General features: G+C 46.4%; 3 protein-coding genes and 2 long non-coding RNA genes across 7 annotated transcripts; 3 read left to right on the top strand and 2 right to left on the bottom strand.

The window, feature by feature from the left end:
- The first annotated feature begins 41332 nt into the window (after nt 1–41332).
- On the top strand, nt 41333–43733 carry LOC308462160. The gene is made up of 2 exons (XR_013979027.1): nt 41333–41810; nt 43591–43733. It is a non-coding gene; the product is annotated as an uncharacterized lncRNA (long non-coding RNA).
- A 134-nt stretch (nt 43734–43867) lies between these two features.
- SOST (sclerostin) lies at nt 43868–52826 on the bottom strand. Its single transcript, XM_080979531.1, has 2 exons — nt 52418–52826; nt 43868–46754 (listed from the first exon to the last, which is right to left on the bottom strand). The coding sequence occupies exons 1-2, from the start codon at nt 52644–52646 to the stop codon at nt 46333–46335; spliced, it is 651 nt and encodes a 216-aa protein (XP_080835657.1). The 5' UTR covers nt 52647–52826; the 3' UTR covers nt 43868–46332.
- A 14039-nt stretch (nt 52827–66865) lies between these two features.
- Nucleotides 66866–72016, top strand: LOC308462140. The gene is made up of 2 exons (XR_013978999.1): nt 66866–69162; nt 70480–72016. It is a non-coding gene; the product is annotated as an uncharacterized lncRNA (long non-coding RNA).
- A 543-nt stretch (nt 72017–72559) lies between these two features.
- DUSP3 (dual specificity phosphatase 3) lies at nt 72560–89843 on the bottom strand. Its single transcript, XM_080979554.1, has 3 exons — nt 89711–89843; nt 78425–78651; nt 72560–73000 (listed from the first exon to the last, which is right to left on the bottom strand). The coding sequence occupies exons 1-3, from the start codon at nt 89830–89832 to the stop codon at nt 72792–72794; spliced, it is 558 nt and encodes a 185-aa protein (XP_080835680.1). The 5' UTR covers nt 89833–89843; the 3' UTR covers nt 72560–72791.
- Nucleotides 89844–90246: 403 nt separating this feature from the next.
- On the top strand, nt 90247–140677 carry LOC308462093 (ras-related protein Rab-18-B-like). Of its 3 annotated transcripts, none has more exons than XM_080979487.1 (13): nt 90247–90387; nt 91733–91893; nt 92058–92113; nt 95317–95378; nt 96786–96858; nt 98406–98521; nt 106436–106502; nt 121499–121569; nt 123937–124011; nt 129028–129146; nt 133208–133331; nt 139549–139601; nt 140546–140677. In XM_080979487.1, exons 2-13 carry the CDS (start codon nt 91817–91819, stop codon nt 140607–140609), a joined length of 957 nt encoding a protein of 318 aa, XP_080835613.1. In that variant the 5' UTR covers nt 90247–90387; nt 91733–91816; the 3' UTR covers nt 140610–140677. The 3 variants fall into 3 exon arrangements, with proteins under 3 accessions (XP_080835613.1, XP_080835614.1, XP_080835615.1); XM_080979488.1 differs by lacking the exon at nt 140546–140677 and adding an exon at nt 140041–140324; XM_080979489.1 differs by lacking the exon at nt 123937–124011.
- The last annotated feature ends 454 nt before the right edge of the window (nt 140678–141131 follow it).

The raw sequence follows: 141131 nt of genomic DNA, 5'->3' as shown, positions 1-141131 counted from the left end.
ACTCTTCGTGACCCCATGGACCAGAGCACGCCAGGCACTCCTGTCTTCCACTGCCTCCCACAGCTGGGTCAAACTCATGCTGGTAGCTTCGAAAACACTGTCCAACCATCTCGTCCTCTGTTGTCCCCTTCTCCTTGTGCCCTCCATCTTTCCCAACATCAGGGTCTTTTCCAGGGAGTCTTCTCTTCTCATGAGGTGGCCAAAGTATTGGAGTCTCAGCTTTTCGATCTGTCCTTCCAGTGAGCACTCAGGGCAGATTTCCTTAAGAATGGATACGTTTGATCTTCTTGCAGTCCATGGGCCACAATTGATTTCCTACCTGATGTCAATAGGCAGGGCTCCCAAGTGTGGGTGCCATCATGCTGAAAGACTGATTTCCTGTAGCTGTAACATGGGTGCTATACTTCACCAGTAACAGTGCTGGCTCTGCAAATCAGAGCAGTCAAGTGGGCATGTCTATAATCCTTACATTTGCACTAGCACAGTGTTTCTCAGGCAGTGGGCTGGGCCCACCGGTGCTGTAGCCGCCGTTGGCTCTGGCTCCCCCTACTGTTGGTCTTCCTGCCTGTCTGAATGTGCACTGGCTGCTACCAATTCGGTTGCAGGATTCTCCCTTTGGGACTGTTATAAGAATTTCAAGGTCTCAAATATAGAATATTCATAAATGCACACATACCTAAACATACAAACCATGTGTCTGAAATAGTATGGGAGAGCAATCCTGAAGCCATTTTGACTCTGAAATATTCCTCTGCAGTAAGGGAGGCAAATGGGGAATGCTTTCCCATTGTCTTTTTGCTTGCAAATCCTGCCATAAAGGGCGTATTTGTGTATGAATAGGGTGAGCCTGTGCCCTGGACTTAGGAACTAAGGTATTAACCATCACAAAAGAATGGGCAGGCTGCCCAGGTAATGCCATCAGTGACCACTATCAGGTATCCTGGAAGACAGGATTTCTGCTGTAGACCGCCTCCTTCTGTGATTGTATGTATGATGTTTTGGGGTGGGACCTTGGGCTATAGGGTGGGCAATTTCAAAAGTCTATATAAGGGCTTGTGCACCATTGTACCGGGTTCCTCCTCCCTCCTGCATGTGGTGAGTGAGGACCCTGTTGCAAGAATTCCTTGAATAAAGATCAGGCTTACTAGCTACTTTGCTTCTCAATATACTCTGGTTGACCTCTGTTGTTTTCTCCTACCGATAGGGAACCTACTTAAGGACTCTATACAGGCTCCGGACTACCCCATAAGGGAAAGGGGACAGTTTTTCTCATAACAGAATACTTGCGGCCAAACTGCGCTTCATGCAGAAAACCGGCTACTGAATCTCCCTGAGGATGCTGGTGTTTTTTCATCTTTTGTTTAACCAAAAGGCAGTTTGCTGGAGCAAGATGGTGGGGAGTTTATTTGCAATTGCAGCAGGGACAGTGGGAAAAGGGGAGGATAATCTCCCTCCCCCCAAACTGGGGGAAAAGACAATGGCAGTGGTTTTCATTGGGAGATGGTTAAACTTCCATTTCCCCCTCTGCTAGTGGTCCAGTGAAACTGTCTGCCACCACCAGAGATGTCTACATTCCTTCCATCCCTCTTTCTTTCTTTCTTTCTTTCTTTCTTTCTTTCTTTCTTTCTTTCTTTCTTTCCTTCTTTCTTTCATTTTTAAGTTGGGAGATCAAATCAAGAATGTTTTTCTATGTAAAGGGCAGTTTGGTCCAGGAGTAAATCCTGTGTTATACGTTTAGCTACTTTGCCTGTTGCATATACAGTTTTCAGAGGGTGCTCCTTGCTGAATTTCTGAGGTGTCTTGGCTGAGCAGGGGCAAGGGAGGGAGTTCAGGGATTTTAAGTCCACCTTGGATACAAAAATGCCCTTTTTTTCATTTGCACAACCATATCATGGCCACAGATGACTACAGGGATAGTTATGTGTATTTGACACAGTTTGTATTTGGACATAGTCCTAACCCACTTTGGGACTGAAAGCTATGAAGGGGAGACACTGGAAATGCAGTACGGTGGTACCTTGGTTCTCAAACTCCTTGGTACTCAAACAACTTGGAACTCAAACACTGCAAACCCAGAAGTAAGTGTTCTGACTTGCGAACTTTTTTCAGAAGCTGAACGTGCTCCGTTTTGAGTGTTACGCTTCTGATTTGAGTGTTACACTGAGGTCTGTCTGTTTTTGCTATTTATTTTGCATTTTTGTTTCTGCAGCTCTTTTTTTTTGTTTTTGGGACTGTGTGGAACCCAGTTCAGCTACTGATTCATAGACTGCACTACATTGTTTATTGCATTCATTTTATGGATCAATGGTCTTGTTAGATAGTAAAATTAATGTGAAATCCTGTTTTAGCGGTTGTCTTTAAAAGTTTGGAATGGGTTAATCTATTTTGCATTACTTTCTATGGGAAAGCGTGCCTTGGTTTCGGAACGCTTTGGTTTTGGAACGGACTTCTGGAACAGATTAAGTTTGAGAACCAAGGTACCACTGTAGTAACTAAAGGCAATGGATTCACCTCGCCTCTGCGCTGGTGAACAGCTTCCTTTGGATGTTACAGAATGTAGGCTCTAGATGGCGGTATTTCACTTCAGTGGACAGGAGAGGAGACTATTTATCTTGCTGTTTGTGGGGTCAGCTATTTGATCCAGTTAAAAGCTGCTTCGTCCTAATGAAAATTCCAATTTACGCCATACCCTCCAACATTCCTCTGATGAAAAAAGGGTCTTCCTTTTCCATTATTATTATTATTATTATTATTATTATTCCCAGCCCATCTGACTGGGTTGCCCCAGCCACTCTGGGCCTCTTCCAACATATATATAAACATAATAAAACATCAAACCTTATCAAACTTCCCCATACAGGGCTGCCTTCTAAAGGTTGTCTAAAGAAACTAGACTAAAGTAAACTAAAGTAACTAGACTAAATTAAAGTAACTCCTTGGCTCCGGGGTTGCATGACTCCATACCCTCCAACATTTCTCCGATGAAAATAGGGACGTCCTAAGGAAAAGCGGGACATTCTGGAGTCAAATCAGAAACACCCCACACCTATAGTTTGAAGTTGTAGAATCCATTCTACCACCACCTTCTGCTAATATGTGCAGGCCAGACTGAGTTCTAGATCTGTTCAGACCAGCTGATGTTTCTCATTTGGTAAGAAACTCTGCATGTCCTCTTCCTATGGGTTTGCGCCATATTGATGGTTACATTTAATTCCAGTTGAAATCTATGGGATATACTTGACCTGTTGATTTCAATGGGACTCAAGTGAAACAGATTTGCACTAAAATCCTATGCATTTCCAGTTGGAAGCAAGTCTCACTGAATTCAACAGGACTTAGTCTCAGATAAGGCTAATATGTAAGAGTAGGAGATATGCGCAAAATTCAAATAAGTGTGAATTTTGAAAGATGGTTGTGTTTCAGTTCCCATTTTGTTTGGGAAAGCGTGGATTTGATCAATTCCAGACCCTCCAAGCACCCCTATTTTCCAGGGACTGTCCCAGATTTACAGAAGCCATCCCAGTTTCTGATTTGATCCCTGCTTTTCCTTAGGATACCCCTATTTTCACCAGAGAAGTGTTGGTGAAAATAGGTCGTCTCTATTTTCATCAGAGAAATATTGGCGGGGATGTCTCTATTTTTCATTGGAGAAATGTTGGAGGGTATGAAATAGGCAAACTCCACCCTCCAGATGTTTTGGGACTACATCTCCCATCATCTCTAGCTAACAGGACCAGTGGTCAGGGATGATGGGAACTGTAGTCTCAAAACATATGGAGGGCCGAGTTTGCCTATGCCTGAAATAGGATGTCCTTATTTCCATCAGAGAACTGTTGGAGGACATGCAATTCAGCTTTAAACGTGGATTGGATCAAATTTCTCCCCATCCCTAGTCCAAATACCTTTGTTAATGGGAAGGCAGATTCCCATCTAAGGCTGCTTCACCAGGTGCGAGCAGGTAAGGCTGCCATAGGCAAACTCGGCCTGCCAGATGTTTTGGGACTACAACTCCCATCATCCCTAGCTAACAGGACCAGTGGTCAGGGATGATGGGAGTTGTAGTCCCAAAACATCTGGAGGGCTGAGTTTGCCTATGCCTGAGGTAATGCCAGGCAAAGCTCTCCAGCTGGATTGTACAGTTGTACCTCAGGTTGCATATGCTTCAGGTTACATACGCTTCAGGTTACATACGCTTCAGGTTACAGACTCCGCAAACCCAGAAATAGTGCTTCAGGTTAAGAACTTTGCTTCAGGATGAGAACAGAAATCGTGCTCCGGCGGCGCGGCGGCAGCAGGAGGCCGCATTAGCTAAAGTGGTGCTTCAGGTTAAGAACAGTTTCAGGTTAAGAACAGACCTCCGGAACGAATTAAGTACTTAACCCGAGGTACCACTGTATAAGCACTTCCTTCAGCAGGGCACCTGGTTCTAGGAAGCTCATTGGCTGTGTTGTCATCTTCTCGGGTCATGGGGTAGAGAGCCTGTGTGGTCAACAGGAGGTGTTTAAGTGCACCCCATTGGTTTCCTTCGCTTGGCAGGCCTGGCCAATGAGAGGCCGGTGAAATATTTCCTGTGATTGCATATATGCAAAGGCAAGTCAGGAGAGCGCTTCACATTGGTGGCAAATCCTGCTTGCAAAGCCGCAGATGGAGGCCCACAGCAGCCAAACCCTGTAATTTGGGGTTTGACAGGCGCATGGTTTGGGACTGCCAGCGGTTAGAGAATAGGTGTCTATTTCCAGCTACATTGTGGGCCTCGTGGATGGCCTCAAGGAGGAAGAAGGAGAAGACAAAAAAAATCAGAAGTTTCAAAAGAACGTGGCGCTGGGTTTCTGAGGAATGGATTTTGCAGTGCGGATGGAAAAGCAGAACAGGCACATGGGTGGAAAAACTGGGACTAAAGGGCAGAACATAATGTATGCATGAACCAGCGATTTCGGAAAGAGAATCTGTGCACAAAAATCAGAGACAATACACAGTCCTCTTTTTTTCCATCACCCACGCACCATAAAACAGGCGTGAAGATCTAGCACAAAACTCCCTGGGTGTTTTTGGTCCAGGAACCATCTCTTAGTTTAATTTAGGATCGCAGGATCGACGTGAGGATAAAACAGGGAGACAAAGAACGGCGTCTGCTGCCTTCTCCACCTTGGAGAAAGTTTCTTTCAAACTTCAGAGGAGCAAGCAAACCAAAGTTTGCTGTAACATCTTTATGGTCCTAGGAGATACTACTTTTCCAATGTGCAATACCTATTTCCTGGACCTTATGAACACAGGTAGAGAGGCAGGATGCTTCATAGAACCATAGCATTGTAGAGTTGGAAGGGAACCCCACGATCATCTAGTCCAACCCCCTGCAAAGCAGGAATCTTTTTGCCCAACGTTGGGCTCGAACCCATGACCCCAATATTAAGAGTCTCGTCATCTACCCACTCGGCCAACCTGCATGTCTGAATGTCCGTTGCTAGAATCCACAGGTAGGGAGACTCCCAAACAAATTAACAAATTAACTTCAGCTTCAATGCTTATTTCCCCTAACAATTTGACTTCCCAGCCTCACCACCAAGGTGTTTTCGTTCCCATCCTTTTCCTACTGCATCACACAGCATAACTTTTATCTATTACATATTTCCTCTGTTACAATTATAATCCTTTCCCTTCCGCTGCTCATATTTTGAATCCTGCCTCCGATTTCATTTACTACGATAACATTCTCAAGTAGTCCACCCTTCAATAAAAAGTTCATGCCTTGGATCTCTTGGGCTGGGGCAACATGGGCCTGTTTAACATTATTAGAACGATATTAGATACCGTGGTACCTCGGGTTAAGTACTTAATTCGTTCCGGAGGTCTGTTCTTAACCTGAAGCTGTTCTTAACCTGAAGCACCACTTTCGCTAATGGGGCCTGCCGCTGAGCCACCGGAGCACGATTTCTGTTCTCATCCTGAAGCAAAGTTCTTAACCTGAGGTACTATTTCTGGGTTAGCAGAATCTGTAACCTGAAGCGTCTGTAACCTGAAGCGTACATAACCCGAGGTACCACTGTATAAAGCATCACAAGGCATAATTTTAAAATAAAGTGTTTCTTACCTTTGGGGTTTTTTCCGTCAAAATAGCTGATCTCCTACTGCTCGTTGCTGGTTGTTCTGCAACACCCTCCAGTATCAAATTTTAATAGAGCATTCTGAATGTTAAAAGCAGAACGTCTTGTGTCCATATGGTTATCGTAGGGCTCCCATACATCCAGATTTCCCAGGGACATTACCGGGATTTCAAAGGCGGGTTTGATGTCCGGGGGGAATTTCCGAAAAGCGGCCTTTCTGAAATACGGCAACCCTATCTATACCATGGGATGCAGGTGGTGCTGTGGATTAAACCACAGAGCCTAGGACTTGCCGATCAGAAGGTCGGCGGTTCGAATCCCCACGACGGGGTGAGCTCCCGTTGCTCGGTCCCTGCTCCTGCCAACCTAGCAGTTCAAAAGCACATCAAAGTGCAAGTAGATAAATAGGTACTGCTCCAGCGGGAAGGTAAATGGCGTTTCTGTGCGCTGCTCTGGTTCGCCAGAAGCGGCTTAGTCATGCTGGCCACATGACGCCGGCTCCCTTGGCCAATAAAGCGAGATGAGTGCCGCAACCCCAGAGTCGGCCACGACTGGACCTAATGGTCAGGGGTCCCTTTACCTTATCTATACCATTCCTTAACCCTTCCTTAACGATAAAAAAAACACGAGTGTAGATCTGCCCTTAGTCTTGTTCTCAACTTTGACATTCCTGCATAGTCCATTAGTTTTAAAAGCCTTGGATGGGACTTTCCCCTTCTTTCCATTTTTGCACATATGGGATTCTGGCTGCTGTTGTTGCATACATGAATGATTTAATCATCTTCTTTGGGACAACCGTCCCTTTCAGTCCACTTTCTCAACCTTGGTCCAGCAATAAACGGCTCAGGACCACAATACTTCAAAGACCGCCTCTTCCCATATGAACCTACCCAGACCCTGAAATCACCTTCTGAGGCCCTCCTTTGTGTGTCCCCTCCTCCAGAGGTGGGCAACACAAGTGGCAACACAAGAACGGGGCCTTCTCTGCAGTGGCTCCCCATCTGTGGAATGCTCTCCCCAAGGAAGTTCGCCTGGTGCCTTCATTACACACCTTTAGGCGCCAGGCCTTGGTTGACCTGATCGACATCCAACACCCTTTTAAAATGTGGCTTTGCGGGGGTGGGTTGTTATTGGGCTATTGTTCTTATTTTGATTTTATATATTGTAATCTTTTGTGTGAACCGCCCTGAGACCTCCGGGTATAGGGCGGTATATAAATTCAATAAATAAATAAAATACATATAGACAATTAAATATAACAGGGCTGGGGACCCTCCAGATGTTGCATCATCCCTGACCATTGGGCCATACTGACTGGAGACGATGGAAGACCAGTGTACGACAACATCTGGAGTGCCACAGTTTCCCCTTTCCTTAAAATATAGCTTGCATTTCCCTTCCTTCATTGGAAAGGAGTGCAGCGGGGAAGCTGGCGTTCAGACCGGGAGCACAGAATTGCATATTGAGCATGCGCTCGTAGCGTCTTCCAACAAGTCTGCTTCTTGTTTACGCGAAACGTCAAGTGGCTTTACGAAATTGGAATTACGGTTCCAAAACAAAGATTTGACAGCCAAGGAGCGATAACCGCAAACATAAAACAATGCGCAGCCTGACATAAAATAAGCAAACAACTGAGAACCGCCAGATTAAATTTAAAAAAATAAATTCTGAAAATCGTCTTAACTAACAACCAAATGAAACAAATGGACCCCCCAAGCCATCTGTGATGAGTGACTACGGATGAATTGTCTATTTCCATTCCCTGTCAATTTTGCATCTGCTCATTTGTAACACAAGTGATTTCTGTGACACTTCCTCATATTTCTGATCTTTTTACAGCAAAGCCCATGGCTTTTTCCCCCCCAGACGGAACTCAGTTCTGGCACCTCTCAGGTAGTAATAATAATAATAATAATAATAATAATAATAATAATAATAATAATTTATTTACACCTCGCCCATCTGGCTGGGTTTCCCCAGCCACTCTAAGCAGCTCCAAACAGAATAATAATAATAATAAAGCAATAAAACATCAAACATTAAAAACTTCCCAAAACAGGGCTGCCTTCAGATGTCTTCTAAAAGTCAGATAGTTGTTTATTGCTTTGACATCTGGTGGGACGGCGTTCCACAGGGTGGGTGCCACCATAGAGAAGGCCCTCTGCCTGGTTCCCTGTAACTTGGCTTCTCGTAGTGAGGGAACCGTCAGAAGGCCATCTGAGCTGGACCTCAGTGTCCGGGCAGAACGATGGGGGTGGAGACGCTCCTTCAGGTATACTGGGCTGAGGCTGTTTAGGACTTCAAAGGACAGCACCAACACTTTGAATTGTGCTTGGAAACGTATTGGGAGCCAATGTAGGTCTTTGAGGACTGGTGTTATATGGTCTCGGCGGCCACTCCCAGTCACCAGTCTAGCTGCCGCATTCTGGATTAGTTGCAGTTTCCAGGTCACCTTCAAAGGTAGCCCCACGTAGAGCGCATTGCTGTAGTCCAAGCGGGAGATAACTAGAGCATGCACCACTCTGGCGAGACAGTCCATGGGCAGGGAGGTCTCAGCCTGCGTACCAGATGGAGCTGGTAGACAGCTGCCCTGGACACAGAATTGACCTGCACCTCCATGGATAGCTGTGAGTCCAAAACAACTCCCAGGTTGCGCACCTGGTTCTTCAAGGGCACAGTTACCTCATTCAGGACCAGGGAGTCCCCCCCCCCCCCCGTCTTGTCAGGATTCAACCTCAACCCATTAGCTGCCATCCATCCTCCAATCGCCTCCAGACACTCACACAAGACCTTCACCGCCTTCACTGGTGTGAACCTTTGCCGTTCTAAGAGAACGAGGGATGTGTTCAGGATGTGTTCCAGCACCTCTTTTTCTAGAAAAATAACACTGGCAAAGTCCATGTAAAGATTCATACTTCCAATGCTTATGTGAATAGTATTTTACCACATTTTTACTGTTATCTTGATACTAATGCTCATTTCTAAATGTAGCTTCTCTTAAAATACCCCCCCCATCCTTGCATGTGCTGTTACATATTTTCTTGCAGAACCCGAAGAAGAATAATTATGTTCTGAGCTGCCTGTTAGTCCAGGAGGTGTAAATTAGGTTGCTTCTCTTAAAACTGCAGCGCAGACGAAATTCGCCTCCATTGAAGTGTGTGTGTGTAAAAGAGAGAAACAGGGAGGAGGGGGTAAGATAAGTTAGAAGACTTAGCAATTGAGCATCCAGAAAGTTTTGCCGTAGATGTTGATCTCAGGAAACGCCCAAGATGCCCACGTTTCTTCATATCCAAAATAGTCCATCCATTGCAATGTATATATTATATTATATATATTGTCAAACCCAGAACACTATAAGCAATCGTCTCTTATTTATTACAAGCAGACAGAATTCTAATTATGCCAATTCATGTCGCCAAACACCTCCTCCAAATGGGTCTGCAAATGAAGGGATTGGTTTGTACTAGTAATTATGGTTTACCATGAAATTACTTTTCCTCCCCCTCCCCCCGCCGTTTCGTCCAGGTTAAATTGGCCGTGGCTGGGTTTATATTTATATTTATCCAACGAGGAGCACGCAACCCAAACAACAGGAGACCGGGTGGAGCACTGAGTAGGTCTGCAATTAAAGTATGGGAAAGGCTTGTGGCTTTCCACAGGGGTTAATGCCAGCAGTTCCCTTTGCAGGTGAAAGTTTCATACGTTGGAAGGAAGTAACAACAACAACAACAACAACAACAACGGGAAAGAGGAACTCTGAGCAAGTGCAGACTGCCTTCCTCCCCTCCCCTCCACTGCTGGGTGTGATGGCCTGGGATTCGGATGCTGAACCTGGGGAATCCCAGCCTGCACTGGAGTCCCTGCCTCCAGAACCAGTTGAGCCGGGGCTGGGGCTTGAGCCTGAAGGGTCCTCACCTGTGCTGGATCCTCAGATGCAGGCACCAGCTGAGTCTGCTCTGGCTCCTGAGGTGATGGAGGACCCATTGCCTGCAGGTGCTCCATTCTCAGCCCCGTCAGGGGAAGCTGGGGTTGCCTCTGGGTCCGGTAACCCTCCAGCCTCTCCTGAGCTGCAGAGGCTCAGGGCAGAGAGGCGGAGGGAACTAAGTTCCCGCAAGAGGAGTGCTCGCCTCCAGGCCAGGAGAGGCAAGTCACCTGTGGACCGGGGCCGCCCTATGCCTCGGGGCAGATAAAAGCCAGCCAGCCCCAGTCCCAGGTTGCGGGAGCAACATTGTTGGTAGCCTGTTCCTGCCTGCACCCTGTCCTGCTCTCCTGCCAGAGTTCCTGACCTCACCTGACTCCCTGCCTTGGACCCAGCTTCAGCTTTGACGGACAGCCTCCATACTGCACCCTCGACCTCAGATTGGACTCGGACCTCGCAGCACGGTTAACCCTCAGGGCCAGCACACTGACTCATGGCAGCTTACCCACACGCATCTGAGAGCAGGAAGCTTCAAAGCCAGATGTGGCTTTGATCCACATCTCTCTTCTCAGCACTGATTCACACAACCATTTTAGAGCAACCACATGCAGGTTACAGGTAGGGAACATGAGAACTCCACACACACACACCCCATTTTGTTCCTACTGTTTTACTGGTTCGTTCTGCCCTGCGTCACACTTATTGTTAATTCCAGTTTACCGAGGGCTGGGTTGGAGAATATTTTTTCCTGTTGACATCTGCATTACCCCAGACAGAACTTGCTGGAGTCAGGAATTGGGCCACAGGCATAACCAGAGCCAAAAATGGGTGGAGCCAAAACAAGCAGGTGTGGCAAAAGTGGGGCATAGCCACCCAAAGGAATTCAAACACACATTCATACACATCTATTCAGATACAGCGGACGCTCGGGTTGCAAACGTTGCAACCCTCAGCATTCACAACCCTCAGCTCTGCGTCTGCTCATGCGCGGGTCACGATTCAGCGCTTCTGTGCATGCACAAAGCGCGATTTAGTACTTCTGCACATGCGCGAGTGCCGGAAACCAGAAGTAACCCGTTCCGGTACTTCTGGGCTCAGTGCAGTGCGCAATCCAAAAACGTGCAACCTGAAGCATCTGTAACCCGAGGTATGACTGTACACACACATAGGAACATCCTGAATTGTGCTGTGATCAGTTCTGGCCTGTCCACAATTCCTTAGCTTCCTGATTCAGTACAGCCTTGGCAAACATGAGTTTTGCTAACTTCAAGGTGTTATGAGTTCTGGGGAGGTTGGAGAACCAGTCAGGTGAGTTCCTTTAAAGACAAAGAGCAAAGGCACCGTGATTCACATGTGGTGGAACTTCAAAAAAATAAATCAGGGGATTTTGGGAAATAATTTACAATGGACTTTAAAAAATGTTCCTTCCCAAAGAAGCCTGAAGCCCTCCTACTAGGCATAACGAGCAACGAAATTCCAAAAAGTATAAGGAAAATCTTTATGTATGTGGTAGTAGCAGCTAGAATTCTAAATGCTAAGGTATGGAAAGGGGACTCTGCCCCCTCTAAACTAGATTGGCAAAATAAAATGCTAGTATATCTTGCAGAACTAGCAAGATTAACAGCAAGATTCCGAGACCATAAAGGTAAAGGTAAAGGGACAGGGACCCCTGACCATTAGGTCCAGTCGTGGCTGACTCTGGGGTTGCAGCGCTCATTTCACTTTATTGGCCGAGGGAGCCGGCGTACAGCTTCCGGGTCCTGTGGCCAGCATGACTAAGCTGCATCTGGTGAACCAGAGCAGCGCACGGAAACGCCGTTTACCTTCCCGCCGGAGTGGTACCTATTTATCTACTTGCACAGACATGCTTTCGAACTGCTAGGTTGGCAGGAGCAGGGACCGAGCAACGGGAGCTCACCCCATTGCAGGGATTCAAACCACCAACCTTCTGATTGGCAAGTCCTAGGTTCTGTGGTTTAACCCACAGCACCATCCACGTCCCATTCTGAGACCATACAGACCAAATATTCAATAAAGAGTGGAATATCTACAGAGAATACTTCAAAGAACATTGGAATAATATAAATTCTTTGGCAGACCTGGATTGATTTCTGCATGAAATAAAAGATTGCTACAGAAATAAAACAACAGAAGAATTTAGGAGAGACAAAGTTAAATGTGCAGCGTCAGGAAACCTAGGAACCATAGTTGGAACCGGAAGTCCACTGTCCCTCAGACCTTGTGGGGGGGCTGACTATATTTGGGGGGGGGGGGATGAACTAATTCCTATGCCCCACAAATAACCCAGAGATGCATTTTAAATAAAAGAAAACATTCTCCTCGTGTAAAAACACTCTGATTCCTTGACCGTATGCGGGACAGATTTAGAAGGCGATTGGGCCGCATGCGGGCCCCGGGCCTTAGTTTGCCTACCCATGGTCTATGCTCTGGTAACTTCTAGGTTAGATAACTGCAACAGATGAAGGGTGGTATATAAACGTAATAAATAATAATATTATAAGAATTTTCAGGTCTCAAATATAGAATAAATATTCATAAATGCACACGTATCTAAATATATGAACTACGTGTCTGAAATAGTATGGGAGAGCAATCCTGAAGCCATTTTGACTCTCCCAATGGCCTCAGATATTCCTCTGCAGTAAGGGAGGCAAATGAGGAAAGCCTCCCCGTTGTCTTTTTTTTGCTTACGAATCTTGTCTTAAGAGGATATTTGTGTATGAATGGGGTGAGCCTGTGACCTGGACTCAGGAACTAAAGTATTAACCATCACAAAAGAATGGCCAGGATGCCCAGGTAATGCCATCAGTGACCATTATCAGGTATCCTGGCAGACAGGATTTCTGCCTCCTTCTGCAATGTATGTATGATGTTTTTGGGGGTGGTCTTGGGCTACAGGGTGGGCAGTTTCAAAAGTCTATATAAGGGCTTGCACACCATTGTTCGGGTTCCTCCTCCCTCCTGCATGTAGTGAGTGGGGACTCTGTTGCAAGAGTTCCTTGAATAAAGATCAGGCTTACTAGCTGCTTTGCTTCTCAATATACTCTGGTGGGCCTCTGTTTTCTGCTACCAATAGGGTACCAATAGGACTCTATACGGGCTCCTGGATACCCCATAAAGGAAGGGGAGCAGTTTTTCTTATAACAGGTGGTAGCTGTGGCAGCTGTGAAGGAGCATTCTGTTGCCTCCATGGCTGCTGTTGCTGGCCTGCTGCCTTGGACAGCTTGCTGAACCTGCTGAAGAACAGGAGAGGCAGAGGAAAGGCTGCTGGGGCCCAGCCTCACGAGACGTGCTGGCTCTGAAAGACAGTAATATCCAAGGCAACACGATGACCAAGTACAGTGGTTGTTATGTACTGAAGTTCTCACCCTGGGCCAGCAGGGGGATACTGTAGATAATTTTCACTCAGGTCCACATATGCAAATAGGGGATTGAAAGTTACAGGTCCACATATGCAAATAGGGGATTGATAGTTACAGAAAGTGGTTACAGTTGCGTTGTAGTGGAGCTCTATATAAGCAGGCTGGCTGAACCCTTCAGTTCAGTTCTGTTCTGGCCTGTGAATAAACAAGAGCTGTTTGAAGAATTGCTGTGTCGTCTGATATGTTCACCCACAACTTAACAGTGGTACCTCGGGTTAAGTACTTAATTCGTTCCGGAGGTCCGTTCTTAACCTGAAACTGTTCTTAACCTGAAGCACCACTTTAGCTAATGGGGCCTCCTGCTGCTGCTGCCGCACCACCGCAGCACACACCGCAGCAGAACACACACTGTTCTCATCCTGAAGCAAAGTTCTTAACCCGAGGTACTATTTCTGGGTTAGCGGAGTCTGTAACCTGAAGTGTCTGTAACCCGAAGCGTTTGATATTGCAACAATGCAATATCAATATAAACTCTTTATATAATCTATACAGAACGTTGAACAATATGAAATATATGAAATATGCACTCTCTGCAAAACCAAATTAACAGAGATCTGATAAATCTCTGAAAGTCACAAAATGTGCACTCTTGATGGATTCTCTTGAAAACATAGAACCATACAAACATAAATCTTATATGTCTCTGATAGTCTTTGTGGACTATGCAAGTCTCTGAAAGAAGCAATGGGTCAGATTCTTATCTGGTGAAAACAAGCCATAAAGCTTTGCTTTATGACGTCCAATGCTGCCGAAGTGGTCCGCGAACAGAAGTAGTGAACAGTGATTCCGGATATACCCACTGTTTCGTATAATTCTTCTTCAGCACAGCAGAAGGGTACAAAAATGCTTCATAAACTGCAAATGAATTATTTGAAATGATAACCTGCATATACATGGTAACTTACAATAACTCAAATTATTATAAACTATACGCATGAACAGGGCTACTCTGTGCAGGAAGACAAAGGGAGCAGACCAGAGTGCAAGGAGCCTTGGTTGTTGTTTTTTATTTATTTTTAAATGCTTTATGCATCCACATCTAATCTTGCCCCTTTCTAAAATTTATTTATTGCTCTATGTTTCTCTTTTTGCAAATCTACCAAAGATAAAATAAAATTGGGATTAAGGAGTTTTCTAAGGACGGCAGTGTGTGTGTGTGTGTGTGTGTGCGCGCGCGCGCACGCACGCACGTGCTCTTGCTGTGTCCTGTGGATATAGTGGTGGAGAATGTGGGTGGCGCTGTGGTCTAAACCACTGAGCCTCTTGGGCTTGCCGATCAGAAGGTCGCCGGTTCGAATCCCCATGACGGAGCGTGCTCCGGTTGCTCTGTTCCAGTTCCTGCCAACCTGGCAGTTTGAAAGCATGCCAGTGCAAGTAGATAAATAGGTCCCACTGTGGTGTTTCTGTGCACTCTGGTTTCCATCACGGTGTCCTGCTACGCCAGAAGCGGTTTAGTCATGCTGGCCCCATGACCTGGAAAGCTGTCTGTGGACAAACGGCGGCTCCCTCGGCCTGCAAGTGAGATGAGCGCCGCAACCGCATAGTCGCCTTTGACTGGACTTAACATCCTGAGGTCCTTGACCTTTACATTTTAGTGGTGGAGGAAAAAATTGGGGGTCAAAGAAGGTCAGTTGGGGTAGTGAGAAATATCCTTCTTTTCACCCGAGGAATGTTGGAGGGTATGAGTTCATGGATGACACAAAATAATTCAGCCCAATGAAAACCCACGTGGAACTGCAAAGAATTAAAAAAGAACATTTCCAAACAGGGTGAATGGCGCGTATGCAAATTAGGTTCCATGTTACTGTAAAGTGAGACATGTGGAAGGAAAAAAATAAATCCTAACTTTCACCGCACAGACGCTAACAGTGACTAACCAGGAAAGGGTGGATTACTCGATAAAAATGTCACCTCAAGTGTGGTGCATCAGTGAAGAAGGAAAATTCCATGCTGGGGATTTTGAGGGAAGAGGCTGGCAATAAATCAGTCAGTATAATAATGCTCTCCTATAAATTCATGGCACGTCAACATCTGGAGCAGTGTTTACTTCCAGATGAGCTGTTTAGAGAGGATTCATCCTGATTTGTTTGCAGGGAGAGCGAGGCCATGTTGCATCAACGCAAGTGCTACCCCATACAGTAGTACCTTGGTTGTCAAACACCTTGGGACTCAACCGTTTTGGCTCCCAAACGCTGCAAACCCCGGAAGTGAGTGTTCTGGTTTGCGAACTTTCTTTGGAACCCAAACGTCCGACGCAACTTCCACAGCTTCCGATTGAGTGCAGGAAGCTCCTGCAGCCAATTGGAAGCCGTGCCTTGGTTTCGGATGTTTTCGGAAGTCGAACGGACATATACAGTGCCTTGCCAAGTGCACAAAGGAGCCTAGGGACAGTACGCCTCTGAATCTAGAACTTGCCATCCATAAGAATGGGTGGGCTTACTCAATGTGCATTTGAAAAACCTCCCCTTGATATCCATGCCTCCGCCCGGCCGCCCAAGCCCCTGATGAATGAAGGAGGAAGAAGAAGTGGAGATTGCAATCTTGGTATATATCCACCCAGAACATCATTGGGCAGCTGAGGATACCGTCTACATCCGATTTCAAGTGGACACACTAGGAGATATTGCAGAATCAATCTGCAGGGAGCTTCTAGTTCAATTTCTCAGCAAGCACTTTTCAGGGGCCAAAATAATAATAACAATGCAACCGATCTAGATTGTGTGCGGACTATGCAGAAAGCAACAACAGCAAGTTGTTCTAGAATAAAATGTTGTGCATACGCAACCATGGCCTCCCGCAAAGAATCCTGGAAACTGAAGTTTGTTAAGGCTGATGTGCGCTGTTAGGGGACCCTTCCCAGAACTACAGTTCCCAGCACCCTTAACAAACCATACTTCTCAGGATTATTTGCGGGAAAGCTATGGCTGTTTACCTGGCGCAAGAGTGCTTGAAACGGACAGTGTAGGTGTGATAACTGCAAAAATTGTGGTAAGCTGCATCAAGGAGTCCTCCTGCTCAGTGGATTCCTGATCCACTGATCCAGCAGTGTGTGTATTAGGCCAGATCACAAACACAAATATGGATATCAGGATATATTCTCACTAAAACACTGATGAATTTCCCTGAGGACTTTTGTCAATGTGGGAAAACTAAGAAACTGAAATCAAACCATCCATCCATCCTGAGGGATCATTGCTAAAGTTAACGCATTTGTGTTGGGGAACAAAATTTAGAGAAGTGCACTTTTCAAAGGATAGCCATGTACAGGTTGGTGAAATGCGAATTAGGTCATTTCGCACTGAAATGTGAAATGAATGACTTCCCACACCCCACCCGAAATTCCTTGTTCCGGCAAGCTTTTGTCTTGCAGGGCAAATATGGTTTTAGACATTGAACCCTGTTCCAGGGTCATTTGTCTGCTGAGGATCCAGCAGTGGATTTTTGCTGAGTAGATTCCTGGACTACCCTGATGGTGCTAAGAAACATCTTTTTTTTCCCTATCAGGAGGTTGATGGAGCCAAGAGGCAGGTATTGGAGCTTAAAGTTCAGCCAGATACCATGAGCACACTGATCAGTCAATGTCCTATTACAAATATTTTATTTTAAAAAAATTAAGGCCAAAGTACGTAGTTTGTGCATGTCTGGGTTCCGCTTTGCAAGACAGGCCCAGCGAGGAACAGAACCATTTGTCTTATAATAATAAACCTCCTACAAAACATGCCTTAAATTGGTCAAACTGCAGGGTGGGGGGGAAATAACTTTCCCAGCCCACACACTGCGGCCTGGAAGGACGATGGCAGCTCCTGAACGGCTCCATCTGGGACCAATGAAATTAATTTGTTGTGGCTTCACTTATCACTTTGCAAAAAAAATAAATAAATACCAAGGCGGCTCCGAGCACGATACGGTCATGATTTCCTGTTGCTATTTCGGCATGGCTCCATCCGAACAGGACAAATGACTGCGGCAAAAACAACAACAACAACACAACAACCGGGTGGTGGGGGAGAGAGAGAGAGGAGAGAGGCATGATAATCGTAGCTCGGGGCCACTTCAATCATTGGACTGAGACAGGTTGAGGGCTGCAGAGGAGATTTGCAGGCAAAGCCAGGGCTGACAGCACCGGTGGCTTTTTCCTGGCTGCGCATCGTGTGTGCACCTGTGGCAAAACAGGTGTGTGCACAGAGATCTACGCATGCTTTCCTCTAAAGAGATGGACTACCCAGGTGAGAGGTGAGGGAATCACATCTAAATAAATTGTGAGCTGTCTGAGGCGCTGCCCTTCCTCCACTCCCCCCTTCCTTTTTTCCAATCCAGGTGCACAGCAGGTGAGGTCAGCAGGTGAACTAAATCATACTCTGCTGTGTCGACTGCAGTACAGGCCAGATGTATTCTAGTTTTCCAGATGAGGAGCTGAACTTGGGAGAACAGAGAGTTCTTGGCCAAGGGGACCACCCAGGGAGCCCACTATGGCAGAGGTGCCAATTTTGCTTTCAGGCACGGCACAAAATATTTAGAGGTGGTGGCTGTTTAGTTTCTTCAAAAGAGAGCTCAAAAAGCCCTAAATAACATGCTGACCTGAGTGCTGCCGCCACAATTTCCTAGTGGAGTTGCCAACATTTTTACTAGCCCCTGCTCCTCCGCTGTCAGTAACCAGCGTGTTCTGCAGGTATTTACAATACTTTATATGCTTGTTCTGCAGAGAGCCAGTGTGGTGTAGTGGTTAAGAGTGGTGGACTTGTAATCTGGGGAACCGGGTTCGCATCTCCGCTCCTCCACATGCAGCTGCTGGGTGACCTGGGGCCAGTCACACTTCTCTGAAGTCTCTTAGTCTCACTCACCTCACAGAGTGTTTGTTGTGGGGAGGGAAGGGACAGGAGAATGTTAGCCACTTTGAGACTCCTTCGGGTAGTGATAAAGCGGAATATCAAATCCAAACTCTTCTTCTTCTTCTTCTTCTTCTTCTTCTTCTTCTTCGTCGTCGTCGTCGTCTTCTATTTGCATAGATTATCTCTATGCTCCCCAAGAAGCATCACTGGCAGAATGTTTTTCTCCTTCTCCATTTTGTGCAGTTGCATACCCTCCAACATTTCTCTGATGAAAATAGGGATGTCCTATTCCGCAATAATAATAATTTTATTATTATTTATATTCTACCCATCTGACTGGGCTGCCCCAGCCACTCTGGGCGGCTTCCAGCACTTATGAAAACATATTAAAACATTAAACATTTAAAAACTTCCCTATACAGGGCTGCCTTCAGATATCTTCTAAAGGTTACAATCTTTACTTATCTCCTTGGCTTAGGAAGGTTGCATAACTCCATGCCCTCCAACATTTCTCTGATGAAAATAAGAACGTCCTACGGAAAAGTCAGACATTCTGGGATCAAATCAGAAACTGGGATGGCTTCTGTAAATCCAGGACTGTCTCTGGAAAATCGGATGACCTGCAGTTGCTAAAAGCACAGGAGCACACCTGCACAGGTTCTCATGGTCATTTGGCAACCCTAGCACAGCCCAAACCACCTCACAGGCTTGTTGTGGGGATAAAACAAGAAGAGGGAGACTCATGCAATGCCACGTGGAGCTCCTTGGAAAACAGGTGGGGTATAAATGTAATACATGCAACAACATCTACATACATATATCCCATTTTGCCATGCTTACTTTTTAAAAGGTCTTCATTGTTTTTAAATGTCTTTCCAAAAAATAATAATTAATTGCATTGTTTATACTAGCTCAGTGTTTGCCACCCTTTGGGAAGAAAGGTTGCAGGATAGTAGCTTGATAAGATAATATAGGAATAAATTATTTTCTCTCTGCACGTGAATATGGACCTGAACATCATCCTATGAAGTTTATCCTCAAGGCTTGGGGCCTGTGGAAATTTACAGCTGCGGAGAAACCTCTGAATCCCTGTTCATGATCCTGTAATCATCATCATCATCAACAACAACATCACCATAATTTTTTATTTATACTCCACTCATCTGCTGGGCGGCTCCCAGCAGAGTACAGTTGTACCTTGGTTCTCGGATGTAATCTGTTCTGGAACTCCATTCCACCTCTGAAAATGTTCAAAAATCACAGCGTGGCTTCCAATTGGCTGCAGGAGCTTCCTGAACTCAATCGGGAGCCACGGAAGCCACGTCGGATGTTCGGCTTCCAAAGAACGTTCCAAAGAACGTTCGAAAACCAGAACACTCACTTCCGAGTTTTCAGCATTTGGGAGCCAAAACGTCTGAGTACCAAGGCATTCGAGAACCAAGGTACGACTGTATTATTATTATTAATAATAATAATAATAATAATAATAAAGTGATAAGACATCAAACATTAGAAGCTTCCCTAAACAGGGCTGCCTTCAGATGTCTTCTAACAGATGTCTTCTAAAAGTCAGATACAGTGGTACCTCGGGGTAAGAACTTTGCTTCAGGATGAGAACAGAAATCACTTGGCAGCAGCGGGAGGCCCCATTAGCTGAAGTGGTGCTTCAGGTTAAGAACAGTTTCAGGTTAAGAACGGACCTCCAGAACAAATTAAGTTCTTAACCCAAGGTACCACTGTATATGAGAGTTTCTAACACTGGTAGGTAATATGCTGCCTTGGGAGAAATGGAAGTACAGTGGTACCTCTGGTTACAAACGCTTCAGGTTACAGACTCCGCTAACCCGAAAGTAGTACCTCGGGTTAAGAACTTTACCTCAGGATGAGAACAGAAATTGCGCAGCGGCAGCGGGAGGTCCCATTAGCTAAAGTGGTACCTCAGGTTAAGAACAGACCTCTGGAACGAATTAAGTTCTTAACCTGAGGTACCACTGTAGTTGTTAAAGCATCCTGCATGCTTATATCTGGTTAAGAGAGGCCTCTCTGACGCCCCTTCACCGCACTTTTGTCAAGCGATGGGCTGAAAACAGCATAACTGGAACTCCCAGGACGCCTGTCGAGAGACCCACGTTGTCTTTCACCGTCTTAACCTTCCTTCCCCGTGAATCTTCATGCTCCGTAAAGACCCCCCAACCATTCCCCACATCCTGCGTTGAAGGGGCTTTCAGGAAGACTCCCTTGCCAATGCTTTCGGCCCAAGCTACCTCATCCACTCCATGTTATGCTTGGCTTGAGAGGCGCTGCTTCCATGACTGGTTCCTCGCGAGGCCTGCGTGTGAGGTCTTCCCCCCTCGCCTTCCCCTCTCCCCAAAAGGCAGCTCTAAATGTGTTTTGAGTAGAATCCCTCTTGCCACCCACTGCCTCCCCAATTTTCTCTTCCAATGTACTGACTCTTGACCCGGCTTCATCTCTCCCGTATGTCCCCCCCACACACACACACACGTGGGATGGGGGCAGCATTCGAAATCTGCAAACAATTTAGACGCAGCAACAACATCTCCTCGTCTTCCAGAAAGTGACACAGATGAGTTATTACGCACGGGCAACTCTCCCTTGCTCGCCGTGTTCTTTCTTCCCCACAAAATGCTGGTGCGGTTCATCACCCATTAACAATAAGGCTAGGGATGCGGGTGGCGCTGTGGGTTAAACCACAGAGCCTAGGACTTGCCTATCAGAAGGTTGGCGGTTCGAATCCCCGCGACAGGGTGAGCTCCCGTTGCTCTGTCCCAGCTCCTGCCAACCTAGCAGTTCGAAAGCACGTCAAAGTACAAGTAGATAAATAGGTACCACTCCAGCAGGAAGGTAAACAGTGTTTCCGTGCGCTGCTCTGGTTCGCCAGAAGCGGCTTAGTCATGCTGGCCACATGACCTGGAAGCTGTACACTGGCTCCCTCGGCCAATAAAGCGAGATGAGCGCCGCAACCCCAGAGTCGGCCACGACTGGACCTAATGGTCAAAGGGTCCCTTTACCTTTACTAACAATAAGGCTACATACAAAAACCATGCATTTAAAGCACATGGCTCCCCCTCACAATGGATTCTGGGAACTGTAGTTTGACCCTCGCCGAGCTACAGTTCCCAGCACCCTTAACCAGCTACAGTTCGCAGGATTTTCTGGGATAGGAGTGTGCTTTAAATGCAGCAGGGGAGACCCACCTGCTGCAGTTTACTTGCTGAACCTCAAAGACTAAAATACTGGAGGGACTGGGGAGTAAAAGGAAAGAAGATTTATAGGAGGAAAGAGACGGAGAACCAATTAATTGCTAATCATGGAAAGCAATGCAATTAGTTTGGGGGCAGAAGAGGGGAAGGTGGGGGTGACGCATTTCTGGAGCATAAAGTAATATTAATCATGGAAGGCAGTGCAAGTAATTTGAGGAGTTAAGGTGGATGTGACTTCTTGATAGATCAGAAAAGAATAAAGTCGCTGCTCTTAATTACAGGGTAAACGTAGATTATTATTTTTTTACTTTGGCAATGCCTGCTTCTATGCTTCAGCCATGCTTGCTTGGCTTGCAGTCGCTGGAAGGTTGGCCGGGGTCAGTGTGGCCTTCCAGTAGCCTTGCATCCACAAGGTCACAGGTTCCATCCCCAACTTCTTCAGGAAGGACTGGGAGAAAATCCTGCCTGAAATTCTGTTGAGCCAGAGTGTAGTCAGTAATTATAAACACCATCTCCAAATCCTTGAAAGATTCCATCAACAGTGTCTCTGAAATTTTTTACACACCTCTTGGGAAGACACTAATGCCAGTGTACTGGAAGAAGCAAAGATCACCAATGTCAAAGCAATGATTCTTCAACATCAACTTCATTGGACTGGTCATGTTGTGTGGGTGCCAGATTATCGTCTTCCAAAACAACTACAGTGGTACCTCGGGTTACATACGCTTCAGGTTACAGTCTCTGTTAACCCAGAAATAGTACCTCGGGTTAAGAACTTTGCTTCAGAATGAGAACAGAAATCGTGCAGCAGCGGGAGGCCCCATTAGCTAAAGTGGTGCTTCAGGTTAAGAACAGTTTCAGGTTAAGAACAGACCTCCAGAACGAATTAAGTTCTTAACCCGAGATACCACTGTACTCTATTCCGAACTTAAATATGGAAAGCATAATGCTGGTGGTCAACAAAAGAGGTTCAAAGACTCCCTCAAGGCAAATCTTTAAAAATGTAGTATAAACGCCGACAACTGGGAAACACTGGCCTGTGAGTGCTCCAATTGGTGTCATAGGCTTCGAAGACGCTCGAACGCAGGAAGAAACGTGCTAAGAGGAAGGCATGCTTGGCAAACCCTCACAGTGATCAACTCCCACCCGGAAATCTATGTCCCCACTGTGGAAGGACGTGTGGTTCCAGAATTGGCCTCCACGGTCACTTACGGACCCACTGTTAAAACTGTGTTTATGGAAGACAATCTTACTCGCCTACGAGTGATCGCCAAAGAAGAAGCAGTCAGTACTGATCAAAAAGCATCTATAGCCTTACTCAGTATAATGCAGCTTTTTATGTTCCTTGGCTCAACAAAGATTGGTGACTGGGAACGGCCGCCAGGACTGTTAAGTTGTGGGCGAACATGTCAGACGACACAGCGATTCTTTAAACAGCTCTTCTTTATTCAGATGCCAGAACAGAACTGGCTGAGGAGCTCAGTCAGCCTGCTTATATAGAGCTCCAGAACAATGCAACTGTTGCCATTTTCTAAAACTATACAATCACTGAACGTCTCTTTTCGATCCTTCATTTGCATACAAAACTATCCAATCACTGAACGTCACTTTTCAATCCTTCATTTGCATAACTATCTACAGTATCCCCCTGCTGGCCCAGGGTGAGAACTTCAGTACATAACAAGGACCATATAACACCAGTCCTTAAAAGATCTAGATTAGCTCCCAGTACATTTCTGAGCACAATTCAAAGTGTTGGTGCTGGCCTTTAAAGCCCTAAATGTTCTCAGTCCAGTATACCTAAATGTCAGGGACTAGGCAGATGAGGATGGGTGGTGGAGGGACGGGGTAGATGAAGAGAGTATGGAGACCCAGGTTTGTGGTGATGGGATAACAGGACACACCCCAGAAGAAGAAAAGAGCTAGGAAATATTGGAGGGTGAGGAACAGGGGCAAGCTAACAGATGCACAAGCCCTGAGCGGAGACAGGAGTCAGATGCGATAGAGACAGTACTGCAACCAGTTGATACTATGTTCCTTGAAAGGGACGTGGGTGGCGCTGTGGTCTAAACCACTGAGCCTCTTGGGCTTGCCGATCAGAAGGTTGGCAGTTCGAATCCCCGCAACGGAGTGAGCTTCCTTTCCTCTGGCCCAGCTCCTGCCAACCTAACAATTTGAAAGCACACCAGCGCAAATAGATAAGCAGGTACCACTGCAACAGGAAGGTAAACTGAATTTCTGTGTCCTCTGTTTTCCATTATGATGTCCCGTTGCACCAGAAGCGGTTTAGTCATGCTGGCCATGTGACCTGGAAAGCTGTCTGTGGACAAACGCCGGCTCCCTCAGCCTGAAAAGCGAGATGAGAGCCACAACCCCATAGTCGTCGTTGACTGGACTTAACCATCCAGCAGTCCTTTACCTTTACCTACCTTATGTTCCTTGAGAGCCTGATAGATCCCCGCTCATAAAACCAGGAGTTTCATCCCCATCACAGAACAGAAAACCAAACAGAAGCAGAACGGGTCCCTTGGCAGCAGTTGTTGGCAGCAGGAGGGATGAGATACACAGGAAGCAAGCTGCTGTGAGAAGGAGCAGGCATTCTGGGCAGCAGCTCAAGCCTCCAGGAAGTACAGTTTATGGATCTCCTTGTATTTCTGTTTAATACTAATAAATGAACTAACAAAGAATTTCACTGCATGCCTGGTTTCTCTCGGCTGTTCGCCAGTGTGCCGCCTGACAGCTCCCTCATGAAACTGAAGGAGCGTCTCCCAGGAGTGGAGGAAAGGGGTGGCGGTGGGGGTGGTCTGCTCCGGCTGTCACCACTGAGGGGGGTGGCAAAATGCCGGGTGGCGCCTGCAGTGTGTCCGAGCCATGCATCTCTCCTAGGAGTGACGTGGTAGCTTCGGCACTCGCAGGCTCCGCCCTGCCCCAAATGGTCCGCCCACCGCCTCCCCCTCAGCTGTTGGGCGACTGAGTGGGAGGAGGCAGGCAGACTCCTCGGAGGCCCCGCAGAGCGTCCTGCCCCGGCTGGCCCCGCCCCGAAGGCGGTTGGTCCCGCCTCTGGCCGCAGGGCGCATGCGCCGCCCCGGGAGCCCGATCAGCTTGCTCCGCCACTGGCGTCTCCACTACCATTGTCCAGCCCAGAAACTGAGGTCCAGCTCCGAGGGCCTTCTGGCAGTTCCTTCACTGCGAGAAGTGAAGTTACAGGGAACCAAGCAGAGGGCCTTCTTAGTAGTGGCACCTGCCCTGTGGAATGCCCTCCCACCAGATGTCAAAGAAATAAACAACTATCTTGACTTTTAGAAGACAACCGAGGGTAGCCCTGTATAGGGACGTTTTTAATGTTTGAAGTTATGCTGTTTTATATTCTGTTTTATGCTGTTTTATATTTGTTGGAAGCCACCCAGAGTGGCTGGGGCAGGGGTAGGCAAACTAAGGCCCGGGGGCCGGATACGGCCCAATCGCCTTCTCAATCCAGCCCACGGACGGTCTGGGAATCAGCGTGTTTTTACATGAATAGAATGTGTGCTTTTATTTAAAATGCATCTCTGGGTTATTTCTGGGGCATAGGAATTCGTTCATTTCCCCCCCCCCCCAAAAAAAATAATATGGTCTGAGGGAAGGTGGACCAGCCCCCAGCTGAAAAAGGTTGCTGACCCCTGGGCTGGGGCAACCCAGCCATATGGGTAGGGTATTATTATTGTTGTTATTGTTATTGTTAATCCAGCACCACAGGTCTCCCCCACCTGTCAAGCCGAAACATTCGTGCTGATGGAATGACTGCCTTAGTTTGTTGCTGAATTCCGCTCTTTGTAAACAACCAAACACGAATAGCTACCAGAAACTGCTCAAAACCAGTTGCATGTGTCCCTGACGCACTCTGAGGGGACTGCCACCAAGCAACAGCCTGGCCCCTTCTTGATAAGTGCTTTTCAGCACGTCCTCACCCCCACCACCACCACCACCCCGATGACATGCCTGTCATGCAGCAGTCATTAAGTGGGAAATTCCAGTCCTTGTTCTCGTAATGTTTGGAGAAGTGAGCTGTGGTTGCAGCCAGAATGGTTTCCCCTGTCGTGCAGTGGTGCTGGTGCTGTCAAGCCCCTTTCATGTGAAGGAGGAGAAGTTCGGAGACCCATCACAGAACTACAGTTCCAAGCACTCTTAACAAACTACAGTTCCCATGATTCTTTGGGGGAGGGAAGCCATAAGTGGTATATGAGGACTTTAAAAACATACTGTGCAGTTGTGGCCCAGGTCTCCACAGGTAGATCTGCGGTACTGGCCACTGTTTCTACTTTGAGACTACAGATGGGACTAAGAAACAAAACGAAAAACCCTTTCTGCATTAAAGATCTGAGCAAATTTTCCGTTCCAGCCTCCAGTTTGAAAAGCAAGGAGGAGCTGGCCCTCGTCTAAAATGGAGCGCCATGTATAGCTTGCAGAAATCCTCCGCGTTAGCTAGCCGATAATTTAGAACGAATGTGTTTCCTGTGTGGTATATAGATGCCTGCCGGACCACAGGAGTTGAGGTTGTGCGCTTGTGTGGTCGGCAGGGCTTAATTTGTGCAAGGGCCTAGTAGCTACGAAACCTGATTTCAATGTGCGATGTGTCAGCTGTAGACCGGACCATAATTTATTTATATATATATTTTTGATGCACACACACCACAAAGGAACAGGACCTTTGAATATGTGCAGAGAATTCGTCACATGCAGTCACAATTAGACTTCAGGAACATGAGACCCCGAACTGGTTTTCAGTGCTCAGAGAATCAGGGCATCCCTGAGAAAGTGGAATGATAACCTCTGAGCATGAACAAAGTATATTCCGCTTAAAAGTGTCTCGTCCAGACCAGGCCATGCCCCACACCTCAGCTTGTGAAGAAGCAATTTTGCAGGTGCACAGGTGCCCACCATATGACCATTTGAGGGACGGAATTTTTGCTTAAGAGGAGCAAAAGTTCTCTTAAGAAGCTCTTTGATGTTGAATTCCACCGTTACCTCCCCAGGTGAATGTTCCCAGGCTGTAGAACGATGATACTTGCCTTTAAGGATGGACATTATCTGTCATTTTGGTTCCTCTCCATTTCTCACCTGCCTCCAATTGCGTTCCCCACATTTCTGCAGAAAGTCGCAAAAAACAGAATTGTTTTAAAATTGCCATGGAAATTTCTACTGCAAATTTATCCCACTGAATAAGTTTTGGTGTGCAGCTTTGACTAATACCCACATTTTCGCAAGCATTTTCCTCTGATATAATGCATTTTGTATGTTATATGCACTTTTCTCGTACCCATGGGTAGGTTGAAGAACTACACTGAAGAACCTGGAGAAATGCAAATGTCAAAGAATAGTTGTGCCTGTTGATGATTACCGTATTTTTCACTCCATAAGACGCACTTTTTTCCTCCTAAAAAGTAAGGGGAAATGTCTGTGCGTCTTATGGAGCAAATGTGTGGTCAGTCGCTGGCTCCCTTTCTGGCCCTGCCCCCTTGGCCAGGCCTCCATTGTTGAATGTTCTGCAGAGGGAGGCTGGCTGTTTCTCCAGAGACAAGTGACTGGCTGATTAGATTATCTGTCTGAAAACGGTAGAAATGGCTCCCTTCCCTTTCCTAAAGAAGCTGCAGAACTGTGAGTTGAACCCCATAAAAACAGGATTTTTCCCCCTTTGCAAAAGAAGCTACACAACTTTGAGCTGATCCCCCCAAAAATGAGGCTTTTCCCCTTTGCAAAAGAAGCTGCACAACTGTGAGCTGATCGCCCAAAAACCAGGGCTTTCCCCCTTTCCTCCTCTAAAAAACTAGGTGCGTCTTATGGTCAGGTGCATCTTATGGAGCGAAAAATACGGTATGTATCATTCTGAGAAGAGCAATTGAGGTAGCTTCTCCTTAAACAACGGACAAAATCCAATTCGTCCCTGCACCCTTCTTGCACTTAAGCCAAGCGTGTAGACTTAATCCAAACAGGGTGGAGTGGGGGGGACACTTTTTCAGGATGGAAGGGCAGAAGGAAGATCAAGGTTTGTTTGTTTGTTTGTTTACTTCTTTCTTAAGTCTTCTCAACAGGTCTGGGCACATTTAATTAACAGACGCCTGCATCTCATCATGCTGATTGGAGCTGATGGGAGTCACAGGCCATAATATCTGAAGGATACCGGGTTAGTGAAGGCTGCTTTATGGCAATGCTCGACCAGAGTCTTGGACTTTGCAAAGGACTACAGTGGCATAGCGTGGTTTGCTAGCACCTAGGGCCACGCAGAGGGGGTGGGGTGGGAGGGAAACGGATTAGGCATGCGCATTCAACTGCCTAATGGCGTCTGCGTCACCCAGGAGATCTCCACCGCAGAGATAAGAAAAGAGTCGTTCCGTGTTCTGGAGAAGTCACTTCCTGGTTAGCATGGAGAAGCTGTTTTCAATGGAGACCAGTGACGGAAATGAGCAGCTGTACAGTGGTACCTCAGGTTAAGTACTTAATTCGTTCCGGAGGTCCGTTCTTAACCTGAAACTGTTCTTAACCTGAAGCACCACTTTAGCTAATGGGGCCTCTTGCTGCTGCTGCGCCACCGGAGCACGATTTCTGTTCTCATCCTAAAGCAAAGTTCTTAACCTGAAGTACTATTTCTGGGTTAGCGGAGTCTGTAACCTGAAGCGTATGTAACCCGAGGTACCACTGTACTGAGACAGCACCATGTGTTTACATTTCTCCCTGTTGAACTTATTGAAGACTCTATCATCTATCTATATCTATCTATCTATCTATCTCTCATATATCATCTATCCCACTTTTCTTGGAACTCCAAGCAATTCCCAGGCTGTCTCCCATCCAAGTCCGGATGCGAACCAGACCTGCTTAGCGTAGCTTCAATGAGGTGGCTGTATCATGTGCCTGCAGACCAAGGGCTTGGGTTTTGCACCCGAAACCCGAAGCATTATTTCCCATCATCCTTAAGCCTGGCTCGCACACCAACATGAAATCCACGGACTTGGCTGGCTGCTGTGTATTGTTATTGCCTAGAGATTATTACTCAAGACAGCATCTCCTGTCCTCAGCAACACTTCCCATTTGCGTACCAGAAAACAATTTGTCGACCACAACCCGGCATCTTCTCTACTTGTTAAGCCACAGGAAGGAATTTATAGCGACTTCTCGTGCCTGCGGTTGGAATTACAGAGGATGTGGGCAGCTTAGGCTGTGTATCAACAACGGGGAAATAGTTCTAGTTCTGTTGTCTTCTTGCAGAAATCTGTTTGAACTCGCTGGCTTGGTTCACACACACACAATTATTTTCCAGTGTTTCGGCCATGTGGTTTGGAGATGTCTCGGTCTGTAGCTTTCCAGGGAGAACCTAAGGAGTTCTTCTTTGGGGATCACGAGGCTCTTCTGCAGCCAAAGCACGTCGGCAGCACCAGAGCATGAAAAGCAAAAGGGCGCTTTGCTTGGACGAGAGATCCGGGCATGGGGTCAAACCACACTTGATGGCAAGTGGGTCTCAGTGTCAAGGGTGCGAGGGTTTTTAAAAATACAAACTGCATCTGCTGATGAAGAGGGCTGACAATTAATTCTGCATACACAGCAGACAATTAAAGTTCACCCTCCCCCACCGCCAAAGAATCATGGGAACTGTAGTTTGCCCCCTCACGGCGCTACAGTTCCCAGCATCCTTAACAAACGACACTTCCCAAGATTCTTGCAAAGGCGTGTGTGCATTAAATATATGGCGGATGTTTTGGATCAGTAAGCCATATTGATTTATATGCTGTTGGTGGTTTATTGCCATTGTCTTGTTGGGCTGTGCATGTGATAAAGGGGAGCCATACCGGGGTAAAGGCGTCTTCTTCCGTTTGTCCCCGTGTCAGTTAACCCACCCCACTCACACATGAAAACAAAGATCACCACAGCCAATCACAAACAAACAATCACACCCTAGGCCAACCCCAACCTCTCTCACCACCAAAGGAACACAAGTGAACAGCAGAGAACCGGCATGAGTAACGCTGACACCAAACCCTACATACATTAAGCAAAATAAAAACACCGCCACCCAAGGCCACTGGACCGAGGCCATTTAGGGCTTTAAAGGTCAGCACCAATACTTTGAATTGTGCTCAGAAACGTACTGGGAGCCAAAGTAGGTCTTTCAAGGCCAGTGTTATATGGTCTCGGCGGCCACTCCCAGTCACCAGTCTAGCTCCCATAGAAATCCTGCAAGGCAACCCTTTGCTCTTTTACTGTGGTCCTGAGGAAAAAACCCTCTTCTGAAGTTGCTATTTGCTGGCCGGGGATTCAGCTATCGGCCCCTCAGACCATTAATTAAATTCCTCCTCCACGCTTGCTCTGATCCCAAAAATTATCAGTCCTTCCAACACACAAGCTGATAAAATGTGCATTTTAAAAATCCTGCATGTGAGATACTATGATGCATTTAACATCAATTATAAATAAAAAGGATAAAAAGAAGCTTGCCTCCGGGCTGTCAGCATTTTGCAGGAGAGATTCAAGTGCATCCTAGAAATTTAGGTTAGCGCATTTAGAAGAGATTGAAGATGTAGGGGCAATTAGAGATGTGAAGGCCTGGAAAAAAATAGGGTGGGGTGGGAAAAACTACCTTCTCCCATTCCCTCTCCCCCCCCCGCCCCCCCCCCCAAAAAACACACCAAGGGGGAGTTTCTCTGGGGTTTTTCCTGGACCTTCACATCTCTAAGTGCAACAAATATACTTTAAAAAAAGCAGCCTTTGGTGTTTGGGAGAGGAATAAGGAAATGCATTGAAAAGTGTGTGGAATAAACAAATGATTAATCGGGGGATGTATGAACACCTTGCAAGCGAATCAGAAAGGTTGATCACCGTGCAGTTGTACCTCGGGTTACATACACTTCAGGTTACATACGCTTCAGGTTACAGACTCTGCTAACCCAGAAATAGTACCTCAGGTTAAGAACTTTGCTTCAGGATGAGAACAGAAATCATGCTCCAGCGGCGCAGCGGCAGCAGGAGGCCCCTTTAGCTAAAGTGGTGCTTCAGGTTAAGAACAGTTTCAGGTTAAGAACGGACCTCCGGAATGAATTAAGTACTTAACCCAAGGTACCACTGTAATATAACCACCCTATAAACGTACAGGGGACGCTTGGGTTGCGAACGTGATCTCTGCGGGAAGCACGTTCGCAACCCGCAGCGTTCACAACCCGCAGCACCGCGTCTGCGCACGCGCGGGTTGCGATTCGGTGCATCTGCACATGCGCAAAGTGTGATTTACTGCTTCTGCGCATGCGCAAGCGCCAAAACCCAGAAGTAACCCGTTCAGGTACTTACGGGTTCGGCGCAGTGCGCAACCCGAAATTGCACAACCCGAAGCATCTGTAACCCAAGGTATGACTGTATCAGAATAAATGTGGTACAAAGCCAGAGCATAGTCTAACCTTAGCATAAGCTGTGTGCCAGCAAATCAGGATGAGTGCTGAATAAACAGATCATTTGGAGAAGCCCTGAATAAATACTTTATGCCAACCAAGAAGGCTAGAAACACAGGGCTGTTTCCATACCATCCAAAGGCACCAATTAGCTTGGCACACCCTGGGTTCTCATGCCACGTCTAGTGATGGGCTGTGAAGTCTCAGTGCAGGCTCTAAGGTCACTAATCCACACCATACATTTGAAGCCCTCTTCTGGCTTTCCCTGAAGAATCCCGGGAACTGTCATTTATTAAAGGTGCTGGGAATTGCAGCTCAGCGAAGGGGGTCTCCTAGGAAATCTGAGCACCTTTCACAAGGCTACTTTGGGGAAAGTCATGACTGTTATAGTGGCATTTGAATGCTGGAACGGAATATAAAATATTCACCCATCTAGAGGATTTTCAGGAAATCCGCACCATGGGAGAGTTTTGAGGAATTGGAGAGGGTGAGAGAAAGTACCGTATTTTTTGCTCTATAAGACTCACTTTTTCCCTCCTAAAAAGTAAGGGGAAATGTGTGTGCGTCTTATGGAGCAAATGCAGGCTGCGCAGCTATCCCAGAAGCCAGAACAGCAAGAGGGATTGCTGCTTTCACTGCGCAGCGATCTCTCTTGCTGTTCTGGCTTCTGAGATTCAGAATATTTTTTTTCTTGTTTTCCTCCTCCAAAAGCTAGGTGCGTCTTGTGGTCTGGTGCGTCTCATAGAGCGAAAAATGTGGTATATGTCATGTCCATTCACAGAATTCCTGCCTCCTTACAGACCTTTAAATGACTCCCATTTTGATTGGCCAAGAGCTCCAGTGGGGAAGTGGATTGGGCCAAAGAGCCAGACTACTGGTGTCTTTCCTACCCACCTGTCAGTCACCTGACATCACAATGAACATCAGCTGATTGCCGGAACTTGTGAAGCTCCATGCACAGTTTCTCACAAGCACAGATCGTAGGCTTGCCATGTCCTGGTTTTCGGGTGTAAAAATGGTGTCGGGCAGAATTTTGCCAAATTGGTATGGTATGGACCATGGGTAGGCAAACTAAGGCCCGGGGGCCGGATCCAGCCCAATCGCCTTCTCAATCCGGCCCGCAGTCAGTCTGGGAATCAGCATGTTTTTACATGAGTAGAATGTGTGCTTTTATGCATCTCTGGGTTATTTGTGGGGCATAGGAATTTGTTCATTTCTTTTTTTTCAAAATGTAGTCCAGCCCCCACAAGGTCTGAGGGACAGTGGACCGGCCCTCTGCTGAAAAAGTTTGCTGACCCCTGGTATGGAGGTATGGTAATGCAATGGAAAAGCTTAAAATCACCGTTTTATTTGGAGGTTTCCCAAAAAAAAGCTTAACAATTTAGGGGTCTTCCTAAAAAAAGGCGCAACAACTTTGCAGGTGTCAGGAATATGGCATCCCTAGCAGACAGGGCCGTCTTATCCATAGGTGCTAGGGGTGCAGGGCACTCGGGCACCAGGCTCTCAGGGGCGCCAGGCCGAGAGTCCGGGGCCTGAGAGCTGAGTCCGGGGAAGAGCCCGCCCATCGGTTGGAGCGCTGTGGCGGGCTCTTCTGCTGCGGGCGGCTCTGCGCCATGAGTTCAGGGGCGACCGAGCCAGTGAGACGCTGAGGCGGGCGGGCGGCACTGCCCTCCTGCACACCTGGGACTGGGCAACCGGGGGGGTGCTGGGCGGATCTTTGCCCCCGATACCGCATATGCTTAAGACAGCCCTGCTGTCACAGTCCGGTTCACAGGCGATCGAAGTCCCGGCTGGGGACGTCGGGACCGGGGGCAAGATGGCGGGGGGGGGAGCAGGAACAGGAGTCCAGAAGCCGGGAGTCAGAAAGCCAAGAGTCCGAGGGTCAGAGAGCTGGGAGTCAAGAAGCCAAGTTTCCAAGGGTCAGGCAGCAAGGAGGCACGAAGTCAGGGGTCCGAGGGTCAAAGAGTCAGACGCAGCAAGGCAGGGAACGTGTTGCTGTGGCAAAGAGCTGAAGGGAAAATACTGACCTTATATCCCTTCAAGGGTCTTGCCACCAGGTGCTGTGAGTTACCAATCGGCCTCACCTGTGTGCCTTGCCCCTTTAGAACAAACTTAGGAAGGCCCCAGTCCTATTGGTCACAAGGCCTGGCTCCTGCACGCACACCTGACACCTGCTAGCAGATCAGCTGATTTTAGTTCACGGTGCACCTTTCTAAACATGTGCAGAGATGGCAAAACTGATGGCACTGATAGAAGATACAAATTTTAAAGAAGACTGGAAACCAGTTCTAGTCTATATAAAAAGATACTATCCATATGCAAAGATCACAGCAGGGTTTGAAGTGTAGGAAAACAGCAGAATATGTTAAGAAACATGTTAGAGAGGATGAAATCAGATAAGATGGAACCTTAAAACGCAATTGCATGTAATTTGAGTTATAAACTTTGTTGGTGTGCGAGCGGGAATTCACTTGTCAAATTGGAATATAATTGTTGAGTAATTAATGTAGTTTTCTATATGGGAAAAAAGAATAAAATATTATTACAAAAAGGAAAAGAAGTGCACATTTCATCTTTAAAATAATGTTCTTTGAGCCAAAAACTACATTGTTAAGTTAAGAGAGCTGTGAAACCCAAATGATATTTACATTATTCCTCTCCATGCATTTGTCTAAGAAGTGTGGGTCAGGCCAATTCGTATCGCGGTTGGTACAGATTGAATTCCTCAAGCATACTTACCTGCCACTCCATCTCCTCCCAGTCCCAGGAGCTGCTTACATTCATTCGACAATAATGGGAGGAATTCTGTACATGCTCAGGTAGCGTTGCTTTACAGCAGAGCATTTCATGTTGGCAACCCACTTTTTAGACAGGCATCATTTTGCGACACACTAATTCAGTTTTACGAGCAAAACCGGAGGTTAAACTCCCTTTCCAGTGTCAGTAAGAGCACCGGGAGTGTTTGCACAACACAGCTACACACTGCAGCCAACACACTGACGTATCGCGACACACAGTTAGGAAGCTCTGCTTTGTAGAATCTTGGGTGGAGCCAAAATGATCTGGAACTGTCAGCACTGCACTTTTCCAGGCACGTGTCCCAACTCACCCCCCTCCCCAAAAGCAGGTCCCTGTGTTTCTGCCTCCAATCAACCCCACAGACATATGGCTGGTTTATTTCACAGCTGTTTACAGGAGAGCAGAGACTGCGCAGTTGCCAAGGTTGATTGAGAAAATGGGTCCCGGCAGCAGAGGATAATGGCTGAAAAGCTAAGCAAGGGGAGAAACCAAAAACAAAGCAGTGCACGCTTCTATTTGGTCTCTATCAAGGAGGAAGCCAGGAGGCCACATCTTGTTCCAGAGAAGGAATGAAATGTACAAATGGCCTTCGAGGAATGGAGAGTTCCCCTGTGAGCAAGCATTCATAGCAAACTCGCTAACCTCTGCTAAGCAACTGTCTGGCCTCATCGAAGCTTGTCCGTTTCATTATCCCTGATACAGGAGCATCATTACTATCAACTGTTAATAATAATAATAATAATAATAATAATAATAATAATAATTTATTTAAACCCCACCCATCTGGCTGGGTTTCCCCAGCTACTCTGGGTAGCTTCCAACAAAATATTAGAATACAATAGTCTGTTAAACATTAAAAGCTTCCCTAAACAGGGCTGCCTTCAGATGTCTTCTAAAAGTCTGGTAGTTGTTGTTCTCTTTGACATCTGGTGGGAGGTGCGTTCCACAGGGTGGGCGCCACTACCGAGAAGGCCCTCTGCCTGGTTCCCTGTAACTTGGCTTCTTTCAGTGAGGAACCGCCAAGAGGCCCTCGGCGCTGGACCTCAGTGTCATCCAGCATCTCAAAAACTGCCAGAAGGGGCATAGGTCAGTGACAGAATACCAGAAATGCCATGGGTTCAATCCCTGGCATCTCCAGGTAGAATTGGGAAAGACCCCTTCCCAAAATCCTGTAGAGTTGCCTCTGCTTCTGCCACTGATTCTGGACTTCTGTCTGGTACAGACTCTCCCTGTTCATGAAGCCCTGTTACCTCTTCGGCTTCCAACACCTCCTCTTCCGAGTCTTCTCCTCCTTCTTCCTCTGACCACACATGGTCATCTTACCACCTATCCCCAGGCTCTAAACCTTCTTCCCTTGGGGGGGGGTTCCCTAGCTGGTGCCTCCCATTACTGCTTGCTAACTTCCCATAAGAATGTGGTTGATCGCTGTTGGAACAGGATCCTAGACAAGACTGGCTTAATCCAGCAGGTTCATCCTATGTTATCATCATCTTCATCTTCATCTTCATCATCATTGTTCCTTCCCCATCCCTAGTGGGAGGAATTCTAGTGCTCTCAGGTCATGCTGGCTAGCTTTCCGTAAGCATCTATTTGACCACCGTGAGAATAAGCTAGACTAGATGGCCTTTGGTCTATTCCAGCAGGACTCTACTTCTCCTTCTGCAATGTAAGTGTTCTTGCGTTCTTCTGCTCACTTTCCTGGCCCCCAATTCCTCGCGTTCATCCCCCCCCCCACCGCCTCCCACCACTTGCCAGAGCAGAAGTAAAGAGGAAACAGACCTTAAGTCCCTACAAATAGCTCTCACCCCTCAAAATGAGGGTGTAATTATGTCAAATTGGAGACTTATTTCAGGCTTAAGGAGGTTGGGGGGGGGGAAATAAACCACGAAAGCCTGGGCTCTTTTTTTTTCCTCCCTGAAAGCTGGATTTATTACACACGAGCGTGAAATGGGCTGTGTTTTATAGCAGAGGGGAGGAAGGAAGCAGAGAGAAGGAAGGAAGGGAAAGGAGGAAGAAAAAAAGATCAGATACAAATAGTCTCTCAGGAGCCAGGCTGTCCCAAGGCCGTTCCCGCAGGGGGTGTTCTGCACAGAAAGAATCCGAATGAAGGATGAGCTCATTGTGTGTGTTTGTCTGGCCAGGCGTGAGCTGTTTTCTTAAGTCATGGAAATAACCTCACGCCACAAGCACTACAGAAATTGGCAAAGCGATAAAGGCGCGCACTGTTTTGCCTGGGGGCCCGATAACCCGCCATGTAAACAAAACTGGCCGGCCCCTGCTTGGCGGGAGGAGGTCGGAAAGGACAGAGAGGATGGACAGAAGGACTGATTTAGCTGAAAAATACCTCGAGAGAAAGAGAGAGAGAGAGAGAGAAGGCTGGTTAGGCCAAAACTTGTAAAGGACAGCGCAGAGGGGAGAGGGGTGCCCTGCCTGTGTTTTCTCCCCACAATAACACAAAACAACAAGCCTTGTTGGCCTAACCCAGCAATACCAGGCCAGTGTGGAGTAGTGGTTAGAGCGTGAGACTAGGACCTGGGAGCCCAGGGTTCAAATCTCCCCTTGGCCATGAAAATCACTGGGCGGCCTTGGGCCAGTCACTGCCTCTCAGCCTAACCCACCTGTTGTTGTGGGGATTAACCAAGGAAGGAAAGGAACCATGTATGCCACCTCAGGTCCTTGGGGCATCAAAACAATGCAATGCAACCAATAGGAGAAAATAACAGAGGCCAACCAGAGAATATTGAGAAGCAAAGCAGAATATTGAGAAGCAAAGTAAGCCTGATCTTTGTTGATCTGTTGCAACAGGGTGCACCCCTCACCCACAGGAAAGGAGGAGGAACCCAGAACAATGGCACGCAAGGCCCTTATATAGACAATTTAAATTCCCTGCCCTGGAGCTCAAGACCACCCCTCTATACATCATACCTACATCACAGAAAAGGTGGTCTAAAACAGAAATCTGGTGACTTGTTTATCTCTTCTGACAGGTTACCTGTTTAATGGTCACTTGATTGGATTGCCTGCTTATTTGATTGGATACGCTGGGGAGCCTGGCCGGCCTTTTGTAATGATAAATACTTAGTAATTATAAATACTTATAATTACTAAGTATAAATACTTGAAGACAGGAGTGCCTGGCGTGCTCTGGTCCATGGGGTCACGAAGAGTCGGACATGACTAAACGACTAAACAACAACAAATAAATACTTAGTTCCTGAGTCACGTCACAGGCTCACCCTATTCAAACACAGACATACCCTTAAGACAGGATTTGTGAAGGAAAAGACAATGGGGAGGCTTTTCCATTTTACTTTGACCTTGCAGAGAAAACATTTGCTCAGTTTGGGAATCAAAATGGTTTCAGGTCGGTCTTCCTGTGCTGATCTATGTACGTGCTTGGTTGGTACACTTATGGACATTTAATATATATCTAAGACCTCAAAATTCCTATCACACTTGCTAGTTGGCATGAGAAGGGGCTAACACCACAGAGCTGTACTGCTGACAGGCAGATACTCAGACCATAGAAATGCGATTGGTAGAGAGGGCTCTGTGCCGTGTCATTTCCCCTCCTCTCCTGGAGAGAAAGGAGCATAGAGTACTTCCTGTTTCTCCCTCTCTTCCTTTGACCAGCATGGGCTGCAGACATGCCTCCACTTGCTAAGCTGGTCATACTGTAAATATAAGCAGGGCTTTTTTTTCTTCAGCCGGAGCTCACTGGAGCTCAGCTCCAGCACCTCTCATGTGGGTGCCATTGCCATTCTAAGAGAACAAGGGAGATGTTTGTGGTGAGCTCCGCCACCTATTTTTCTAGAAAAATAGCGCTGAATATAAGTATTTTGCCTACAGAGCTTTTACTGCTACTGTTGCTGACAACCAATGCATGGTTATAAAGTAAGTAAACTTATCTTTAAACTTACTTTGCAAGTTGCTGCCTGGTTCTTTGTTAAGTTGGGTATGAGGGGGAAAGCCAGCTCATTCCAATGCGCAAAAGGAGGCTTTGCAACCTAATTCCTATGCTTTTGATTTTGCTGCTGCCAAGGATGGGGTCTGTGAAACTCTCTTCAACCCATACACATGGGCACTTGGAGGGATAAATTGCAATTAATAAATCCTCTCCTAACCGTTAAAACCTTTGACCGCCGGGGAGGGTTTCCTGCGCACCTTTGCAGTGAGGTAGCAGCTGACTCAGTGTACTGCGTGTCAGCAGGGCTAAGCATGAGTCTGTGGACTATCACTTCCTGCCATGTGCTGAGGTCGCCACAGCTCAGTTGGTTAGAGCATGGTGCTGATAACGCCAAGGTTGCAGGTTCGATCCCCGTATGGGACAGCTGCATATCCCTGCATTGCAGGGGGGGTGGAGCCTTTTCAGTCTTCCCTTCATATGCACAAGGATGTCATGCACTGACAAGAACCCCGAGTTTATCTGGCCAAATTCACACCCTACATTTAAAGCACTGTAATACACTTTGATGAAGCCCCCAGTGCTTTCTTTCTTAAAAAAATAAAATGTTTAGGGGTACAGTGGTACCTCAGGTTACATACGCTTCAGGTTACATACACTTCAGGTTACAGACTCTGCTAGCCCAGAAATAGTACCTCAGGTTACTTTGCTTCAGGATGAGAACAGAAATCGTGCTCCGGTGGCGCGGCGGCAGCAGGAGGCCCCATTAGCTAAAGTGGTGCTTCAAGTTAAGAACAGTTTCAGGTTAAGTACAGACCTCTGGAACGAATTAAGTACTTAACCCGAGGTACCACTGTACTCTCATTTTCCTACTCATATTGAAATACTGCCCCTCAATGAGGCCAAACTTAGATTCACAAAATGTTTAGGGGTATGCGTACCTCTGCTTCCCCCCAGAAAAAAGCACTGCTCCCCCCCCAAGAATTCTGCTAGGAAGTGAGATCAATTGTTAAACCATTCTGAAATTGTAGCTCTATGAGAGGAATAGAGGTCTCCTAGCAACTCACAGCACCCTTTAGAAACTATACTTCCCAGGATCCTTTGAGGTAAGGGCTTTACACTCCCTCTGGAGGAGCAGGTACGTAGCTTGGGGGTGTTCCTGGATCTGCTGCTGTCCGTTGAGGTTCAGGTGGCCTCAGTGGCTCGGAGTGCCTTCCATCAGCTTCGGCTGGTGGCCCCGCTACTCCCCTATCTGGACAGGGATAGCCTGACTACTGTTGTCTATGCTCTGGTAACCTCTAGCGTACATTACTGCAACGCAGTATATGTAGGGCTGCCTCTGAATTCAGTGGCCAGGTTGGGACAAGACGGTTTGAGCATATTACACCAATCCTGGTCCAACCGCACTATCTGCCAATTCAAAATGCTGGTTTTGACCTATAAAGCCTTAAACGCCTCAGGAAACCTCAAGGACTGCCTCTCCCCATATAAACCACCCCAGCTTCTGATCATCCTCTAAGGCCCTTCTACATGTGCCTTCCTCCACGTGAGGTCCAGAGGGTGGCAACACAAGAACGGGCCTTTTCTGTGGTGGCTCCCCATTTGTAGAATGCTCTCCCTAGGGAGGCTCGCCTGGCGCCTTCATTGTATATTTGTAGGTACCAGGCGAAAACGTTTCCTTTCAACCAGGCCTTTGGCAGATTAATATCCTACGGCCTTTTAAACGTGTCTGTGGGAACGGGGGGTGAGTTACTGTTTTGCTGTTTTGTTTCACTTATTTACTTGTTCTTTTATCCTGTATTTTATTCTGTGAACTGCCCTGAGATCTTATGGTGAAGGGTTGCATATGAATCTAATAAATAAAATAAAAATAATTAGGGTGTGGTTGTAGCCCCAGGAAATGCCCCTTCTCTTTTTTTTTTAATATAATTTTTATTAACAGGCCGATCAAATCACATTTTCCAAATCACATTAGTTCCAATTTATACAGCCAGATTTTTAACTTTTGTTGGGGGTGCCCATACTCCAAGCTCCAGACGGGGGTCCAAACATCACTTATATTGCTGCTTTAATTAGACAGTCCTATCCAGTTCTGTCCAGATAGTCTCTTTATTACTTTCTTCATCTTCTTGTTGTTATCATATATTCCTTTCTTTGCAATCTCTGATAATCTTCACAAGCGGATTGGAAACAAACATCCTCTGTGTGGGTTTTAGACTCTCCCAAAAGTCATATCACATAGGGACAGGCGCCATTCCACACTTCTGTAAAGAATTTATCCTCAGTCTGTCCTTTAATTTTCCCAGGCTTGCCAAGTATATCACATAAGGGCTCTGCCAGGTTTAGATCACATTCCATTCATCATTCACATTCCGATAATCCTGGTCCTCCTCCCCCCGTCTTTCTTAGACAAGCCTGTCTTAGCAAGACGCCATTTAAAACTGCGTCATAAAATTTTCCTCCATTCTCCGATATTTACCAGTCCTCTCTTCGATCAATAATTCACTCCACACAGCTCTTGAGTTCCTGCTTGTGATTAATAAAAGGCAACGATTCGTCTTTCTGGGGTGGAGGGTTATTAATATTCACATAAGGCAAAGAAAAGAAAAGTTTTTTCCTCCACCCCCCTTCCTTTTCGCTCCAAAGATACCAGTCTCTTAATGGTGGTTCATCACTTGATTTATTTGTCCCTCCCGTCGCTCCGGTCACAGAGATGCATTAATCAGCAGTCTTATCTCCCGAACTTCGCTTGATGTATGTGCTTCAGCTTCTTTCCAATTATATATTTCCAATTATATTTTCGAGCTGAAGCGAACAAGGGCGCGATTGGAGAAAGCGTCAGGAAGAGCCGACTTCACTGAGGGCGTGTGCCAAGTGACCGGGCACCCCCTTCTTTCGATTCCGGGGGTGCATTAAGGACACCGCTGGCAAGGCAGTCCCCCCCCCATCTCCTTGGGGGGTCGGGAAGGCTGCATACTTCCCATAGCAGCCTCTTAATTACCTCGTGTGGGTCGGAGAGATGTTATTGTCGGCCATCTTCCAATGCGCCACCTGGTGGCCCCCAGGGAATGCCCCTTCTCAAACTTCCAGTCAGGAAGTGAGGTTTTGCTCTGTTTCCTCTTCCTTGGAAGTAAAATTACAGCTATAGGATGCTGCCTTATACTGAGTCAGACCTTTGGTTTGACTTTCCGTACTGACAGCTCTACAGGATGTGGGCGGTGCTGTGGTCTAAACCACTGAACCTCTTGGGCTTGCCGATCAGAAGGTCGGCGGTTTGAATCCCCTTGACGGAGTGAGCTCCCGTTGCTCTGTCCCAGCTCCTGCCATCCTAGCAGTTTGAAGCACCCCAGCGCAAGTAAATAGGTACAGCTGTGGCAGGAAGGTAAATGGCATTTCCGTATGCTCTGGCTTCCGTCACAGTGTTCCTTTGCGCCTGAAGCGGTTTAGTCATGCTGGCCACACGCCCCGGAAAGCTGTCTGTGGACAAACACTGGCTCCCTCGGCCTGAAAGCGAGATGAGCGCCGCAACCCCATAATCGCCTTTGACTGGACTTAACCATCCAGGGGTCCTTTACCTTTTTACCTTTTACCTTACTGTCTGTACTGACAGCTCTCTTGGATTTCAGACTGGGGTCTCTCCCAACCCTACCTGGAGATGTTGAGGAATGAATTTGTGGCCTTCTGCGTGCAGGGCAGGTGCTGAAATTTTGCTGATATTTAATTTTACCGTTTACTATTCTATTGAATACTGGATTATTGAACACTGCTTTATTTGAGATAAGCTGACTGTTTTAAAGTTATTGTGACCTTTTTTGTATTTTATCAGATTGTTATTACATGTGCAATCTTCCCCGTCTATTTTATTTCTTCTTCAACTTGTAAATCACCTTGTGTATAGTAAACAGAAAGGCAACATACAAATTAAAAGTGAAACAAAATGAAAATATGCCTGCTTAGGCAGCAACTGGAGAGGTACCCATGCACATTCAATTGCCTAACAATGTCTACATCACCCAGGAAATTGCAGCTGCAGAGATAAGAAAAGAAAAGAAGAGTTGTTCCATTGTGTGGAGTGGTCACTTCCTGCTTACTTGGACTGCCAGGGTGAAACAGGTGCAAAACGCCGGCACTCTGTCGTCTACAACTTCATTAACATCTATCTACAACTCCACTAGCATCTCTCGGTATTGTGAATAACTCCGAACTTACCTTTTGATGGTATCTTCATGAACTTATCTAAAAGACTGAGTTAAGCATTTGAAAAGCCTACTGAAATCAGACATTATAAGTTCATCTTCGGTTGGGTTGTTCGCAAGTCTCTGTGGCCGTGTTTAATGTTTTGTATTTTTCTCATAAGGTTGATAAAGAATGTTTACCGTAATTTTTTATTCTGTGTATATTGATCACCAACGTGTTGCCTGAGTCGCACTACACCCTTCACAAGTCTTACTTCATAGGCTCCTTGTATGTGGGGCTTTTTTTTCCCGTTTTGGGTTTTTTTGTTGTTGTTTTTTGCCTCTCTGGACGGTGTCCTTGTCAGGAACTGGCAGGATTAGGAAGGGTGGTAGGAGTCGTCTGCCCAAGAGCCCCCAGGGAGGGCACAGATGATGACAACTTAGATCCCGGATCCTGGTGGTGGAATACCAGCCACGCTTCAGAGCAGGGGACCCGCTGGGAGGTACGAGTAGCAGGAAGTGTGAGGGATCACGGAGAGGCAGGTGGGTCCAGCACAGGACAGAGAGATGAGGTTTCCAGTTTGCATGCTGACTCCGACAGAGGGGAGCCAGACCCTGCAGCTTTTGAGAGAGATTTTTAACTGTGAGAGCAGCAGATGTTGTTTTATGCTGCTTTGTGCCTCAGAATGAGTTCTGCAAATATTAGTCAGCCTCGTATATAAATTCATGTAAACAAGTTCCAGTATACCAAGTAAAGCAATGTGTTATTTTAAACTTTTAAACCATGAGTTTTGTGCAGTCTTTTCTAGGAGGGGGAAAAGAGAACTGTTTAAAAAGGGCCAAACGACTTGGGGAAACTTCCACATAATTAAAGTATAATTGCCACAGAGCTCTCCTGCGCCACTAACAGCAAAAGCCTCTCCAGCCCCCTGACTCCCAGAATGTGAAGGATGTTGCTGAGGAACAGGCCAGACAGGCACAGAAAGGAGGTTTCTGCCATAGCGGAAGATTACAGGGGCGAAGTCATCCCCAAAAAAGTTTTTGATTTGAGTTCCTACTGAAATGAGGCTGCATTTTAATGTTGTATTTTAATCTTGTTTTTAAGTTGTATTTCAATCAATTGTTTTTATATCTGGTGTTAGCAGCCCTGAGCACGGTCTTGGCTGCGGAGGGCGGGGTAGAAATAAAATTTATTATTACTATTATTATTACAGTGGTACCTCAGGTTAAGTACTTAATTCGTTCCAGAGGTCCGTACTTAACCTGAAACTGTTCTTAACCTGAAGCACCACTTTAGCTAATGGGGCCTCCTGCTGCCGCCGCACCGCCGGAGCACGATTTCTGTTCTCATCCTGAAGCAAAGTTCTTAACCTGAAGCACTATTTCTGGGTTAGCAGAGTCTGTAACCTGAAGCATATGTAACCTGAGGTACCACTGTATTATTATTATTATTTACGAGCTTTAATAAAGAAGCTACGGCAACTGCATGTTAGCCTCTTTGGCCTGTGAGTGACCTGCTTGTCCTGTCAGCCCCTTGACAGTCCTTGAGCTCCGATAACGCCTCTTCGTTGTCTGGGCGGAGGATAGAGAGGGTGTAAAATTCATGTCTGTGGCTCCACCCACTTTTGCCTCTGACCCCGCCCACCGCAGCTATGTAGCCCCCAGATGGCTGTCTAGAGGAGCCACATGGCCCTCAGGTTAACAACCCCTGCATTGCACATTTAAAAAAACAAAAAACACCAGTCATCGTTTTCCATGGACATGACTTTATTCATTTAATACTTTTTAGGAATATATCTGTATAACTCTGAAAAGTCAAGCTAAATATCTCAGGAGCAGGATTGCCCGGTTGCTACATGATGAAGAGCAGAGAAGAAAGAAAGTCGTCGCATAAATACTTTTTACAGGGAAATAATAAATATGCCGTTTTAATCTTGGGAGATGCAGTTTTTCCGTTGCCAAGTCCACCAGCGGAAACAAATTCTAAAGGCCACACACACACATATATCTTACAAGTTGACGAAGCAGGAACAACTGGGGAAGGGACATGCCCAGGTGCTGAAGTTTGTCTTGTTTAAAGCAGGTTTGGAGTCCAGCAACATCTGGAAGGGCTGCTGATTCCGCACGGGCTGTCCAGATGTTGATGCCTGGAGGATGCTAAACGAATGGGAAGGGACCACTAAACCAAGCGCAGCTGAGCTCATGCGCAGCACATGTTTCCCGCTGCCGAATAACCGAGACTCGCACATCTGGATTTAGGGGGGGAAGGTGTCCAAGTCGAGGGAATGAACTCCAAGGAGGCTTGAGGCCTGGGTGCTGCTCGTTTCAGAAACGGAAAATTACTTTAATTCCTGTTTCAGTGACGACAAAATTGGCAGCACATTCAAAGTTCTCTGGATCAGCCATGAGGCATCTAGAACTAGGTCTCCAGTGGACAGAATATTGGTCTTTGTTGGGCTTCAAATCCTAGCTTGGCCATAAGTCTATTGGGTGCCTTCTGGCAAGTCACAGTCTCTAAATATACCCACTTAGGACTCAGGGGTCATCTTTTAACTTTTCCCCCTTCTCTTTCCAGGCACAGATCTGTGGTTTAAACTCTGATCTGAACGTGTGTGTGTGTGTGTGTGTGTGTGTGTGTTTTGCCCTGGAGCTTTCCTTGCAAAAACCTGCTTTTGGGCGCTCAGTCGGAGCAAATGTCAATTTGGGTTTTCTGCAGATTGCCATTTGCTCCGATTCAGCTTTAAAGAGCTGGTTTTCGTGGAAAATCTCTGGAGCAAAAAAAAAAAAAAAAAAAAGATGCTCAGACACGGAGCACTAAAGCATGGAACGTGCCTGGAAAGAGCAGAGGAAAGTTAAGTGTGAATCATCCCTAAGCCCTGCTGAAATCAGCGGGAATTACTTCTGAGAAGGCAAAACTAACACATATGGAGGAAGCCGCTTTTGACTACAGTGAGACTTGCACCCATGGGCTCGGACTGCAAGCCTCGCTGGAGCAAAATGGAAATATCTATGACTTCTTGCACAAAAGGTTTTTATTGAGTGCAATAGAAATTCTTTATCCTTGGTTATTATTGTTGCTGCTGCAGCAGAGAAAAGGTCTTCCTCTGTGTTTTAAAAGAAGGTTTCTGGCCCTCATTGTTGCAGAGAACAGCTTTTAAGCATCAGCTGTGTGTTGGCATTGTAGAAACAACATTCTCGTTCTAATCCAGATCAAAGGCTAGGAAGGGGGGGGGAGTGGCAAATGCCTAAACCGACAGGCCACATTATACTGAGCTGCACCAGATCAACGGCATCCTAAGAATCAACAAATGGTCAAGACAAACAAGGGAATACCAGGGTGGCTCCACATGTGCCGAGGTTGACGCACCTGTTGATGAACACATCACAAATGAAAGGAGTAACTCCATGGTGCAGACTTCTAACTTCTGCACAGCTACCATATCTGGTCCACATTTAGAAACCTATTTCCACAAAGACTGAATCCACTTGACTGGAGAAAATGAATCTGGATCCCCTCTGAATTGCCCTTGTGTTCCTAAAAACCGCCCCCAGCCCCATAAGAAATATTTCTTCTTCCACTTTGAGGACTAGAAACTTATTTTGCCTTTCCCTTTTTAAAAAAAAAAAATTGGGACTCCCAGAATACTAGTAAAAGGCTGCTGCACGGTATATACTTTCTGACCCTAAAATAGCAAGCCACATTCAGCCTTCAAGCACCCTATGTTTATATACAAGTCAGGCTCTGTAAAATATGGCATGGTTTTAAAATCTCCCCCCCCCCCCATTCTTTAGGGTTTCCTGGTCCAACTTGCCCCTGCAAAGTGAGCTGTCTGCAAAGACGTGTTTGCATTTGGCACTGTACAATAAGGTGTGATTTCATTTTTAATTTTTTAAGTGTCCCATTCCTCCTGGCGAATGGAAGGGCAACCCAACAGATCACAGGACAGGAAGCAAATACGTCCTGCTGACCAGGAGCTTAGTGCATAGTTCAGGCAATGCTGTGGCACAACAAGGAGCAGCGCATTAATGTGCGACGTGTGAAGAAGCAAGGATAGCAGAGAAGGCGTGCAGGTGAGCACACCCCTGGAGAGATGTCACCTGGTTCTAAATTGATGTTTGCTTTCGCAGAGAGGCGCCAGTCCTTTGTCAAACAGAGTCAGGGCAAGGAAAGAGAGGCAGCAGAACAAGTTGGCCCTGCTCACTCGCTTTGGCCTTTTGAGTCACACCACCCCTTGCGGACCCTCTGAGCGACTCATCTCTCAGGCCTCCTCCAGCTCAGTTTCACTCTGTCCATTCCCCCCACCCCACCCTTCACCTCTCTCGTCCGACCACCTTGAGGAGAGTCGGATAGCTTTTGGGCTGCATGAGCGCTGAACCTCCAACCGGGGCGGCGGCCGTGGAGACCCCTCGACACCATCCCCCGCTCACTCCATTCCATGTTTATCCAGTCGCCATCAACAACAATGAAAAGAGAGGGTGGGCCATGCAGAAAACAAAAATCTGGGCTGGGCCTCGCCAACGGCCCCTCCGCTTAGTAGGAGTTCTCCAGCTCCGGCTGGTTGGCCTTACTGCCCCTGGCCCTGGAGAGACGTGGCTTTTTGTTCTTCTGGGGCCGGGCGGCCTCTTTGCTGAAATCCTTGAGCTGGGAGCGGTTGTGGTAGCGGGTGTAGCGCTTGCACTTGCAAGCGGTGACGGCTCTGATCTTGATAGTCCGCAGCTCCTCGTCGGGGCAGGCCAGCTGGATGCGCTGGGAGCGGCTGTGCGCCGGGATGCAGCGGTAATCCAAAGCGTTCTGCCGCCACCATTTCCCCTTGCCAATGGAGTTGGGGAGGAGGTGGGAGGGAAGGCACTGGCCAGAACAGACCAGCTCCCTTAGCGGCTTGATGCTGCGGCACAGACCGTCGGTGATGTAGCGGGTCGAGTATGTTTCCCGGCAGCTGAACTCCAGGGGTTCTAAGAGAGAAAGAAGGATGGGTTGTTTTTTGTGGAATAGCCAGCATGCTGAAGTCGAATTACTGTATGAAGGGGTTAATACCATAGAGTTAGCTGCCCTGTCAGGCTCAGCTAGGTCGCTTCCCCTCACTTTGGGAGGAGGGTAATCAAACCTATTGTTTCCCCTCAGTAGGCCCACCGACTACTAGGATCTTTGGGCCTGCACATTTTTGTATTTTGTCCCACCTACCACCAGTATGCAACATCTGCCACTTCCCCCGGAAGAAATGCAAGCTTCAATCCTGAAAATATTCCCACCCGTCCAGACAGCACGAGATGCTCTGAATGAGCACAAAACCAGCCGTCAAAGTCTTCAATGGATTCTATCTGATTTTCTATTTGGCAGGAGTCAAGTAGAGTTTTCTACGCACCACTAAAGTTCTGGCCAATCGGTGAGCTCACCTGACAGGGCATCAGTTAGCCTGTTCCAAATTCAGAAAAACAACAGCTGTACCACTGGGATGTTCCACTGCAGACCAATGGAGGGCGCTCACACGGCTGAACACTCTTTCATTAAAAAAAGCCTTAATACATAAAAAATATGTGGAATGGGGGAAGTAGTGAGAGATTACCTGGAACACGCTACAGACTAACTGTAAACCACTTGGAGTTTTTTTCCCGCCTCTTGCAATTAGCAATATATACATTTTATTAAACCCACCGGCAGGCTGAAGTGGTACAACCCAGAAACAGGTTTGCCACCTCCTCACCTGCTATGTCAGAACTAGGCCTTAGGCAGATTCTACAGGACCTTGGAGAGCTCCTGGGGGAAAGCAGGTGTGGCTCCAACAATGACCAGATGTCAACAGGGAACTTTAGTAGCGGAATAGTTTTACTGGATGTCTGTTGGCTCCTGCTTCTTAGCCAGCAGGAATTTAAAAGGACAGGGCCCTTCCTGGAAGCTGGCCACTTTGGCATGGTTAGACATCTCCAAGATTTGCCTTATTGATCAGGAGATCGCAGGGGAATCACAGAGAGCTTGGTGACGATGAGTGAGGGTTGTGGATTCATATTCCTTGTTTGTAGAATATGAACCCCTGTTCTCCAGGGCAGAACAAAACATCGGAGTGAAACTTGGATGGCTGTAAAAGCAGTTTAGACAAATCCCTGGAGGATAAGGCTATGAATGGCTACTAGCGATGATTTTCCAACATTGTAAGTGGTGTGCTTCTGAATACTAGTTACTGGGGAGAGTATTGTCACACTCAGGACCTGCTTGTGGGTTTCCTGTAGTTATTTGGCTGGCCCCTGTGAGAACAGGAAGCTGCCCAGGGAACCAGGCAGAGGGCCTTCTTGGTAGTGGCACCCATCCTGTGGAACACCCTCCCACCAGATGTCAAAGAAATAAACAACTATCTGACTTTTAGAAGACATCTGAAGGCAGCCCTGTTTAGGGAAGCTTTTAATATTTGATGAATTATTGTATTTTAATATTTTGCTAGAAGCCGCCTAGAGTGGTTGGGGAAACCCAGCCAGATAGGCGGGGTATTATCATCAGCAGTACCATCATCCTTTAATAATAATAATAATAATTTATTATTTATACCCTGCCCATCTGGCTGAGTCTCCCCAGCCACTCTGGGCGGCTTCCAATAGAGTGTTTAAAAACAATACAGCATTAAATATTAAAAACTTCCCTAAACAGGGCTGCCTTCAGATGTCTTTTAAAGAGAAGATAGCTACTTATTTCCTTCACATCTGAAGAGAGGGCATTCCACAGGGCAGGCGCCACTACCGAGAAGGCCCTCTGTCGGGTTCCCTGTAACCTCACTTCTTGCAATGAGGGAACCGCCAGAAGGCCCTTGGCGCTGGATCTCAGTGTCTGGACTTAACAATGGGGGTGGAAACCTTCTTTGGCCTGATCCCGTGGGGCTCTTCTTATGTTCTTAGATTCTCTTCATCAAGAGAGCCCCATAGATTGTTCTCCCTTAGACTGGCCCTCCAGCTAATTTGGAAAATGTGGGGTCTCAGGAGGCAGTCTCTGGCTTGCATTTTTGCAGGCCTCTGAGTAATAGGACAGCACAATGCCCATCCAGAAATTGGACTCAGCCAAAAACTTTGATGTAGCTTGCCAAAAAAAGAGGAAGGAGATCATTCAATGGGAATGTGAAGGCGTTGGGGCTGTGAAAGATCCAAAGCAGCCCACAACCCCTTTAACAACAACAACAAAAATCAGCAAGGAGTGATATGCAGATAGGCTACACAAAGGATTTGTTTCTAAAAGGGGAGCTGTACTGATAACGGAGAGGAACAGGTATGGTTATGACCCAGAGGAAGAACATTCTAGAATTGCTTGCTCAGCCCAATTTCAGGAAGGTGACTGTTTCCTAAGCAAAGTATGAGCTTCCCCCATGCGGACAGAAGCAGGAAGTGGGCTGATAATCCGAGACAGATCATAGGAAGGAGCTTGCGAGTGTGCCAACTTCTCATGCGGTTGTTGGTGACAAGATCCCACAGACGCACATTGTCAGAGGGCTGTCACTTACGCCTCGAGACAGCCGCACGCTCCGGGCCAAGCGAGAAGTCACTTTCATTGCACGAATAGCAACGGCACCTGCTTGTATTTTTATTTTCTTTTTTAATTTAGCAATTGGCATTGTGGGGAGGGCAGGGTTTTCATCAGGACCACAGGGCGTGGGGAAGAGGAGGTTTGAGCCTTCCCTCCCAAGCTGCAGTCCTGACAGGGACCCCCCTCCTCTGCACACACAAGTGAAAAACAGAACAAGGCTTCAGCACCTCCAAGTAGCTACAAGCTTGTCGTGCAAAGCCTAACCAAGTATATGGTTCTGTTCTATGGTACAAGATAGCTCAGACCTTGATCCCCAGGGCTCCTTGCAATTCTGTGATTCTAACCCTTGTCCTCTTGTGATTGAGGGGAGGACAGGATCCTGCGGGTTGCCGCCAATACTGGTCCTACTCAGAGTAAGCCCATTAAAGGATACGGCTCACTTCGGTTCATTAATTGCAACGGGTTTGCTCTTAGTTGGATACAACCCTGTGCAGTAGGATTTTTGCAAGGATATCAAAGTTAGGATTTCCCCCCCACACACACACACACCCCAATGTTTTTAGAAGGGGCTCGATCCCACCGCCCTAAGATTAAGAGTCTCATGGTCTATGGGCTGAGGTTTTCCAGATCAAATCCCCATTTCCAGGTACATTTCTATGTGCTTCAGTCCAGGTCGTGGAGAAAACAGGAACTTTCATACATCAGCAACCTCAAAATGGAATGAGTTACATCTAGGGTGCGCCCAAAAGGCTTTGTTTGCATTAGTTCTCCCTCTCATATTTTATAATGGAACCAAAATAAAGGGGAAACAAACAGTAGATTTGTTTTCCCCATGTGCAAACTGTTTGAGTCAGAATTACTTTATGAGTAGTAAGACCCCCTTCTCTCACCCTGTCATGGCAAGGCACATGCTGGCTGCTTATCCATGCACAGATCTGTTTCTCAGGCAAAGTAGCTCAGTCGGTCAGTCCTTCCCACCCAGCCTGCCTTTCTAGCAAGTTTGTAGGGAGCAACCTTCTAGTTTGGCATGGGAGATTGCAAAGAGCACCACAATGTAGTTCGTAAGGACTGGGAAACAGGCTGGTTTGGGTTTTTCCAATCTCCAGATCACCACATCAGTTAGCAATTTTTTCCTCATGAAAATTCACCAGTATTTTAATGCAAATATCTTCTAATGCTTTTTTGTTGTTTTTGCAAAATCAGTTTTTCCTAATACAAAGCATTTTTGTATCTTATTTTCACCAACATATGCCTTTCTATGCACATTTATCTTTTAAAAATTGTCATTTTTTTCCACTTACAAAAATGGACATTTACCCTAGTATGTGCCCTTTTGCACACATTACTTATCTGAAGAGCAGCCCCGCAAAATTAGGGGCGGTGCAATTTTTTTTAAAACTTCCTATATTTCGCATCTTGTTTTAGAGAATGTGAATTAAGTAGGTTTGCCTTTAAATGCAAATTGAATCCAATTTCTCCTCCAGCCCTAGAGGTCAGAACATCATACTGTCTCATCGCAAAACGTGTAAATAGAGCCCTAATTAAAGATATCATCCCGCAATACTCCGCAGTTTTCGTGGGTCATATTTCAGGATAAATTGCTACCTTCTTAAGAGCATTTTCACACATGTCCTTTGGCGAGCGTTCCTGTTACGATCTAATCATTGATCTTGCAGGACAGGAAGCAGAAGAGACATGCTTGCAATGCCAACAAACATTCTGGCCGAATAGGTTTTATGTTTAACAAAATCTGGTTGAAACAAAAGCCACTTTTAAGTCTCATGGATGAAAACAGCTACTGGGGGGCCAAATGGCTGTAAAATAATTATTGGCCCATGAAGTGTGGAAGCTTTCATGTTACACAGAGCTCCTTTGCCAGGGGACAGTTCTTGGCTGTGTGCAACAAGCAAGGCAGATTACAAGAGGCAGAAGGTGTGGTCTTGAAGGCACGTTGTGTTGCAGGGACTTTCCTGAAACAAAGCGGGTCAGGATCTAGTCCTGGGAGACCACGTGGGGCTGTCCTAGTCCCAAGGAATGGTCTGAAGGCAGGTTGTGCTACAGCCTTCATGAAGGCAAGCAGATAGCTCAGTTGGTAGAGCATGAGACTCTTAATCTCAGGGTCCTGGGTTCGAAACCCACGTTAGGCGAAAGATTCTTGCATTACAGAGGGTTGGACTAGATGTACCTTCCAACTCTTCTATGATTCTGTACGGATCTGTGCCTGACCAGTGCCTGGGCGGGAAACCACCTGCAAAGACTGCACAATGCTGTCTTTCGTAGGGTAAATCAATGTGATTCCTAAAAAGTCATTTCAGGAGCCCGATCACTAGATCTTTAGCACCTGTGGTGGAGTGGGACCATAGCTCAGGGGAGAAAGCACAGACTCTGCATGCCAAGCACTCCAGGTTCAATTCCCAATCTCCTCCAGGGAAAGGATCTCAGGTTGCAAGGGAAAGATCCATTGCTTAGAAGCAGAGTAATTGCTTTCCTCCTGAGTGCGATTCCCAGCATCCCTGGACAGCTGCTACTGGTCCATGTGAACAATGCTGAGCCAATGGTCTGACTCCAAAGAGGGCACCTTCTGTTGTTCCTCCTCCTATCCCAGCTAATGGGAAATACCTCTGCCTTCACCTAGAGACCCTGGAGAGCTCCTGCGAGGCAAAGCTCACCAATAGCTCAGCTGGTAAGAGCACTGGTAAGAGCATGAGACTCTTGATCTCAGGGTTGTGGGTTCCAACCCCGCATTGGGCAAAAGTTTCCTGCATTGCATGGGGGGGGGCCTTAGATTACCTCGGGGTCCCTTCCAACTCAATGGTTCTATAAAAATGAAAACCAGGGGTGGTGGCACCTGTCGGGTTCCAGATCTTGATGGACTCCAACTGCTATCATCCTGGACCACTGGGAATGATGGGAGTTGGAGTCCGTCCACATCTGTGTGACCACAGGTTTTCCCTTATCCGTGGAACAACATCAGATGTGTGAACTAACCTGCAGCAAACGGTACCTGCTTGCTCTGCTACAACAGCCAGCTAGAGATGCTCACACACCTGAGAACTAGAAGAGGTTGCTTTATCTCTCTCTCTCTCTCTCTGTTTATATATATTGTTTTCCTTACCTGTCCTGCCCAGGGCAACTTGCAGGTGCCTCTCTCCTTGCTGCGCCCGGTTGTTCATGGTGTCGTTGTCACTCTGGACATACGGTTGCTCAGCCGGCGGCTCGGTATTCTCCGGGAAGTCGGGCACGATCTCCGTGGCATCGTTTTTAAGCACTTGCCAGCCTCGCCCCGAAGGGAGGAAGACTTGGAAGAAGATGCAGAAAGAGCAGAGAGCCTGAGACGTCTGCATGTTCAGGCCAGGCAGCAGTGGGGAAGGCTGTGGGAGAGATACCTTTCGGTCTTCTTGTCCTCTTGGAGCCTAAGCGATGCAAAACCAAGGCCTCCTTTTTAAATTCCTTCTTAGAAACCGGCCGGCCAATGGCAGGGGAGTGGGAGGGGCCAGGGGTGTGTAGGGGTGTTGAGTGGGGTGTTTGAAGATTCATTCATGCCAATTTGTCTGTGCAGAGAGAGAGAGAGAGAGAGAGAGGAATTTGAGGGAGGGGGGAGCTGCGGTCAGAGCATCTACAAACTCTGTTTACCCTCACCCAAGCGTCTCTTGCTTGCTTCTTTCAAGGAAAGAAAAACTGGCAAGGCTCGGACTATGAGTGGGTTGTCATGGTCTGTATAGATCTGCCAGACATTTCTCCCGCCACTTGGACAAAAAAAAAAAAGTGAAATAAAACTTTTATATTCTTTTTTTGGCTGCCTGGACTCCAGCGAGTTTTCTGAACGGTTCAGAGCTTAGATTGCAGAGTCTCCCAATCATAATCCTAGAACTGAGAAGTATGAAGGGATGGGGAAACTGTGTTTGGAAAACTGCAGACAAACCCAGACTGGGAAATTGATACACCTATGATTTTCAAACAGCTACCGTGTGCTCGACATAGCTCTCTGGAGACAAAATGCAGCCCAAACTTAATCCTCTTGGGCCAATCTGACAGGCAGTTCTCCTATTTAACAAAAGTCTCCTTCTGACCCGAGGATCCTGATGGAAGATCATTTTTAGCAGAAATTCCACTTGGTGTCAGAGGAGAGACATTCCCACGGGATTAAGAATATAAAACAATGGTAAGAATACTGGAAGGGACGCAGATGGCACTGTGGGTTAAACCACAGAGCCTAGGGCTTGCCGATCAGAAGGTCGGCGGTTCGAATCCCCGCCACGGGGTGAGCTCCTGTTGCTCGGTCCCTGCTCCTGCCAACCTAGCAGTTCAAAAGCACGTCAAAGTGCAAGTAGATAAATAGGTACCGCTCCGGCGGGAAGGTAAACGGCGTTTCCGTGCACTGCTCTGGTTCGCCAGAAGCAGCTTAGTCATGCTGGCCACATGACCTGGAAGCTGTACGCCGGCTCCCTCGGCCAATAAAGCGAGATGAGCACTGCAACCCCAGAGTCATCCGCAACTGGACCTAACGGTTAGGGGCCCCTTTACCTTTAAGAATACTGGAAGTGGCCTTATATTCATAGAATCATAGAACTGCAGAGTTGGAAGGGACCCAAGGGTCATCTAGACCAACCCCATGCAATGGAAGAATCTCAGCTAAAGCATCCATAACAGATGGCCACCCAACCTCCGCTTAAAATACCCTCCAAGGAAGGAGAGACAACCACTTCTCTGTTCTACTCAGGTCATACTGTCAGAAAGTTCTTTCTGTGTTCAGTCAGAATTGACTTTCTTGTAATTTGAAGTGATGGGTTTGAGTCCTACCCATATTGAGTCTATCTGTCTGCCCTGATTTGCAGCAGTTCTCCAGGGTTTCAGAAAAGGACTTTCCCCCGATCCTACTTAGAACCGCCAGGGAAGCAGATGTTCTACCGCTGAGCAACTTCTCCAAAGTTCTACTGGGCCAGACACACGGTTCAGCTCCTTTAGCCTCCTATTTCTCACAATGACCAAGCGGACATGCTTCTGGGAATCCTGCAAACCATGTATATTCTCTCCCGCCCCCATATTGCCTCTGAAGGTGGTAACCCCAAAGCATCTCAGCCCCCAGGAGCTGGCGCCCCTGTTCTATCATTTCCATATTGGCCGCCTTTTCTGTAAACCAGTGTATGCAAAGATGAATCCAGATCTCCGTCTGGGTACTGATTTCATTCATTTCCAGTGCATACGTTCTTCTTGTTCTTAAAGCGCTGAGCTTTGCGGAGTGTGTGTGTGTATCATTTTACATCAAAAAAGATATAATTTCACTTCAAATTCCAGTACCCCATTTTGACCTCCCTCCCCCCCTTTCTGCAGTTGCTTATGTTCCTAATGTCTTAGCTGCAACTCCTAATTTAAGCCTAATTATTATCCCATACATTCAAGATTACTATTTTCCTACTGCATGTCTTTGCGTTAACCCTGCTAATGATTGTATCTGTTTACAATAATTTCTAAAATACCCAACAAACGATTTCCACTCTAAATTAAAAGAGTCTTGAATCGTCTTGATTTCTTAGTCTTCCAGCAAGTTTCGCCATTTCTGCATATTCCAATAGATTTGCTGCCATTCTTTTTTGATCGAGACATTGTCTTCTTTCCATTTTGGGGGGCAAATACCAAACAAGCTGCTGTGGTCGCACACGTAAATAAGTTTTTATATTTTTCAGATATCTCTAATCCCAATATCCTGAAAAGAAAAGCCTCTGGTTTCTTAGAAAAGGTTACAAGCTTTGAGGGGTTTTATGTATTTTGCCTCCATTCTTAAGGAAATCAGCCCTGAGTGCTCACTGGAAGGACAGATCCTGAAGCTGAGGCGCCAATACTTTGGCCACCTCATGAGAAGACTCCCTGGAAAAGACCCTGATGTTGGGAAAGATGGAGGGCACAAGAAGAAGGGGACAACAGAGGACGAGATGGTTGGACAGTGTTTTCGAAGCTACCAGCATGAGTTTGACCAAACTGCGGGAGGCAGTGGAAGACAGGAGTGCCTGGCGTGCTCTGGTCCATGGGGTCACGAAGAGTCGGACACGACTAAACGACTAAACAACAACAAAATGTATTTTGCCGCCGCTGTTTCTCAGTAGACATGCAGCTTGCAAAATGGCATCCATGAGTAGATTGACACACGAGGGAGATCTTTAAATGATATTGTCACTGGAAGAAATTAGACAACTGGTGAATGTCTGCCACAAATGCGAGAGCGGAGAAGGATTTGATCAGGATAATGGGGGGAGGGGGGAGAGATCTCAGTCCAGAATTTCAGAGCAGCCTTCTGCCTCTTTAATGGAGGCCGAGCCTTTTTGGGGAGGAGGACCCCCCAAGTGGTGAACAATGGGCCAAACTAAATGTTATGTTAATTTTGTGGCTTGCCCTTTTTTCTTTCAAAGGCTGTGGGTGGAAGGCTAATCCAGATCTGGACTCTGGCGTGGGGCTCGGAGGAGGAGGGGTAGAGAGACTTTCTGAAATAATGTTTTGGAAGATAATTGCCCGGGGGGGCCCCAAACTATCCATGCTTTTCATGTGAATTGGCTCTGTCGCATCCTGGTGCTTCTTTTATACTTTGAGAGCTACGCGACCGTTCAGGAGTCAGATTTTCTCTGTGACCACGCGGGAATATCTATATTCTCTTTCCCCCCAGTTTAGGTGAAGCTTTTTTCCGTCTGCGCTGCGTGCGAATCATCAGGATCGAGCAAAGGAATGTGAAAGCTTTTCCAGTCACACAGAACGCTTCATCGGAAGACCCCACAGAAAGGCTATGTTGTTAGTGAAAGGAAACAGCAATCCCAGATATGGAAAGGCAGTTATGTTTCAGCTACCTCCTCCTACCCACCCAGATTTCACCTCCAGCGTTGGGTAGCCTCAGGCAAGCCACTAATCTCTAAAGTTAAAACCATCCCATCTGTAATATGGGGGCAACATTAGCCTACCTTATAGGTTTGTTGTAAGGCTAACTGAGATAAAGAGCTGTGGACGCTCAGGAACATGCTACATTATTATAATTATTGTTTTTACTGCTAACAGGAGGAAAAGGAGCATAAGTTTTTCATCCTCAAAGATTCATAGAATTGTAGTGTTAGAAGCAGGGCCGGATTTAGGTTTGATGAGGCCCTAAGCTACTGAAGGTAACAGGGCCCTTTATATGTCCAGCTGTCCTTTGCCAACAACAAATTGTCGCTGTTTCTTGTGTTGAATATATGCTATATGGTAATTTATGGACCTAATTAGGTATCTAAAGTCATTTGCACATAACAAATAGGAGCCTACACAACACAAAACACGGTTGCTGTATGTAGGTTTTATTTTAGTTGTTTTTTATCCTATATTTTGCAAATGTACATCCAGTTTTTCCTTTAATTTTTTTGGGGGGCCCCAAGAGAGTGGAGCCCTAAGCTATAGCTTGTTTAGCTTATACATAAATCTGGCACTGGTTGGAAGGGACCACAGGTCATACCCGCTTCAATGCAAGAATCTTTAACCCAACATGGGGCTTGAACCCTTGACCGTGAGATTAAGAGCCTGGATAGCTCAGTTGGCTAGAGTGTGGTGCTGATAATGCCAAAGTTGCAGGTTTGATTCCTGCACTGCAGGAGGTTGGACTAGATGATCCTCAGGGTCCCTTCCCGCTCTACAATTCTATGCTTCTAAGAGGCTCATGCTCCACCAATGCAGCTCATCTAGGGTTTCAAGAACAGACTTGATTTCATTGTCCATTTTCAAAGTTGAAACCAGCTTTGGATAATCTAGTGCACTTACTGGGGAAGATTCACAATGTGTCTAGTTATAGCACAAAACTCTTAAACGTGCAGAGAAAGAGTTAAAAATAACTTTTGTTTTTTAAAAAAACCAGAAGCTTTTCTTTGGGGAATTATAGGGACAGAGCTACCTAAATTGTATAGAAATTTATTTGTGTATGCTACTACAGCAGCAAGAATGCTACTTGCCCAAAAGTGGAAAGAAGTCCCAGCAAAGGAAGAATGGATACAAAAACTTACGGAATATGCAGAAATGGCGAAACTTCCCGGAAGAATCAGAAATCAAGATGTTGTAAAAGGATAACAAACTTTTTACATAAAAGAATGGAAATGGTTTGTTGAATATTTACAGATCAAAACATTGGCAGGATTATGGTAACAACCTGCAGTTTCATAAGAGTATATATTTAAAGTGGATAATTCAATGAGCAAATTAAATGAATTTGGATATGCAGAAGATATTTTAAAAATACATTTAAAGGACCACAGAAAGAGGGGGAAGGAAGTCAAACTTTGAAATGTTAAATTGATTGTAAAACTAATGAAATGTATAAACTTGAAAAGTATAAATAAAAACTTTATTTTTTTAAAATAATATTTATTATTTTTCCAAAAATTTAAACACTAAGAAGACAATACAATACAATACATTAAATTAACAAAACAAAACAAAACAAAACAAAAACAATAAAATAAATCAAACAATTTCCTTATCCCATCTTGCATTCACTTATTTCCACGACCTCCTCACACCTCCCTTTTTGTATTCCACTTCTGTTAATTATTTCAGCAATTCCTTTCCATCTTCCTCTGTTTTCTATCCTATAATTATCTTAACTCATTCTAACCTTATTTTTCCTTTAATGCTCTATTAACCTATCTGTACTTAATTCCTTATAACATTTCTACTAAAGCCGTATAACTTCATTCCAACATTTTTCTAACATTCATTAATTTTACAGTATTTCTGTAAATAGCCTTTAAATTTTTTCCAATATTCTTCCACCGACTCTTCTCCCTGGTCTCGGATTCTGCCAGTCATTTCCGCCAGTTCCATATAGTCCATCAACTTCATCTGCCATTCTTCCCGGGTGGGTAAATCTTGTGTCTTCCAATATTTTGCGATGAGTATCCTTGCTGCTGTTGTTGCATACATAAAGAAAGTTCTGTCCTTCTTTGACACCAATTGGCCGACCATGCCCAGGAGAAAAGCCTCTGGTTTCTTCAAAAAGGTATATTTAAATACCTTTTTCATTTCATTATAAATCATCTCCCAGAATGTCTTAATCCTTGGGCATGTCCACCAAAGGTGAAAGAATGTGCCTTCAGTCTCGTTACATTTCCAACATTTATTTTCTTTAAAGCACAGGCTTTAAAGCACAGGCTGTCATCTTCGAAACTCTCACAGCTACGAATTGTCAGAGCGCTGGCTTCAGCATGTGGACCTGAGCTCTCCCTAGGTATTGGCTTAGCTGCCGATTAAAAGGCCAGCACAAAAGCCCCTGCAGGCAAATAGGATTGTGGATAGATGGTATAGGTAAAGGTAAAGGGACCCCTGACCATTAGGTCAAGTCGTGGCCGACTCTGGGGTTGCGCGCTCATCTCACTTTATTGGCCGAGGGAGCCGGCGTACAACTTCCGGGTCATGTGGCCAGCATGACTAAGCCGCTTCTGGCGAACCAGAGCAGCGCACGGAAACGCCGTTTACCTTCCCACCGGAGCGGTACCTATTTATCTACTTGCACTTTGACATGCTTTTGAACTTCTAGGTTGGCAGGAGCAGGGACTGAGCAACAGGAGCTCACCCCGTCGCGGGGATTCGAACTGCCGACCTTCTGATCGGCAAGTCCTGGGCACTGAGGTTTAACCCACAGCGCCACCCGTGTCCTAGAGAGATGGTAGGAAAGGGTTAATCAGAGATGCGCATGGGCACAGCATGCGAATGACATGTGCGTTTGCATTAGCATTGCATGTGACTGTCTGGATGGCAGGGATACAGGAATGGAAGATATAACACTCAAAGCAATATTACTATAGACTCAATAATTCACCGGTCAGGTGGAGTGAAGATTTACTGTGCTCAGCAAAGGACTGGTGCATATTTTATTTTTTCCCTGATCAGAGCCTGAAAAGTCATTGAGAAACAAACTATGTTACACAGCTGTTCAGGATCACATCTACACCATACCTGTCAGGAGCAAGCCAGCAGTAAATCACACCATGCAAATTGGAGTTGACCCTTTATTAGCAAGAATACGATCTGCACTATAGACTTAGTGAGCACAGCAGCTCATCGCCGGTGGTCTTGCTCCATGAAAATGCTATGTTGGTAGAGCATGAGACTCAACTTCAGGCTTGTGGGTTCAAGCCCCGGGGGGGGGGGTTAGACTCGATGGCCCTCATGGTCCCTTCCAACTCTACAGTTCTATGATTCAGTGTGACTCGAGGGTGATGAGCACCTCTGAACATGTACAGAGAACATGTACTCATTTTCCGATGGCTGATCTTTAGGTAGCGGAAACAACACCTCCGCAAACAAGAGCACGATATCGTTTCATCTGCAGATGTCCCGTGGGGTCCCATCCAATTCTACCTTTCACCAGGGGCTGAAAGAAGAGTTTCCCACTCAGGATATGGTTTTAAGTCTAGGGAACCAGCGGCCCTCCAGGTGGCGTTAGACTCCTGAACCCTCATCAACCACAGCTAAGCTGGTTAGTGGTCAGGGATGGAAGCTAGTCCTAAAACACTGGAAGCCCATCGAATTATAGAATTGTAGAGTTTGAAGGGACCCCAAGTGTCATCTAGTCCAACCCATTGCAATGCAGGAATACATAGGATGATGATAATAATAATAATAATAATAATAATAATAATAATAATAATATATTTATTCCCCACCCATCTGGCTGGGTTTCCCCAACCACTCTGGGCAGCTCCCAACAGAATATTAAAAACAAGATAAAACATTAAACTTTAAAAACTTCCCTAAACAGGGCTGCCTTCAGAAGTCGTCTAAAAATCAGATAGTTGTTTATTTCCTTGACATCTGATGGGAGGGCGTTCCACAGGGCGAGCGCCACTCCCAAGAAGGCCCTCTGCCTGGTTCCCTGTAACTTCGCTTCTCGCAGGGAGGGAACCGCCAGAAGGCCCTCATAGCTGGACCTCAGTGTCCGGGCTGGACAATGGTGGTGGAGACTCTCCTTCAGGTATACTGGGCCAAGGCTGTTTAGGGCTTTAAAGGTCAGCAGCAACACTTTCCAGGTGGAAAAATCAAAATTAGAAACAGAACTGTTAGAACCCAAAACTAAGATTTTGGCAAAGATGTATAACTTGCTGTTGAAATGGAATACTCAGGATGAAACGGTGAAATCTGCTATGATTAAATGGGCACAAGATGTTGGACATAACATAATGATGGCTGACTGGGAACAGTTATGGACCACAGGTATGAAGTTTACGGCATGCAATGCCTTAAGAGAGAATATTATGAAAATGATATACAGGTGGTACATGACCCCAGTCAAGCTCGCAAAAATCTATCATTTGCCCGATAATAAATGCTGGAAATGTAAAGAAACTGAAGGTACATTCTTTCACCTTTGGTGTATGTGCCCAAGGATTAAGGCTTTCTGGGAGATGATTTATAACGAATTGAAAAAGGTATTTAAATATACCTTCTTGAAGAAACCAGAGGCCTTTCTCCTGGGCATAGTCGGCCAATTGGTGCCAAAGAAGGATAGAACTTTTTTTATGTATGCCACAACAGCAGCAAGGATACTCATTGCAAAGTATTGGAAGACACAAGATCTACCCACTCTGGAAGAATGGCAGATGAAGGTGATGGACTATATGGAACTGGCGGAAATGACTGGCAGAATCCGAGACCAGAGAGAAGAGTCGGTGGAAGAAGATTGGAAGAAATTCAAAGACTATCTACAGAAATATTGCAAAATTAATGAATGTTAGAATGATGTTGGATAGAAAGTAAGTGGTTTTCAGCTGTAATACTATAAGGGAATATGAAAAATGGATTATTAATAGGTAAAAATTTAACGTTACAATATTTTAAGATTAAAGACTAGGAATAAACAAAGAGGGTAAGGATTTGCTGAACCAACAAATCGAACTGGAATACAAAAAAGGGAGGCGTGAGGAGGTCCGGGAAACAAGTTAATGAAAAATAAGTAATGGAAAGATTGAGTTGTTTTTAACCATTTTTATTTTGTATTTTCTTCTTTTTTTATTTTTATTTTGTAATATTTTGAAAATCTCAATAAATATCTTATAAAAAAAAAGAAGAAGAAAAAAAAGGCCAGCAGCAACACTTTAAAGGGTACTGGGAATTCCCTGCATTAGACCTAAAACCACATCTGGAGAACTCAAAAGGCTTGTTTACCATCTCTTGTCCTTCTCTCAAGTGGTGCTATCAGGCCAGGAATTGCAGGGCAGAAGTCCAGGTCACCATTCAGGGGAAGGGCCAAGGTGGTCCTCAAAGGTCCACCGGCCAGCTTACCACATTGTGGTGGCAAATAAAACAGCCTACATTACCATCTAAAGCAGCGTTGGGGAACCAGACACCTACAGAGGTTGTCGGACTCCCAACTCTTAGCATGGCCGATGGGCAGGATAACAGGAATCATAATAATTCAGTGACATCTAGAAGACACCCAACCTCGTTTCTGTACAGTGGTACCTCGGGTTACAGACGCTTCAGGTTACAGACACTTCAGGTTACAGACTCTGCTAACCCAGAAATAGTACCTTGGGTCATAGCTGTCAAGTGTCCCTTATTTGAAGGGACAGTCCCTTATTCCAGCGCCATGTCCCACTGCTGTCCCTTATTGATGGATGTCCCTTAAATGTCCCTTAAATGATGTCCCTTAAATTTCAAAGGAAGCAGCTCCTCTCCCTCCCTCCCTGCCGGCCAGGGAGAAGGGAGGCTCCAACTGTGTTGCTTGGCTGTGTTGCTCACCCAATAAGAAGTCTAAGAACGACTACGGGGGTGGAGCTTGCATGCCTTGTGTGTGGCTAGTTAATGCAAGCTGAGGGGGTTTTTGAATGCTGGACGCCATTTTGTTGCACGTGCTGCTGCAAACTTTGCAGTGCAAAGCCAGGCCGGGGAGCATTCTTAAGTTGAGGCTGCATAGGCCTTGTGGTGCATGTGATTCAGATTCTATTCAGTTGAACCTCTGGTTACAAAGTTGGTTGGACAGTGTTCTCGAAGCTACCAGCATGAGTTTGACCAGACTGCAGGAGGACAGGAAGACTGGAGTGCCTGGAACAGGTGAGGCTGCAGGTCCCTTATTTTGGCTGCTGGTCCCTTATTTTCAAGGCTGCTGGTCCCTTATTATTTTCAAATCTGTAAGGTGACAGCTATGCCTTGGGTTAAGAACTTTGCTTCAGGATGAGAACAGAAATCGCACGGCGGCAGCAGGAGGCCCCATTAGCTAAAGTGGAACCTCAGGTTAAGAACAGTTTCAGGTTAAGAACGGACCTCCAAAACAAATTAAGTTCTTAACCCAAGGTACCACTGTAAACACATTTGTGTGCAACATATAGTCCTAGCATAGCATAGTAGCAGCTGCTTCGGACCTCCTCCTTTCAAAATATAGGCTCTCTCTCCCTCCTCCATCTTTGCTGGAACCTGTCCTGATGTTTTGCATTATAGCTGCACTATATTCCCAGCTGAGATCCTAAAAGCAGATGTTTAATTTGTTCCGTTTCCCCCTCGCTGTCTCCTCTGTCCACCTTGCCCCAGACAGCTTCCCTTACCGTTTATTTATCTGGGATTGTTCTCTCTACCCTCCCCGCTCCCAACGCACGCCCCCCCCACCCCCGTTTCCTGTTTTCTTAATGAATGGGGCTCCCTGTTTGTGCAACACTTCTCCGGAAACTGTCCCCTGATAGGACGCATTGTGGTGGCCAGCTTTGCCTGGACATTTAAGCAAGCATTCCATCCCCATTGTTTCTTTCCCCCTATAGGACTCTGGTCTGCGAAGCTCTGACGATAAGAACATAATTGCAGAAACCTAGAGTGTCAGGGGTCTCTTTACCTTTAAGGGACGTGGGTGGCGCTGTGGTCTAAACCACAGACCCTAGGCCTTGCCGATCAGAAGGTCGGCAGTTCAAATCCCCGCGACAGGGTGAGCTCCCATTGCTCGGTCCCTGCTCCTGCCAACCTAGCAGTTCGAAAGCACATCAAAGTGCAAGTAGATAAATAGGTACCACTCCGGCAGGAAGGTAAACGGTGTTTCCGTGCGCTGCTCTGGTTGGCCAGAAGCTGCTTAGTCATGCTGGCCACATGACCCGGAAGTTGTCTGTGGACAAACGCCGGCTCCCTCGGCCTGAAAGCGAGATGAGCGCTGCAACTCCAGAGTCGTCCGCAACTGGACTTAACAGTCAGGGGTCCCTTTACCTTTACCTTTAGTGCGGGGGTCTGAGTCACCAAGCAGGTGTCCTATTTCGCACACACAACATGCAAACCCTTAAGGAAGTTTAACGTTCCCTATGAGTCCTTTATTAACTGTGCCTCCTGAGCAGGAAGTACTTACAACACACACACACACACACAGAGAGAGAGAGAGAGAGAGAGAGAGAGAGAGAGAGAGAGAGACGGAATCAGAGGTGCTTGGTTCTTTCCTTAGTATTATTCCACATCTTCCAAGGCTGAGTATTAAAAGCAGGGGCCAAACCTCACATTTAAAGATACAACCTGTTGCTTCACCCTGAGGCATGCCTTGGCAGCTTTGCATCTCTTTGTAGTTTAGCGTAGAGTCTGTTTTCCTTTCTCCAGGGCATTTGCGAGAAGAAAGTTAGCTACATTCCTAAATCCACCCGTGAAGCATTTTTTTTTAAAAAAAATGGGGAAATGCAGTGCAGCACCCTTGAGCATTGTTCGATTAACTCTACTGCAGTGCGAAAGCATTTTAAATGGATGCCAATTTAAATAGAATTCCTGGGGCAACCCAGTCAGATGGGCGGGGTGTTGTTGGCACAACTAGAGGCCGATCCACACACCTTTGCTTGTCCTGCCACCTTTCCCCAGGGGAAACCTGCTTTTTCCACCGAATCGGAGCAAACACCAACCAGTCTTTCTGCAAATTGACATTTGCTCTGATGCAACTGTAAAGATTTCCCCAGGGGAATCAGCAGGCCCATGAGAAATTGCTTTAGCCATGCCTAGAAATCAGGGAACAAACAGAAAACTGCACACAGCTGTTTTTTCTAGCCGCATGTACTGACCAGCATCAGTCAGCCGGAGAAAGAAAAGGATTGTAGCAAAGATGCTGAACGCATGTGCCATGCACACACCCAACAGGGAATGAAACCGCTATGCCTGATTGGCTTTTGTGGGCCCAACACACCTTTGATGCTGAGAGCAGCATGCTCCATCCCTGTAAGATGGGAAGGGAGCATAGGAATGCCATCGAGGGGCACTGCTGAAGGTGGAAGTTGCAGCGCCTCCTGCCCGGAACGAAGGCGTCAGGGCACCACCTGGTGTCAACAAATTGTAAGTGCGAAAGAGAGCACACATTCCATCCAACGAGCATTATCTCCGACAGGGTAATGGCCGGTCCTGATCCCCTGGCGACTCACCTCCCTGTCTCCCCCAAAGGTGAGCACTCCTCCTGCGAGTACTCAGGTCTCTCCTTCTCTCAGACCTTTGTCTCTGCAGCTCGGGAGACATCGGTGGGTTACTAGACCCAGCCTCCCCTGACCAAACCGGTAGTGGAGCAGCTGTAAGTGATGGCCCAGCTGAAGGCAATGAGGCAATCCCCACATCTGGAGCCAGGGCAGGCTCAGGCCCCTGACTTGGCCCAGCTGGTGCTTGTTGCAGGGGAACCTGTGCAGACTGGGACTCTTCAGAATCAGGTCCCAGACTTGGTTCAGATGCCGCCTGAGGCAAAGGATCCGATGTGGACTACGACTCCTCTGGTTCTGAGTCCGAGCCCGAGTCCCAGGCCATCACACCTGCATTGCAAGACCCTTGGCATTTCTTCCAACCCTACAATTCTATGATTCTATGAAGCAGGGTCAATCAGCATTGCCATACATTTGCTAGCATATTCGGGCAGAGAGCGATCCCGCCATTTTCATCTCTCCATCTCTGGATGAAGAGTGGGTTACAATCTGTAAACAACGCTAATCATCATCTGCCGAGCCTGGACGGCGCCCATAGCATTGGCTGTGGCCTCATGGACTGAAAATCCCTGGACATTTGAGAAATAAGGAGTGTTTGGAACCAGCCTCAGAGGCTAAAGTTATTATAGCATCCTTCCTGGAGTCGGCAGATGAAGAGAAATCGTCCCAGTGTCCTGATTTACCAGGGACAGTCCCAGAATTACAGGTGTCCTAGTTTCCCGATTTGATCCCAGATTTGTCCCACTTGCCCTTTCTGAAGGATGTCCTTATTTACGGCTGAGAAATATGTGGTGGGATTGTCTGTTAGTTAATGAATTTTGGAAACAGATTGGTATAGAAATATCAGAAATTTTGAGTTGGAAGGTGGAAATATCTAAATCAATGGTTCTTATTAGCCTGAGTAGCACTGAGTTAAAAACAAAAGAGGAATGTAAATGGGTAAAATTGATGGTAACTGCAGCCAGACAGGTTATAGCGAGTAATTGGAAAAATGCCGAAGAGCTAGGGCTGAACCAATGGAGGAAAAAATTGAATATTATTATAATTTTAGAATATCTAACTGTGAAGATACACAGAATGAAAGGGTTTAAGGTCAATGAGAAAGAGGAGGATTGGTTTGAGAAGATATTGAATTATTTGGGTAGATTTGAACAATTTGGGGCAATTAAAATGTTACAAGTTAAATAAACCTTGCGGAGCGAGGAGTGTTAATGTATATGGAATTGTACATATGGCTGATTTGAATATGTTATTATTGATTATGTATACTCAATGTATCAGCCGCCTGGGGGGGTTCACTGTTGGGTTTTGGTTGTTGGTAAAAAATAATATATATATATAAATTACGGCTGAGAAATGTTGGAGGGGATGCAATAGGGTGTCCCTCTTTTCATCCCCCTTTTTTGGGGGAGAGGAGGTCCCGGGCAAACCCCACATTCCCCCTACACACCCACAAAAGACACACATCAGAGGAGTGTAATGCCACACAAATGCTTTATTGGACACTGGTGGGTCATCTCTCCTCCCACAAGAGACAACAATCACATCAAACTTATAAAAGATGGCAACACACATCCTTCTAGCACAACTTATTTCCCCCCTTCCATCACCTGAGGTGGGCACTACCCAATGGCCGCTCAGCCCCTTCCACTTTTTCTCACTGAGGTAGCCCCTTCCCCAAATACATTAACTCTGAACCGCTCATTCCCGGCGAATGCTACACTCTCCAACATCCAGGCACTTGGAGCTTCGGCAGACAGGAGTCAACACAGTCTGCAGGGAAGCCATCGCCAAGCCCCAAGGTGCAGCCTGCTGACAGAACCGGGCTTGCTCAGAGAATGTCCCGTGGATTTCAAAACTGGACTTGCTTGCGCATAAACGGGCCTCAGCTGCACAACCCTATCCTGATGCACGTTTGCTCAGGTTTCACTTGGTTCAGGCAACCGGGCTGACTCCTGAATAAAAACGCATATATACTGTGGAATGGCAGCCCTCCATCCTAACTCGTCGTAGGCAAGTTTGCAAGCGATCCAGAGACAGCACTCCACCCTGACAAGCACTTGAAACTACCTTACACCAAACTGAAGATCCACCTTGCCCAGTGCTGTCTGTTCTGACTGGCAACAGCTCTCTCCGCAGACAGAAACTGTGGCGTGTCGAACCTGAGACTTTCGGCATGCAAAGCATGCAGTCTGTCACCAACCCAAGGCTCCTCTTCCTCCTCCCAGGCTGAAGGGGAAAGACTTGACTCCTCGCTAAAAAGGCTGGCAAGAAACAAGGCAGTGAGAGTTGGCAGTGGGGCGTTTTTTGTCATTGTTTAAGTGTGCAGGGCTCCACAGACTACGGGGAAGATGCGCTTTCGAACCCAGCGGCTCCGACTTCTAACAAAACCCATGGGCCCCGAGGTCAGGTGTTCAGAAATGCACTCTGCACGTGCTTCCGAGGGTCTTCCCACATTCCAGGCCTCCGGGTGAAATCTTGAAGGCAAGGGTGTCGCAACAGGATTTTCTGGAGGGGGGGGGCAGAGCACCGTCTATAGATGCGCTTGCGGCGGAAATAAATAAATAAATAAAGCAAGGCCACGCATTCTCATAAAAGTTGCACGGAATCAAACCTGAGTTCAAAAGAGAGTGTGAACTTCTCTCTTTGCCCACAAACTATTGCTTTTGAGCGGGTGCGGCGCTACAGCCCAGTTGCAGCTACAAGGGCAAAACAAAAAACAAAAAAACACCCTGGGTTATTCAGGTATCTATCCAGAGTGATAACCAAGGAGGGTAAGAAGTCCCTTCGCCACTAAGTCTGAGCCCAGAGAGAAAATCTAGAGAAACACACATACCGAGCGAAAGCCCAAAACCAGCTTAAAAATGAACCAGTGAGTCCCTTTTCCATTGACTTCCTGTGCCAGCTTAAAGCTGGTTTTGGGCCTCCCTTTAGACTCGTGAAACTTGAAAACTTACCCCTAGCACTCATAACAGCCAGGACTTGACTTGCTGGCCATAAACACACGCCGAAAGGTACTGTTTTGGAATTGGCTGTTTTTAGAACATTCCTCCCGAGACCCAGACAACCAGGTTTATTTCCTACTTCAGCCTAAAGCTGCACTGGGCCCTAAGGCAGCCTTTCTTGAGCTTGGGTCCCCAGATGTTGTTGGACTACAACTCCCATCATCCCTAGCTAACAGTACCAGTGGTCAGGGATGATGGGAGTTGTAGTCCAACAACATCCGGGGGCCCAAGCTCGAGAAAGGCTGCCCTAAGGGGAAGAACAGGTGCTACAAATATTCACAAGTGCAAAGGAGGCTCAGGGGAAGCCACACAGGAGAAAAGGGTGTTTCGTTAGACTGAGCTTCTTGGAGGAAACAAGGAATAGCAAAGCAGGCACTCCCATCTTTTTTTAACCGTCACAATATCCCTGCAAGGTAGGCCAGACTGAGCAACAGCGACTTTGCTTCAGTGGGGCTGGTGAACGGCGGTTTGCGCCTGGGTCTCCCTGGTCCAAATTTCCAGGACTCCGAACTTCAGGGTGTAAACACGAGGCCACATTGGTTCAACAGAAGCTAAGGGATGCCTTAAAAATGAAGCAATCCCTGCAGTTCAAATCACCCCCAGCCAGCATGGTCAGTGGTCAGGGATGATGGGAATTATAGTACAATAATAGGACTCCCAGCCCCGGTCGTGGAGCTGATAGCAGCCTGGTAACCCACACAAGGCAAAGAATGGCGAGATCAAGGATTTGAAGTCATGTTTCCCATTCCCAAATACACTTGCTGTCCTGTTTGCTGAGCTAACCTACCGGCCCCTGGAAAGACCTAGGTCTGGACCTCCTACAATGCTGGGCCCTAAAGCAAGATCTCTTTTTCTTAGCCTCTGCCGCCCCTCGCCCTGCTTCCTGCTCTTTAAGGTGGTCTTCAGATGACAACAGGGGAGTCCGGCTATGGTCATTTCATTGCAAAGCTATCTGAGTCTCATTTCCCCCCAAAAAAACCCAAATATGCAGCAGCTATCCTTCAAAAGAAATCCGCACCTCTGTGGATTTCTGCAGTGCCGTTCTCCGGCTGAAAAATGCGTACAGGAATATATGCACTGCAGGTTAAAATAACACCCAAAGAAAGGTATATTATATTAGTGTTGGGGTGGGGTGGGAAAATGCACACCAAAATACTGGTGAATTTTGGCGAGGGCTTTTGGTGTGATGAACTGAGGATTGGGAAAATGAGAAACTAAAGTGCACAAATTCATGCACCCTCGCTACAGTGGGAGGTCAAAGCCCAGCCCTTTGACCTCCCTCTACCCTGTTCCGAGACCCGAACGGAAGAGAAATGAACTGGGGAAAGAGACCCCAATAGAGCTGGTTAGGGACACTGGAAGCCGTCTTAAACATCGTCAAAGCTCTGGCCCACCCAGCTCAATACTGGCTACATGGGCTGGTAGCAGCTCTTTCTAAAGGGGAGGTCAACTCCATAATTGGAGAATTGATGGGAGAGTCATCGAACAAGTCTATAGATTCCAATACTTGGGAGTTTGGTTACAACATAACCTTAGATGGAAGGCCCATGTAGCCTATGTTACAAATAGAGCCAAAGCTATCTCCCTGGCGATCTTGCGATTCTTCTTCACCGATGGGGCCCTTCATATCCCATCGGCGTTGAAAGTCTTCAAGGCCAAGGTGATCCCGACAATTGCCTATGCCATCTCAATTTGGGGGACTTTTGTCAATCTATCTCACCTAGAGGTTATTCAAAATCAGTTTTTAAGAGGGATATTGAAACTGCCCAACTGTGTAAGTAATACAGCGTTACGCATGGAACTTAATACTGTATCCCTGGAAAACGCTCTGTGGAAGCACATACTTTGTCACTGGTTATCTCTATGGCACAATCTCCCAAACTTGTACTTGATACAATGTATGTGGAGAGATGATTTCCAGAGCCCATGGGTAAAAAATTTACAGCTGAAAATAACGGCAATGGGAATCTCCCCATCCAAATTACTAGAGCAGGACATAGTTCCAGCTAAAAGAACAGTAACCTGTAAACTAGAGGAGATGGACTTGCAGCAGAAAATGGTCTTGGGCAATGGTACCTGCTCACCTCTAAACCTTGGTTTATCACCCCTCTTAAGGCTCCCAAACTATTTGAATTCCTTAACTTCTTCGGCTCATAGATATGCCTTTGTAAAGGCAAGATTCAACACCTTCCCATCGAACATGCTGAGAAATAGATTCTCCAATGGACAGATATCGCTCTTATGTGATTGTAATTGTGGGGCACCGGAATCGTTGCATCACATAATTTTTGACTGTGCTTTTCACTCATCGGCCAGGAGCAAGTTTCTTGCCCAATATCTAAAGGGAATTGCCGATGAAACGAATGAAGCCAAACTGAGATATCTATTAAATGATGATGACCCCCTAAGATCACTCACGGTTGCCAGATTCTTGATCAGTGTCCTATCCCTAAAGAAGAGAAACGGACTCCTGTGTGGCTCGGAAAATCCCTTTAAACCATGATCTATGTTTTAGGATGTAACTAGGTGAATCACCATTGATGTCTTCTATTGATTTGTGAGCAGATGGTGATGGTTATGTTACAAATTTATTGCAACGTATGATGTTGGTCTTTTGTTTTTGTTCTGCTTTGGTTCTTGTCTGTTTTTTGTAAGTTTTGACGGTTTTAAATTTGGAGGTTCAAGTACATTATGTTGGTATGGGAAACTGTCGTGTGACGGGCCAATGGCCGTAATAAAGATCAATCCAATCTAAAGGGGAGGTCCTTTTCAGCTCTACCTGGGGACGCCAGGGACTGATCCTGGAGCCTTTTTAGACACAGGTCACGTGCTCTGCTATTGAAGGGGCTCCAACCCCGTTCCCAACACCCCAAACACAGTTGCGGTCTGCCTTTCTGCATCCTACACAATGTCTCCGACCTACTGGTGATCTGGGGTATTGCAGTTGTAGGATACCTGCAAAAGGAAGCACCCTCTGTTTCTAAGGCAGAGAAGAAGAAAAAGAGCTCAGAAAAACCCATCCAGCGAAATATCAGCTCAGCTCTGCCACATGGAGCAAACACCATGTATTTCCCGTGTAGAAGAAGACTCCTGTTTTTCCGAACCCAACATTAAGAAATCAATATTTTTGGCTTGCCAAAGCTCTTGAGCTTTTGGGGGGCAATCGCCCTCCAAGTTGTTGTTCGCCATGCTGAAAACTGTGCATAAGACAGCCCCCCGTGTAAAAGAAGGCCCCGCCCCCCTTTTTCACTCAAAAAAGTTAAGGAAAGAAAACATCGTCTTCTACACGGGAAAGTACGGTACATAGCCAAAATCAAACAGAAACAAGGAGAATTCCTACACTCAAAACAAGGTTGTGCGTACTTGAGGCCAAAGGACAGAGTACATCTTTACAGATCAGCTTATTTGAGCTCATTCGTTTCACTTCTACAATGGAGGATTTCAAAATTGCCATCACTGGAGGCGGCCAGGCAAAAAAAAAAATTGCCAATATCCCCGATTGCAGGGGTGACCCTCTGGATGTTAGTGGGACTACAATTCCCATCATCCCTTCTCACTGGCCCTGCTGGATCACATGATTCCCCATCACTGCCTTATCGGACCAGCAGACGCCATCTTTTGAATATAGCTAAGCACTGACACACACACCCCTTCACGCCAAACACATTTAGGCAGAGGCAACAACCTGGTGACTTTGTCCTACGACTCCCCGAGACGTCAGTGGCCACATGCGGCTGGTGCACCACCCGACACACTCCTGGGCATAGCATCCCAAACCGCTACCGCATTGGCCTTCAAATAACAAGCGTAGTAAATCTGCTTTGGACACACAAAAAACGTGAGTACAGCTATTATCAACGATCTATATACAAAAGGCTACTTGCCTCGATAGCGTGTTCTCAAATGGCTTTTCTTCATTGCTTGTGTGCATATTTTATATATATTATATTAGTGTATTATGTATATATATATATATATATTCTATATATCCAGATACTCATATGAAACACAGCGAATATACAAAAAGATTACATGGTTAGCAGAGTGTTTCTATCTATTTACAGTAATGCGACCTCCCCATCTCGTAATGCTCCGAGAGGTCAGACCAAGCGTGAGCGGGGGAGATATGGGGCAGCCGGTGCTTCTCTAAAAGAAAAAGGTGGGGAAAGTGTGTGTGTGTGTGTGTGTGTGTGTGTGTGGAGGCAACCGGCTCTGAGCTCCTGCCTGCTTCCCATCTGCTCTGGGTTTGCTCCCATTAGGAGCCTATTTCTCTGCTTGCTGCAGCCTCATTTGGATGAGGGAGAAGAACACCACCCAAGAGTGACGGTGCATAGAATCACAGCTAAGCAGCGGAACATGGGTAGAAGCCGAGTGGGGGTCAGGTGGCAAGCTGGGCTCAACCAGGTAGGACTCCGGGCTCCGAAAAACCTCGCAAGGTCCAAGCGTTCGAGCCAGGAGCCCAACACCCAACCAGCTTGCTTGCCCAAGGTCGGCAGCCCAGGTGGACCCTGCACAGAGACCATATGGACTAGGAACCTGACTCTGTTAAGTTACCACCCTTTGGCACATGCTGTTAGCAAGGGATGAAAGTGGTAGGTTTGGGCCAGGGGGTGGGATAGCCCTTGGCCCCTTAACATGTAAATGAAAAAAGGCCCTCCAGATTTAACCCCCAGAGGAGGAGGAGGAGGGCGGACACTGGTCTGCGAGATGGCACAGCAAAAGAGAGGGCGGCAAGCGAGGACCATCTGCGCCGGCAGTGATCTGGCAACGTGAACACTCGACTTTATCAAAGGCCTTCACAGCTGTGGTGCAAAAAGGGACTCCGAACAAAACCACACACACAAAATCACACGCGTTATATTGGGCGGATTCCAAACTAAAAAAAGAAAAGACACAAGAGACAAGCTGGCGCCTGGGCGTTTCAATACTGCAGCAGCGCCCTCTGGCGCCACCCAGGGCAGCAGGAGAAACCAGAAGGGGACCCCTGCCTCCCTCACGCGGCTTGGCAGTTGGAGCTGGCAACCGAAAGCAACGAACGGGAGTTCCGGCAAGAGAGGGCAAGCGGCGGCGGCCGTTACGGCTTCTTCAGCTTGCCTTCCTTCACCAATCGGTCGTTGAGCTGGCACAGCTGCCGGAGGAAGCCATCGTTGGGGCCGATCTCCCGCTTCTGCCGGACGATGCTGACGGCGCTCTTGACATCCATGTTCTGCCGCAGCATGAGGTAAGCGATGACCAGCGTCGGCGAGCGGCTGTAGCCTTCGCGGCAGTGGACAAACACCCGGCCTAAGAGAAGAAGAAGAAGAAGAAGAGGAGGAGGAGGAGGAGTTTGGATTTGATATCCCACTTTATCACTACCCGAAGGAGTCTCAAAGCGGCTAACATTCTCCTTTCCCTTCCTCCCCCACAACAAACACTCTGTGAGGTGAGTGGGGCTGAGAGACTTCAGAGAAGTGTGACTAACCCAAGGTCACCCAGCAGCTGCATGTGGAGGAGCGGGGATGCGAATCCGGTTCCCCAGATTACAAATCTACAGTGGTACCTCGGGTTAAGTACTTAATTCGTTCTGGAGGTCCGTTCTTAACCTGAAACTGTTCTTAACCTGAAGCACCACTTTAGCTAATGGGGCCTCCTGCTGCTGCCGTGCAGCCGGAGCACGATTTCTGTTCTTATCCTGAAGCAAAGTTCTTAACCTGAAGCACTATTTCTGGGTTAGCGGAGTCTGTAACCTGAAGCGTATGTAACCTGAAGCGTATGTAACCTGAGGTACCACTGTATTGCTCTTAACCACTACATCACACTGGCGGGGAAGAAGAAAAGAGAAAAGCCGGTGTAGTCAGGATATGTGACAACTGGGGGCTCATGGAAGCTATATGCAAGTGTGTGTGTGTGTGTGTGTGTGTGAGAGAGAGAGAGAGAGAGAGAGTGTATGTGTAAAATGGAGTCCTGATGCCAAGGGGGAACACACAGAATCACAGAATTGTAGAGTTGAAAGGGGCCACGAGAATCATCTAGTCCCACCTGCTGCGATACAGGAATCTTTGGCCCAATGTGGGGCTCGAACCCACAACCCGGAAATTAGCAAGCTGCAAAAGAAAATGGGGTGAGGAGAGACAGAAGAGAGATTCTGAAGGGAGGTCACTATCTGCCACCCACCATTTTGATAGGGTATCAGGGGAAGCTGTCTCACACCGAGCCCTACCATTGGTCCGTCGAGTGCAGAACTGTCTATCTACATTGGCTGTTGTGGGCAGGTTGGACACAGAGGAATGGTGGGCGCAACCAACTGAGGAACCCCCAAGGGAAGAAGGCTCAGAGCCCAGGGAGTGGTGGTGGGATGACCATGAGTAGTCAGAGGGAGCAGGCTGGGAGGAGGAGGTGTCAGAAGCTGGAGAGGAAACAGGGCTTAGTGAGAAGGGAGAGTCTGTGGCAGAGAGAAGTCCAGAAGCAGAAGCAGAGTGGGATGAGAGAGGCCAAGAGGCAGAGATGAGTCAGGCTGGTGTGGTCATGGGTGTCTCAACCCCTCACTTTTCATTAATTCAGACAGGATTTAGGCCGTCTTAAACAGGGACATTCATAAATGATGTGTAACCTCCAGGACAGGAATAAAGGTGAAGGGACCCCTGACCATTAGGTCCAGTCATGGCTGACTCTGGGGTTGTGGCGCTCATCTCGCTTTATTGGCCAAGGGAGCTGGCGTACAGATTCCAGGTCATGTGGCCTGCATGACTAAGCAACTTCTGGTGAACCAGAGCAGCGCACGGAAACACCGTTTACCTCCCCATCGGAGCAGTACCTATTTATCTACTTGCACTTTGACGTGCTTTTGACCTGCTAGGTTGGCAGGAGCAGGGACCGAGCAATGGGAGCTCACTCCATCAGGGGGATTTGAACCGCCAACCTTCCGATCGGCAAGTTCTAGGCTTTGTGGTTTAACCCACAGCGCCACCCGCGTCCCTTTCAGTACAGGAATACATCCCTATAAAACCTGATGATGAACTGAGATTGGGATAGGTTTTCCTCATTACAAAAAGGTGTTAGGACTGTTTGGCTTTGGGGAAAGAAAGAAAAAAGCAGCAGCACTTGGCCGGGTTCGTGAATTTACATATTAACTTTTCTATTTATACTTTTTTTTTTTTTTTGCAAGCTGCTCTGGGTTCTCGCTGCGGATGAGCAGAATAGCAACACTTAAATAGCAAGAACAAATGACAAGAATTCCAACACTCCAGGGAACTCTCACTCGCCCACAGGGCCCAACTGGTTTTCTTTGTTCGGGAAACAAAATCTCCTTCAAGGTGCGGGAAAAGGTCAAACTGTCCAGGCTGTCGCTATTTTCGGGTGGGATCCAGTTACAAAATTGCCCGAAGAGGAGGCCCTGAGAAGCTTCGCCTCCGGGGGAACGAGAGCAAAGCCACATGCCGCATAGGAATACCTTAAGCCACAAAAAGGTGGGTTGGGCTAGATGACCGTCAGGTTCCCTTCCAACTCTACAATTATGAGATTCTGTGAGTCTTGTGTCCCCTTGAAGACTATGATGGCATAAATCTTTCCTGGAAACTAGCTCACAAAAGCTTATGCCACAAGCCAGCCCCCCACCCCCCCACCCCCATTTCTGGTTCCCTCCAGATTCTCACATTCAGAAGACATCTAAAGGCAGCCCTGTTTAGGGAAGCTTTTAATGTTTAATAAGTTATTGTATTTTAGTGTTTTGTTGGAAGCCGCCCAGAGTGGCTGGGGAAGCCCAGCCAGATAGGCGGGGTACAAATAATAAATTATTATTATTATTATCGTTGTTGTTGTTGTTAGGCAAAAAGGTTGTTAGATTCGCTTTAAAATGTGAACACAATCAAATTTCTAACCCAGGGGCCACAAACTTTTTCAGCAGGGGGCCGGTCCACTGTCCCTCAGACCTTGTGGGGGGCGGGACTATATTTTGGGGGGAAATGAACAAATTCCTATGCCCCACAAATAACCCAGAGATGCATTTTAAATAAAAGCACACATTCTACTCATGTAAAAACACCAGGCAGGCCCCACGAACAACCCAGAGATGCATTTTAAATAAAAGGGGACATTCTACTTATATAAAAACACGCTGATTCCTGGACCGTCCTTGGGCCGGATTTAGAAGGTGATTGGGCCGGATTCGGCCCCCAGGCCTTAGTTTGCCTACCCCTGTTCTAACCCAAACCTAACAGGGAGAAAGGAATGCCGAAGGTTAGCAGATGCCGGTGCCAGTTTGGAAGAACTCTGTATGTAGAGGAGGTGCCCACTAAGCTGCCCGGGGACTTGAAAACAGCTGCGCCGCGGATTCAAAATATGAATGAATCAGCAACAGCAGATTTAAACAGGCTGTCAAACCACAAGCAGCTGAAAGCCAAGGCCCGACTCTTCACTTCATAAGAACCTAAGAGGGCCTTCTCGGTGGTGGCGCCCGCGCTGTGGAACACCCTCCCATCAGATGTCAAAGAAATAAACAACTACCTGACTTTTAGAAGACATCTGAAGGCAACTCCGTTTAGGGAAGATTTTTAATGTTTGATGTTTTAAATATTCTGTTGGGAGCTGGCCAGAGTGGCTGGGGAAACCCAGCCAGATGGGCAGGATATAAATAATAAATTATTAATTGATGGTGATGATCAAGCAGCCAATGGCCCATTGAGTCCAGCGTACTGGTATAAGCCAGATACTTATATGGGAAACCTTGGAAGCAGGATTTGAGCAGAAGGGTTGTCTCCCCTCCTGTGGTTTCCAGCGGGTGACACCTGGCTTGAGAGCAGTACATGTGAAAAGGATCTAGGAGTCTTGGTTGACCACAAACTTGACATGAGCCAACAGTGTGACGCGGCAGCTAAAAAAGCCAATGCAATTCTGGGCTGCATCAATAGGAGTATAGCATCTAGATCAAGGGAAGTAATAGTGCCACTGTATTCTGCTCTAGTCAGACCTCACCTGGAGTACTGTGTCCAGTTCTGGGCACCACAGTTCAAGAAGGACACTGACAAACTGGAACGTGTCCAGAGGAGGGCAACCAAAATGGTCAAAGGCCTGGAAACGATGCCTTATGAGGAACGGCTAAGAGAGCTGGGCATGTTTAGCCTGGAGAAGAGGAGGTTAAGGGGTGATATGATAGCCATGTTCAAATATATAAAAGGATGTCACATAGAGGAGGGAGAAAGGTTGTTTTCTGCTGCTCCAGAGAAGCGGACACGGAGCAATGGATCCAAACTACAAGAAAGAAGATTCCACCTAAACATTAGGAAGAACTTCCTGACAGTAAGAGCTGTTCGACAGGGGAATTTGCTGCCAAGGAGTGTGGTGGAGTCTCCTTCTTTGGAAGTCTTTAAGCAGAGGCTTGACAACCATATGTCAGGAGTGCTCTGATGGTGTTTCCTGCTTGGCAGGGGGTTGGACTCGATGGCCCTTGTGGTCTCTTCCAACTCTATGATTCTATGATTCTATGATTCTATGATTCTATGATTGTCATTCAGAAGAAGCACTGCTGCTCCCGCCTGCACAACCCAGCTCAAATATATAAAAGCACAGAATCCACCATCAATCTGAAAGCAATCCTCAGCCAGCAGACAAAAGCTGTACTCCCGGCGAGAATAATGGGGTATACTTTACATGTTTCTCCTGCTAATCCTCCCACGCTACCGCTGATTCCCTTCAATTCATGTCCCTTAAATTCCACACACAAACACACACACACGTCCTGGAGATGAGAATGATCACAAAAATCCAGATTGACAAGGCACTAAGAGGCCACTTTGTGCTCTGGTCCACAGGGTCACAAAGAGTCAGACACGACTAAACAACAAAAAGAGGCCACTGATCCAGACTGCCATTCCCAAACTGGTGTCCTCCTGCTGCTTTTAGACTTACAACTCCCTGATGCAGCAAGCAGGACACCGGATTGGAAAGGCTGGTTCAGACTCTCCAGCCTGCCCTCAAGGCTACCATGCAATGCAAAGAGCAACCAAGTGCATCTGTCAGGGGGGGACAGGGAAATAGCAAGGGAGGGCCATGGTGTAGCTTGGCCCAGCAGAATACAGTTCAGCAGGACAAGCAGTCCATTCCCATAGCGGAGGAACAGGTTCTTGCAGCTGTGACAGGTGACACTCTCAACAGCAGCAAGAATACTCATTGCAAAGCATTGGAAGACACAAGATCTACCCACACTGGAGGAATGGCAGATGAAGGTGATGGACTATATGGAACTGGCGGAAATGACTGGCAGAATCCGAGACCAGGGAGAAGAGTCGGTGGAAGAAGATTGGAAGAAATTTAAAGACTACTTACAGAAATATTGCAAAATTAATGAATGTTAGAATGATGACGGATTGAAGTTAAGCGGTTTCTAGCGGTAATGGTATAAAAGAATATGGAAAAATTGGTTTTTAATATCTAAAAATTTAATGCTATAATATATCAAGATTAAAAATCAGAATTAAAAAGGAGGGAAAGGAATCGCTGGACTAACAAATTGAATTAGAATACAAAAGAGGGAGGTATGAGGAGGTCCGGGAAACAAGTAAATGTAAAAGAAGTGATGAAAAGATGGAATTGTTTTTAACTGTTTTTTTCTTTTTTTGTACTTTGTATTTTGTATTTTTCTTTTTTATTGTCAAATTTCTTATTAATGTGATCTTTTTCTTTTGAAACTTTAATAAATATCATTTAAAAAAAAAAAAAAGGTGACACTCTCACCATCTTTCTGTGCCAACGCCTTCTCTATGAAATCGGCAGCTTCCTCAAAGTAGCGGCTGAGGTTGAACTCCTGGGTGTCGTTGGCCTTGATGCCGTGATACGTGATGCCTGTGCCTTCGTAGAACTCGGCATTGGTGTTCACGTGCATGAAAGACTTGCCTTCTGCCGCGTTCAGGATGTGGGTGATGCCCAGGCGTTGCAGGCGCATAACATTCTTGGCTATGAACCTGTAACGGGAAGATTGAGTCATGTCATTCGTTCATTCATGTGTGTGTGTCTGTGTGTGTGTGTGTGTGTGTGTGATTTTTATTACATTTTCTGTTATATATATGTGTGTGTGTGTGAGAGAGAGAGATTTTTATTACATTTTCTGTTTTACATTTTAGAATATTCACTTAAAGAACCTTAAAATATCAATGACTTCCCTTCCTCTCTTTCCACGGTTCACTTTGCACAACATAAATACCTGCATATTTTATACAAGCTAACCATTCAGTATTCCATTATTACACCCATCAAAACTTATTTACACTGTTGAATTTATCTTAACGCTGCCAGCATTTTCAAACAAACCCAATTGTCCTCCATATATTCAAATAAACATTTCCCAATCTTCTTTAAACATACACTCTTCTTGTTCTCTTATCTATACAGTGGTACCTCGGGTTACATACGCTTCAGGTTACATACGCTTCAGGTTACAGACTAACCCAGAAATAGTACCTCAGGTTAAGAACTTTGCTTCAGGATGAGAACAGAAATCGTGTTCTGGCGGCAAGGCGGCAGCAGGAGGCCCCATTAGCTAAAGTGGTCCTTCAGGTTAGGAACAGTTTCAGGTTAAGTACGGACCTCCAGGACGAATTAAGTACTTAACCCGAGATACCACTCTATATGTTAGGTCCGCAAGCTGCACATGTTCCATCAGTTTAAGTTGCCAATATTCTTTAGTCGGGACTTCACTCATTTTACATTTTTGGGCTAACAAAACATGAGCCACAGTAGTGGCACACATAAATAACCTTTTCCGACTCCTGGGAATTTCTATCTGAGTTATCCCCAACAAAAAGGACTCTGGGGGTTTTTTTTGGGGGGGGGTTAAAAAGTATTTTTGTAAAGTATGCAGGGATTTACGACAAGTAAAGGGATACGGGTGGCGCTGTGGGTTAAACCACAGAGCCTAGGGCTTGCCAATCAGAAGGTCAGCAGTCCGAATCCCTGCGACGGGGTGAGCTCCCGTTGCTCTGTCCCAGCTCCTGCCAACCTAGCAGTTCGAAAGCACGTCAAAGTACAAGTAGATAAATAGGTACCACTCCGGCGGGAAGGTAAATGGTGTTTCCGTGCGTTGCTCTGGTTCGCCAGAAGTGGCTTAGTTATGCTGGCCACATGACCCGGAAGCTGTACGCCGGCTCCATCGGCCAGTAAAGCGAGATGAGCGCCACAACCCCAGAGTCGGCCATGATTGGACCTAATGGTCAGGGGTCCCTTTACCTTTACCTACCATTTGAACTGAGCCATTGGCCTGTCTAAAAGGTCTTGATCCACAAACCCCATAGAGGACAACGCACACTTTTTGTGCTGAAAGCAACAGTTCTGGAGAAGGGCGGTCGCGGGGGGGGGGGGGAGAAGAGACCTTTCTTGCAGCCCCCAGAGAGGGCCATAAACTCCTGTCTGCTCTAAATCTGGAGCTCGTCCTAGCAAGTCTTGTAACATTACTCCAGCCGCCGGATCAACATTACCCTCTGCAGAATATTACACTAGGAAAGAGAGAGACTGCTTGTCACCCGTGAGACAAATGTCAGAAACCTCTTGGTATAAAAAGACTGGCTTAAGGGACAGAAGATTTGCCAGAGTGTAGAAAATTCAGATCTGTGGCTGAGGAGAATAGGTTCCTCAACCAATACATTGTGAACACATACAGAAAGCCAAGGTAGCCCATGAATTATAGAAATCTATTACACAAACAAAACTTTGAAAAGGTTTTTTTTAAAAAAAAAATGATCAGAGCCCAGTGGCCAATAGATTCATCTTCATATGCAAAGGCCCTGAACAAACTGGATATAAAAATCAATTAAAATAAAATAACGTGTGCAGTTGCATGAAACAAATATTTCCCCAAAGCCAATTATCTGCAGCCAGATGAGTTTCGACTAATCCATCTTCTTTAGTGGCAGATAAAGAATGCCAAACACCAGCAAGGGCAGGAACCCAGAAGGAAGGTATAATCACATTTAGGCTAGGCCACGATTGCAATGGTAAAATTCCAAAGCAAAAGATGTAGACCAGGGGTCAGCAAACTTTTCCAGCAGGGAGCCGGTCCCCTGTCCCTCAGACCTTGTGGGGGGGACTATATTTGGGAGGGGGGGAATGAACAAATTCCCATGCCCCACAAATAACCCAGAGATGCATTTTAAATAAAACGGCACATTCTACTCATGTAAAAACACGCTGATTACCGGACCGTCTGCTGGCCGGATTTAGAAGGTGAATGGGCCGGATTCGGCCCCCGGGCCTTAAGTTTGCCTACCCATGATATAGACCTTGTAGTCTTCAAAAAGAAGCACTGGTCAACCCCCGCCCCCCGAAAGCTTCCTTTCACATAGAATCATAGACTTTGTAGAGTTGGAAGGCACCATAAGGGTCATGTAGTCCATCCCACTGAAATGCAGGGATCTTTTGCCTAACGTGGGGTTCAAACCCACAACCCTGAGATTAAGAGCCTCATGCTCTACTGACTGTGCTATCTCCCAAGTTTAAAACACCACTGTGTGGTTTACAGCAGCCCTGAGATGTAGTGTGGTATTAAACCTCTACTGCAGGACTCAGCTGCATTAGTATTTTTTAATGCATTATAACACTGTGACATCAGACGGGGCTCAAGAGTTTGATCCTTCGGCAACATGAATTCCGGTTATGAGCTTTACAACGCGTTTCCCTGAAATGTTGTGGGTTTTTTATGTGTCTAGATCCAGCCACAGGCTCAGCCGAAGCTGAAGAATGCAGTAACGCTGCAATGTTGTCCCTTGAGCTTATCTCTCAACATTGTAGGTTGGGCTGAGTCTACAGTGGTACCTCGGGTTAAGAACTCACCGTATTTTTCGCCCTATAAGACGCACCAGACTATAAGACGCACCTAGTTTTTGGAGGAGGAAAACAAGAAAAAAAATATTCTGAGTCTCAGAAGCCAGAACAGCAAGAGGGATCGCTGCGCAGTGAAAGCAGCAATCCCTCTTGCTGTTCTGGCTTCTGTGATAGCTGTGCAGCCTGCATTTGCTCCATAAGACGCACACACATTTCCCCTTACTTTTTAGGAGGGAAAAAGTGAGTCTTATAGAGCAAAAAATATGGTAATTCGTTCCAGAGGTCCGTTCTTGACCTGAAACTGTTCTTAACCTGAAGCACCACTTTAGCTAATGGGGCCTCCTGCTGCTGCCACGCCGCCGGAGAATGATTTCTGTTCTCATACTAAAGCAAAGTTCTTAACCCAAGGTAATATTTCTGAGTTAGCGGAGTCTGTAACCTGAAGTGTATGTAACCTGAAGCGTATGTAACCCAAGGTACCACTTTAACAGTTGTAATTTCTTACTTATTTATAGCATTTTTGTTTCCTTTGTGTAGATTCAACCACAGTTTGTACATCATTATTATTTTAGCAAAGGAACAGATGAGGCTCATCAACCTGGGAAGGCAGCCCATCTAGGAGGAGGAAAACTCTGATCCTAAACCTCTGCTGCCTTGTGGGATCTTTTCGGGAACAGAAAGGTGTAAACCCTACACAAATCTGCAGTAGAGTCTTTAAGATGGTTGGATGGTGCCTTGTACACCTCATTCCAGCAACTCCTGCAGCCAAACATATTTCTCTGCTTTCCTTTGGACCACATCAGCGAGGCCAATAAGGTCTTGTCATCCGGGCAGCCCAGGACCCTACACACTGACTAGGCTTGCGCCCCAGAGGCACACTCTATGGTCTCTCGAGACAGACGGATGCCAACAATTTTAAGGGGGAGTTCCACAACAGAGGTGGGGATCCTGAAGTTTTCGGGAAATTCTCCCCACCCCAATCTACAGAGGGGAAAACTGCCGGAGGATGTGGCCCTCTTGACAAACAGGATTTGCAAATGGTCCCATGAACGAGTTCGAGTTCATACTTTTCAATAGTTCACGACATGGCATGCAAGGGGGGGAGATGAAGAGGAGGGATTGTGTTGCTCAAGGATAACGACATCTCAGCTCCACGACATCCTCACCACACCCCACGTAGCAATGGGTGTGCTATCAGCAGCTGGGAAATTGCTGGGAAATTGCAATATCCCTGCAAAAGAAAAGAACTTGGGTTCTGCAGGAACAAGAATCAGAATCAGAAGAATTCTTATTTGCACCAGCCACTAGCCATAGCAATACAGTGGTACCTCGGGTTAAGTACTTAATTCGTTCCAAAGGTCCATTCTTAACCTGAAACTGTTCTTAACCTGAAGCACCACTTTAGCTAATGGGGCCTCCTGCTGCCGCCACGCCGCCGGAGCACGATTTCTGTTCTCAACCTGAAGCAAAGTTCTTAACCTGAAGCACTATTTCTGGGTTAGAGGAGTCTGTAACCTGAAGCGTATGTAACCTGAGGTACCGTATTTTTTGCTCTATAAGACTCACTTTTTCCCTCCTAAAAAGTAAAGGGAAATGTGTGTGCGTCTTATGGAGTGAATGCAGGCTGCACAGCTAACCCAGAAGCCAGAACAGCAAGACGGATCGCTGCTTTCGCTGCACAGCAATCCCTCTTGTTGTTCTGGCTTCTGAGATTCAGAATATTTTTTTTCTTGTTTTCCTCCTCCAAAAACTAGGTGCGTCTTGTGGTCTGGTGCGTCTTATAGAGCGAAAAATACGGTACCACTGTAAAGGAAAAGAAAATGTACTGAAGATAGAGGTAAAAACTTAACTATACAAAATAAATTTGGGAGGTTTATGTCAATAATCAAGTAACAATGCACGAACAAGTGTGTGGCAGCAGTACATCTATTGCACAAAAACAAAAGGGCCTGAGAAGACCCTTTGGATTGTTCCTTAGGACCATACGTAGGAGCAAAAGTGTTGAGGCATCCTCAATTATCTAACCTTCATCTAACCTTCAGATTTTAATTAACACTCCTTGCTCCCGTCTTCCCTGGACCGTTTACCTATTTTTTCTTTCCTTTTCCTTTTTGCAGATGCTGCAATTCTGCATCCTGAATTTCTAGTTCAGAGCAGCCTGACCTTTTACTTCGACTTGTATTAAAATGCACAGAGTTCATTGGTGCCCTGCTTAGTTAGCACTCCTGTATCAATGACCTTGTCAGCATTTGTACCAATCAATGTCTTCTTCAAACATCTTCTTCAATGACTTAAAAAACAACAACAAACATTTCTTCCTGATTTTAAATACATAAAGATAGAGGAAACTGGATCTGCACTACTGAGAATCGCCAATGTATTTCATCAAATTCTCTCTTTTCTTAACTGAGAGACAGTGATCCACCACTGTGCTGAAAGGCCTGGGTTCAAGTTCCCTCCTCTGCCACTGTGTGAGCTTAGGAAAATCAACAAGGTCACCTCAAATATAAATCTAACTCACAGACATCATGCCAAAGAATAGTTAACCATGGTTTGGAGCAATGTTTGACTTGACAAACCATGGTTTTCAACTCTACCAACAAACCATAATCAGAAACCATGGTCTGGAGTGAGTTTGCAAACCACAGCATGTGTGGTCTTGTTGTTGTTGTTGTTATCATCATTATTTTTATTAATAAAATTTCTATACAGTGGTACCTTGGAAGTCAAATGGAATCCGTTCCGGATGTCTGCTCAACTTCCAAAACCAAGGCACGGCTTCCGACTGGCTGCAGGAAGCTCCTGCAGCCAATCAGAAGCCACGTAAGATGTTCGGGTTCCAAAGAACGTTTTAAAACCAGAACAATCACTTCCGGTTTTCAATCGTTCGGGAGCCGAAATGTACGTGTACCAAGGCGTACGAGTTCCGAGGTATGACTGTACTACCTTCATCCAAGGATCGCATAGCAGTTTACAATATAAAAACACAAAAATGCATACCACCATGACAAACAAAAACCTCCCTCCAGTTTAAAATGCCATAGATTGCTTAATTAGCCAAAGGCCTGGAAGATGAGGAACAAAGATGCCAATCGTGTTTTGCATGTTGTCAGACTCAACAAACCAAAGGGCTGTTGATCTGCCTCGAGGCTGATGCAACAAGAAACTGGAACACTGATCAAGATGATCACGGAAAACAGGCAAGTAGCCTAAAAATGGTTTGCCTGTACATTTCCATGCTCAAACTAGGGTTTGGGTTATTAACTACAGTTAGTGGTATGCAAACCACGGTTGAGCATGGTGTTGGGTTATTGTTGGAAAGACACAAAACATTTCGAAGCTTTGGAAATTAAAAGCACTATGTAAACTCATAAGCGGCAATTACAGGCTGATAGCATCCATGCCACGCCGCATTGATGCAAAAGGGGCCCAAACCAAGTAAGTACATATGCATACTTCTACTTCTCAGAGGTCCAATATTGCTCTATTTGCAATCCTTGTTTTGCTGATTTCATTTAATATTCTAATTTTCTGAGATTGTTAATTTGGGGTTTTCATCAGCTGTACGCCATAATCATCACAATTATAACAAATAAAGGCTTGACATATCTTGCTTTGCATATCATGAGTCTATCTCATATATTAGTTTCACCTTTTAAGTTGAATTACTGAAATAAATGAACTTTTCCACGATATTCTAATTTTCCAAGTTTCACCTGTATATCCTGAGGGTACCAGGATTTAAGAGCGTGCAAACTTAAAAGTATCTGCCTACCCACGGCTTCCGACACTGCACATATAAGACCAGACCTTGAGCAGCCATTATGACCTCTGGGTCTTTGCCAGCGGTGGGGAGCCTGTGACCCCAAAATACTGACTCCAGCTGGACCCCAATCTGGAGGGCCTTGCACCCTATGTGCTCACAGGCAGGGATTAATATCCTGATTGGCATAAAGGTACACAGTGCCAGCAGAGGAAGACGTTCCTTCTTTTCCAGCCACAACCGCCAACGCCTCAAGGTAATTACAGGATCTTAAGGGATAATCAATCGCTATTCAAGTAGAAGCTTGGCAAGTAGAAGCCTGAAGGGGGCAAGCTGGTGCCAAGGGCAATTTCCCAAATCGGGCACCTAGTGACGTTAATCATTCCCCCTTGGACACTGCATGGGCTCGCGCTGCCAGAGTTAAGTGGCTGAAAGCCCATTGACATCAATGGGCTTAGAAATGCTGGTTCTGCAAAGGAGAGGTTTGCTGTCCCACAATAGGGACAGGTCTCCCTTCTGGTCAATTACAGTTATGCTTCCTACAGCTGGCCTAAGTGGCAATGGCTGGAATGTTAGAAACTCATATATAAGCTTGCAAAAACGGAACTCCACAGCGTCACCTGGTGTCACAGTGTTATAATGCATATATACGACGCATATAAAGTGCTTTTTCTTTGCCGATGTAGCTGAGTCCGATGTCTGAAATAAGGTTGGAGCTGTGTAGAGGCATTGGCTGGCTTCACAGTTTTTCCTGCATTGTGATTTTTACATAGCGCACACACACACACACACACATCATGATTCGCGATATATTGCCAGGTCAAAAATTATGAAACCGGTAGTGCAATATGGACTTCAAACCGGTTTTGGACAATATATTGATATATCTCCCAGCCCAAAATGTATAAATCCATATGTACAAATCCTGTGTTCATATAAATATTGCCTGACATTTCTGGATGGCAGAACTAGGGCTAGGTTAGAGTTGATCTGTGGCTAAACCTAGATCTGCGGCCTACGAGCTTCAGCAGCTCAGTCCAAAAGGTCCGCTTAATGTTTGGCGGTTCTTTAGTTGAGATTCCTGCATTGCAGGGAGTTGGGTGACCCTCAGAGTCCCTTCCAATGCCACAAATCTACGATTCTACGACGTTTGCCTCTGGTTGAACTGGAATAGGGCTACACATGGCCTTTTCACAAAGGTGATCCAGGCGCCATTCACAGGGCACCCCAGCAAGTACTATAAATGGAGGGCTAAACTGAGGCCTATGCCTGCATTGGAACGAGGTGGGAAAGCTTTGAGGTGATGGAATGAGAAGGGCGGCAGCCATTTTGAAATGCAACCCCCTGCAATGTAAAAAGCTCCCTGACAGCAGAAGGATGGACGAGCAAAGCAAAGTTCTAGTCAGCCTCTTATCTGCTCTGCTGATTTTCTTCTTGTAACAAGTTTTTTTTTTGGTTTAAAATAAAATAAAAATGTAGGCGAGCATTCATAGCCCTTTGAGATCTGAAGAAGTACATTCCATCTTGTCACTTCAGGATTTTTCATCCCGCTGTATGGATGGATCCAGGCCTCAACTCATACCCTCCAACATTTCTCCAATGGAAATAGGGACGTCCTATTCAATAATAATAATATTAATAATGATGATGATTTATAGCCCACCCTTCTGACTGGGTTGCCCCAGCCACTCTGGGTGGCTTCCAACCTATATAAAAATGAAATTAAAAAAATGAAACATTAAAAAAAACTTCCTTATACAAAGGCTGCCTTCTAAAGGTTGTATCTCCCTAGCTCGGGGTGTCGCATAACTCTGTACCCTCTGACATTTATCTGATTGAAATAGGAACATCCTAAGGAAAATCGGGGCATTCCGGGATAAAATCAGAAACTGGGGTGGCTTTTGTAAATCTGGGACTGTCCCTGGAAAATAGAGGCACCTGGAAGGTCTACTAAACTTACGAAGGAAACCATGAGCCGTTTTCAGACTCCGGATTGCAAATATATAAAACCTGCCTTCTTACTACAGTAAGCCAGCTGGCCTAGAAAATGCCACGGTGCTGTTTTGGTATTTACAGGTGACTTTATGGGAAAAGGCCAAAGCTCAGCACTTAAGAGCGCACAAATGCAGCAGGTTCCAAAGACCATCCCAAATTTTTAAAATCCCAAGAATGAACAGCGAGAGGCTTCTCTTCCTGTAGCCACTGCCGGAGCACTTTCAGAGCATCACTGTTTTTGAGCGGGATTCAATCAGATACCAGCAAATTTGGGCTGTGCAATTATGGCGGATCGGGAGGCCCTTGCACAGCAAACCCACTTTCCCAAAGGACTGGACCTTTTGCAAATAATGAGAGGGGAAACGTACTTGCTTGACGCAACGCCAGCTAACCTTCCCACAAATAAATCAGAGGTCATTTGGAAGTGGCCCTGGTCAGTGAGAGAGAGAGAGAAAATACTGAGCTGGGCAGCCTAAGTTTATGGCTGTGCCTTGTATATACGCTCATATGTTTCCAAATACGTAAGAAGGCGACACACCCAAACCTACTTGCTTTCCGGAAAAACCAGGCCGCAAGGAAGGAAGATGGTGCTGGAAGAGGGTGAAAAGGGGGCTTATTTTAGGGCAGAAACGAGAAACCAACTCCCATCAGCCCCAGCCATCATTGCCAATGGTTAGGGATGATGTAAATTGAAGTCCAATTAGTAAAGGTAAAGGTACCCCTGCCCGTACGGGCCAGTCGTGACCGACTCTAGGGTTGTGCGCTCATCTCGCTCAAGAGGCCGTGAGCCGGCGCCGTCCGAAGACACTTCCGGGTCACATGGCCAGCGTGACGAAGCTGCAACTGGCGAGCCTGCACCAGCGCAGCACACGGAAACGCCGTTTACCTTCCCGCTATAAAGTGGTACCTATTTATCTACTTGCACTTAAGGGTGCTTTCGAATTGCTAGGTGGGCAGGAGATACCTGCACAGAAAGACTGGGGCCAATTCCTACCCTATTAAAAGTGTTTAATGGGACCTGCAAATCTTTACCATCTTCCAAAAGTTAAGAGCAAAGAGCAGGTTGCAAAGCCCTGACGGAAGCAAAGGTACGCGCCAGCCAACAAAGCTTTCTCATACAATTTACAGATACGAGGAAGGCAAAAGTCAGGGCTTTTGAAACATCACTTGTAGAAACATCCCAGTGCTTAGTCCTAAGGAGATGCGGAGGTAGCCGCTAGTGCAACAGAGTTTAACTTCCTGGAACAAGATGTCAAAATGGTTTACCAGCCGCCAAAACTATCACTGAAGTTTGGTTACTTGCACTCAACCTGTTCCAAAGATCTCTCCCTCCCTCTTCTCTCACGAAACGGAAGTATACCCGTTTTTATTTGGTAGATTGTGGACTTGATTTTACCCACCAGTTAAAGTACTGGGCTTCCCCCAAAGAATACTGGGAATTATTGTTTCTTAAGGATACTGGGAATTACGGCTCTGTGAGGGAGGAGCTACAGTGTGTACACAGCCACAGAATGCACTTCTCTCAACATGACATAACCAAATCTCAGGGTTGAACACATTGGCGCAACCAGGATTTATGTCAGGGGTTCAGGATTTATGTCAGGGGTTCAGGGGGGGGCAGACGGGCCAGAGCCAAGCTATCTGTGAAGTGATGGGTCAGTTAGTTCAGTATTTTTATTTATTTACTTGATGTGGGGGGAGCTACCCCCTTGCGTTGAACAGAAGGTCCCATCTTCGATTCCTGGCATTTCTAGTATCCTAAGGATTGCGGGAGTTGGAAAAGGCTGAACCTGAAACCCTGGAGAGCTGCTGCCAGTCAGAGTAGACAATATGGGTGCAGATAAGACCAAGAGCATATCAATTCAGCTTCATATATTTGATCGTAGCAAATTTAGCGTCCCAGAGTCTCTCGCCTTTCCTTTGCCCTCCATCGGTTTGGCAGGGGCCTGGGTTCCAATCACCTGCAGGCATTTGGACGAGCGGTCCGCCAAACTTTAACATGGGAGCAGCAGCAGCTCCAACCTGGAGGGCAATGAACACTTAGCTGCCCCACAGCCCTAAGAAGAGGTTCAACTATACGCACGATGACGGCAACAAAACCTGTCAACTGTAATAAATACCACACGGGGGAGGGGGTGGAGGCCCCTAGCCCTGTTACGGGAATTAGGGACCTTCCCCTCCTCGTAGCGGTAGAAGGACTCATTCTCTGCCCCAAACCCCTTGCATCCCACCCCCACCAGCAACGTCCTCCCCGTTTTCCAGCCCACCCCGCCGTCCTCAACCTGTCCCCCCCGCCCTCGCCCCAGTTTTCATCTTTCGCTCTTTCCCAGGCCTACAGACAGCCTCATGGATTGGGGTAGGGTGTTCTTGCTCCCCCCCCCGCACAACCGAGGAGGGGAGGGCGCTGGCGGGGTGGGGGTGGGGGGTTGAGGTTTGGGGGAGAAACTCACGCGTTGCCCACGTGGATCCGGGGCGCCACCTCGTTGCTGTGCGCGCTGGGGAGGCTGTAGCAGCCGCTGCCGTTGGCCAGCAGGTCGTTGAGCTCTTCCACCGAAATCTGGAACTCTGACATGGCTCGCTCGCCCCGCCGCTATGGGCAGGGCTGCCTCCCCGCTCCTTTCCCCGGGCCCGGCCTGATAGGAGGGGCCGCGATCAGCTGGTGCGCGCCGGGCAACTCCCAGCACCAGGCCGGGAGGAAGCGGACGAGTTCGTGCGCCCTGGGCGCAGCGCCAGGAAAGCGCGGCCGCCCCGAGGACCCGTTTCCACCCGCCACCTCCCTCCCTTAGGCCATCGAGAGCGCGCACAGTTGCTCCATTCGGGAATCACCGATTTGCACCGCAATCACACACACGGGCCAAAATAGCTTTCTTCCCGTTTTTGTTTTTTACTCCAGATCCGTTAAATCTTGGTGTTTATGGTTTAAAGCTACAGGTGCCCTCCTGAATTCGAGGTGTGCGGGACAGGGATGGGTTCTATCTCTCCCGGCGGGAGCGAAAAAACCCCAACTGTTCCGCCTTGAGACAGCTTCTCATGCTCCGGAGGCGACTTGGGCCTCCTGCTGGCCCGGCTCCGAATCAAAGCTTAGCTATATGACGACCTTCCCCTGCTCCGGATCTCTTTTGTGCGGGTAAGGTGGGGGAAATCCCGCTTTTGAGCCCCTTCTCTGTGCCAACGCGTGGCTGTTAGTCCCAAGAGAACCCTTTCAAAGTGTACCTTGCCTTCTCGATTTCTATAGGAGCAATCAATACGAAATTCAGTCTGGTTTTTTACCCACCGTGGAAGCCAGCCAATTGATCTCAGTGAGAGTTGCTGCTTCCTGGTTTAAAATATGTTTAGGGTCTCAGCCTGAAGATGGGATCCTGTGCACTCATACGTGGGTGCAAATCCTGTAGGAATCAGTGCTATTTCTGCGAAAACGCCTTCTGGTGCCTAAAAAAAAAACAGGCACAACACTTCTTAAACCCCCTATAGCGGGGTTGGGGAACCTGTGGCCTTACCGATGCTGTTGGACTCCAACTCCCATCAGCCTCCGCCAGCAACGTGGCCAATTGTCAGGGGATGATGGGAGTTGCAGTCCAGCAATATCTAGAGGTCCACAGGTCTGGGCACACTGCGCTCTACGTAGCAGGGCAGACTTCACAGATATATTTGCAGGTTAAACCGTGATGCTGAAAGTGAGGTTGGGGACTGAGTCTAGTATCTGCCTTCAAGCAGAAGAAGGAGAACATTGCCAAATTGTTGTTCCACCTTTTGCAAGCGCAGGTTTGCTGAGGCTCGTAGAATTGTAGAGTTGGAAGGGACAATGTGAATCTTCTAGTGCGACCCCCTGTAATGCAGGAATATGCTGATGTCCTTTATGGGGATCGAACCTGCAACTTTGGCATTATCAGCACCACGCTGTAACCCAGTGGTCAGCAAACTTTTTCAGCAGGGGGTCGGTCCACTGTCCCTCAGACCTTGTGGGGGGCCAGACTATATTTTTTTGGGGAAACGAATGAATTCCTATGCCCCACAAATAACCCAGAGATGCATTTTAAATAAAAGCATGCATTCTACTCATGTAAAAACACCAGGCAGGCCCCACAAATAACCCAGAGATGCATTTTAAATAAAAGCCCACATTCTACTCATGTAAAAACATGCTGATTCCCGAACCGTCCGTGGGCCAGATTCAGAAGGCGATTGGGCCAGATCCGGCCCCCGGGCCTTAGTTTGCCTACCCATGCTCTAACCAACTGAGCTACCCTGTCTGGGAAGCCTGAGGGTTGTGCCTTTTTCCCCCTTACCACTGATCAAGCAGAGCCCAGTTTTCAGATATGGAGGCAAGACTTGAGACACCTATTTTTAGAAACTAGTCGCTGCCACAAACTAACCTCATGCAGCTCTCTAGTGCATAATGTGCACCTTGCCTAAGGAAGGGGTGGTGGTGGCGACCTATATTTATTCTGACTCCTCCTCCTCTCTCCTTCCAGTGTTTCTGGCTCAGATGTTGGGCGCGGGCCGCCCTTGTTTTGCTCCTGCCAAATTCCTTGCTCCGTCTGGCAACAGAGCTCGCCATGGCGCGAGAAGACGCTGGGTCACTGCCCATCCTGAAGCTACTCTTGGTCGGAGACAGCGGAGTAGGAAAATCCAGGTGCATGGGAAGTGGGGGAGGGGAGGCACACTGAGGGGGCTGGGGAGAAACTGCTCCAGTTGGAGAGAGAGAAAAAGAAAGAGAGAGAGAGAGAGAGAGAGAGAGAGAAGCAAGTCCCAGATTGTCTCTGCAACTCACCTCTTTCTCCTTGTCTCCACCCACAGCCTTCTGCTGAGATTCACTGAGGATCAGTTTGAGCCCTACTTGAACCCAACCATTGGTGAGCATCACCTGGCTGCCCCTGTTCTCTGGAAAGAGAGGGGGTGGAACTTGCCCTCTGTTGTGGGCATTTGGGTTCCCCTCCATTCCTCCTTGGAAGCCCGGGATTCAAATGTTACCATCTCTTAACACAGGTCCTGTCCACAGCTCCTGGCTTCCCTGCCCCCAAAGAACCCTGGGAACTATAGTTGCAATTCTCAGCACCCTTCACAAACTAGCATTCCCAGGATATTATTTCTTTCCAGAGGAAGACAGACGTAGGGTGCGGCTGTGCTTGACAGTCTTAATACACTGGCTCCCGGTGGGGTACAGGATCAGGTTTAAGCTTCTGGTTTTAACCTTTAAAGCCCTATACGGCCTAGGACCCTCGTACCTATGGGACCGCCTCTCCTGGTATGTCCCACAGAGGAACTTACAGTCTTCAAACAAAAACATCTTGGAGGTCCCAGGCCACAGACAGGTTAGGCTGGCCTCAACTAGAGCCAGGGCTTTTTCGGCTGTGGCTCCGATCTGGTGGAACGCTCTGCCACAAGAGACTAGGGCCCTGCGGGACTTGACATCTTTCCGCAGGGCCTGCAAGACAGAGCTGTTGCACCAGGCCTTTGGCCAGGGCGCAGCCTGACTCCCTCCTTTGGCAATCTTCACAGAACTCTAGCCCAATGGTTGCCATCAAGTTGATTTGAATTAATTTTATAATGAAATAATTTTAGAATGTTGTATTATTTTATTGTTGTTAGCCGCCCTGAGCCCGGCTTCGGCTGGGGAGGGCAGGATATAAATAAAAAAAATTATTATTATTTATTAATGAGTGGCCTTAGCCAAGCTGCTGTGAGCTCAGCTCCAGCCTTCTATCTTCTGTACAGAATCATAGAGTTGGAAGGGGCACCCAGGGTCATCTAGTCCAACCCCCACAATGCAGGAATCCTGCCCCTAGCTGTCCCTGGGTGCAGGTGTAAAAATAGTGTCCTGCTTTAACAGAGATGTTGCGGGTTATTCATTCATTCATGCATAATGTTTATTTATTCATAATATTTATAATTTTTCAAAGGGTTGTGGCTCAGTTGCCAGAGCATCTGTGTGCAGAAAGGTCCCCGGATTCAATTTTTGGCACCTCTTGGTAGGGCAGAAAAAAACTCCTGCCTGAAATCCTGGAGAGCTGCTGCCAGTCTGTGTAGACATTACTGAGCTAGACTGACCAAGTCTGTGACTCGATATAAGGCAGCTTCCTAGAGCCAGCGTGGTGTAGTGGTTAAGAGCGGTGGACTCGTAATCTGGTGAACCGGGTTCGATTCCCTGCTCCTCCACATGCAGCTGCTGGGTGACCTTGGGCCAGTCACACTTCTCTGAAGTCTCTTAGTCTCACTCACCTCACAGAGTGTTTGTTGTGGGGAGGGAAGGGACAGGAGAATGTTAGCCGCTTTGAGACTCTTTAGGGTAGTGATAAAGCGGGATATCAAATCCAAACTCCTACTACTACTACTTCTCTGTTTAAGTGTATATTTATTATGTTTCTGTTCTGCCCTTCCTCCAAGGAGTTCAAGCGGCCTACGTGGAGCTCCCCACACACAAAGCACACCTCCTTTCATCCTCACAACAACCCTGCGAGGTGGAGAGCAAGTGGCCCAGAGGCACCCGGCAACAGCTTCCAGGGGCTGGGAGGGGATTTGAACCCTGGGTTCCCCAAACCACATCCCGCAACTTGAGTTGCTGCAACATGCTGGCAAATGTAGGAAGGCCAGGTGAAAATCAAGTGCGAGCTTCTAGCCTATGCACACTGAAACACTAAATGTACAGTGGTACCTCGGGTTAAGTACTTAATTCGTTCCGGAGGTCCGTTCTTAACCTGAAACTGTTCTTAACTTGAGGTACCACTTTAGCTAATGGGGCCTCCCGCTGCCGCCATGCGATTTCTGTTCTCATCCTGAGGTAAAGTTCTTAACCTGAGGTACTATTTCTGGGTTAGCGGAGTGTGTAACCTGAAGCGTATGTAACCTGAAGCGTATGTAACCCGAGGTACCACTGTAAAGGCAAACTGTTTAGAAACAGAGATATTGGAACCGCTGTTTTGGAAGCTCCTCTTTCTTTCATTTTTTATAATAATATTTTATTATTTTTCTCCAAATAAAAAGTTACATTTGCTACTCAACAAATAGCTTTTTATACAGACTAGAAATGGTTTCCAGCCTCCTTTAAAAGATTCTGAATTTGTGTCTTATCAGTGCTGTCTATTCTGCCATCTCTGCAGTCACCATATTCCAATTGTTCTTCCTTGGAGGGTGTTCTCTCCTCCTTCCATTTCTGCGCATAGAGAACCGCATATTACATAAATACCGTTGAGGCATCTCTTTCTGAAAGCGAAGCCTCGTTTACTAATCTGGCGTGCACAGAGTTTGAATGCGGTCGTGCAGCGCTGGGGACAATTTGTGCGTGTTCAGAGGCACTTTTCCGATCGGCTGCTGCATACAGTGGTACCTTGCTTCAGGTTACAGACTCCGCTAACCCAGAAATAGTGCTTCAGGTTAAGAACTTTGCTTCAGGATAAGAACAGAAATTGTGCTACGGCGGCAGCTGGAGGCCCCTTTAGCTAAAGTGCTGCTTCAGGTTAAGAACAGTTTCAGGTTAAGAACGGACCTCCGGAACGAATTAAATACTTAACCTGAGGTACCACTGTACTTCGTTCCAGTCCTGGCCCTGGATCAGCTCGATCCATTTTGCCACTCATTTTGCTCCTCAGTGATGGCAAAGGGCATTCTGGGATTGTACGCTGCCTTACTGGCGCCCTAAATGCTCTCCTGCCCCAGGCCACCACCTGACTTGCAAGTCCAGGCAGGGAGACTCAAATAGAGCTATGCCTACCAGCATTAACCAGCCTCTCTGTGTGGATCATGCAAGGACAGAGAATCTCCTCCTCTGGGCCTCTTTCCTTCATAGGCCATCTTCCAGGGGCCGCATATCAGTGGGGCAGGGGCAGGGGGGTTGGAAAAGCAGGTCTGAAGAGACCACTTCTCCATCCAAACAAGCAAGAGGCACCACTTCTCCATCCAAACAAGCAAGAGGCCCCCTCACATTTATCTGTTTGAACATTTTATTTCGATTTCCTCCTGTTGGAATTGCTATGCCTGCCACGCAGCATCCGATAAGCCCTCTCCAAAAACAGGTGGGTCTGCTCTGACGCCTCTCTTTCTCTCCTCTGTCTCTCCCCAGGTGTTGATTTCAAAGTGAAGAAGATGGTGCTTGGTGACTTTCCCGTGCAACTCGCAATATGGGTAAATAGTGCCTTTTCTCTCCGTTGCAAACCAGGCTGCTGGTACCTTTTTTCTCTTCCCATCTGGTGCTGAAGTGACTTCAAAGCAGTCCATTACAATCTAGTGCAGCCTCGTGCGATGGCCCCTCTGGAATTTGTCACACACGCAGACATACACACGAATTTGTAAATCTGTCTGTGCTTGGCTACCCAGAGCTCAAATACATGGCCTTTTGCACACCCTTTCAAACACGTGCTTGGGAGAGGATCCCTAACATGGCAGAGAGAGAGACAGACAGATACACACACACAGAGGGGGGGGGGACCTGAAATATAGGACAAGCTTTAACAATACAGGATATGGCAGCCATTTTATTTTCTGCACACATGGGGCATGTTTTTTTTTCCTAGTTAAAAATAAAGAAAGGCTTGGGTTTGTTTGTTTGTTTGATTGTTTGTTTGATTTAAAAATGGCTTTGAGAAAAAGTGAGATGTTGTTTTGTGAGTGTAGTTCTACCTTCTAAGAAAGCAGAGCAGCAGCCATATCCTGACTGGGGTGCTAAAACTATTCGTGCCTGTACAAATAGCCCAATATAAGACTGCTGGGTCTGCTCTCCAGCAGAGTGTTTGTGTTTCAGATCTATGAGGGGAGACACTTGTGACACTTCACTAGCCTGACTCATCTCTGCTTCTTGGCCTCCCTCCTCTCCTGTAGATTCAGATTCTCTGCCAGAGACTTGCCCTGCTCACTAAACCCTGTTACCTCTTCAGCTTCCGACCTCTCCTCTTCCCAGCCTTCTCCCTCCTTGTCATCTCACCACCACTCCTCGGGCTCTAAGCCCTCTTGGGGGTTCCCCAGCTAGTTCCTCCCACCATTCCTCTGCTTCCAACCAGTCTCATGACATCTCCCCAGGCCCTGTTTCCTGGGATGTCCCTATGGAAGGCAATTGGGTCCTGGGGCTGGCAGTGGCGGGTGTGTGTGTGGAGCTATTAGTTTATGTTGGTGCTAGGTAAAAGTAAAGGGACCCGTGACCGTTAGGTCCAGTCGTGGCCGACTCTGGGGTTGCGGCGCTCATCTCGCTTTATTGGCCGAGGGAGCCGGCGTACAGCTTCCGGGTCATGTGGCCAGCATGACTAAGCCGCTTCTGGCGAACCAGAGCAGCGCATGGAAACGCCGTTTACCTTCCTGCTGGAGCGGTACCTATTTATCTACTTGCACTTGATGTGCTTTCAAACTGCTAGGTTGGCAGGAGCAGGGACCGAGCAACGGGAGCTCACCCCGTCGTGGGGATTCGAACCGCCGACCTTCTGATCAGCAAGTCCTAGGCTCTGTGGTTTAACCCACAGCGCCACCCACGTCCCTTACGTTGGGGCTACAGAGCTTTAAATGGTCTCTTTGTTCTAAACACCTTTGTTTCCCTTTCCGTAGGACACGGCAGGGCAGGAGCGATTCCGGACTTTAACTCCTAGCTATTACCGAGGTGCTCAAGGTATAATTTTAGGTACGTGGCAGGCATAGCGGGTTTGTAATTAGCAGAATTCTGAAGTGAAATGCATTAAGACAGAGGTAGGTGGAAGTACACACTTTTCTCTATGGTTCGAGCTGGCACTGGCAGATGTCGAACAGCAATTAATGCTGCCTCGCGTCCATGCCACTAAGCCAAGGGTTGGCAATGGTTGTTCCCTTGGCAGGGAGCCTCTACTTCTTGAAAAATTTTCAGACATAAAGGCTGAAGGCGTTTCAGCTTGGCTTCCGAGACATTTCCATTTGACATTGGTTTTAGGCCATAGAGTAAATAGCCTTTCCGGCCTTTTCCCAAAGAAAACAGAGACCCCTGCACCCAGTTGCATTTTCACCTTGCTGAAATATTCTCACAGGTTCCTTTTAAAGTGTATGTCGGGGGGAGTTTAAAAGTTCCAAAAGCGATTCAGTCATGCAAGGTTAAACTGCAGCAATAGGTGTGCCTGTGACTTTCACAAAACCGCACTCCTTACAGTTTTGTTTATTTAAAGCATTTTTGATCTTCCTTTCAGCCAAAAATACTCCCCAGAGTGGCTTGCAGATCAATAATTTAAAAAAACAACCAAGGCAGTCCATGCCCTCGGGCTTACAATCTAAAGGGCATGGCACAAAAGGAAAAAGGGATGTGGAGGGTGGAAGAGGACCGTAAGCTAACTCAGAGAAGTCAAAGATGTCACAAAGAGGTGAACGGGAACAGGAGAAGCAAAGGTTTTCAAGCGGGCAAAGGTTATTAAGATTGGTGACCCAATACTCAGAAAGCTGTGGGACGTGGGTGGTGCTGTGGGTTAAACCACAGAGCCTAGGACTTGCCGATCAGAAGGTTGGCAGTTCGAATCCCCCCAACGGGGTGAGCGCCCGTTGCTCAGTCCCTGCTCCTGCCCACCTAGCAGTTCGAAAGTACGTCAAAGTGCAAGTAGATAAATAGGTACCGCTCCAGCGGGAAGGTAAACGGCATTTCCGTGCGCTGCTCTGGTTCACCAAAAGTGACTTAGTCATGCTGGCCACATGACCCAGAAGCTGTACGCCGGCTCCCTCGGCCAATAAAACGAGATGAGCACCGCAACCCCAGAGTCGGTCACGACTGGACCTAATGGTCAAGGGTCCCTTTACCTTTACCTACTCAGAAAGCACACATTCACACCATTCACTATAGTACCGCTCTGAACAGTCATGGCTTCCCCCAAAGAATTCTGGGAGCTGTACTTTGGTTAGGAAGGCCCCCTGTTCCCCTCATAGAGCTGTTATCCCTAGAGTGGTTTAACAGCCAATCCCTTTTCACAGGAAACTTTGAGAATTGCAGCTCTGCAGAGCAGAATCCTTCAAGCTGATGTCACCAGCTGTTGGAATGACGTCAGCTGACTGACAGGCGATCGTAATTTGCGGGGTGGACAGCCTCACAGACCCCCCTGACAGGCCAAGACTGGGGGAAACAGCAGCTGCTTCTCCTTCCCGTTTTGCTCTTTTCATGTGAACACAAAATGCATCTGAGTGAGGAAAGACCTGTTTGTTTTTGTCCCTCCTGACCAGTTTATGACGTCACTAAGAGGGAAACTTTTGCGGGACTGGAATGCTGGCTGCAAGAGCTGGATGTTTTCACGAAGAAAAGCGTCGTGAAGATGTTGGTGGGCAACAAAATCGACGAGGTCAGTTGGGAGCTGGGAGCCTGCTCGTTTTATTTATTTGAAAGCATTTATCTTTTTTTTAAAAAAAAAATCCCTAAGCAGTGTACAGCCTGAAAGACAAGCAAGATATCATTAGGACATTAAAACTATCCGCCACAGGGGTAAGTGCAAAGCCATGGGGGATTTGTGTATGGCATTTGTTTCTTAGAATGGTGGTGTTGTTGTTCTGGCCGGCCCCCTGTGATGAGGCATTGCAAAAAATATCACATTCACCTTTATTTATTATTATTCCCACACGGTCTGGCCACAACATCCTAAGCCAGGGATGAGGAACATGTAGCCTTGCAGATGTTGCTGGACTTGATCTTACAGTTCCTGTTTTATTAGTGACATGAATGCTGAAATATACTCAGAGTCGAGAGTGGATTTCATGCTCTTTATTCAGCTCATAGTGGTGAGGAGGAAAATGGAAGTTCCCCCAGAATGTCTGTTTTATATACATTATTTACACAATGGGCCCCACGTGATTGGCTAATTCCGGGGTTCTCCTGTAGGCCAATCAGGTTGCGGATTCACTTCCCCCTGGAGCTGGATTGGGTGGCTCCTGTGGACCAATCAGACTGCTGCATTCTGGGTCCTATTGTTCTAGGACCAATCAGACGGCTGCATTTTGGATCCTATTCAACTCAGTACATAACAAATGCTAAAGAAGATGGTGGGCCTAAAGAGCGAGTGTTGCTTCTCCTGGGGCTCTAGATTACAATTGCCCATCATTGAATCATTGAATTGTTGAGTTGGGTGGGACTCCAAGAGCCATGTAGTCCACCCCCCTGAAATGCAGGAATTCCAACCAGATCATACATGACAGGTGGCCACACAACCTCTGCTTTAAAATCTCCCAAGGAAAGAGAGTCCACCACCTCCCGAGGGAGACCATTCCACTGTCAAACAGCTCTTGCCACCAGAAATTTCTTCCTGATGTTTAGTCACAATCTCCTTTCTTGTAACTTGAAGCCCTTGGTTCGGGTCCTGCTCTCTGGAGCAGGAGAAAACAAGCTTGCTGCATCCTCCATGAAGATGGCTATCATATCTCCTCTCAGTCTCTTCTCCAGGCTAAACATGCCCAGCTCCTTTGACCGTTCCTCATAAGGCTTCGTTTCCAGACCCTTGATCATCTTAGTCACCCTCCTCTCTGCATATCCCAGCGTGTCAATATCCTCCTTAAATTGTGGTGCCCAGAGTGTATGAAAGCAGGGCTCTGTGCGCAGCAGCTAACAAATACTGGAAGAGCTGGAATACAAGAACCTGCTGGGGATGTTTGGCACCCCGCTGCTTCTCGTTTGCTCATCTTGTTGTTGCTGACCAAGAATGCCTGTCTTAGGACTGCAGCCTGATGGGGCTTTTCTGCTTCCGGGTCCACAAGAGGGTCAGGGGAGAAAATACCAAGAGATGCAAATGTTTCATTGGAGAGATGGAGGAGGAGAGCAGGTGCAGAGAGACCTGTGGTGGTGCAAGGAGGAAAAAATATGGGGTTATTTGAGAAATGGGGATGCGGGAAGGAAGAAACCAGAGGAAGTGCCTGAGAGTCAGAGGCGCACAGAGGACTGTGGTTGTGCAGGGAGGATGGTGTCCAGTGGAAAAAAGTGTTACCATAAAGCACCAATGCTGCAGCAAGCAAAGGCTCTAGCAGCTCAGCCAGCTGCTTGTGGCTGGAAAGCCAGACAGGATGTTTGTGACTGTTGCCATGGGAACAAAGGGGCAGTCCATTCTGTACTGAGCACCGGATGTTAGCTCAGTGTGTGAGTGTGTCATATGACCCGTACTGGATGTACTTGGGAGGAGTTTTCTTCTTGCTGTTGTTGAGTGCAGACATGATTCTCTGTACTGATGTAAGAGGCAGAAATAAATGATGTAAATAGTTTTCTGTCTGCTTCTTTCCCCTCCCTGGGGACACCAAAGGGGAGAGAGGAAGAACGGTGTGTTCCTCTCATACATCTGAGAAGAATCGCCGGACCTCGCCTGCTTATCAGCAGAGGTTGGGAGATGCGGGGAGGTCGACAGGAATATCTGCCGGTGCCTACGCTTGTGGCACATTCCTCTGACCCAGGCAGAATTCCAACAGTGGTAGCAGAGGATGGTTGCGATTCATCGGACATCTGCATGAGAGGCTGGTGGATTGTCCTCCTCTGCTCCAAGGAGGAAGGCAAGCGTCTGACAGAAGCCAGAGGCTCCACAGACAGCTGATGGAAAGAAGAGGTGCTTTCCAGAGCAACAAAGTTCAAGGTATGCTGCATTTCGGGCTAAAAGTGTGAACGCAGGAAGATTAATTCCCTGGTTCACGGAGCTGCGTTTCAAAGAAAACAAGAGCTCCGGGAGAAGAGGCCTGCAGCTTGAAGGCTGAAGCCTGCATTCCACAAATTTTTGTGGTAGATAAGATGTCTTATTGAAATGCATTGTTGCTAGGTAACGGTCCTGGAAAGTTACTGGCAAAGGGGCTGGACTCTGAGTGTAAGCCTGGGAAAGCGAAACAAAAACAGAGAATGTTTTGGCTACAAGGTTTACGAGCTCTTTGAAGGGACTTTTCAATAGCAGCCTGAGTTTAGCTGCCAGGTGCAAAAAGCACAAACAACTTGCAGTTTTGCTGCGTGAGAAAGAAAAAAACAGCTGTTGGATTTTGCAGCTTGTTTGGAGGTGAGAGAGGCTTGGCTTCAAGATGGATGCCAAGAAAGGGGGAGGTTTGCCTTGCCCACCTCCCTTATCCAATGACAATTATTCATCTTGGTCTGTAAAGATGAAGGCCCTGCTGCAGAATCAGAGGCTTTTTGATGTAATTGAAAACCCCATCCCTGCAGCACCAACCAGAGGTTGGGAGTCACAGAATGTAAGGGCCAGGACTGCTATAATTCTGTGTGTCTCAGATGATCAGTTGGTGCATGTTCAGCATTTAGAAAATGCGAAAGAGGTATGGGACACGCTGCGTACAACGCATCAGAGAGATGCTGGTTCTTCAGCGTTGCTGTATTTTGAGAAATTGACCAATCTGAGACTTGCGCCTGATGGAGATGTTCAAGTGCACCTGACAGAAATGAAGTTTCTGCGTCAACAGATGGTGGAACGCAATTTCCGTCTTCAGGAGGAAGTGTTTTGCTTCATGATGATAAACAGCCTTAGCCGCACCTACAAGGTTGTTGCCAGTCAGCTTGGTTCCCTACCGGCCGCGCAGCTGACCGCGGAGAGAGTTTGTGCTGTGGTCCTGAATGAACACGACAGACTTGCTGCACTGGAAGAAAAAGACAGGGGGAGGGAAGAACAGAGTTCTAATTCCCCCACTGCTGATGCTACTGGGGAGCATGGTGTAGCATTGAGTGCTGTCCGATGCTACAATTGTGGACAGACTGGGCATCTACAGCGAAACTGTAAGAAGCCGCGCCAGTCAAGAGGAGCAAAGAGCAGCTCTACGAAGCCTGAGGCGTCAGGCAAAAGCCGTACCAAGTGCCAGGTGAAACCTGCAAAGGCTATGATGGCGAAAGGAACCACGCCAGATGTTGGGAACTCGTTAATAATCGACACGGGCACGACCGTCCATATGTGCCCACACAGAGGATTATTTTCGACGTTGAAGAAGCAAAGCTTCGCTGTGAAACAGGCCAATGGTCAAGAGTTGGAAGCGACTGGAATTGGGACTGTGTATCTTGAGAGTCTGAACTTGACTATAAGTAATGTTTACCTGGTTCCAGAACTGAGATTTAATCTGCTGAGCGTGTCGCAGATTGCAAAGAAAGGACTGAAACTGTCCTATGATGCTAAAAGCTGCAAGATCTACAAAGATGGAGAACTGTTTCTTACTGCCAAAGAGAAAGATGGACTGTATTTGTTGACTTTTGATCAAAGTGATTACATGAAATGTAATTCTTCTGTTTCTAACGAAATCTCTCTTGCAGGGGTGACCAAGACCAAGAAGGTCAACAGAGCATTTCAGCGGGTGTATGCTGATGTGATTGGTCCTCTAGAACCATCTAGAGGCGGTGCACGATTTTACCTTGTGTGTGTGGATTGTTTCACAAATTATTCTTGGGTTTATATGATGGAGAAACCGCAAGAAACTTTAGAAAAGTTTCAGGAGTTTTGTGACAAGGTTAAAAGTATGCATGATGCTAACATTGATTGTCTTTTCACAGATGACAAACAAGTTTTTCTGTTACAGAAGTTTCAGAAGTTCCTGGATGGAAAAGGGATAGACCACAAAGTGGCAGTTTCGCAAGAAGCGTGGAACAGGGGGGTCTGTGTAAAAGTGAACAAAGAATTGCAAAAGGGGATGAATGCGCAATTGCTGAGTTCACATTTGCCACATGAATATTGGGCCGAATCGCTAGCGTCCTATCTTCATGTGTGGTTGAGAAAAGTCTCAACAGAGTTGGGATGTTCTCCTTTTGAGAAGCTGTTCAATAGAAAACCTTCTGTTGCCTATTTTAAGGTTTTCGGGTCTCATGTGAGAACAGAAGCTCCAGGTGGAGTAAAGAATGCCAGAGGCATTTTTGTGGGATATGAAAAAGGTCTCTACAGAGTAATTTTGTCTGAATCTGGTAAGGTGATTCTCACAAAGTTCCTAGAGAGTGCTCCAAAGCAAGAGCGGGTAGTACAGACATTTCCCACAGGAAACGATTCAGATGATGATGATGAGTTTGATCTTATTGAGTTCAGTAGTACTGATGATGACAGCGATAGCTCAGACAGCTCAGTTGTCACAGTCATTGAGAGGAAATCTCACATAATGACTAGACCCTCAGAAGAGGAGGATGAACCATTGATTAAGCTTAGTACTGGTTCTCCAGAGAGTTCAGAGGCTGAACCAGAAAGCAGAGAAGAGCAGCAACTTTTACGTAGGTCTGAGAGAGCAACGAAGGGTGTACCACCCAAGAGGTATTCAAAGGAGTTTGCTAACCTTGCATATGTTGCTATTGTAAACGACCAAGGACAGATTGAAGCTGTGTCTGAGTCAGAGACAAAGGCACAACAGAGAGTTGTTAACCGAGGTAATGCGAAGTCACACAACCAGAGAGGTACATTGGTTAAACCAGTGGCGGGTAGTTCCAAGGGTGGAACTGAAACAACAGGGGAATGTTATAAATATAACAACTGTTTGTTTTCTTCTCTGGATGACGCTTTGCTCGCGGCACACATTGATACTTTAGGGGGAGTATGTTACCATAAAGCACCAATGCTGCAGCAAGCAAAGGCTCTAGCAGCTCAGCCAGCTGCTTGTGGCTGGAAAGCCAGACAGGATGTTTGTGACTGTTGCCATGGGAACAAAGGGGCAGTCCATTCTGTACTGAGCACCGGATGTTAGCTCAGTGTGTGAGTGTGTCATATGACCCGTACTGGATGTACTTGGGAGGAGTTTTCTTCTTGCTGTTGTTGAGTGCAGACATGATTCTCTGTACTGATGTAAGAGGCAGAAATAAATGATGTAAATAGTTTTCTGTCTGCTTCTTTCCCCTCCCTGGGGACACCAAAGGGGAGAGAGGAAGAACGGTGTGTTCCTCTCATACATCTGAGAAGAATCGCCGGACCTCGCCTGCTTATCAGCAGAGGTTGGGAGACGCGGGGAGGTCGACAGGAATATCTGCCGGTGCCTACGCTTGTGGCACATTCCTCTGACCCAGGCAGAATTCCAACAAAAAGAGGGATGGTTTTGAGGGGGAGCATTTGCTCTGGGCTGCAGAGGGAACACAAGGAGGCTGTTGGAGAATGGATAGGTTCGAACGGAGAGCCGGCACTGTTGCCAAACGCTTCCCCATGGGAAATAGTTGAATTGTGCACCTCTAATTTAAAAGAAAGGGACGCAGGTGGCACTGTGGGTTAAACCACAGAGCCTAGGACTTGCCGATCAGAAGGTTGGCGGTTCGAATCCCCGCGACGGGGTGAGTTCCCATTGCTCGGTCCCTGCTCCTGCCAACCTAGCAGTTTGAAAGCACGTCTAGTGCTAGTAGATAAATAGGTACCACTCCGGCAGGAAGGTAAACAGCGTTTCTGTGTGCTGCTCTGGTTCGCCAAAAGTGGCTTAGTCATGCTGGCCACAAGACCCGGAAGCTGTACACCAGCTCCCTCGGCCAATAAAGCGAGATGAGCGCCGCAACCCCAGAGTCGGTCACGACTGGACCTAATGGTCAGGGGTCCCTTTACCCTTTACCTAATTTAAAAGAGGCCATGTGCATTTCACGTCTGCTGATGGTTAATGCGGGCTGCCTGCAGGCCCTGGTATAGCTGACGTGCAGGCCCCGTTAATGGCTAGAGCAAAAGGATTCATGAGGCTGACAGCAATGGCTTCCAGCCTCTCTGCATCCTTCCAGAGCCTTGTCCCAGCCTGCAGGAGTCGGTCTCTTTGCTCCTGTTGTTGTTGCCTGCCTGTGCCTCCTACGCTTTGCCAGAGGCAGCAGCTGACTCCATACCTCATCTTCCTGGGAGAGACCTCTCCCTCTTGCTCTGCCTTAATGGGCAATCTGTTTAGTCTTTTGAGAGCCCCTTGTGTTTCGTTGCTGCTTTTCATATGTGTGTGTGTAAATTACTGGATTTTTCTGTGGCTTCGGGACTCCCACCCCCACAACAAGAAAAAACAGCTCACAGAGCAAAGAGACAGCCACGTCACGGCTCTTGCTGATACCGGCTGTCTTTTTCTGGCTTTTTCTTCCCTCTTGCTTCGTTGTGCATCTCTGAAGCGAATTGTTCCGTGAACAAAATATGGGCACTAAAAAACAACAACAACCGTGATTGATTCGTGGTGCGCGGCGCCTCGCCTCTCAAAGTTGTTATAAAGGCAGAGGGAAGCAAACACACAAGCAAAAGCCCCTGGGGTTGTTCGACATCCATCAGATCTTTGCTATAGCTGCGCAGGAGGCATACGTAATTTGCAGCAGGATCAAATTCAAAGGGGAAGCAGCTCTTCTGCTTGGCAGCAGAAGCTGAATTTGCACGGCACTGATTGGCACAAGGACCAGCCAGTCAAGAAGCACTTCTCCTCGTCTGGCAACGCTGATTTGCTGGCCCTCGTGTTAATCACAAAGCCAGCTGGCCATTCCCCAAGCAGTTCCACAAGTGTAAAGGGGGCGGAGAGGGGCCTTTAACAAATTACCCTGCCTAAAATTCCTTCTTGACCCCACACAATGCAGTTGGCTAGACATTCCGTGCAAAACAAATTTCACCCCGAACATTCATTAAACACGTCAATTCCGGAGGTCATCAGTGCAGAAAGCGAGAGATACTTGTGAGGTGTCCAGAATTGGCTTCAGAGGGCAGTAAGCAGGGAAGGGAGTACAAGCTGTCTTCTTTCTCTCTGGATTTGAGTCTTTAATTGATGCAATTAAGACCCAGAGCCATCTCTGGGTCGCTTTGTGCATGCAAAAAAGGGAATCCCAGGCTGGCGTTTGGCTAGGTCGCAGATCGTTGTGTTGTTAAATCGGCATCAGCCTCAGAAATAACAGCCCTGCTATTGTTTTATCCAAGGATGGGGGAAAGGCAATTCGAGAACCCTTGTTCTCTTCTCCCTTTCAATCACTGACAAAACAGAGGCAAAAATGCATTCATGAGCATCAGTTATCCTAATCAAGATAAAGCTTATTAAATGCAAGAGTCATTTGGAGGACTCTTAGGAAAGATGCCTTGGGGTTGGGCAGGGGCCGGGGTGCAACATAATTACTGTTGTCAATTCTGTTGCCCTGTCCCTCTTGTTCCAGCATTTGACAGTTTGGAATTTAGCAGCTAAAACCTTCAAATGCTGTCAAAACTGAGGGACGGCAGCTGAGCTGTTAAGATAATCTAGCTGGACATTTACTGATTCAGTAGGAATGCAATATCCTGATTTGGTGTGTGTGTGTTTGTGTGTTTATACAACCCACCACTTGGGTCCAGTTTCTGATAACATTCTCTCCCTATCTATAGACGGATCGTGAGGTAGACAGAAAGGAAGGCTTGCAATTTGCTCAGAAACACTCCATGCTCTTCATAGGTATGTGAAGAGAACCCACAGAAGGGGCTGGCTGGTATACCAAGGTTGAAACAGGGGAATAATAATAATAATAATAATAATAATAATAATAATAATAATAATAATAGTTTTATTTATACCCCAGCCACTCTGGGCAGCTTCCAGCAAAATATACAAACGTAATAAAATGTCAAGCATAAAAAACCTTCCAATATGGGCTGCCTTCAGAACATATTGGAGCAGTCACCTTTCTGTTGGGCCCATCCATGTGTCTTAAAGAGCAATATTGCATGCAGAAAATGAGCAGGTAAATCCATGTTCCCCTCCAAGCAAGAAAAGGGTTCACCTGCTCTGTGTCTGCTTGCAAGACTGCTGTTCAAGACACAGAGATGGCAGCAGTAAAAGGAAGGAAGATCCCCCAGATGTTGTTGGACTACAACTCCCATCATCCCTGAGCTCTGGCCTTGCTAGCTAGGGGTGATGGGAGTTGTAGTTCAACAACATCTGGGGACCCACAGGTTGAGAAAGGCTGCTAGAGTGAGTCAGACTCATTGCTCCATCTAGCTCAGTATTGTCTACAGTGAGTGGCATTTGCTGTCTGGGGATTCCCAGTTCTTCTTGTAGATGCAGGGTATCCTAGTTGGGAACATCTGGATGCAAAGCAGCTGCACAGCTCTTCTTCTTTGTGTCTGTTTAGGCGATCCTATTGGCTGTGGCAACAGATTTCTCAAAATTAGCAGAACCCACAAACAAGTTTCCATCAGCTCCTCCCATAAACCCCCTTGGTGAACCACACTATGGATACAATTCCCTTTCACAGCATTTCAACTGCGCAGAAATAAACCAAAGCATCGATTTACCTTGTACAAAGAGAGGCCTGCTCTTTCAGGGAGATTTCTCTGCTCTTTAGTACTTAATATTTCTTTGTACAAACGTGGGCACATGCATTTAACAAAGAAGAACCACTACAGATCTTTAAAAAATCCACGCTTGCTCCTTGCTTTTGCCACATGAGGGCATTAGGCATAACTAACTAACTACACAACAGCTACTAATAGAAACCCCTTTAGGGACGTAGTCTAAACCACTGAGTCTCTTGGGCTTGCCGATCAGAAGGTCAGCGATTCAAATCCCCACAACAGGGTGAGTTCCCGTTGCTCTATCCCAGCTCCTGTCAACCTAGCAGTTCAAAAGCACGCCAGTGCAAGTAGATAAATAGGTACCACTGTGGCGGGAAGGTAAACAGCATTTCCGTGCACTCTGGTATCCGTCACAGTGTCCCGTTGCGCCAGAAGCGGTTTAGTCCTGCTGGCCACATGACCTGGAAAGCTGTCTGTGGACAAACGCCGGCTCCCTCGGCCTGAAAGTGAAATGAGCGCCGCAAGCCCATAGTCACCTTTCACTGGACTTAACCATCCAGGAGTCCTTTACCTTTTTACTTTTTTAGAAACCCCTTTAGAAAATGGATGTTAAAAAAGTCTTTACCCCTGCTTCAACTGCCCAGACTTTTCTTCTCTGCTATTTATCTACGCTGTTTCAGAATAAATTCATTTAGAAAAGATCAAATGAATACAAAGCCTGATTTAATTTACAGTAAGGCAATCGATTGGGACGCGGGTGGCACTGTGGGTTAAACCACAGAGCCTAGGGCTTGCTGATCAGAAGGTCGGCGGTTCGAATCCCTGTGACGGGGTGAGCTCCTGTTACTCGATCCCTGCTCCTGCCAACCTAGCAGTTCGAAAGCACGAAGTGCAAGTAGATAAATAGGTACCACTGTGGCGGGAAGGTAAATGGCGTTTCCATGCACTGCTCTGGTTTGCCAGAAGCAGCTTAGTCATGCTGGCCACATGACCCGGAAGCTGTACACCGGCTCCCTCGGCCAATAAAGCGAAATGAGTGCCACAATCCCAGAGTCGGACACGACTGGACCTAATGGTCAGGGGTCCCTTTACCTTTAAGGCAATCGATGGGCCCTGCATTCCTATGGCTCCTGGGAAGCTGTCCCAGGTGGGAGTCATAGGAGCCCCAGATCACTGTTCTTCATAACTTCTGCGCCGATTTGCTGTCTGATTTCTGCCTACTGCATCCATCCCCAGTTAAGTTTAAATACAGAAGTGGAAGCAATGAGTTGAGAGGGGATTTTCCCCTTGCACTGGAGACTTCTGCAGTTTAGCAGCTCGTATTTCGTATTTTTGGTGCCTAGTACTAACACCACTCTGAATGCAAACTGGAACTCTGCAAAGCCTAGGTCCTCACATTTCAAGCAGTGCCTTGCTGTTTGTTTTTGCCTAGAGACCAGTGCTAAAATGAAGGATGGCGTGGAAGCTGCCTTTGAGGAAGTCGTGATAAAGATCCTGCAAACACCAGAACTTTGGAACATCAGAAACGAAGGCGTTGTGCTGGCACCTGAGAGCAGAGCCCCTAATACAGCCGACGCCTGCAGTGGGCATTGTTCTGTTGCTTAAAACCCGCCGCCTTCAAATAAAATAGCTCAGGTCAAACATACTTAAGAAATGGACTCCTACCTGCTATCACCAGAAAATGGGCCATAAGGAGATAATGATATAAGGAGAAATTCTGGGGCCACCACTGCCGGGTTGGGTTTTCTTTTGATGAGAGTGTGTCAGAGGCTTAAGGTGGATATGCAATATCTGGGGATTTTCAAATAATACACATAAAGGATTTGGGGAACAGGTACCTCAAGCAAGCAGCGCAGCAGCTAATGCAAAGGGGACCCCACGTGCAAAGGCACTTTCGCCTGTTTGTGTCTCTCGCAAGCACCGCACGCCTCTGCTGCTGCTTCCTGCCAGCTCTAAAACGGGCTCTGCCTTTTCCCAGCGGTGATGGAAACCTCATTCGAAATGACAGATTCAAAGCTAACAGAGAAACCCCCCACCTGCCCAGTGACCATCTCCTAACCTCATTAGCTCATTATGGTATACCTGAAGGAGCGTCTCCACCCTCATCGTGCAGCCCGGACACTTGAGGTCCAGCTCCAAGGGCCTTCTGGCAGTTCCCTCCCTGCGAGAAGTGAGGTTACAGGGAACCAGGCGGAGGGCTTTCTTGGTGGTGGCACCAGCCCTGTGGAACGCCCTCCCATCAGATGTCAAGGAAATAAACAAGTACCTGACTTTTAGAAGACATCTGAGAGCAGCCCTGTATAGGGAAGTTTTTAATGTTTGATGTTTTATCGTAAAAGTTTTTAATATTCTGTCGGGAGCCGCCCAGAGTAGCTGGAGAAACCCAGCCAGATGGGCGGGGTATAAATAATAAATTGTTGTTGTTGTTAATCAACAGCAATTCTGGGCTTTTAGCAGACAGTCTGGGGACAAAGGGAAATGCCTTATACCATTGCTGGATTTAGGGCAATGCAGGTGGTTCCCCTGCAGAGGGCGCCAAGCTGAGGGGGTGCAGAATAATAATAAATAGGAAAGGAATTGTTGGGGAAATAAGAAATAATGGGGGGAGGGTTAGGGTGCCAAATGTTGTCCTCACTGAAGGTGCCATAATACCAGAGTCTGCCCCTGATTACACGGAATGAGATTCTTGGTCTACCTCATGGGTAGGCAAACTAAGGCCCGGGGGCCAGATCCAGCCCAATCGCCTTCTCAATCCGGTTTCGGGAATCAGCGTGTTTTTACATGAGTAGAATGTGTCCTTTTATTTAAAATGCATCTCTGGGTTATTTGTGGGGCCTGCCTGGTGTTTTTACATGAGTAGAATGTTTCCTTTTATTTAAAATGCATCTCTGGGTTATTTGTGGGGCATAGGAATTCGTCGTCCCCCCCTCAAAATATAGTCTGGCCCCCCACAAGGTCTGAGGGACAGTGGACCGGCCCCCTGCTGAAAAGGTTTGCTGACCCCTGGTCTACCTCGTTCAGTGGTGTCTGCATTGAGAGGCTGTAGACTATCCAGGGTTTCCGATATCAAGGATTGAACCCGGAACATTCTGCGTGCAATGCATGTGCTCCAACGATGACATATGGCCTGCCGAAATCTTGCTAAGAAAAAGAACGCTCACTCGGAAGTAACAATGCCATCATTGTTCCAGGTTTGCAGTATGGATGCATACAGATAGAGAACTCTGGGCTCAAAGCCTGGGATGTTTACCACCCATTCAGGAGCTTCTGTAAAAGCCTTTTTGCCCCAAAGGTTGGTGGGTTAGAGGGCTAGTTGTTCTGTTTATTACTGGGGTTTTCCTGGGTTTTTCCACGATTTTGGGTTGATTTTATTGTATCTGATTGTTTTATGTATCTTTTAATCCCTCTTTCCCTTCCCCCTTCCGTTGTTAGCCCCCTTGGGTGTTCTGTTTTGAACAGGAAATGGGGGTATAAGGTATTAATTAAAAAAAAGCAAACAAAAGTCATTTATTGCTAAGATTCATATGCCACGCTTCAGAGTCAATTGGCATTTCCAGGCTGGCTTGCAAAAGAATGAAACTCAAAGCAGTATCAAACTCCAATCAAGGAGAAGAATAGAATCATAGAATTGTAAGGTTGGAAGGGGTCACGAGAGTCGTCTAAACCAACCGCCTGCAAAGCAAGAACCTTTTTGTCCAACGTGCTATATCCAGTGCTATTTTTCAATAATAATAATAATAAATAAATTTTATTTATACCCTGCCCTTCGCAGCCAAGACCGGGCTCTCAGGGCGGCTAACACCAAATATAAAAACAATTGATTGAAATACGGCTTAAAAAACAAGATTAAAATACAACATTAAAACATTAAAATGCAGCCTCATTTCAGTGGAAACTCAATCAAAAACTTGGGGGGGGGGGTATAAAAACATCAAGTCTTCAACAAGGCTAACTATCCAGACTGGTCCTACATGGGCCAGAGAAAAGACAGGGAAGTCCCCAGATAGGAGTTCCAACACAGAAGGAGAAAGGAAAAAAGAAAGAGGGGGAGGGTATCAAATTGATTCCAAGCCAAAGGCCAGGCGGAACAATTCTGTCTTACAGGCCCTGGGGAAAGAAATCAGATCCTGCAGGGCCCTGGTCTCATGAGACAGAGCTTTCCACCAGGCTGGAGCCAGTGTTGAAAAGGCCCTGGCCCTTGTTGAGGCTAATCTGACTTCCTTAGGGACCTCTAAGGTGTTGTTATTTATGGACCTTAAGGTGCCGGAACTTGCCACGAATGCCTCTCTTGTTCTCATATAATGGAAATGGTACCCACCTGAGAGGTGCTGGAACTGAGTTCTGACGAGATCCGGCTTGTGGGGGGGAGCCCTGATTATAGCTTATGTTGTTGTTGTTGTTTAGTCGTGTCCGACTCTTCGTGACTCCATGGACCAGAGCACTCCAGGCACTCCTGTCTTCCACTGCCTCCCGCAGTTTGGTCAAACTCATGCTGGTAGCTTCGAGAACACTGTCCAACCTTCTCATCCTCTACTTGTGCCCTCCATCTTTCCCAACATCAGGGTCTTTTCCAGGGAGTCTTCTCTTCTTATGAGGTGGCCAAAGTATTGGAGCCTCAGCTTCACGATCTGTCCTTCCAGTGAGCACTCAGGGCTGATTTCCTTAAGAATGGATAGGTTTGATCTTTTTGCAGTCCATGGGACTCTCAAGAGTCTCCTCCAGCACCATAATTCAAAAGCATCAATTCTTTGGCGATCAGCCCTCTTTATGGTCCAGCTCTCACTTCCATACATCACTACTGGGAAAACCGTAGCTTTAACTATACGGACCTTTGTTGGCAATGGGACGCGGATGGCGCTGTGGGTAAAACCTCAGCGCCTAGAACTTGCCGATCGCATGGTCGGCGGTTTGAATCCTCGCGGCGGGGTGTGCTCCCGTCGTTCGGTCCCAGCGCCTGCCAACCTAGCAGTTCGAAAGCACCTCCGGGTGCAAGTAGATAAATAGGGACCGCTTACCAGTGGGAAGGTAAACGGCATTCCGTGTGCTGCGCTGGCTCGCCAGATGCAGCTTGTCACGCTGGCCACGTGACCCGGAAGTGTCTGCGGACAGCGCTGGCTCCCGGCCTATAGAGTGAGATGAGCGCACAACCCTAGAGTCTGGCAAGACTGGCCCGTACGGGCAGGGGTACCTTTACCTTTACCTTACCTTTGTTGGCAAGGCAATGAATAACTCAGAGAAGCTATGAGCTATGCCGTGCAGGGCCACCCAAGATGGACAGGTCATAGTGGAGAGTTTTGACCAAACGTGATCCACCTGGAGCAGGAACCGGCAAGCCACTCCAGTATCCCTGTCAAGAAAATTCCATGGACAAAGACAACAGGCATTATAGCTTATAATATCCTGTTACTGGTTATATCTCAATACTCCTATTCTCCTGTAGGAAAGGCCATATCCTTGGCAGAAGATAACATGGGGGCACGAACCCTTCAACTGCTGGGACTCAGAGCTGGGAGTAGAGGGGAAACAGTCTTTTACATATTTCCTCTGCGGAGTTTGCTCCAGGGCTGTGGAGCCACTGTGCCTCAGATGGTTGAATGGGAACTGAACTCGGATGAAGCATGTCTTTTGTACGCCACTGAACTCCAGGAAGAGGCACGGCAGCTGGTTCTGCTAAAAACACGCACATTCACCTTTTATCTCTGTTAGTTGCTGGTGCAAGAGCTCTGAGTCAGCGCCTCGCCAAGCTTTGCTAAACTAGCTCTGGATTTTGTTGGACAGTTCCTCCTCTGGTCCAGGGCTCCAGGCAAAGATTTCCACCATCGCAGCTCTGTTGGACAGCTCCCAGCTAGGCCTACTCCAGCCACCAGTCCCGAAGCAATGATTCTTCAACATCAACTTCGTTGGACTGGTCGTGTTGTGCAGATGCCTGATTATCGTCTTCCAAAGCAACTACAGTGGTACCTCAGATTACACACGCTTCAGGTTACATACGCTTCAGTTTACAGACTCCGCAAACCCAGAAATAGTGCTTCAGGTTAAGAACTTTGCTTCAGGACGAGAACAGAAATCGTGCTCCAGCGGTGCGGCGGCAGCAGGAGGCCCCATTAGCTAAAGTGGTGCTTCAGGTTAAGAACAGTTTCAGGTTAAGAACGGACCTCTGGAACGAATTAAGTACTTAACCCGAGGTACCACTGTACTCTATTCCAGACTTAAAAATGGAAAGCGTAATGTGGGTCGTCAACAACAGAGGTTTAAAGACAAGGCAAATCTTAAAATATGTAGTATAAACACAACTGGGAAACACTGGCCTGCGAGTGCTCCAATTGGAGAACAGCCTTTACCAAAGGTGTCATGGGCTTTGAAGACACTGAAACTCAGGATGAAAGGGAGAAACATGCTAAGAAGAAGGCTGTGGTCTAAACCACTGAGCCTCTTAGCCTTGCCGATCAGACGATCAGTGGTTCGAATCCCCACGACGGGGTGAGCTCCCATTGCTCTGTCCCAGCTCCTGCCAACCTAGCAGTTCTAAAGCACACCAGTACAAGTAGATAAACAGGTACCACTGCGGCGGGAAGATAAACAGTGTTCCATTGCACCAGAAGTGGTTTAGTCAATGCTGGCCACATGACCCGGAAAACGTTCTGTGGACAAACACCAGTTCCCTCAGCCTGAAAGCGAGATGAGCGCCGCAACCCCATAGTCACCTTTGACTGGACTTAACCGTCTAGGGGTCTTTTACATTTTACCTTTACCTTACATGCAAATATGTGTAACTGAGCCCCAGTGCCATATTTTATATGAAAAGCAGCTACGGAAAATCATGAATAAAATCATGCTTGGAGCAAATAGTTGACTTTCTTTTGTTATTGCTCATTTCAACATGTTTTTAGTGAACACTGCCTGTTGACTGTTCTGACACTTGATTGATTTTTATCTGCTCTTTTTCTCTTGCTGTTATTTATTTATTTCACATTTTTAAAAAAGCGGGGGGTGGGGGGGGGGTTGCACAGTCAAAAGTTCTCTTCCTCCAAAGTTGCTTTCTCCAACTTTGCGACAATGCATCTTCATTATTATTGTTGTTGATCGCTTCAAGTGTTTTATGCAGGAAAATTGGCTATAACTTGAAAAAAATAAAACAAACGAACCAAGTGAGGAGAAAAAAACATAATTCAGTTGTCCCTAAAGCTGTCTGAAGGCAAAATAAATTATTTTCTTTGCACAGAAATTAACGTGGGGAACCCAAGACCGTGCAATACTGTGACAGGCAGTATTATAAACAGCTCCAGAACGTGTTCAGAGATAATTGTATTTCTAATCTAAACACATCCCCCCCACACAGTGTATGTTGATTATTTAGTTTTTCTGCCAAAACAACCCATTTCTAATATATATACATAAAATGTAGGCAGAAGACCTCCAAGTCTATGGTAGTTAGTAAATGCTACTGGATGCTAGCTAGATGCTCTCCAGATAAAACTCGAATCAGCAGGAGGAGTCTGGGTTCAATATTGGTGTTCAGATGTTTCTCCCACAATCTGCTATGATTTATGGAGTCAAAAGCGGCAAATAAATCAGTAAATGCAGCAGAAACAACTTGTTCTTCTTGTTGCCAGTATACTTCTTGCTAATACGATTTGGTCGATAGTGCTGAATCCCTTGTTCTCCACGCAGAAATTTTGTTTGCATGTAGCCAGTCTGTTAGTTTTCCTAATAAATGCTAGGCATATAGCTCCGTTTTGTGTTCTGCTTTTCGATTTGTCACGGCCTTTGGCTAGCACAACAATAAAGCTCTTTATTTGTTACCAAATCTAAAACAACACAAGGGGGCAAACGGATGCTTGGTTTTTATTTATTTATTTTGTAATTTATCCTCTGGTGTTTGGAGCACTGCTTTAAATCCAGGCTATTGTTCTTTTCCAATTCCGTTCATGGCAGACAAGTTATCCCCCTTTGTCTGTTCTCTGTCCTTTAAAGCCTTTTCCTTCCATGGGCAGAATGCTGAGCAAGGTAGACCCATGTCAGGCTTCAGGAAATCAGCTTCCTCCCCCTACCCCACCCCACCATGGCAGTAGATAAGCAGAACAAAGGAAAAGGAGTCTTCTTACCAGTTAGAAACTTTAATAATCACAGCGAGAGAACAAAGAACCCTTCTTCTAGAAATGGCGGTGCTCCCAATTAAGGATTCCACCCTCTTCCATCCCTATTAATCAACATCACTCCTACGTCTTGCAATCTGAGCTTCTACCCTCTGTGCTTCCTGTTCTGCCCCTTTCTGAGCTCTTCTTGACCTTGGGGAGAGCGGAGGAATGCTTTCCAGAGACAGTGAATCTGTTAACCCCATCTCTCTCAGTGTTTCTTCTGCTAGCTGTTCCCCAACCAGTATTTCCCAGCTTCTGCCTTCTGAATTATGCCCCTCTGCAAACCGCTGTTCCAAATCTAGTTTTTCCTCCTGCTCTTGGGAAGATTCAGGATCCGGATCAGGGGGAGGGGGATGCTCCCACCATTCCTCCTCAGTGCAGCCCTCCTCAGCACGGTCCCTGACAACCCATTTATTTGACCCAGCATTGCAATTCTCACGCACCAGCCCTCCCTGGGTATCTCACCTGGGCGGCGCAATCTCACCTGGCAGCATCCAAAGGCTCTTGGGAGTTTGTGTTGCCATCCTTCCCGCTTATGGCATTTCACAGCCGATGATGTCACAGCTGTGGCATCTATGACAACAAGTGGGAGGTGGTCTTCAGAAGCTAAGCCCCCCAGCTTTGCCTTTTTGACTTGGGACCTGGCAGTGGTGGGCTTGTGCCAAGATGAGCAGCTTCGATGTCTTGACATTCCCTGTGGTGGTTGCCAATTCTAGGCAAAGAATCGCCTGTACAAGGAATCAGTCCCGTACTGGTGAATATGTGTTTCGTGGCAAAAAAGAACTGGGTAGGCTTAACTTCTTGCAATCCTAAACCTGCTGAGTACAATAACTTTGCTGGGTGATCCTATGAATGCTTGCTTAGAAGTTGTAAGCCCCATTCTGTTCAGTCGGGGGTTCTCCAGTGTGCATAGGAATGTAGATTTAAAAGTTGGAAGAGATGCAAGATTCAAAAGATCCGCCCACCTGCTGAAAGCCAGAAGCATCAATATAAAGACTTGACAGCTTTGCGGGCACTATCCAGACACCATAGTGTTGCAAGCATGTGCTCTCTCTCTCTATATATATATAATTTTTTAATTTTTTTTTAACATATCATTTTCAACAGTAATCAAACATACTTTTACATCTTATTCACATTTTTGACTTCCATCAATCCTGTCTGAAGTTTTTCCAATCTAATCTCTCAGTATGCATTTCTTATCTTCCCTATTACATTTCAAACTCATAACCAATATCTCTTATCTTTTTCTACTTTGTAACACTTCGTATATTTCTCCTTACAAAACTTCTTGTAGTCCTACTAGCGTAATTCGTTGATTACAGTTGCTCTTCAAATAATTCATATACCTCTTCCAATCTTCTGTAAATCTCTGGTCCCGCAGGTTTCGAATCCTTCATGTCATTTTGTCCAATTTTGCATAGTCCATTAATTTTGTCTGCCATTCTTCTTTCGTTGGAATTTCTTCTTGTTTCCATTTCTGGGCTAACAATACACTTGCTGCAGTTGTTGCATATAAAAACAATTTAACATCTTGCCTATTAATGTCCTGACTTATAATACAGTGGTACCTCGCAAGACGAATGCCTCGCAAGACGAAAAACTCGCAAGACGAAAGAGTTTTTCGTTTTTTGAGTTGCTTTGCAAGACGAATTTCCCTATGGGCTTGCTTCGCAAGACGAAAACGTCTTGCGAGTTTGTTTCCTTTTTCTTAAAGCCGTTAATACCGTTAAAACCGTGCTTCGCAAGACGAAAAAATCGCAAGACGAAAAAACTCGCAGAACGAATTAATTTCGTCTTGCGAGGCACCACTGTACTAAGTAAAAATGCTTCTGGTTTTTTAAAAAATGTATATTTCAACATCTTTTTCATCTCATTATATATCATTTCCCAGAAGTTCTTTACTTTTTTACATTCCCACCACATATGATAAAATGTTCCTTCTTTTTCTTCACATTTCCAACATTTCTTATTTGTCTTATACATTTTAGCTAATTTCACTGGTGTAATATACCATCTATACATCATTTTCATCATATTCTCTTTCAAAGCATTACAGGCTGTAAATTTTATCCTTTCATTCATTCACCTTTCCCATTCATCAAGCTGTATATTATATCCAAAGTCTTTTGCCCAATGTATCATTACCGATTTCACTTAGTGTTGCAAGCATGTGCTTGCCAGAAAAGAGCCTGCTGGCTGGAGCCTGCTGAAGATTTACGTCTCACAGAGCTGTGATAGAAGTTTGATTTATTGTGGTGGTTTGGTTTTCCAGATTGCTTTGTTTCATTCTGTGTTATATGAATTGTAGAGTTGGAAGGGGCCACGAGAGTCATCTAGTCCAACCCCCTGCAAGGCAGGAATTTTTTGCCCAGTGTTGGGCTCGAACCCACCAACCTGAGATTAACGGACTCATGCTATATATAATTTAGAGCATTTGCACCCTGCTCTTCATCCAATTGGAACAAGACAGTCGCTCCCTGCAGGCTTACAATCTAAACAAAGAAAAAGACACACAAGGTAAAAGGGAAAACTAAAAATAAAAAGGCACATCAGTTTTCTGAACATTTGTTCCTATAATGACCAGACGGCACAGTTCAGGGGCAGTAGGTGCTTGATGGAGCCGGGCCTCCAACAAAGCGGATCAAATGAACCCTGCTTCCTATATCTCCAACTGAGGCAGTCTGATTGAATAGCTGCCCCAGAGAGAAAGAGGGAGAGAGTTGTATCTTACACTGCGATTGATAACAAAAGAGCTCCAGATGACTCGAGTAATAATAATAATAATAATAATTTATTATTTGTACACCGCCCAACTGGCTGGGTTTTCCCAGCCACTCTGGGCAGCTTCCAACAAAGATGAAAAATACATTAAAATGTCACACATTAAAAACTTCCCTGAACAGGGCTGTCTTCAGAAGTCTTCTAAATGTTAGGCAGTTGTTTATCTCTTTGACATCTGATGGAAGGGTGTTCCACAGGGTCGGCGCCACTACCGAGAAGGCCCTCTGCCTTGTTCTCTGTAGCTTTGCTTCTCGCAATGAGGGAACCGCCAGAAGGCCCTCGGCATTGGACCTCAGCGTCTGAGCAGAACAATGGGGTTGGAGAGTAAGCGAGCCAGGCCACTTGTAGATGTATTTATTAATTCAAAACCATTTGTATGCTTCCCCTTGCTTTCCTAAAGATTCTGGGGCAGCTCACAGCAAGTGCAAACACCCCGTCAAACACAAACTCAAAAAGCTCAGTCGTAAACACTTAAAGCAGAATAGAGTAATAGAAACAAATGACACCAGTAGGTGACATAGCTAAGCCTGGCAGGACAGCTCCCTCTGTGGTATTAACCCCTTCATGCATTAATTAGAATTAAGCATGTTGGCTTTATGAGGCTGGTTATCCAACAATCTGGGTGTTTAGTTCTCATTTTTGACCTCTCACAAGTTATTGAAATGCAGATCACCCATAATATCCTATTGCCCCTTGCAATATTTTATTCTTTCTGACATGAACTGAATTACTGCAACAGCACCATGTGTTATTTAGAAGGTTGGATCTATTGTTACACACTCCCAAATTCCCCAAGCGATGAGAATGCCCACACGTTTCAGAAGGATATTGTAGAAGTGAAGAATTAGTTAGATTCAAAAGATGCCTTTTACACCTCTAACAGTTATTACTCCTGGGTTGTACCAAAGGATGCGTCCTTAAGAAACACATATACTTAATGACAAATCTGTTGAACAGATTTAAATTGCCAAATACCGGAAACGAAATCCATATTCTTGAGAAATGGTCGCCTAAAGCTTGGCATGCCATGCTTATGAGCAAATTAACAACACATAGGAAGCCTGTGGAAGGAGAACCTCAATGCAGTTTGTCAGCTTCAGAAACAATGTTCAATATTTATTTAGCCCTGGAACAAAAGGAAGCCCAATTAAAATATTGGGGCTGGAGTTTTAGAGCTGGTGTAATTCAATTTTCTGTTCTGTTCTTTACTTTTCATTATACTTACTGATGGCGAATGGGTTGTCATTTTGTCTGCTTTGCCCCATATTTATGGGTTTTTACAGATAAGTTAGTTAGGGTGCCTAGGTTTGCTTCCGTTTGAACAAGAGGTAGACTGGAGGCAAAGGCTGCTGCAGTTCCAAGGAAGGAGAGCAAAATCCAAAGGCTGTTGAACTGCCTTATCAAAAGCTCTATCAGACTCTAACCATCAAGGCAGAAGTGAAGGTTGAGGAGCAACAAGGGTGGTTGCCCAGGAAAGTATAAAGACAAGAAAACGTTTCTTGACGTCCTTTTCTATTTCAATCTTTACAGAGAGAGGCTATAGAACCCAGCCTCTTGGATAATTGCCTCTGGTCTATTTTGGGGGGAATCATGCAACGTGTTTAAGTTTTTTCACTCCGCTAACTATACGTTGGAATAATAAAATGAATAATAAAATTTTATTTATTTCCCGCCCTCCCCAACCAAAGCCGGACTCAGAGCAGCTAACAACAGTAAAATAATACAGCATTCTAAAATCAGTTCATTATAAAATCAGTTCAAATCAAATTAATGGCAACCATTGGGCTAGAGTTCTGTGAGGATTACCAAAGGAGGGGGTCAGGCTGTGTCTTGGCCAAAGGCCTGGTGGAACAGCTCTGTCTTGCAGGCCCTGCGGAAAGATGTCAAGTCCCGCAGGGCCCTAGTCTCTTGTGGCAGAGCGTTCCACCAGATCAGAGCCACAGCCGAAAAAGCCCTGGCTCTGGTTGAGGCCAGCCTAACCTCCCTGTGGCCCGGGACCTCCAAGATGTTTTTGTTTGAAGACCGTAAGCTCCTCTGTGGGACATACCAGGAGAGGCGGAATCCAGAATCTGTTCTGGATCGAGTAGAATTTCAGTGGCAATTACTTCCTGACTCCAAACACAGTGATCGATCAGCTCCTGTACACGTACGAAAGGCTTTCCTGCAACCCCCTCAAAAGACAAACTTACGTGGGGCACCTCAGACAACACCAGTAGTTGTCCTCGATGCTGCAGAAGAGAACAAAACATCCAGGAGGAGTTGCAAGAAGGATGAAATGCTTCATACATTTATATTGAGCTCCATGAGGCTCTTAGCTCCAACAACTGTTCACTATTCAAGATTTACAGCTGTCATTAGCAATATTCTGTTTTCCTACTTGGTTTTGCTAACAGCCAGTGGGCGTTTATGTGCAGGGCGAAAGTCAGCGAGAGAGTGTATAGACTAGAAAAAAGCAGCATAGGCTGGTTTTTTGTTTTGTTTTTTGAAATAATTTTTTATTTGATTTTCAAGATTATAAACTGAATCTCCTGGCTTTCTCCCCCATCCTTTCCATAGGCCCTATTAATCCTATCTTCAACTGCATATCATTACTTCTCCAATTTTTTTGATCTTTCTAAGTTATCCATACATACTGTTACATTACAATGGTATTTAAAATCCTGCCAGTGTTTTAACCTGCTTACAATAATCTCGTACAGTGGTACCTCTGGTTACGTACTTAATACGTTCCGGAGGTCTGTTCTTAACCTGAAACTGTTCTTAACCTGAAGCACTACTTTAGCTAATGGGGCCTCCTGCTGCCGCTGCACTGCCGCCGCGCAATTTCTGCTCTCATCCTGAAGGTACTATTTCTGGGTCTATAACCTGAAGTGTATGTAACCTGAAGCGTATATAACCCGAGGTACCACTGTATACGCATTATAAACTTTTCCCATTCTTTTCTAAAGATCTTGTCTTCTTTGTTCCTGAGCTTCCCAGTTAATTTTGACATTTGGGCATAGTCCATCAACTTGGTTTGCCATCCGTCTCTGGGTTATCTCTTCTTTCCACCTCTGGGCTAATAACATCCGTGCAGCTGTTGTCGCGTACATAAACAGTTTCTTTTCTGGTCTTTTGGAATCTCGGTACCCGGAAAAGCCTTGTAGACTAGATCAGGATATTTGAAGGTAATATGTATGGGAGCAGAGATCTATTTCTACCCTTTTAAAACACTCGTTTTCTCCCCTCCCGGCAGCTAGAAGTCACGTGGATAGTAGACCTCCGGAGGCCAAGACTCACCTCTACTTCAAGGTTTCCAAGATACAGGTACATGAGCTTTCCCTTTGCAATTGGTGCTGATGTTGGGCATAAAGTTAGACCATTTAAAGGTAAAGGTAAAGGGACCCCTGACCATTAGGTCCAGTCGTGGCCGACTCTGGGGTTGTGGCCTCGGCTTTACTGGCCGAGGGAGCCGGCGTACAGCTTCCGGGTCATGTGGCCAGCATGACTAAGACGCTTCTGGTGAACCAGAGCAGTGCACGGAAATGCCATTAACCTTCCCGCCAGAGCGGTACCTATTTATCTACTTGCACTTTGTGCCTTCGAACTGCTAGGTTGGCAGGAGCAGGGGCCGAGCAACGGGAGCTCACCCCGTCGCGGGGATTCGAACCGCCGACCTTCTGATCAGCAAGTCCTAGGCTCTGTGGTTTAACCCACAGTGCCACCCATGTCCCTCTTACCGTTTAGGTGTAAGCAAATGCAACTAAAAAACCCGATCCTTTCAAAAGGCAGAACACAAAGCTTGTGCTTTGCTCATCACTTTTCTGCTTCTGATCAAACCCTACGCAGCTTTTCATGCCATCTGGTTCCAAACATCCCTTTGGCCTTGAACTGGTCTTTGACTGTAATAAATTATTATTATTATTATTATTATTATTATTATTATTATTATTATCTCTTTGGCCTCCCAAAGCACATGTCTAAAACCCTGCAGGAAGGAAAACAGGTGGAATCTGGAGTGGGGAATCAGCAGGTTGGGAAAGGTTAACTTCTGTTCTCCATGCTCCCCCCCCCCAAGCCTTTTTTAAAAAATGAGGTGGAACATTTAGGGAGAATGGGATGTGCTTATTTTTATTTTTAAAAAATATTCAGGGCCCCTCCAGACTCCAGCTTTTTATCTGGGAACAATCTATGGAGTTAGGCTGTTTTGCGGTTGCATATGTAATAAAACTACACCAAGTTTATGGGTGTTTTTAAAAGTATGGGCAGAATTGTTTCATTGCGTATTTAAATCATGTGTAATTGGTTTTTATATGTACTGTATTTTTCTGTGTATAAGACGATTTTTTATTATTAAAAATGTTAAAAAATGGTGGTTGTGTTATACACGGATAGTGCAATGGGGGGGTGGCCGACTGGTGGCAGCATGAGCAGGAGATTGTCTGTGGTGATTGGGCAGGTGATTGGTGGCTGTGACAAGGCCTTCTGACGATTGGCTGCTGCTGCGGCAATTGGGCGGGTGGTTGGTGGTTGTGTCAAGGCCTGCTGGCGATTGGCTGCTGCTGCGGCAATTGGACAGGCGATTGGCAGCTTCTGGCGACGATTGGTGGCTTCGGCGAGGCATGCGATTGGCAGTGGCGGTTAGGCGTGTGAGCGATTGGTGGCAATCCCCCCCCCCAGAAAAGTTCAACAATTGTGGGCAATTCCCCCCACCCCCAAAAAAGGTTAACAACTCTGGGCAATCTCCCCCCATTTCCTTAATTTGGGGTCCCAAAAATAGGGGTCATTTTATACAAATGGGGGGGTGTTATACACGGAAAAATACAGTAATTGGTTTTACATTTGTAAAACGCTTAGAAGCTCATTTTGGCAAGGAAGCGGTATATAAATCAATAACACATAACATAATACATGTGACTAAGCACAGAAGAAAAAGAACCAGGGTAATAAACAAGAAATCCAAAGGGTGGAATAGAAACACAAATGATCTGGTTTCCCTCAACACCAGGAGAAACGTGAGTTCTAAAGGGAACATCTGAAATGCATTGCATTCCTTTGAAAAAAAGGAGACAAGTAGGTGAGGTGTTTTAGCATACCATCTGAATGGTTTTGCGGTTTGTTTTTGCTTTTTAAAAGTACAGTGGTGCCTTGGTTCTCAAACGCCTTGGTACTCAAACAGCTTGGAACCCAAACACTGCAAAGTGTTCCAGTTTGCAAACTGTTTTTGGAAGCCAAACATGCTCTGTTTTGAGTGCCACGCTTCTGTTTTGAGTATTAGGCTGAGCTCTGTCTGTTTTTGCTATTTATTTTGTGTTTTTGTTTTCGCGGCTCTTTTTTGTGTGTTACTGTGTGGAACCCGGTTCAGCTACTGATTGACTGACTGTGTGACTGCGGCACATTGTTTATTGCTTTCATGTTATGGCTCTCGTTAGATAGTAAAATCCATGTTAAATTGCTGTTTTAGGGGTTGTTTTTGAAATCTGGAATGGATTAATCCATTTTGCTTTCTATGGGAAAGCGCACCTTGGTTTTGGAACGCTTTGGACTTCCGGAATGGGTTAAGTTTGAGAGCCAAGGTACCACTGTATTGTACCGTGGCTTCAAAAGAGTTAACAAAGAAGCTGTAGAACGTATTAGTTAGACCTTTCTTCTACTAGCAAATCTAATCAAGTCTCCATACTCTCTTTTCTTCAGAAGCTAACACTCCCCAAGATTGTGGAGCCAGATAATACGGAGACGCAAAATGCACCTGTGGCAGTAGAAGTGAGGGTAAATGTCACCATATCTTGAAGGGCACCCCCTTAGTTCAGGCCCAAGCAGGAGGTAGGGCTAAAAGCAAGACAGTAGCTGCAGGAGAAAATCATGTGCTATGCTCAGCTCTTGCATAAAACTATTTGTTGTTCAGCTCCTCAGAGCTGCTCATCATTGAACGAGAGAACATTTCGTGGTACCAGGAGTAAGGTCAGCGAGAAACGTAAGGGGCAGAAAAACTGAAAATTCAAGGATGGAATGAAGAAGAGAAGAAGAGTTCGGATTTGATATCCCACTTTATCACTACCTGAAGGATTCTCAAAGCGGCTAACATTCTCCTTTCCCCTCCTCCCCCACAACAAACACTCTGTGAGGTGAGTGGGGCTGAGAGACTTCAGAGAAGTGTGACTAGCCCAAGGTCACCCAGCAGCTGCATGTGGAGGAGCGGAGACTCGAACCCGGTTCACCAGATTACGAGTCTACCACTCTTAACCACTACACCACACTGGCTCTCACACTGGAATGAGAGAAAAAATGGAATGGTTCGAGGCTCCTGAGGGAGTTGAAACTTAGTGGCCATGCAGCGAACTCCTGGAAAAGGTTTAAACGTGACTTCACCATTGACATGCAAGGTACAGGAATGGATGAAAAGAAGATCCTCAAAAGGTAACCATGTTTTTGCCTATAGCAGGGCATGAGGCAGTAGACATTTTCCTGGCCGTGCAATCAAGGCAGGAGGAAGAGGTGTGCAGAAATTGGATGAGTATCGCATGCCCAAGAGAGCAATGAGATTTATGAAAGATTTAAGATTTCCGTCAGAGGAAGGGGAATCGATACGGACTTTAATAGATGATTCAGAAATGCAACTGTGGGACCCTAACGGCATCATTAATTAGAGATCAGATAGTGTTGAGGGTTGGAGACTGTGAACTTTTTATTTAAAAACTCCTGCAAGACTGTGATCTGACTCATGAAAGGGCAGTCCAGGCTGCAAGGCTAGAATGCAAGTATTAAAGGAAAACCTTTTTAAGTCTTTGCGTTGGCTTATTCTGGGGAAGAAATGATGCACAGAGGGGTCTGTGAATTGCAGAACAGGTTCCAAGTTTGAATGGAGATCTTCTAGTTCAATAGTGTGTGGGAACACAGAACCTTTCCTAGGACAAAAAACTTGTCATATTCTGGTTAAAAGACTGCACATCATAAGGCAAACCAAAGATATTCACATTGTATCCCGATGTCTTTGAAGGAACAGGCAAGGTGGAAAGTGTATACAGTGGTATCTCGGTTTTCAAACATAATCCATTCCAGAAGACCGTTCGAGTTCCGAAATGTTCGAAAACCGAAAATTCAATAAGGAAAACTCAATATGGAAGCCGCGTGACATGTTTGACTTCTGAAAAGTGTTCAAAAACTGAAGCATTTACTTCTGGGTTTACAGCATTCAAGTTCAGAAACATTCATGTACAGAGACGTTCAAAAACCAAGGTACCACTGTATAAAATCCAATTAACAGAGCCAAAGAAACTAGTGATAAATGCACCTTGCAGAAGTTCCTTCGGCCCTCACAAAAAGTCTAGGAGAACTCAAACTTCTGGAGATCATTGAAAATGTCGACGAGCCCATGGAACAGGTCCATTTTTCAATACTCATAAAGAAGAAACATACAGGACGTCGCTCAGATTGTGCCTGGATCCATTGAAAGAAGTTCAGTTTTAGGGTCATGACAAGGGCAAAATATTTTTCAAATTTAGATGCCTCTCCAGGATTCTGGCAAATACCATTAGACTAGAGGGGCTCATGAATTTTCAGTACACTTGTTATTGCTTCCACGGATAGCCATTTGATTTTAAATCTGCCTCCCATCGAAAGCAAAGTGGAAATTGTGAAGCGTTTGCTGAAAAAGGCCTCGGATACAAAAACAGATCCTTACTTGGCATAGCTGGATTACAGGGGTGGAAATGGGAAAATTCCCTGCTGAGCTCTTGTTTATTAGAACACTCAGGACCAAACTGCTATGGCTGGAACACCATAACTCTGACTCAGCTGGAAGCGTTCAGTAAAAAAAGCAATATTATGGCACAAATTCCTGAGCACCGAGATCCCTCTGCAACCCAAAAATGAAGTTCAAGTGCAGGATGGTACTCCATGAACCCAGAGGGTTGTTGTCAAATGAAGAAGTAGCCCCCAGATCATGCAACATGCAGACTTCCGTTGGAGAAATATTGCGACGTAACCAATGGCATCTCCTCCAGATACCAGAAAGAGAGGAAGGAGAGAAGAAAGGAGGAGTAACACAGCAGGGGAAGGAAGCAGGAGGAAAACACTGGAGGGAGGGTGGGAAAATGAAGCATCTTCAGAAATGAGTCTGGGAAGGTACACTCAAAACCAGAAGGCCCCAGAAAGACTTATTTAAAAAACAAACAAACACAGACACATTGTTTTAAAAAAGGGAGATGTAAGGATAAATGGGGTACCTCCCATATCTAGTTTAGGAGGTTAGGTTGGAGGCAGGGTGAGAAGCCAAGGGAAAGAATGGCTAAAGGAGAGAAGACCTTTTTACGTAGTTCTTTAATTAAACTACCACTACTTCTTCTTCAAAGGGATGCGGGTGGCGCTGTGGGTTAAACCACAGAGCCTAGGACTTGTCGATCGGAAGGACGGTTCGAATCCCCATGACGGGGTGAGCTCCCGTTGCTCGGTCCCTGCTCCTGTCAACCTAGCAGTTCGAAAGCACGTCAGAGTCTAAGTAGATAAGTAGGTCTGGCAGGAAGGTAAACGGCATTTCCGTGCGCTGCTCTGGTTCGCCAGAAGCGGCTTAGTCATGCTGGCCACATGACCCGGAAGCTGTACGCTGGCTCCCTCGGCCAATAAAGCGAGATGAGCGCTGCAACCCCAGAGTCGGCCACGACTGGACATAATGGTCAGGGGTCCCTTTATCTTTACTTCTTCTTCAAGCCCTCTAACCTGCTCCTCATTAAACAGAGAACATTGCAGCAGAAATTGTAATTAAAAATGTGAAATTAGAAAGGAATAAACCCCCTGCCTTTAGATGTTTTCCCTTTTCAGTTTTACAAAGCGTTTCCCCTAACGTTAATTCAACCACTAACCAAAGTTACCAGGGAGAGGAAATTTCTCATTCTTAGGGGCAACCAAACGCCATCATTCTCCCCAATCTAGAAAAGGAAACATTCCTAACACTTCTTATCAGCCAGTTTTTGTTTTCTTAGTTGTGACAAGATATTTCTGGCAGTGCTGGCCAAAATACCAGATGTCATTGTGCAACGTAAGATTTGGATTTGTCAGTAGACCCCCAAATATTTTTAATATATCTACAGTTGTACCTTGGTTTTAGAACAGCTTAGTTCTCGAACGTTTTGGCTCCCGAACGCCGCAAACCTGGAAGTGAGTGTTCCAGTTTGCGAACTGTTTTTGGAACACGAACGTCCAACGAGGCTTCCGCAGCTTCCGATTGACTGCAGGATTTTAACAGTGGGTTCGTAAGTGGCTGTGGAGGCCAATTCTGGTTCCACACGTCCTTCCACAGTGGGAACATAGGTTTCCGGGTGGGAGTTGATCATGGTGTGGATTTGCCAAGTGTGCCTTCCTCTTAGCACGTTTCTCCCTTGTGTCCTGAGTTCGAGTGTCTTCAAAGCCCATGACACCTTTGGTAAAGGCTGTTCTCCAACTGGAGCGCTCACAGGCCAGTGTTTCCCAGTTGTCGGTGTTTATACTACATTTTTAAAGATTTGCCTTGAGAGAATCTTTAAACCTCTTTTGTTGACCACCAGCATTATGATTTCAATTTTTAAGTTCAGAATAGAGTAGTTGCTTTAGAAGACTCAGGCATCCGTACCACCTGAGGGCCTAAGTTCGTCTTGTCCATTCATTTCAGTAGGTCCACTCTGAGTTAGTTAGTTAGTTAGTTAGTAAGATACAACCCCCTAACTTTTAATAAAAGGTTGTCAAGTCTCCCAAATAAGGGAATGTTTCTCATTTATAAATTATCATTGCAGCATCACCACCCACCCGAATATATCATTTACCAAATTCAACAGCAACAAAAACTTATGGGCACAGCTAGTATTCTCTTTTTAAGAAAAAGAAGCAATGTCAATGTCGCCGCATCAATATTTAGTCTGGTACATACATATTTTAAGATTAAAAGTTGCTGGGGAAATGGGATCAAAACCATGACGCCATGAAGGAGGAATGGCAGACAAAATGGATGGAATATGCAGAAATGTCAAGTTTAACCAGTAGAATAAGAGATCAGGAAGAAGAGTGGGAAATATTTGGAAAATATCTGAAGATTCATTGCAAGCAAATTAAAACACTAGCAGGATTAGAGTGAATTCAGCACTGTATAATTTAGCTGGGAGAAAAAACTAATATGGAGTAATTAGAATATGCAGCAGCAGAGGATAATTAGAATGAACCATGGAAGAAGGGGAGGGAAGTTGATGAATAAATATATTGTCTGTTCTTTTTGATGAATGTAAATGTGGAAATTTGTAGAAGTGACATTATATTAAAACAACAACAACAACAACATTACACTACAGATCGTTTTCTTTTTTTCCAATTAAAATTGCCTTCTTCCCTTCCATGAAACTGCCATTTCCCCCGCAGTAGGAATATGCAGGCACCCTGAGACCCCGTATATATTTTCTTCCTGCAGTGCGCACCACAGTCCCAACAGGAGAGAAAATAACTGGCAAAAATTCCGCAATTCACCATTTTATAAAACAGTCACACTCTGCTTTACTTTTTTGTCACGCACATAGGAATGGGAAAAGGGGCCGGGGAGGTGGGTTGTGGGGTTTTTTTTGCCTTTTTTGCCAAATGTAAAATAAAAAACAATTTACATCCTTGGGGACGGGGGACATAAGTATGTGTAAAAATGTTATTTAAAAAAATGTGGGAGGGGGGATTGGGGAGGAGGTTGAGAGCTCCTGTTTATTATAGGATAAACAAAACTTTTTTTAAAAAAACAAGAAATTCACAGTTTCTGTCTCTCGCTCTCTCTTTCTATAGGACGCCCAAAAGAAAATTGGGCTGATTGAACGGGAAAACAAGACCCTGTCGACACGCCTAGCTCATATATATCGCGGCACAGGCTTGGTAGACTGCTGGAACCCGTACCAAAAAAAGAGGTGGGCAGTTGTGAGTCTTTAATGCCTCTACGCTATTATTCCGGGAGTGCCAGCTTGGCCCCCCAGCTGTCGTTGCTCGGGGCTGTGGGTGCCATGCAGCGTGCATGGCCCTGGGGCTGAAATTTGTGGGTGCCCGGCCCCTTCATGGAATAAAGGTAAAGGTAAAGGGACCCCTGACCATTAGGTCCAGTCGTGGCCAACTCTGGGGTTGTGGCGCTCATCTCGCTTTACTGGCCAAGGGAGCTGGCGTACAGCTTCTGGGTCATGGGGCCAGCATGACTAAGCCGCTTCTGGCAAACCAGAGCAGCGCACGGAAACGCCGTTTACCTTCCCACCGGAGCGGTACCTATTTATCTACTTGCACTTTTGTTTTTTTTTTAAGAATATTTTTTTATTAACCGACCAATCACATCAAATCAAACCAAATTACATAAATTCCAAATTACACAGCCAAATTTTAAATTTTTGTTGGGGGTACCCATATTTCAAGTTCCGAAGGGATCCAATCAACTTTTTGCTTCTTACTGCTGTTTTAATGTCCACAAATCTAACCTTATGATGTTCACAGTACTATCCAGTCCTTTCTTATTATTTTTCCACATCTCTTGTTGTTATTTTCATATATTTTTCCTTTCTCTTTGTGACCTCTGATAGTCTCCGCAAGCTGGTTAGAACAGTTTGTAATCCTGCGTGGATATTAATTTTTTTTATCCAGTAGCCATATCCAGACGTTTTCCATATAACATCACTTCCATACATCAAAACAGTCTTAGCGTCATTAGTCTTCACCAATCTGCCTCCTTTCTCAAAACCTTTGAGGAGATTCACTAGGAATGCAGTCTGAAAACAAATCCGTTCTTCCTCCCGGCTGTAAATCCTTTGGCAAGATGGCGACTCCCAATTAATTGCTGCGCCATTCCCAAAAGCTCTTATTGCTTCTCGGTTTCCATAAAGCATACTTTTGGTTAAAGTTTATCTCCACACAGACCTTAATCATCCTGCTTGGGTCAGTTCAACCGACGGTTCTAATGAGGAGGGGTTCTTGTAAATCACATAGAAGGAAAGTAAAAAAGGTTTCCCCCCCCCATTCAGCCCTGTTGTCAACATACCCCGCCTTTGGTGTATCTTCTTCGTAAAATATTCCTGTTTCTCCAGCCCGTCGTCTTCTTTCGCAGAGGTCACTTAAATTAGCAGACTTCACTCCGCTTCTTCACTTGAAATATGTGCATTTGCTTCTTTTGTAATTAATTATTCCAAATTGCTGCAACTAGTGCGCGATCAGAGACAGCGTCCAGGAGAGCCGATGTCCACACGGGGGCATTCTGCCTAGGGCCCTCACCCCCTTCTTTCGAATTAGGGGGTGATTTATGGGCACAGCAGGCAAGGGCAGTGTTCCCCATTTCCTTGGGGCAACAAGGGAGGCTGCCTACTCCCATAACAGCTTCTTAATTACCCCGTGTGGGTTGGAGAGATGGTATTGTCGGCCATCTTCCAATGCGCCCCCTAGTGGCCCCCCCATCTACTTGCACTTTTGACTGGCTTTCAAACTGCTAGGTTGGCAGGAGCAGGGACCGAGCAACGGGAGCTCACCCCGTCACGGGGATTCGAACCGCCAACCTTCTGATCAGCAAGTCTTGGCTCTGTGGTTTAACCCACAGCGCCACCCGCATCCCTATCTTGATGGAATAGGATGTCCCTATTTTCCCCATAGAAATGTTGAAGGGTCTGTCATACTGGCCAGGAGGGCAGAGGGTGGCAGCTGACTGAATTCCAGCAAGAACTTTGGCCTATAGAGCACACAGAGCCTGACTTTCCTGATGTGTTGAGGGACCAGGACCCTCCATAGGAGGTGAATCACCGAAGGCCACCTGCTGGAGACCCTGGTTGGAGTCCTCCCTGCATCATAGGCTGCCTCCTCATTGTTATCTACGTATTTAATACATGAGTCGTAAAAGGTGTGTCTCAGAACCAGCTGCTTTTCATGACAGTAAGCTGTTCATTCATACGGTATAGAATAAGAAAGCTTAATCTCTAGTGAGTCACCTATCTCTCCCCACTGGCTTCATTTTGAGACTGATGAAATAAAAAAGGGGATAAAGTTTGCATTGTAATTTTTATCAGGGGAAAAGAAATAATAGTTATAAAAATAACAGAACAAACAATAGTCAGCTGCTAGCTGATGCAAAGAAAGATTCCCTTTTTAAAAATTAGAGGGTTTTTGTATTAAAAGATGTTCTTGTGTTACAAAACAAACAAATAAACGGGGGGAAGTATTTAGGGCTTTAACACCTAGCCAGGTACATCTTCCCTTTTGCTTAAAACTTAAATCTTCTTACCTCGGAAGCTTGCTCACAATTCTGTGACATTTTAATTGCCCTGCTATGGATTTTGGATCCCTCCTCCTAATTTATTCCCAGGGTGGGGAGGGCAAAGGAAAACGTCTAAGAATAAACTTTCTACTTCTATTGCATTTTTATAGCAATAACGTGACAAGAGCTCTTTGACTGGCTCATGACCAGACAAGAGGAGTGATGTTCTCAACAGATGCCCATCCGCCTCGCATCTTCCTGCTCTCTTTTCCATTTAATATAAGACACACATTTTTGGGTGGGGACAGTCGCATCCTAATGAGGTGGATTTTAATATGAGATGGCTGAAGAAAGATGCTGTCCATAGTGGGACAGCTGTCCCAGGATTCCCCACGTGGTCACAAGGGATCTAGAGATACATCTCCTGGATCCTTTCTGGTTCTAGCTGGAGGGGCAGTACCCAATAAAAGGGAAATAGGTGGTGCTGTGGTCTAAACCACTGAGCCTCTTGGGCTTGCCGATTGGAAGGTCGGCAGTTTGAATCCCTGTGACAGAGTGAGCTCCCGTTGCTCTGTCCCAGCTCCTGCCAACCTGGCAGTTCGAAAGCACGCCAGTGCAAGTAGATAAATAGGTACCACTGCGGCAGTAAGGTAAATGGTGTTTATATGCGCTCTGGTATCCGTAACGGTGTTCCGTTGTGCCAGAAGCAGTTTAGTCATGTTGGCCACAAGACCCAAAAAGCTGTCTGTGGACAAACGTCGGCTCCCTTGGCCTGAAAGTAAGATGAGCGCCACAATCCCATAGTCGCCTTTGGCTGGACTTCACCGTCCTAGGGTCCTTTACCCAATAAAATAGTATTTGCAGGGAGTCAAAGATGCTGCAGAGTAGATTTTGAGGCAGGAACTCTCCAGCCAGAAACCAGCATCTCCATGAGCTACTTGTCTTAGAATCATAGAATTGTAGAGTTGGAAGGGACCTTAAACGTGATGGGCTCTTTCCAATGTTCCACCAGCAGAACTCTACTCACACAGTGAGACCCTTCCTCTCCTTCTCCTTCTCCATTCACTCCCAAATCTGCTCTGGAAGGTCTCTCAAACCCTTCAAAACTGATTTTGAGGGTGCAGAGTGAGGACGCTGTAGGGGATTGGAGGGGAATATTTTATTCTATGTGCAGAAGTCTTGCGCTAGCAGAATAGGAACATCTGGTGCCACCAACAATAATCCTCAGCCAACAGTATGTCGCCTACTCTCTTTTTCTACTACTACTACTACTACTACTACTAATAATAATAATAATATATTTATACCCGTCCATCTGGCTGGGCTTCCCCAGCCACTCTGGGCAGCTCCCAACAGAGTATTAAAAACACGATAAAACATCAAACATTAAGAACTTCCCTAAACAGGGCTGCCTTCAGATAGTTGTTTACTTCCTAGACATCTGATGGGAGGGTGTTCCACAGGGCAGGTGCCACCACCGAGAAGGCCCTCTGCCTGGTTCCCTGTAACCTCACTTCTCGCAGGGAGGGAACCACCAGAAGGCCCTCAGAGTTGGACCTCAGTGTCCAGGCTGAACGATGGAGGTGGAGACGCTCCTTCAGATATACTGGGCCAAGGCCGTTTAGGGCTTTAAAGGCCAGAACTAACATTTTGGTGCCGAAACCAACTCCCTTTCCCCACTTTTCCGGGGCATCCCCTGGGAATGCGTAGTGTTTCTCCACACCCTAGCCTTAACCTGTTTGGGTTTTGCAGTTCACAGCGGCAGAAGCAGAACATAGAACTTGTGAGGATTACTGTGGAGAATCAGGGAATCCTCAAGAGGATCCGAGAGAGAAAGCCAACCTATGACCGGAAGCAGTCAGAGATTGACTGGGAGGCAAGTGCACCCTTCCCCATATTTATCAAAAATGCAACCAACCTCCATTTCCTTAGTTGCAAACGTTCAAGCCTTTAAGGTTCAGCTGGTATGAAGCCAACCTGGCCGTACTTTGAAGAGGTGGGCAAGGTATAATAGTTGTGAACAGGACAAGTGCAGCTCCATGTGAAAAAGTCAAATGTGAGCTTGTGTCCAGCACCAGGACACTGAGAGTAGAAAAATGTGTGTGGGTTGTAATGAAATATACCATGTTAAGGCAGCAGTCCTATGCACACTGACTTGAAAGTAAGTCCTACTGAAATCAGGAGGCTGTGTGCACATTCCTGTCTCCCACAGTTGTTTTGCAAGGCTGCGGACACACAGCATTCGCCAAAATCCCCATCTATCCTGCAGTTTGTTGAGAAACACTGCATTTTGATGCCTTTCTCCCCAAACCGACTTCAATCCAATTTGAAGATGTTAAGCTGTATCAAAATAACCCCGTTGTGCTGGTCCCGGGGGTAAGGTACCTTGGGTGTAGCAGAGTCCACACGAAGAGGGGCAAGGTCCGAGGCAGAGAGCCGGGCGGGGAACAGGAACGCTGGAACAGGAGGCTGTGCAGGGAACAGGAACACCGGATGGTCGGGAACAGGAGGCCGAGCAGGGAACAGGAGTACCGGATAGTCAGGAACAGGAAGCCGAGCAGGGAACAGGAGTACCGGATAGTCAGGAACAGGAGGCCGAGCAGGGATCAGGAACACAGGAAGGTCCGAAGCCAACAACGACGTTGCTCCCGCAACCTGGGGCCGGGCTGACTGGGCTTTTATCCTCTTCTAAGGCCAGGGGCGGTCCCGGTCCCCAGGAGCCCCGCCTCCTCTGGCCTTAAGGCGAGCACTCCTCCTGGGGGCAACCAGTTCCCTTCGCCTCTCTGCCCTAAGCCTCTGCAGATCAGGAGAGGCCGAAGGGTTACTGGGCCCTGGAGGAGGCTCACCTGTGGCCACTGAGTCATCAAGCCCCTCTGGGGCCAGAAGGGCTTCACCTGGGGCCAGCTCCTGATGCACTGCCACAGGTGCAGGCTCTTCAGCATCTAGGCCTTGCCCCAGTTCAGCCGGCCCTGGAGGCGGGGACTCCTGTGCAGGCTGGGATTCCTCTGTTTCATCCTCCGAATCGGAATCCCAGGCCATCACACCCGTTCCCTCTCTGCCCACTGGTTCAGACAGTGGGTGACCAATTGCACTGATGTGTACCACAAGTGTTTTTGGGAATGGAGGCGGGGACCTGTTTTAAAGGATTGGACCTGTGGGTGAGACCTGTAGCATGTTAGTGGGACTCTTCCTTTCGTAAGCCAAAGTTAGCATATCTCCTGAGTTTACATCAATAAAACTCAGAAACGCGAGGAGTTAGGAGTCCAACGTTGTTTATTGCAAAGCAGTAGGTTACAGTCGGATCGTTCTGCAAAACTGCAACCCCGCCCTTTGGTCCAGGCAGTGGTATTTATAAAATTTCAAACAAAGCATTTCAGTTTCCACCAATCATATACATCATTACCTCATTTCATGTTTTACACATGGACAATTATTGTTGTTGTTTAGTCGTTTAGTCGTGTCCGACTCTTTGTGACCCCATGGACCAGAGCACGCCAGGCACTCCTGTCTTCCACTGCCTCCCGCAGTTTGGTCAAACTCATGTTCATAGCTTCGAGAACACTGTCCAACCATCTCGTCCTCTGTCGTCCCCTTCTCCTTGTGCCCTCCATCTTTCCCAACATCAGGGTCTTTTCCAGGGAGTCTTCTCTTCTTATGAGGTGGCCTCAGCTTCAGGATCTGTCCTTCCAGTGAGCACTCAGGGCTGATTTCCTTCAGAATGGATAGGTTTGATCTTCTTGCAGTCCATGGGACTCTCAAGAGTCTCCTCCAGCACCATAATTCAAAAGCATAAATTCTTCAGCAATCAGACTTCTTTATGGTCCAGCTCTCACTTCCATACATCACTATGGGGAAAACCATAGCTTTAACTATACGGGCCTTTGTCGGCAAGGCGATGTGTCTGCTTTTTAAGATGCTGTCTAGGTTTGTCATCGCTTTTTCCCCAAGAAGCAGGCATCTTTTAATTTCGTGACTGCTGTCACCATCTGCATTGGTCATGGAGCCCAAGAAAGTAAAATCTCTCACTGCCTCCATTTCTTCCCCTTCTATTTGCCCGGAGGTGATGGGACAAGTGGCCATGATCTTCATTTTTTTGATGTTGAGCTTCAGACCATATTTTGTGCTCTCCTCTTTCACCCTCATTAAGTGGTTCTTAAGCACTAGCAATTTCTGCTGATTAATTTCTGGTTCCCGCCATGTTCTATTACATTGTGTTAGTGTGCAAGTTGGGAACCTGTGTTACGTGTAGCCATTTGCACCATGTAGCAACTTATGTTCTAGCTTTTAGCTGCATCTTTGTGATTCACATATGAGCTGTATTTCTGCCCCATTTGGGGGGCGGCAACTTGCAAAATCATCTGTTTCATAAAGTAGCAGGCTACCATAACTTCTCTATTAAACGCACACTCTTTTTTTCCCCCCAAAATTTTTTTTATTGATTTTCCAAAATTTTTGAACAAACAAACAAACAAACATAAATCTTAACTATACTTAATCCAATCTTAGTAACATTGTTAAGTGACTTCCTCAAATCCCCCTGGCTGAGTTTCAGTGTATATCATTGTAACAGTTTTCCAAAACCAAATTTCTCATAAAATTAACTTAATCACTTAACATCATTCTATTTTTTCATTTTAACTTTAAACATATTATACGCTAACATCACACATTTAAATCCTAAGCCTATCTGATATTTGCAGGTTTTTCCAATTAAGTTAGCATATTTAACTAAATATTCTTTGAATTTCATCCATTCCTTCTGGTACTCCTCCCTCCTTCTGGTCGCGGACTCTTCCAGTCAGGTCGGCTAGCTCCGAAATGACCATCATCTTCATCTGCCATTCCTCCACTGTTGGGACTTCTTGTGTTTTCCAATTCTTAGCTAACAAAATTCTAGCTGCAGTTGTGGCATACAAAAACAATCTAACATCTTTCTTGGGCAATTCCAGACCTATTATTCCAAGAAGAAAGGCCTCTGGTTTCTTAGTAAATGTATAGTTCAACATTTTTTTAAATTTATTATAAATCTTCTCCCAGAAGTCTTTCACCTTGGGGCAGGTCCACCACATATGATAAAAGGTACCTTCTTTTTCTTTATATTTCCAGCACAGATTATCACTACTATGATATATCTCTGCTAATTTTACAGGAGTTAAGTACCATCTATACATCATTTTCATAATATTTTCCTTTAACACCATACATGCAGTGAACTTGACCCCTTTCCTCCACAACCTTTCCCAGTCTTCGAACATTATGTTATGTCCCACATCTCTATTAGACGCACACTCAAGGACTTACAGGGGTACACATTATCACATATATTGTGGCCCTTTGGGCCACCACCACATTCCAAGTAAGAATGTCCACATAACATCAGGCTGCAAGAAGCACACCAATCTTGTAGAGAACCATGCATCATAAACATGGTGCTCTTATCCAGAAAGCAGCTGCTGCCGAGGGAGAAACAGACTTCAGAGAGAAGGAAGCTTAGAAGTCAGAGAATTGGTGCAGGTGGAAGGGGTTAATCCCCTTTGCCTCAGCACTGTGACATATCCAGATTCTCTCTGTGTGAGAGAGAGAGATCTCCTTTGAAGCATAGGAAGAAGAAGAAGAAGAAGAAGAAGAAGAAGAAGAAGAAGAAGAGGAGGAGGAGGAGGAGTTTGGATTTGATATCCCGCCTTTCACTCCCTTTAAGGAGTCTCAAAGTGGCTAACATTCTCCTTTCCCTTCCTCCCCCACAACAAACACTCTGTGAGGTGAGTGGGGCTGAGAGACTTCAGAGAAGTGTGACTGGCCCAAGGTCACCCAGCAGCTGCATGTGGAGGAGCGGGGAAGCGAACCCGCTTCACCAGACTATGAGACTACCGCTCTTAACCACTACACCACACTGGCTCTCCAAAGAACCCTCTGCCTAGGCCAGCGTTTCTCAACCTTGGGCCTCCAGCTGTTTTTGGGACTACAACTCCCATCATCCCTGATCACTGGCCCTGCTAGCTATGGATGATGGAAGTTGTAGTCCCAAAAACAGCTGGAGGCCCAAGGTTGAGACACTCTGGCCTCGAGGGTGAGCCTAGAATTTTGATGCGTTCCCTGCTTATATCAGTGGCTGCTTAATATCCACATTTTCAAGAAAATGTAGCAGCTCAATCAATTTTGCGACTCTCCCCGCCAGCAGTTGTAGAATATGATAACCGATTATGATCATCTTGGAGCTGGGGGAACAGGGTGGGAGCAGCGAGGCGCATTTCCCGAAGCTCATGCGTGGGAAACGACTGTTCCAACCTTGTTATTAGCAAGAAGGGAGAGGGTGCAGGGTTTGTGTCGCTCGCCGTCACGTTTTCGCGTCCTCCCCCTCCTCCCTGGTCTCATTATTCTGCAAAGCCGCCTTCCCCGATATCTTTTGTCGGTGGAATTAAAATCTCTCCCGAAAAGTCGAGTGGCGTCTCCTCGATGTCAACAAGCCTCCCACAGGCAGTGGAGAAGGCAGATGGCACAGCTGCAACCTTTTGTCTTAGCACAAAAGTTTCTGCCCCTTTGTTCCTCTTCTGAAACTGGGGACTAGGCGATGGTGCTTTGCCGTCACAGATCGAGAGAAGGGAGTTTTGCTCTCATTCGCCTGTACCCTAAACACTTTCCTTCATTGCACATACCCCAACTCCCCCCCCCCCATTGTGCACTCGTGGTGTGCATGTTACAGGTGGCCAGTGCTGCTTTCGATACTGTTTGTGCCTGCAAATGTTCCAGGGCAGGCATACGCATTCGTTTCCAATCTGCGCACATCCCGCAACTTCAGGTTATAATAATACAAAGGCAATGAAAACCAGTGAATTGATTATACTACAACATAAAGAAATGGCAATCTATAAATTTATGCTAGAGAAACAATATCCGGCTCATCCAAAAGGATAGCTCACTGAGCTCAATAAGACTTTGCTTCATTTGAGAAAAGACGTCTACTGTTACAGGTAAGCCACTTGAAAAACGGTTACTGTATTTTTCCGTGTATAAGACGCCCCCTATTTTGGAGGACTAAATTTAAAGAAAATGAGGAGAGATGGCCCAAAGCTGTTGAGCTTTTTTAAGGGGGAATTGCACGCGCACCATCACCCCAACGTGCACCTCCCGCAGTGGCATGGGGGGGTTGCACACCCCCCAACCACCTGGCTGGCGGCGCACAGCTCCCCCCCCCCACGCTACTATCCATGTATAGGACGAGCCCAGTTTTTTTACATGATTTTTGAGTCAAAAAACCTCATCTAATACATGGAAAAATACGGTATGTCCCTGTGGAGATGTCAGTACTGAATCGGTGGCTCATGTCCTTCTGCCTTGCAATCTTTATAAAGATTTGAGGAGTGAGGTTATCACCCCTCTATTACTATTACTGTCCATTCCGGGACGCCCAACCACTGTCACAGTGTCCGTTCCCTTGGCAGATCAAGATGAACAGTGACAGCAAAGGTTGCAAGGTTTTTAGCCTGGGCAATTAGAAGAAGATCCACTATTTGACTATTGATCCAAACCCCCAAAATGTATTTTATATAATTGGCTTTTTACCTTTATCTTCTGTATACCGCATTTTGTTTGTTTTATTATTATGGCTGGTGGCCAATGCAAATAAAGATTCATTCATTCATTCAGGTAAGCCACTAAGAATCTGACTCTACCTTAGGGGGCAGTTTTGCTCAGTCAAATGCAGTGGGTCACGAAGAAGGAAAGGGACGTGTTTATATAATGTAGTTCTGGTTCTTCTGCACCTACACTAGGAAATTAACTGCATTTTGTACCAGCTGCTGGTTTGGGATCATTGTCAGCAGCCTAGCAATTTAGCCTCAAGGTCAGGAAGATCCAACAGCATTGGTTAAATAGCATCACAATGAAATAATACGCAGTTGAAAATGTTGACAATAGGACCCAGGGAGGGGATTGGGGGGTGGAGAAGTCTCGAGATTCAGAGAAATCTCTTTATATGGATTATGTATTTGGTATTGTTATGAATTTATATTTGTAAAATCAAATAAAAATAATTTCAAACAAACAAAATAGCATCACTGACAAGTTTGTGACCTTGGTTGTCCTCACCCTTGCAGAATTCAAGGAAGTATCTGAGGACCAGCACTCGCTTTCTAATCTCAAATCACGAGTAAGTATGAAGCACAGTCCGGACCATGTTATTGGTGGAGTGGGTGGGTGTACACACACACACACACACACACACACACACACACAGCTACAGCAGAATAAATCTACCACAAATGCACTACTGTGTTAACATGTTGCAGAATGCACCAGACACCAGTCTGGAGGGGCCCTTGCTTAACTTGCTCCAGGGTTAAACACTGGACAACAGCTCAGAGTATGATTGAAGGCTATGGTCCCTTTAAATCTCCACCCTCTGGAGGCTATTTCATGTATTACTAGACTAGCCTCTGAATCAGCATTGTACTAGGAGCTCAGCGCCCATGCAGATCAAAAGCTGGCCCAACAAATACGTAACACTGTCATATTTACGATGTTTTTGAATTATCTTTCATGGTTTTTTGTACGTACAATGCAATGACAGCATGACATGTGTCATTTAGCAATATATCTCAACTGCCCTGAAGAAGACATACGAAATGGAGACCATACCCGGGCATCTCGTTGACAGGAGTCCTTCGTGTACACAGTCTTTATCTGGAAGATTTACTCCATAGTTGAACTATTGAACTCTTGTTCTCAGTTATACTGAATAGCAATTTGCAAGAATATATATATATTCAAGTTTTTTGTGACTGTACATAAATACCTTGTGTGGATATTATTTTGAGTCATAAAACCAATTGCATTGGGACATTCAGTGCATCTTATACTTTCATCGTATACAGAGCTGTGTTCGCTTTGTTTTGATTAGATTCTATTCTCTCTATTCCTTCGTTGTTGGAGCCAGGGTTAAACCCTGGCACAAGAAATAGGCTCTGGAACTGAGCACTGGCAGGGTGACTTGTGGCCCCGTGTAAGCCAAACAAAGCATTAAAGGGCCCACCTTTCTCTGATGAAACAGCTACGCTTCCCTGTCTAATATTTCCCCCTTCTGATTTGTTGCAGGAAGCTAGGCGCTGTGAGGAATAGCAAACCTTTTGGGCCTGTTCGAAGTTCAACAGCTAGCTGATGGCACCGCCAACAGCTGGCTGATTTCTTTGTTAGGGTTTCAGAATTAAACATGATACACGGAAAGAATGTCTCTTCCTTGCTTCTCTTATGCCAAGTTTGCCAGCGCCAAGGCACACACCTTCTCAGGATTCTGTTCAAAATTCATGAAAAAGAATACTGGAGCCACGTCAGTATTTGCTGTGAAGGCAAATCCTAGCAGCCAGTCAGTCAGCAAAATACTTGCTGCTGAAGATATTGCCCATATGTCGTGGTTTGGAGATACCATACTTCCTTCTTTGCTTTTGGATTGAAGTTTAGTAGCAGATGGGGACGCAGGTGGCGCTGTGGGTTAAACCACAGAGCCTAGGACTTGCCGATCAGAAGGTCGGCGGTTCAAATCCCCACGACGGGGTGAGCTCCCATTGCTCGGTCCCTGCTCCTGCCAACCTAGCAGTTCGAAAGCACATCAAGTGCAAGTAGATAAATAGGTACCGCTCCTGCGGGAAGGTAAACGGCGTTTCCGTGCGCTGCTCTGGTTCTC

The sequence above is a fragment of the Podarcis pityusensis genome (assembly GCF_964106645.2).
Source record: "Podarcis pityusensis genome assembly, chromosome: 13".
In the NCBI taxonomy this organism is placed as follows: Eukaryota; Metazoa; Chordata; class Lepidosauria; order Squamata; family Lacertidae; genus Podarcis; species Podarcis pityusensis.
Note: the sequence above shows the minus strand (reverse complement) of the source record. Positions and strands in the feature narration are given on the sequence as shown.

Bases quoted from the DNA above. Each gene is read 5' to 3' on its own strand.
- LOC308462093 (XM_080979487.1), top strand. From the start codon at position 91,817: ATGGCGCGAGAAGACGCTGGGTCACTGCCCATCCTGAAGCTACTCTTG. The intron at 91,894-92,057 runs GTGCATGGGAAG...CTCCACCCACAG, and splicing joins AGCGGAGTAGGAAAATCCAG to CCTTCTGCTGAGATTCACTG. The intron at 133,332-139,548 runs GCAAGTGCACCC...TCACCCTTGCAG, and splicing joins AGTCAGAGATTGACTGGGAG to AATTCAAGGAAGTATCTGAG.
- DUSP3 (XM_080979554.1), bottom strand. From the start codon at position 89,832: ATGTCAGAGTTCCAGATTTCGGTGGAAGAGCTCAACGACCTGCTGGCC. The intron at 78,652-89,710 runs GTGAGTTTCTCC...TTCCCGTTACAG, and splicing joins CGGATCCACGTGGGCAACGC to GTTCATAGCCAAGAATGTTA. The intron at 73,001-78,424 runs GTGAGAGTGTCA...TTCTTCTCTTAG, and splicing joins GGCGTTGGCACAGAAAGATG to GCCGGGTGTTTGTCCACTGC.
- SOST (XM_080979531.1), bottom strand. From the start codon at position 52,646: ATGCAGACGTCTCAGGCTCTCTGCTCTTTCTGCATCTTCTTCCAAGTC. The intron at 46,755-52,417 runs GTAAGGAAAACA...TTTCTCTCTTAG, and splicing joins AGTTGCCCTGGGCAGGACAG to AACCCCTGGAGTTCAGCTGC.